Raw genomic sequence first — 123,289 nt, forward strand, 5'->3', positions numbered from 1 at the left:
TGTATTATATATTTAATGAATGTAACATAATATTTCATCAATGCAATGTAACTAATGTGAATATTTATATTTATTTGAATATTTATTCTTTCCGTGTATTGATATAATGTATCCCAGCCCTAGTAAAGAAGCTTTGTGTTCCACTGGACACGAGGCTCTGGAGGTCTACAGTTAGCTGGGAGTTTAGTTTCATTTAGCCGGAGTTTGGAACTCTAGAGGAAACTAGTACAGGTGCTACAGACACTCGTACCTCCCACTATGTGCTTCTTTTTCACTGTGTGTGTGTGTGTGTGTGTGTATGAGGCCTCGAGGCGAGATGGGATCCGTCAGTTCACACCTCCGAGAGCAAACTGAGTTGAACAGGAACACTCGCTTTCTGCTTCTCTTAATCAACACGGTTACGACTGAAGTCGACTTCAAAGAGTCTCGATCTCTTTCATTGTGGAGCTTTTTCCCTCTCCCTTACGTCTTTAACAGTGATCTACTGCCATATCCGTGTGTGTGTGTGTGTGTGTGTGTGTGTGTGTGTGTGTGTGTGAGCATATGTGCACATATTTCTATTCTAAGCCTTCACAGCTGGTGTCAGTATTTCAACCAGCATGTTACTTTTGTCTTTTTCTTCTTCCCCGTACAATTTGGGGTGCACCAGCTGTGCCGCTCGCGCTTCCTCACTCGGCTTTTTCCTTGTGTGTAATTTGGACTTGGCTCGAGGTGCGCTGCGGTATCCGAAAGGCCTTGGAAAAGCCCTGAAATAGATGAACCTAACGCAACATGTGCACTTTGGGAGAAGCTCAGGCGGAGGTCTGCGTCTGGCTGAAAAGCAGACTCATGTGTGTGTGTGTGTGTGCTGTGTGTTGGGTGTTAAAGGTATACTGCATCTATTTTACTCTAAACTCTATAGACTCCTATAAGTTTAAACGGTTTTCCAAACTCTAAACTTATAATAGAAGACGTTTCAGGTGAGATATCTAGGTTTTAGTGTCAAAACTGTTGAATTTTTGTAACTATAAAGACAAATGTAAATCTTTACAAAAATAGAGACAGATGTGGAAGAGAAAGAGGAAATCTTAAACTCACCGACGGTTTAGATAAATGAGTCTCATTATTGTTCAATTTACACAAACATGAAGGTAAAACATCTTCCTTGCCTTTCGGCTGTTCCCTTTCAGGGGACATCTGTCTCCATCTAACCCTGTCCTCTGCATCCCTGTCCTCTGCATCCCATCATCCTCTTATCTCACTCACTTCATGTCCTCTCACCACTGCATCAATAAACCTCCTCTTTGGTAAGGAGGTATGAAGGTAAAACATATCAAATTAAAATATTTACAAAACAAACTGGATTTTTATGAAGACTGCATTTCCTGTGTAAACGCTCCTGCTAATGAATTATGAATTAATTAGTTTTTATTCAGTGCCATAAATAATAAACGTGTTCTAGTTTCATCTTAAACATCTAAGAGAACTCCAGGAAAGGGGTTTCCCTTAGACACTATAGTGTGTGCGTGTGTGCGCGTGTGCGTGTGTGTGCGTGTGCGTGTGTGTGCGTGTGTGTGTGTGCGTGTGTGCGCGTGTGCGTGTGTGTGCGTGTGCGTGTGTGTCCTTGCACTCTACAGGATGGATCTCTCGGTCCCGTTGTGGTGCCATGTCATTTTGACAGAAACATGTCGTAAACAGTCTGCTGATGTGCCTCGGGCCTCTGACCTCCCCTGAGCTTCTCCTTCTTTCTGTCGTTTTGTTAAAAGGAAGGATGAATTCGTTGTCTGTCATTGCTTTTTAGCCTCGGTGCCAGTCCTGTGTGTCCATCAGCCTGGCTGGAGACTGAGCGAAATTGCCACGCTGCTATAATAGACTGGAAGCGTGCAGGAACGGGCTCACAATGAACACTGTTGTAATTTACGCTGTCATGGGGGCAATGGATGCCCCTGTGTTTGTGTATGGGGGGGGGGGTATCTTTCTTTCTTTCTTTCTTTTTTTTTTGCTTTTTTTCCCTCTTGTTGCTCTTCATGCACGGGGAGCAATTTACATGCTAACATTAATGTAACTGTCATGTTCCATCTTGAGGAAACGCTCACAGGCTGAAGTGCGAGTGTTGAAGCTTGTACGTTTAAGGTCCTAAAGATCGAGCAGCGATACAAACTTAGTGAAATTAAATAGAGAATTTCCTTATTAAACAGAGAGATAAAGAGAGGGAAAATAAAGGCATTAAAGCGCTTAAAGCTTGGAGCATTTTAACCATCTTTTTTTTTTTTTTTAAATAAGGCTTCCATATAAGCATCATTGACCTTTACTGTGTTGCCGGCACGGATCTGTGCCAGTTGACTTTTCAGGGTTTCAATGTGCATTAAAAAAAGAATTAAATAAGGAAAGAGAGAGAGAGAGAGAGAGAGAGAGTTTATTAGCAGACCAAAACTTTATAGTTATATAACATACCTTCTTTATAATCTTTCAATTGAATTCGCTCACTCATCGTCCATAACGCTTTATCCTTAAAGTACACAGGGTCACGGAGGGCCTGGAGCCTATCCCACAAGGCTTAGGGGCATGAGGCGGGGTACAACCTAGATGAAGTGCCAATCCATCACAGTAGACTAAAGAATTCTGTTACTGAAAGAGAATGGAAATCTGGTTCGGCCTAGCGCTGGTTCTCCTGAAGTCCCCAGGACCAGGTGGTGGCTCCAACATCAATCGCCAGAACATGTCCACTAGGTGACTGCACGCTATGTTCTGTCCACTGCTGACACACCATTCTGAACATGGCAGGTTTAGAGTTCTACTGGAAGCCTGAGATGTTTAAGGTAAAAAAGGAAAGGTGAGAGGACCGTCCCCTGTGGTGCTCCTGAACTGCTGAGTGTTTCACTAGTGCTTGGATACTGTCAGGGTCAACGTTTTCACAGTACACCAGAGCCATGATCTGACACCATGCTTCATTTACATCTAACACCCTGGCCTCCTGTGAACTCCATTATTGTTTGCCCAAACATGTGGAAAGGTCTTGGATCGAGGTCAGTATATACGGGGACGTGGCAAAGACTCCCAACCGAGTTCCTGTAAAGTGGTGTTGGTGAATGAGTGTGTGTACAGTTCCCACAGACAGATGCGTCTCTTCCACAAGTCGGTAACATGTTATCTGATGATTTTCAAGAATCAGGTGTTCCACCCGCTGAATCATCATTTGCATATGTATCTGTGAATGTCAATTACTTTTACACCTTCAATAAACAGGAATTTCATCACAAGTCCCGGTTTGACCTGAACGCCCCTCACATGATTGTGTTTATATAGTATATATATATAATAAATGTTTGAGAGAGAGACATAAGAACTGAGACAGAGAGACTGAGTGAGAGAGACAGCTCAGTATCAGAGAGTCAGGATGAAACAGACAGACAGACAGACAGACGGACAGACAGACAGACAGACGGAGCCACTGAGAGACGGACGGATATAAATGGATAATGAAGCACGGCGTCTGCAGCAGCAGGTTTTTCACCTCAGGAGATTCTCAATAAGCACATTGTTCGGGGCGAGAGTGAGACATTATCTGGTCACTCGCCGGCGTGATTGAAGCGCCATGTCTCTTCTTTTGTGACAGATGAAAAGGAACTCATTTGTTTTTCCGTGACTAATGTCCAGATGAATTGGCCTGTGAGATTTCCCATGCATGCGAGAGCCATCACCTGATATCATACTCTCTTTATTTTCCATTTTCCATTATATCTCCTTTTCTTTTGACATTTGCTGTGAGTAATGGCACATCTAGAATTGTAACACACTCAATTTCCATTTCTAATAAATGTGTTTAGCAGTTTGGAGTTCAGTAAGAATCGCAATTTTTATTTAGTTTGGTGGTGCAATATCTGGGCTTTTATTGTTTTGTTTTTGTTTCTTTCTTTTTTATACCATGTGACCAACACGAAATCAAATGGCAAACCAGGGGTCTTATTGTAATGTATTGACAGCATCCACAGAATTTGGTGTTTCACTGAAACATTCAGTAAAATCAAGATCAAGTTTAGTTTAGTCTGCAAATACTTTTCTTCCTGAATGTACAAAAAAAATACATTTTATTTTAATGTTTCTTAAAACAATTTTTAACAAAAAGGATATAACACTTCAGGAATGTGCTGTTTATATATATATATATATATATATATATATATATATATATATATATATTCCAACCTGAGTTCCAATGATTAGTTTAATTCCAATGATTAGTTTCTTTTAACAGCAATGCATTGAGAGTTTTCGTTATTTTTAACATTTTGTGTTTTTAAGCCTAAACAGATTTAGTATTCCCAGAGTAAACTCTGTTTAGTGAGTCTTTTAAAGTGTTTGATGAGGATTAATTATAAAGGGTGCCAATACTTTTGCAGCCAGTTTTTTTTTTTTGTTCAGCAAAAATGTTGCATTGAAACATCTTTCATTTTTTTCTCTCTCATTCTATCTCTTGTGTCTTCATACACTTTATTTCCCCTAGTGACCACACCAAGCTTTTAAGGACAGAAGAGGAAGAGTAGGGTCAAAGAGAAGAGCGAGAGAAACAAAACTGTCAGAGACAGAGAGACGTGTCCAACTTGTCTCTCGATGCCTTTAAACAGAGCGTGTAGGAACACGAGAAGTTCTTTTTGTGCAAGCTAAAAAAGGACGAAAAGAAAGAGCCACTGATACCGAAGCAGACATTTGAGTTTGTACACTTAAACACACGTGTTCTTCACGTGTTGATGTAATAATGAGCTGCCACGTCCTTCTTTATTCTTTGGACAGATGTACGGTAGAAGTGCTGGTGTGTGTAGCGCCGACACCAATGCAAGCAGAAGAGTACAGTGAAAAGGAAAGCATTTACAGGTTTTGAGATACCATATCATCAGCTGCAATTAAGCCACGCCCCTTTTCTAAATCACCTGGAGCATGCTTAGAGACTTTTCTGCTGGACTTGGTGACTTTTCTGAGCAATCTTATTATACTTATAAATGAGCCTTGTGACAAATCTAAAGACGAGAACGTGGGCTCAGCTCAACGCCGCTGTTTCCTGTCCATCCTGTTGGTGAGCTGTTACTATAGAAACGTTAACACACACTACAGTCAGATCTGATGGAAAAACAATACAATAGTTACTTCTGGTTCACTGATTCATGATTGGACAAGCGGTGTTCCAGGTGTGCGGAAAGATGAAAAGGACGAAACATCAGCAATTTCTCCTTTAATGGGAAAGTACACATCATCATGAGCTAGTTCGCCAACTGTGTTCAAAATGTCTAACACTTCATATTAACTTCATATTCACAATCCCACATTTATGCTAAATACGGCCATACGGCAACGATTAGCTACAGGCTTAATGATGACACACTCTTCCTTGTTTAATCGATCAATCAGAATCTAGAATTATTACTTTATATTCCAATCACTATTTATTCTTTACTGTCTTGTTTCTTCATCTAACTTTTTTTTATTTGCAAATGACTAATTGAATATGCAAATTCCTATCCTATGACATCATTCAGTGTAATTTAGGGACTTTTCAAGCACGTGTAAGGCATTCTCACAACGCGGCTAATAGAAAATGTAGCATCGTTTTGACCTTCTGTAATCTTCGTCCTTCCTCCGTGTCCTTTTCGTCCATCGCCATCACTACTTGTTGATCCGAGGTTGTTAATGCGAAGGGAAATCGCTTGGTCATGGTTGAGTCGCTGTCTCCTCCTGCACATTGTGTCAGAAGCCACGGCGGCGAATCATTTCGCTATTAATCTTTCATTAATGCCATCACTTCATTAATTCATAATCATTTGCACAGCCTGATCTTAATTGCTCACCATTTTGATTTGGAGCGCAGCCAGGCATCAATTAATCCAGTTTTGGCGCCGTGATCAGCGCGGCGTAAACAGTTAGCTTCCGAACAAAGAGTGCTCTTGCAATGAATTGATTTTATTTCATTGATTTTGGTTTTGTTTTCATTATAAAGCCTTTATTTGATCGTTCTCGCTGTCAGTAGGGGAGAAGTTTTCAGTCACTTCCAAACAGAGCATGTTTTCAATGCTTTGTGGACATGACAGCTCCTCATAATGATAGGAACGCATGACAACTTACAGGGAAGAACATGGTGCTCATGTCATGAACAATAATGTCTTACATTTCCCTTAATAACTTCAGCCTTATGTTGAGTGCAGACATGAGAGGAAGTGTGTTTTCACATCACAAACCTGTGTTGGGATTTAAGGAACGTGACTCATGTGCAAGGTTGCACATTGGTATTGTGGTTAGCATGTGCTTTGCAGCTTCAGGGTCGAAGGTTTGAGTCTCACCTTGGGTCGGTGTGTGTGTGTGTGTGTGTGTGTGTGTGGAGTTTGCATGTTCTCCTCGTACTTGGTGGGTTTCCTCCCACAGTCCAAAGACATGCAGGGTAGGCTGACAGGTGTTTTCAAATTCCCTATAATATAGTGTGTGAATGACTGTGAATGAGTGTGTGTGTTGTGAGGTGATCAGTCACAAAACTGCTCATAATGTCCCTTCTACTCAACATTTTGATTTAATTTATGGAGCAGATTTAACTTCAGGCAAATACTGAAGGACTGGCAAAGTTTCATTAAATTCTGTCGAGCCAGTTGTGCATGATGCTCTGACAAAATTAGCTGGAAAGACGTACAGACATACAGACATACATACAGTACAGACAGACAAACCGACAGACTGTTGGTTTCTGTTCCTCCAATATATGAAACATATATATCATTGGGACAGCGAGCTCTGACCAATTTACAGACAAAACCTTTCTTTTATTTAAGCCCAATCCCAATTCTCCCCCTTACCCCTACACTTAGCCCTACCCCTCCGTTTGGCGCGTTCACGTGAAGGGGTAGGGGTGTCTCATTTCTCTTTTGGTTGGAGGGGTAGGGGGAAGGGGAAGGGCCAGATAGCCCTCCAAACGAAGATTTTTCGGGACCTCACTTCAAACGAAGGGCTAACGAAATTTTCAAGATGGCCGCTCACTCGAGCAAGCAGACCCATAAATTTAACGAATTTTTGCCATTAATAAGGATTTTTATGACAAGTTTTCATTATATGTATATTAATTTTAGTCTTGTGTTTGTGTTTATGGTGATGTTTTGTAAAAAAACGTTTGCAAAAAAAAACGCTAAAGTTTGCTAGCGGATAGCACCGATTGCGCGATATTACAAAAATATATTTTTATGTCATATACACTTTACTGCATGCTACAAACAAATATAAAAGTTCAGTAGCACGGCAGTTTGCCGAGCTTTTAATAACGCATTGTTTGTTTTGCTTACGGCCATACTGTATGTGTACATGTAAATGAACGGATACGTATGATGACGTAATACAAAGTGTTGTAGTGGTGTCCCATTTCTTAGGGGAAATATTTTAACCCTTCCCCTTTCCACTTCGTTTCAAGGGACAAGGGGCGAGGGGAAGGGGTAGAAAATAGAATTGGGATTGGGCTGTACTGTATACTAGGTGGTGGAACGAATACTCAAGACGTATCTGTTTCTCCAGTACTTGGATTAATCCCATCCTCCTCTTCCCAGTTGTGTTTGACTAATGGCACTAAGTTATTAACCTAGTTCACCCAGTGTAAGTATCTATCCAGTGATGTAAACTTTAAAGCACTTCTTGTAAGTCGCTCTGGATGGCCGTGCCATCAGAAAAGAGAAACTCCATAGATGTGATAACCTGGTGATTCAGTACATTCAGCTGTCTCACTAACAAGAGGTTTTCTTATGGACACACATCTGTTTAATCCCAAGAGTCCAAGTGATCTCCATTCAACTGAGCACATTTCTTCCATAAAGTTGGCGGTTCAGCACAATCCTTCCAGGGTTTAATAATGTGTCAGAAAGTTCTTAACCCAATCCCAGTTATTTTAATTTTTAAAAATATGTTTAAAATATTTACCGTTCTGAAGTGATAATGTTTTTGGACAGTTGATATAAATGTTACATACGTTACATACTTAGATTATACTGTACTTGCACATTCTTGGTTTTATTCCTTACATTCAAATTTAGTCATGCACTGCAGAAACAGTTGATGATCAAATAAAACAAAATACTTAAAATACTGTATAATATACTGTATACAAATGTATTATTATAGGAGTAGATCAATTATAAGATTAAGAATTTAAAGGCACTTTTTACTCCTTTGCAGCTTGAAATTGCCATGTGCTGTTGCTGTTACAAATTTTAATAAAAATTCTATACAGAAAAAAAATCTGGCAAAAGGATTCAACTGAAATAGAATTTAAAAGCTTGAAATTGGAAGGAAATTGCCTTGTAATATGTTTTAATAATTTTCTAATTTGGTATGTTAATGTTAAAACAGGAAATGATGGATAAATATAACTATAACCAAAATATTTTCAATTGCTAAGATTTTTTGCATTTTGTAAAGTATGACGTATGCCTTTTTCTTTTCAATAATGACAGTGGTTATTCTTAAAGATTATGTTCATGTTTAAAAAAGAAAAAAAGAGAACTATTTTTTTATGTTTTTTTTTTTTTTTTTTTTACTCAATCCTCAAAGCTGAAATTTCCCACAGAGCAGTTTAGGGAACACGACTCCACGTGCAGCGACAAGAGCGCTCGCTACGCTGTGTGTGCTTTATTCACCTTGAAGCTAAAGCATGACTTGTTATGATTTATTCAGGAGAGTCTTAACAATAACAGCCGAGACAATGCAGCGGATAAAAGAGAGATAAATAAAGCATGAGAGAAGCGGTGAAACATTTATAACGCTGTAAGGCATGTGCGTTTAGCTCGGTCGGCTCTGATTTGAAGGAACAGGTGTTCAGGAACGACGAGCATTTAACAGGTGAGCTGTTACTCAGTTCGCTTCCCGAAGCTGATTCTCACCCGTCAGACCCGTGTGCAACCGCTCATCTATAACAAGATGCTCATGTAACCTTTAAGGAAGGAGTCTCCAGTGTCAGCTTTGCTCTGTAACAGTCAAATGATGTGACTTTAAGTTTGCCTGATGGAAGTAACTTTTCTTCAAGACAAAACGAAAAATAAAAAAAAACTTTATTTAGTAAAGAGTAACAAAAAAAAGGGGGCGGCTCGATTCCCGTCCCTGTGTGCATGTTCTCCCCATGCTTGGAGGGTTTCCTCCGGGCATTACGGTTTCATCCCACAGTCCAAAGATATGCAGCTTTGGCTAAACAGCATTCCCAAATTGCCCATAGTGTGTGAATGACGATGTGTGAGTGAGTGTACGTATGTGTGTGTGTGGGTGTGCCCTGCGATGTATTGGCACCCTGTCCAGGGTGTACCCTGCCTCGTGCCCTAAGTCTCCTGGGATAGGCTCCAGGCCCCCCGCAACCCTGAATACAGGATACAGTGGTATAGAAGAATAGAATATTCTATAGAATTTTTCTTCTCCGATTCTTGCCTTTTTTTGTACTCAGAGAAATAGATTATAAAACAAAAAAAAGAAGTAAATTTAAAAATGTACAATTATTTTAACAAAGCTTAAAGTATAACATTGGAAAATGTAACGATTTTTATACTTTAGTAAATAAATGGTTAAATATTTTATTCACAATTTAAGTATTTTAAAAAAGTATTTAAATAAACAAAAACTATTTATAATAGTTTAAACATTTTTTACTTTGATGCTGTACTGTACTTGCTTTTATTAAAATTTTTGGCAGATTTTTTGTTTTGTTTTTTTATCAAAAAACAAAAACAAAATCAGTCTGTTGATTTACTGAGACGAATAAAAGTGCTTCAGAAATGTTTTCCATGTCCCCTGGTCTGTATTTTTGTTCATCACTTTTCAGTTATTACAATAATATTCATTACATTATATATTCTTGCATTAATTCTGATGAAGACGAGGTTTAAAAACACGACACGTTTGTCACAACACACAATCCGTTTCTCGGGTCAGGTCTTCCTGCTGCTTTTCCGAACACACTTATGTTTAATTAAAAACCGGATGGATGTCGATGTCTGTCACAAGCCTTTGAGTTTCCTCTCGCCTGCTTGAAGAAACGCGTTCATTACCCGACCGTGCTCACTTCTGTTCCATTAAACAATTTTAATTGTTGCCTCTTATTGCGTCTGAGCCGTGTGCTTATCTCTCCAGACCCTAAAGGCATCATGTTGCTGTCACAGTCGTTACTTAAGTGATGAAAGCCTTCCGGATTCTCCCCTCGATTCTTTCACAGAGCCGTGTATTAGGATGCATACGCTGCTAATTACTGATTAGCATCGTGGCATAAAACATCCCGGCCTTTCAATCAGCCCCTGTAATTTCTCCTGCATTTAATAAGCGGCGCAGCACTGACTGCACGTCGTCTATACAAATAGTTTGGAGAAGAATCCTGAGACGGATCGAGCTCGTCTCGGAGATCAGAAAGAGCAGCGCTGCTTTGAACTGCTTTACTTAAATGCAATTTCAGTGGAATTTATTCAGCATTAAACCTAATAAACAAAGCAAATGTGTGCATGTGTGTGTGTGTGTGTGTGTGTGTTCCTGTAAGCGCGTGACACATTGCCACTTTGACAGATCTGACATCAAACGCTCGGGAATAATGAAATAAGTGAGTAAGGAGCGTGATTACCAAGGGCCCTCGGTTTGTCTCTTTTGGAGTGCACCCATCCGATCGGCTAATTAACTCCTCTACTCGCGCAACAAAGTGCCGTCTCTTTTTCCAAAGCTGTTCTGGCACATTGCGCCGACTCGAATGTGTTATGAGCATTTCTAATGTAAATTGAATTTGAAGGTGTGATGCATTTTGTTAATAGCTCTGTGTTCAGAGAGAGAGAGAGAGAGAGAGTATTTTACCTTTTAATATGGAAATAAAGAGATAATTGTATGTGTTGGGGAGAAGATGGCCTATTAACGTGCATAATTTTGCATGTTGTGCATCACTAAAGAGAGCGTGCGAGCTCGCAGAGCAGAACTGGTGGAAAATTGAAGCCATTTTGGATCATTTTCACTGCAGGAGATGTTGTAAAATAAAAAATGTTTTAAAGAAAATAAAGCAGAAAATAAACTTGATATAGAAGATGTGAGATAGATGACTTGTTTAACATGTGTAAAGCAACAACACTATCGGTATCTACAGTACTTTCAGATTTAAACTGAAAATAGCTGTGACCTAAACCTGAAGAGTGAAAAAAAAATACAGAAACATCCGCAGTTTCAGGAGAGTGTGCGGCTCTGACATTCCTCGACCCCAACTACATCACATTCTTCACAAGTAAAGATTTATCCAGGACTGTGTTTCTAATCTCGTTCATACACATTGTATTTTAGTGTGTGATCATTTCTGATTGATTTACTGTAGTTTGTTTTGTTTCCCCAGAATAACGTAAATGCAAATAATCCGCTCCAGCCACCCAAACATATTACCAATGTTACCAATTTCCAACACTATAATCATATTTGTGCACATTAAAAACAATCAAAACATTTAGAACACACAAAACATAAACTCGCTCAGCTTGGCTTTCCAATGATGCAAACACGTTTTGAATGTTTTGAAAAACCAGCTTACTTAAGTTAAGCAATGTGTGCCGGACATAAAAGATCGGATTCTAATTAACTTCCTTCTGCTTAATCCTAAGCAGAAGACAGAAGTTCTAGTCATAGGACCGCATACAGCTAGGAGTAAAATTTTAGATCACACCGTAACTTTAGATGGCCTTTCTGTTCCATCAAGTGCAACAGTAAAAGACCTCGGTGTGATTATAGACTCCAGCCTTTCATTTAAAGCTCATGTAGATAATATTACCAGGATAGCATTCTTTCACCTCAGAAATATTGCCAGGATAAGGAATATATTGTCGCTAAATGATGCAAAAAAACTAGTTCATGCTTTTATCCTCACTAGAACCAGAAGATATGAGCACATCACCCCTATCTTATCTTCACTCCATTGGCTCCCTGTGAAATTTCACATTGATTTTAAAATACTACTCTTGACATATAAAGCATTAAATGGTCTCGCGCCGCAGTACCTGAGCGAAATGCTAGTGTCTTACAATCCGCCACGCCTACTTCGATCAAAGGATGCAGGCTGCTTGTCAGTACCATGACACAGTATTATGAAAAATACAGCTGGGGGCGGAGCTTTTTCTTACAAAGCCCCAAAGTTATGGAATAGTCTTCCAAATAGTGTTTGGGACTCAGACACAGTCTCAGTGTTTAAGTCCAGGCTAAAAACCTATTTATTTAGCCAAGCATTTTTATAAATAGATTTGCCATAGGTAAAGGAGCAGATCTGGGGGACTCATGGACGTAGAGTATTATGGTGAACTGGTATGTTTGGATGCTGTCCTCCTCACTCTCATTGATCACTCAGGTTTGTTGATTGTGAGATGATCGGTCATTTTACATCCCAGTTCCCCCTCATGTTTGTGTTTCCTTCTGGCTCTCCCTTTTAGTTATGATGTCATAGTTAGTCCTGCCGGAGTCTCTGCTTGCACTCTACAGTTAATATACATTCACATTATACATTGTGTGACTGTGACCATACCTAACTGCCATCTCTCCTCTTCTTCTCTTTCCCCCCCTCTTTCTCTTTCCTCTCTCCTCCTGTCTCCCCCTTTCACTCTCTCTCTCTCTCTGTCGAGCTACACATGTCGTTCCTGAGCTGCCAGTGATCCAGACTCCCTCTGCCCTCCGGACCTGTCTGACCCATCCTGGTGCCCCGCTTCTGGTTGGAGATCTTGTCACATGGATGCCCCGTGTGTCTCTTTGGTATACGTCTGGTGTCTGGGGACAATTTCACTCTATCATGAAGACGGTTCTGGCCTCGACTGGTGCCGACAGCTGTTTCTCTGAGGACTTGACTTGGCTGTTGTTGCTCGATAGTTCGGGACTGGAATTTCCTACGAGTTGACCTGAGTCTCCATTAACTACCTGGACTTCATATTAACATCAATTAACATCAACTGTTATAGCTGAACTGGCTAACACACCTGGCATCCTATGCGATCCCAGTCCCGATACACACCACTAGGGTCAACTTCACACCATTTGAGATCTTTAGAAACCCAATATTGCTTGCTCCTCCCACTCATGTCTATATTTGTCACCAAAAAAGCATGTGATCTTTTTTTTCTAAACATCACATTTATATTCCCTTACACACCTACAGTAGCATACACTGACTACTCATACATACATCACAACATGGTACCGTGACTAATATGAAGTGACACCACACACACATACACACATACACATACTGTACACACAGGGGCTCGTGCAGGTAGGAGAGGTTTAATTTCGTCTTCAGGCTCTGCTCCGCTTTCGTCTCGCAGCAGGTACGGCGTCTGTAAATTATAGCCCGAGGGCAGACGCTTTTAACCCGGTGTTCAATGCTGTTTGAAGCTGCCCTTTCTGCCAAAATCATCAATGTTGGATTTGTTTTGGTCATTAATCCGTTCATACGCCTCGTATTTCAACGCCATTTACATGAAACATTGATTCCACCTGACATCCAGCTTCCGCTCGATCCGAGTGACGGATGAGAAAGCGCATACGTATTACTCTTATTGTACACTGCAAAAAGATGACTACTAGAGCTTTACTTACACCACACTCTAACCTGAATGGTCACTGGCTGTTTGTTAGTTTTCTGCAACAGCAGCTCTTATAATTTATAATTAATGCGTTCCCTTTAATTCTACATTGTTTCTTTAGTAACAGTGTATTTACAGAAACATGTACAGTGGACACTTTACTGATGAGAAAGAGGTTTTCTGTAACATTAGTGGAATGAGAATGAATTTTTTTTTTGTAAGTCACTCTGGATAAAAGCGTCTGCCAAATGCCTAAATGTAAATGTAAATGTAAATGAGTCTCCAGTGTCAGTGCTGTGTAACAGTCAGAAGTAAAAGGATAACTTAAAGTATTACAATGTCAGTTACATTGAAGTAAAGAATGAGAAGCTTACACTTTGTCTAAAAAGTGGTTACATCATGAGATACCAGCTGTGCTTTTTGTTTGTTGTTTGTTTGTTTGTTTGTTTGTTTGTCTTCTTAGGTTTAAGAGAGAGAAAAATAACAGGCTACTAAGAGAACAAGTTCCATAGGGGTAAACATAACTATAATACTATTTAAAAAAATTTAAGTATAATGTTGTTTATAGAAAGAAATTTAGTTTATTTGTTGACGTAAATTGTAAACAGGTGTAAATATTTTTAGGACATGTTATTATTGGAAATTTATCAACTTCAGGGTGACGGGGAGTCGGCTTCATCGGGCAGCCATGAGAAAAGCTTTAATTAATTAGCATTAGCATACAATGTATTCTACAGCTTAAATGAGTAAACTTTAGACTATGTGCTCATGTGCTCATATATCATATATAATAATTATATATTTATTTACAGTTATTATATAAATATGCAAATACATAAAAATATATTAATTTAAAATGCTTAAGATTCTTTTTTAAACTCACATTTAAAATATTGTCAACAATGCTTTTATTTAAAGTAAATAATTAAATTATTATTTAATTCAAAATAATGTCATATAATAAATATAAATCCTCATATTTTACACAATTGTTAATTCTACGTAATAAAGTGTTTTAGCAAGTTGTCATAGTTGCTGTAATTTTTAAGCGATTGATTCCAGTGATGTTTTTTTTTATTTTACTTTCTTTCATTTTATTTAATTTTATTTTGTTATTATATTTTCCCCTGATACAGTAAATCCTGGCTGCTGCCTCATCAGTTCTCGTGAAGATGTTCAGTGCTCTTGTCATGTTTGTGTTTGCATTTGTTCAGGCGACTCACTGCAGCCTTTTAAAGCTGCATTTCAGCTCAGATACTGAATCAGATTCATAATTCATCATCCATCTGCCCCAGTTTCCTCTTATTTTTCCTCTGAATCCTTTGACACTTGATGACTGGATGATGTTCAACGCTCTTCAGAAGTGTGTTTGTCCAGATTCGCTAAATCACGACAGTGTGGGGTTTGGCGTTGCCCCTTGTTTGTTTTTGTTTGTTCACTTGTTTGTTTGTTGTTGATGATCATATTTTGCCATGTTGAGCATATTGGTGTGTATGAGCGGGTATTGGTTTGTGATGTGAATATTGATGTGCATTAGTGTGTTTTAGTGTGTATTTATATGTATTAGTGTGTATTGGTGTGTTGTAGTGTATATTAGTGAGAGATGTGCGTTTTATTCCTAATACAGTTATTATTCTGTTTATAATTATTAGTTTATCAAAAACTGAACTCCAAGTTTGTTGCTGTGTGTGTGTGTGTGTGTGTGTGTGTGTGTGTGTGTGTGTGTGTGTGTGTGTGTGAGTTTCAGCAGATTTTTTGACAGTGTGTATTTGACAGTGTGTATTTATGTTTATATCTTGGTGAGGACCAGATGTCCCTGTGAGGATAGGAATCTGTCAGTTCTGAGCTTGTGGGAAATTCTGACTCATTTTTTTGCAAAAACTGGCAGCTTTTATTAGACAAAATTAATTTCTAATATAAAAAACAAAGAGCTGGAATGTTTGCTGTTGTACGGTTCGACTGCCGTGTAGCATAGCATTAATTAGCTGTGTTATGTCAGTGGACGTACATAAGGTCCTCACAATTATACTAAGAAAACTGTGTGTGTGTGTGTGTGTGTGTGTGTGTGATCTGTTTGACATTCCCTGTACCTCTCGTCTCTGTGCTATAGGCTCGTCTCAGCTCGGCTGTAGCTCGTGGCGTTCCCAGCGGAGCGAGCTCTTTCCACTAACAAAATGCAAAATACAAAATTAATAAAAACACCCTTTGAAACTGACAAATACGCCTCGGGCAAACTATCGGCCCGCTGGCTAGTTAAAATTTAATCAGTATTTCTTATTTATTTATTTATTTTCACTCGGCCACGCTCATCTTTTTAAAAACACGTTACTCTAGACTAGTGTGTGTGTGTGTGTGTGTGTGTGTGTGCAGAAAGTTTGCCTCCATCAAGAATTACATGTTTAATAGGTCCTGACAGTTCACGGACTCGGGCGTTCTCCTGAGGCGTCTGAGCTAATAAAATAAACACACTGGTTTTATCTCTTAACTCTTCACTCCTTCTTTTCTCTCACATGTTTGTTTGTTTGTTTGTTTGTTTCTCTAACTTTTAGAAAGATGCTGTAGTTTTAAAATATAAAAAAGCAGAAACATTTTTACTTCGACATAAAAAAAATACAGATGTTGTATAGATTTACTAGAAACTAATGTCAGGTGATTTATATGAATATTTTTAATAAAATATTATTATTTCTATATAAAATTTTTTTTATTAATATTTGATCATTTAAATGAATGAATACCTTAATTTTAATAAATAATACATTTTATTTAATGTAATACCAATATGGCATTCTTTTAAGTTTCTACAAAAACTAATTATTTTAACATTTCAAATATCATATATTTAAAGATTTACATCCAGTTTAATGTTAAAAAAAATTTGAATTAAAATCAACAATGAATTTATTTTGTGTCTTTAAAAAATGTAAAAATTACGAAACAGTAAACATTTTTATCATAAAATGTTTTGTACAGAATTTAACATCTAGATAAAATCTTAGAATATTTAAGTTGGCTAAAATAACTATTTTATATTATGTTTTCAAAAAGAGGCTTTTTAAATAGTTTAAATGAATCATTAATTAAAAATGTAAAGACGTTTTAATTTTCATTAACAATTTGTTTGATTAATGTCTATTAAACAAATAGTATAATACCAAATAAGAGGAAAGATGATTATTATTTGATTATAAGATTACAATTTTGGAATTTAACATTTACATCTTTTTTTAATATTTGCATTTCAAATTGGAAAACAAATAGGTTTATTAAGCTAATTAACAAATAGGTTAATTTATAAAGTGTAAAATGGGGAAAAAGAAAAAGCTAGAGATGCTATAATTTTGGTTAAACACCATATGAAAACTTTATATTTTAAAATGAAAATTAATTTTAATATTTATTAACATTTTTGTATTTTTCACAAGTAAAAAATTGACATTACATTTGGCTATATACAATAAAGTTTAGGTTACCTAAAAATACTTTTTGCTTTTATTTAATACTTTTATGTAATGCTTTTGGAAAAGGAATGATTTAACGGAAAAACAAGTAGAAATATCATGTTTATTATTTTTTTTAACTATATTGTACTTATTAATTAACATAAGTTTTATTTAATATTAGATAAATTATATCTAACACATGAATTTTGATTTATTGATAAAAAAAATCACACACACACATGGTTAGAGCTCTTTCCAGATAGCAAAACACTGTATTAGTGTTCGCCACAGCACCAGTAAGGGTTTTACCAGAGTGACATGAATTTTAATAAATTATTTTTCTTGCTAAGAATCCTATTTTAGTCCAACTAGTTATTAAGATCAGGAAAACTATTTGTATTTATTTCATCTGGAATTAAAAATCAAACATTTTTTTGTGTACAATACATCTTTTTATAAATAATCACATACACACACACACACACACACACTACTGTCACACATTTTATTTTAATGCTCTTGCTCATCCTAACCCGCTCTCTTACTTCCTCAGTTATTAATTAAGACCAAGCTGACCATGAAGCGAAGCTTTCAGCAGGAGACTCGTCTAAGAGAAGAAATATTTAAAAGGTTGCTCCTCATTTATATTAATGTTCAATATATTATGCATGTTATTCTTTAAATATCACATAAAATGTGTTTTTGTATGACTGACTCATTCTTAATTTTGCATGTGCTTTTATGTAAGATGCATTAAATAATTTTTACATTTTTTTTTTTTTTAACGCTGATGTCAGGGGAATCTGAGAGTTTGTCAGTCGAGTTCCTGACAGTTTAACCCTGAGCTTCACCTCAACATATATATAAAAAAGCAGGTTAAGTTTATTTTTATTTAAAAAAATAAATAAATAAAACAAAATATTTACAGTATAACAGTAGGATGTGAATAAAATGCTCAGGGATGCTTATAAAGGCCAGGAGGATCGTTATGATTAACATGTGGTGAGAGAAATTTCAACACACTGCTTTTATTTTAAGTCCATTATGCTCTGTAAAGTCGTATGCTGTCCTTCTTTAGGGCTCTCGCATGCCCAGACGCCATTTTGTCTTTCGGACTCTCTGTGGTGTTTTGATGTTAGACAGGTGCTGTACATGGTGAATACCAAAGTATATGAGGTCAAGCATCAGAGACAGTTTTATCAGTTTCCAGTTGACAAAAGGAAAAGAGATTTGTGTTTATCCAGCAGGTAGACGAGGCTTATCCTGGTCAGAGACGAGCCCCTGTTGGTTACCTCTCAGGTAGCATCATGAAACATATGTTCAGTAAAGCATTATACACACACAATACAATTATGTTTCCTAATTTGGATAACATGGAGGGCGTTAAACTGGGTCAAATGCTTTCATGAGCTGAATGTCACAGCAGAAATCATCAGAATGAGACTCATTAGACCAGGTGACGTTACTCCGATCTGCTGTTGGTGAGACCATGTGACCTGTAGCCTCAGGTTCCTGTTATTATCTGACAGGAGCCACACCCAGTGTGATCTACTGCTGCTGTAGCACATCTGCTTCAAGGTTGCACGTGTTGTGTGTTCAGAGATGCTCTTCATCAGACCTTAGGTGTAACTTAGTAGGTAACAGAGTTCCTGTTGCCTTTCTATCAGCTTTACCCAGTCTGGCCGTTCAACTCTGACCTCAACAAGGCATTTTCACCCAAATAACTAGCAAATAACTAGCAGTTTGGGAAAAACTTAGACCAGCCCATCTGGCACCAAGAACCACGCCACCACACTCAGAGTCAATAAGATCATCTTTCTTAACAATTTTGATGCTCGGTTCAACTTTCAGCAGATCATCTTGGCCATGTATACATGCCTAAATGAGTCGCTGCCATACGATTGGCTGATTAGATAATTCTGTTGTACAAAACCCATCTGGCCTTATGTAAAAAAAGTAATTGCCCCCTATAGCTAATAACCAGTTGTGCCACCCTTGGTAGCAACAACTGTTAATCAAGTGTTTGCAATAACTAGAAGACTAGAATTAGTCTTTCACATGGCTGTGGAGTAATTTTGGCCCACTCTTTTTTGCAGAATTGTTTTAATTCAGCCACATTGAAGGTTTTTTGAGCACAAACAGCTCGCAAGGATCTCAATTAGATTTAAGTCAAGACTTTGACTAAGCCACTCCAAAACATAGAAAGTCTGGATGCTATTACATTTTCCAACATATTTAAGTTCTGAAATAGATGTTATATTTTGCACAATAAAGTATTATAACATACATATTTAATCAAAAAGGAAATTAAAACATGCATTCAAAGGACTCTTATAACTTGGCCTTTTAAACCAACAAACAATTACGTTACATTCTACCCAACATAAAACCCTGCAGAAGGTGGCATGAAGTACCAGTGAAAGGACCAAAAAAATGACGCAAGAAAGTAATGCTTTCTATATGTAGTATATGTCAAAGTGGGCTACATGTAAAATGATTTATGAATACTTATTAGCATGATATACTGCATTATACAGATTATATAAATCATAATTCATTAAAAATGCATTACGGTTTGTAATCTTGGCAATGTGACATGTTATGATTGTGTTGTTACATGGGAATAACATGTTTGGAGATTTTTACAGGTTAGTCATTGTATGATGTGTGATTATAAATCAGTACACAGAAGAGTACACTGGCTCGTTTGTGTATCGTCTGAAACCACTTGTGAAAGGAAACCCCGTGTGCACTGACGATGGGGTGAGACTTCTGTTTAAGGTTCCACTCAAATATGAATCATTGTCCACTGTGTGTAATGTCGCAGCTTTACACATGAGGGTGTAACAATGAAAAACAACTTTATAAAATGGCAAACATAGTGTCAGATACTGTAGAACATTACAAAGTAGCTGTAAGTCGTTTTTTTCCTCCATCTACAATAAAACCTGTTTTAAAAAGGTAACCCTAGGAAAAACTCAGTAGACTCCATCAGCTCCACTGTGAGAAAACTGGTCTTTGCTGCAGGTAAAGTCAGACGACTTGCACTTGAACCTAAATATGAATCAGCAAACCATCACAATTCACAGAATACCACTGGATAAGATGATGACAATAAAATAAGACATGCATGTGTCTAAGATGCTGTTTTTATTATTATTATTATTATTATTATTATTATTATCCTCACTTCAGTGGACCGTCATACTCTCAAGTGAATTTCTTCTTTATGGTTCGGAATAACTTTGTGCTTGATAATCATATTAAATGTACTGTATGTATGCAGAACAGAGGCTGGCCTGGGTGTGTGTTTAACTGAATGTTCATGGTGGTGTTTATGTGTGTATGTGTGGGTGAATTAGGGGCCCAATTTCGGGGGAAAAAATGCCCCCCCGTCTATGATTTTTAATAGTAGGCCTGGCTATAAATTAAATATATCAAAATGGTGAAGCACTTTCCCATTTGTTATCCAGCACAGCACCCCTAGTGGTCACTAGTACACTAGTGCTAACTAAAAAGTTAGCAGAAAATGTGATTAAACCTGTCGATTGTTCACTGAAACACACCTATGATGCATTTGTGTCTGTCTCAGCCTGTCAGGAGACAATTCAGCTAATTAGCAACACCCTGCTAGATGTCATGCTAGTTTTAAGAGCAGAAGAGACAAAGAGAGAGAGACAGAGAAAAACCCAGAGAGAGAGAGAGAGAGAGAGAGAGACATATTGAACAGCCAGTATTGATTAATGTTGTGTGTCAATGCACGCTTAATTAAGCAGCATTCTGAGAGCGCCTGAGGCTTTGTGTCTATGCAACAATGCTGAACAAACAGAAGTCAGAACAAGGCACACACACACACACACACACACACACTTATCAAGTAATCAAACATAAGGAAAAATGAGGAGAGTTGACATTTTTAATTCTGGAAAATCAGAAAGGGTGTCTTTCTTTCAGTTCCTAAATTGTGCATAAATAGTCTCATGCGTTTTTATAAATAATCTTAATAATGTGAATTATGGTTTATAAATGCATCATAACATGATTATGACCTGGTTTTCGTTTTTGTTACAGATTAACAAAAAGTGTTACGGGTTTTCAGTAAGTGGGAAGGTTGAAGATTGTATGTACAGTAAGGGTTTACAATGAAATCTGAACACAATAATATTGAGTCATAGAGCATTTTTAAGGCATTATATATATATATATATATATATATTACTAGAGATATATATATTACTAGAGATGTTTACACATTGCATACAGAATAAAAACTTTTTATTTGTATTATTTAAGCATCCAAGCATTTCATAAGAACGGTAACCCTCCGTTTCAGGCAGCTCTTATTAAAAGAACTTCTTCATGGTAACTTCTTAGTGGTAAAGTTTACTGACATCATCACAAGCAAGATGGGGTCCTGAAACAATCCGCCCAGAAATTACTCCTAAAGTCAGTGTTTGTGTGAATAAAATAGCACATCTGCATCAGTGTTGGAGATGGTCATCTTATTGAAGAGTGTTGGATTAAAAAAAATAATGCTTACTCTCTTAAAAAAATGTTTAGCACAAAAGTTTTTTTTTTTTTGTAAACAAGTTGAAGGTATATGGATAATATTGAGGCATTAATATTAGTATTGAGGGGGACCGGAGGGCTGGGGCAAAAGGAAAGGTACCTACTGTACTGGATGGTGTGCCAGTCCATCACAAGGCTTTTCAGAAAGAACATTCCAGCATTTTTAAGTATGTTGACTAAAGAAAGTTTTTCTGGTTCATTTGTTCATTTTACTCATTTGTGATCATGATTTAGTAAACCAGGTGAATGAACTAGACAAAAAAAAATACATTCATCTACTAAGTATAAAACTAAGTATATAAATTGGACTAAAAGACTTTTATCTAAAATGCATACATTTTCCCTATTTATAAAATCCATATGAATTAATTAACTTATAACTTCAGTCATCCAGGGTTTTTGTAAAAATCGACATGGTGGTTGAATGATGAGGTGACGTGCAGACAAAGACTAGACTTGGCTCTGTTTTTGTTGTGAAACACACACTTTACAAGATTCAATCAACATCCAGTAGATAAATGAAATGTTACCCACCACAAATAGACCACGTGTGAATTTCTATTTAAAGCTGTTCAGCGAGGCTTTGATGTGAGCCTACTAATTGTACAAATAAAGTAATAACAATGGTGTGTGTGTGTGTGTGTGTGTGTGTGTGTGTGTGTGTGTGTGTGTTTTTACTGTTTACTCCACAATCCAAGCCTTAAGCCATACACAGTTAAGCACTACCAGGACGTGTGCAAGTCTCCACTTGATCTCAGAGGGATTTCCGGCTGAACATCACAAACAACAAATAATCCAGCAATAACAATAATATTAATAAGTGAAAAAAGATATTCTTAAAGCTGGGTGCTTAGGAAACGCCTGGAAGTTCATCAGGAAAGAAAGTCAAAAAAAACAAAGAAAGTTTGACTTTTTCTCTTTGATCTCACTGATCGCTTCAGGACAACATCCTCTTCACAATAATTCTTAATGAATATCTGACTAATTCCTCTCATCGTTAAAATTTCAGCTCTCAAAAGGTTTATTTTTTCTTTAAGAACAGATTTTTTTCAAGTTGCTCTCATTTAAAAGTTCTTGGTCAAGAGCTCGGAGATAACAAGCTCCTGTTTTATACAGCTGTAAAAAAAAACAAAAAAAACAAGGCTAAATAAACGACAACGGTTGTGAATTTTTTAAGGTTAGATTAACTCTCTGTTCTTATAAGGAAAAAAAAAAGAAAGAAAGAGGCCCAAGCTTCGTCAGGTGCATTAGCACCATCTTCATTTTGGAATCAAAGTCCAAATAATGAGCAGTTAATTATTGACAGAGCCGTGATGAATTTTTAACAGCGGCGATGGGGTTTCACTCGGCTGGACGCATGTGTGGAGGAGCGGATTGAGAGAGGGAGAGAGAGAGAGAGAGAGAGAGAGAGTGGCTTCTGACCTGGAATATCTGCTTTTCCTCACAGAGCGTGTAGTTCAGCTCAGAGCTTGAGAAGATAACAGAGTTCACATGTACATACACATGATCAAATTTTGACTTTCTATAGATTATTTATTCAGTCTCTTTGTCATTGTACTATACATGATTGATGTCTCTGTGATGTTCCTGGCGTCTGATTTCATATCGCTTGTGTTATGTTAGCTCATGGAGGGATGGGAGGGTGGCTGAAGCTTATGGAACTCTGGGCACAAATTTCAGGTTAGCAGAATATTCTTAGAACATTTCAAGTTTTGGTTCCTAAAAAGTTAAGGTGTCCATGTTCCTGGGAGCTTCTGGAATACTTTGGAGTTTTGGAAACATTTTGTATAACGTTCTAGTGTTCAAATGTGTTAAGAACTTGTTGTTATCTGGGAGTGTGAGGCGACAGTAGTAACCTCTGAGCCAACATGCTACCAAGAAACATACAGCCATGTCCAAAAGTTAGTACCCCACTTTTAATTGAAAATTTTATAAAAAAATCACCGGTCTCAGTATTGAGTAAACACAACCTTAGATGAGCAACATGTAATTTTTTCACTGTCGCATAATTGTTTTTAACAAAAATGAAGCCAAAAAGAAAAAAAAAAGAGGAAGGAAATACAGGTGGGCAATACTAGGTGTACCCATTACTGCTATTCCCGGAATTAAGTGGGTAAGTTGTAGCCAGGTGCTGCTAATTATTAGCGCTTGGTTAATTGCAGGTGTGCAGATTTCTATAAAAGCAGTAGTTTTGTCAGTTTGCTGGTCTGAAGCATTCAGTTGTGTGTGTGTTACCACAATGCCGAGAGACATAAGACATAGGAAATAGTAAGAGAAGCCATATTTGCTGCACATAAATATGGAAAGAGTAATAAAACCATTTCCAAACAATTTGGAGTTCAATGTTGTAGAGTGAGAAAGATTTTTTCACAAGCTGAAAAGCATTAAGGACATTTGCCAATCTTCCTATAAGTGGACATCCCAAGTTTTGCGATGCTCAAAGAAAAATGCTAAAAAACCCAAGAGCTACATCTCAGACCCTACAGGCCTCACTGAGCATGGGAAATATTGAAGTCCATGACAGCACAATAAGAGTCCCTATTCCAGTCCCTGTACCTGAGCAGCTTCAGAGGAATGTTTTGTTCGTTAAGCCACACAGTGACCTATAAATCATTTAAGCATGAAAACATCTAATGTAAGGCATGAACTAGTGAGAAACAGGTGCAGATGATGACAGATGATCAGGCTGGTGATGCTGATGCTAAATGCTGAGTGATTGAAACAGACAGGAGGGAAATTGAGATTACTGTTGCAGTAAAACACTTGTTCCCATTATTTTCATTTAATCTACATCTTTAAATGTAATTAAATACAAAGACATGGGGTCAAGACTGGGGGGTCAAGACTTTTGCACAGTACTGTAAATGTATACACTGTGTTTAAGAGTAGTGCTGTAAAGAGATGGAGAGTGTTACAAATTTAAGTACAAGAAGTTCCCATTTTTGGGGAAAAAAATTCAGACATTTGACTTGACATGAACTTGACCAAGTTTGAGTTTGTTAAAAAAAAAAAAAAAACAGTTTAAGTTGCCTCCACCAAATAGTGACAATGATTTTATCAATTTATTTATTGGATTTATTAAATAATCACAGGAGGGTTCCGCCATTCTGACGAGTTTGCATAAAATTGTGAAATAATGGTTACGATTCAACCTCCAATCTTGCCTCAATAAGTCACATCAGGAAAAAATAAACATGCCACCACATGACAAGACGCTGTGCGACATCCAACACAAATTCTTGCTAAGTGTGCTCTAGTTAGCATGTTTTGTCATGGATGTTATGACACTTCATGACAACTGTTATAATGCACGACAAAATAGGTGTTATGAATTTGTATAAAAGGTAAGAATTAATATAATGACACGTCAATCCTGTGGGTGTAATACCTCTACTACATACACTATTATTATTTACTTATTTATTAATCTATTTATTTATTTCAGCTACTTTGAATCCTCATTCTAGTTGTAAGTATAATAAATTTTAAAAAAGATTTGGGGAAACACGGTGATGATCGCTCTACACACTTAACAGCATTTCAATCTTGCTTTGTTTTTCAGAATTTTTTTAATATAATTTAAGGCTTGGTATTAATCTATTTATAAGCAATTAACACATTGCTTACCACTTAAAGGTTAGCTAGTAATTAATTATTAATTCATGAATAATTACTGGTATGAATATTGTATATGTATAAATATGTATGTGCAATTGTTTTCAGGCAAATTAAAGTGACAGTTTTATTTTTTTAATTTAATAATTTTAAATAATTTTATTTTGATTAATTAATAGCATCCAAAATAAACGAATTTGCAATTATTTTATGTAAAAAAAAATTATATTTTAGTAATCTGAGTGTTATCTGTACAGTGTGTTACTGATTTGTGAGTGAGTTGAAGAACTGGTGTAATTTTAGATGGTCCTAGATCAGATACGGGTTCCGGAGATCTGACAAGAGGAAACAAGACAGTGCTAGAGCACTGCGTCAAACCATCTGCCTGGAGAAATTGAGTCATCTGGAAGAATTGTGATCTTTTTTGTAAAAAAAAGGGGGGGTGTAAAAGGGAGGAGGAGGAGACGATGAGGTGAAGTGTGTATAGCCTTGTCAGGGTCTGGGGAATCTGAGGTTGTCGACATAAACGACATGGAGGGACCTAACTGGATATGAATTCAGAATTATTATATTTTTCAGAATGAAGAGATGGGGTGTTGGTGGAACAGTGGTGGGCCTCTCCTCTGCCATGCTGGAGGCCTAGGTTCATGTCCCAGCCACCCCCCCCGTATCTGGCCCCTGGGCACTGGCCCCAAGTACTGATAAAAATATTAGGGTTGCATTAGGAAATGCATCTGGCATAAAACCTGTTAGATCTAATGTACAAATCGAATAAAGAACAAGCAATTACCGCTTATATCTGATATCGTTACTAAATCCTCTGGATTCTATTGTTTATTGGGCCGAGAGAAATATGGGATTGTAACACAGCCAGTGAGGTCATGAGTTGCCTGGAGAGTCAGCATATTGTATCTATATCCATTCCTTTATAGTGTGTGTGTGTGTGTGTGTGTGTGTGTGTGTGTGTGTTTATGATAAACACTTAGTGCTCTCTCCCTCCTCCATAAACGTGCATGATGGTTTATTCCCCCACCTGATCCTCACAGGAGACCCCCTGCGTCGCTTCTGGCAGCTGAGAAATGTCATTACAGGCCGATGATGAATAATAGAATCGACCACATCGTCACTGCGTCCCTCACCTTAAATCTAATTAACACCGCTGAAGGTCACTTAACCATCTTAATGAGATCCCGTTTAAGCTTTACAACACACCCATACTGTCGCTGCGCCGTATCTGTGTGCAAATTAGGAATTTCATAAATAATCTCTCTCTCTCTCTTTTCTTTTCTTCCAAAAGAAACACAGGATGAAGTAGGAAAACCCTCCATTTCATGAAAACAACCAACAAAGCGTGTGATAAGTCATTGAAATTGAAATGACGTGCGCTGAAAGGGCGTTTTGTCGCCCCGTCGTACGTTCACACAATGTAAAATTAGTGTTCATACACCACAATGCGTTTAGGAGCGAGAGAATGCGAGTGTTGCTCCAATTTGCGGATCATTTTCCTCTTTTCACACCCAAACACGCATCCGTCTTGGAGAAAACAGCAGCTCGGGCGCTGTGCAGGTGGAGACGCGGAACTGCATTCCCCTTTTCTTCTTCTTGACTGTGATTTTATTTATATTGCGAGTGTTCCAGCTGTCAGCCCTCGTTAATGAGCATAAGGAATTGAAGCAGAATGCATAAGCCGGTGTGTGATTAATTCATACAGCACATATAGGAGGGAGTTTCACAGGTGCAGTGTGTTTTAGGCACGGAGCGAGGGGTGAAAGACGCAGAGTTAATGACTCGCGTGTCTTCCTCAAGTGCATTCCTTCATCACCATCATGCAAATCATGGCAAAAGGTTTCCCTGTTTTGTGTCATCTCTACAGTAAAACTTTGTGTTAAAATTTGCATGTAAAAATATTTTTATAATTCAGTACACCAGCCTGCATGGAATTCTGGGAAAATCTTAACAGTACTGTGGACTATACTTTATTGTATAACGGTATTACATCACCGACATGACTTTACTGTAGTAACACAATAAAAACACACATTAACAAGCATTTATTAGCTTTTAATTTTTTTGCGACGAATAGCATTTTTTTTAAAGTAACTGCAATATTTTAGCAAAGCAAATAACACTCCATGATTCTAAGCAACATTAGGCCTAGCCAGGTAGCTAATGTTTGCTAGATAGCCTGATATTTTGAACGTTATAGCTTGCTTTCTTGTTTTATTTTATGCCATTTTGAAATCTTGTGTTGTTCTTATGTGCACTGTTGAAATGACATTTTGTGGCATTAACAGTATTGTTATGTATTTAACATGTACTCCTTACACAATTACAGTTTTGTTCTTTATTTTCATGCAATTTTCCATTACTGTAAATTATGCTATAAAAAGACTTAAAATATTAAATGTATTAAGTTAAAGTGAATAAAAATAAGTAGATTACTAAATAAAAATACATTGTATAATTTTTATAATTGTTTAGTAATTCTTAAATTGTTCATCAATAATTACTAAGTAATAATCTATGACTGATTTAATCTTTATTTATTTTTAAAGCATGAATTTATTGATATTTATTAGCATACAGTAAATTGATTAACAGTCATGAAGTTACTATCTGCAGTAATACTTTTGTCTTTATGTTCAAATTTAAATTCAAATTTTATTTGTCACATACACAGTCATACACAGTACGAAATGTAGTGAAATGCTTACACGACCGCCAGTGACCTTAAAAAGAGAATTAAAGCTTATAATAAGTAATAAATATGAATAAAAGAAATACGATAGAAAAATTAAATAAAAAAATAAAAATAAAATTTAACTAGGAAAAATAGAACTAAAAATAGAAACTGAAAATAGAAATATGCTGTACAAATAGAAATATATTGGTGTGCAAATATGCCAATAGACTGTAATTGTAAAGAAACCTAATGAAAATAATCATAAAATCTGAATATAACTGATCACCAAAATCTAAATCTTCCTCATCTACAGAATATTTCTCATCATCCTGAGCTAAAGAGCGACTCTGAACATGTTTTAAAACCACAAAATGTTTGATTTCTCCCACAATCAGGCTGTGATTAACCTAAATCAACAATTCCCTCCGTTTTAACCTCATGTCAACACCAATCAGCGTCTTAAAGTGAGATAATCAGAGCTCGTGCCATGCAGACTCGGTCCTGTCCTGCGTTTATCCCAGTAGCCTCCATGGATTTTTTTTCTCCTACCTATTAGCAGTGTAGGCAGGATGCCAAGGCCTAAACGGAGGGTTAATTTTCTTAATTGGCTGTGAAAACAGGTAAGGTAAGTCAGGCTTTAATTAGTCCTGCACGGCTTTAACGATGTAATTATTTAGGAGGCCGTGGCTTTGTTTGCTGCTGACATGAGGGAGGGCCGGCAATGGATGGCGACGAATGCCAGTTGCTCTTTTTCATCTTCATTTTAATGGAAATAAAGCAAACAGTGAGCAAATGAGACAATATTAATACAAAAATCGTGTAATTCTGCTCCTGATGAATTATTAAATACAATTGCATAAAATGACTAGGAAAGTGCCTAGGAGCATGTTGGTTTTAAGTTTTACAAAGGTTTAAAGAAAAAAAAATATTGTTGTGTTATTTGTTACAGAAAGATGCAATAATAATAATAATAATAATAATAATAATAATAATAATAAGCTTATAGGGCAACAAAGCTTAGGGGCAACACGAAAAATACATATAAAAATAATATAAGTACAAATGCATTAACAGATATTAAAATAGACATAGCTTTTAACCACATAGACATAGCTTTTGATTGTTAATAACAAACAAATAAACAAATAAATTCATTTAGAAAACACCTCTCTTTCAGAAGTTCTATATACAGTATACACTCATTGGCTTTGGATCAATCAACATACAAACATGTTTACTCATTAAATGTATAATACTACAGGTCGAAGTCACAGAGATGTCTTAATTTAACAATCTAACTTCTGAGTAACATCGAGTGCAGCAGCAATAAATGTATGATGTAAACAGCTGAGGGCAAAATCACTAAGTTAAACCTAAATCATTAAAAAATAAGAAATTTCGCTTCATACTATTTTGCTCCCTTCTGTTGTCAAAAGTTGTTAAATGTCACTTCGGTACTCTGTAACCTGTCTTTAAGCGACACCCACCAACCAGACAGGGCAAAGGCAATCGTGTGCTTTCTACAGGCAGCAGACATCATATTTATGAACTGCTGCTCAGACAATGTCATTAGGGCGTAACACACTCACAGGAAGCAACCTTCTGCTTGTGTGACCTTAAGAGTGCCCATGGGTTTCTAGTGTTATTGAGAACAACACACCAGCACTTCCTCTTGAGAACACTGCCAGATAAAAACCTCCCGGCCATCATCAGGACCCAAACTCATCATCTGTAGCTTTTATTGTGCACCTCTGGAAGTTTTAACTAAAAAACATTCCATCCATAAACCTTTACATGGTAACTTAAAGTAGATCATATTATAATGTTTAGAATTTATTTTCTTTATCTTTGTGATCAGCTGCATAACTTCCTGAGTACAGGTTGTCAGAAAACTCTTATAATTCATGCTTGCAAACGTTACATATGGTGTTACATCCATATCGCACCAGCACATGACACAACACGGTCACCCTGTTCTGTACGTTACAGCGATCGCTATCGTGTGATTATTGTACACAGTGTCTTCATCAGCTCTCTCGTTTCACTCCTTCGTCAGGATTTTGCTCTTATTTCATTTAAGCTCAGAGTGTTTTTGTAAATGTGTTCTTTGCTTTCCACTTTCACTTTTCTAATCGTGTGGGTTTTTCCTTTTTTTCCACCTCCCCGACTAACCCAAGCCTGTCTTTTGATTATTGCTGATTATTGTAACATTTTCATTTCATGACTGAACTTCTTGGCGATCACCAACATAACAAAATGCTCACCTGTTTTCATTTCATGTCTTTCTATTTCTATTCTTATTCTTTCTGTATTTTCTATCAGAGCTTTAAAAGCTTTACAACACAATTAATATTCAGGGAAATAAATGTGTCTGTTTTGTGTGTTTTAACAATTCTTCAAAAAAAGATAATTTCATCTTACATTTAAAATACTTTTACACGCCGTACAGTAGTTCAGGTTTAAGCAGTGAGGACATAAAATCATCAAAAAGTCAGAACCGATATTGATTTAATTTGTTTTATTCCTGTTCAACTGATTTTTATAACCAAATTTTGTATGTAGAAACAGTTTATTATTTTCCAAGGTGTAGGTGCGTAACAGAATTTCCTTCCATGTGGAAAACTTTTAAATAATACCTTGTTAATTTTTTATTGCATTTAGAATATAATATGATATAATATGATATTCTAATATATTATTCTATATAGGATAAATACTTATATCAATTAATAAATAAATAAGTAATAAATAATTAAAAGAAATGTTAAACATTAAGTGATTAGTAAAATCCAATAATAATAATAATAAAAAAAATAAAAATAATAATAATAATAAAACCTAAGACAGAGCGTAAGGGTTAAAATTAGAGGAAGAAGGGACAGACAAGTGAAAGACGAGTGAAAGACAAGTCGGTCTGTTTGGTCTCTATAGAAAGTGCTGTGTCCATTCTTGTGACATTAAAGACGTACCTGCAAATGTGCTTTTAAGCCGCACCGAGTATGTTTTTTATTCTTTTTTTCCGTCTGACATCAAGCTGCTAATGATTTTAATGAGAGCTCCTTCCCAAGTCATCCTATTCTCTCTTTCCATTTTTTTTTCATCGAACACATCACACTAAAACAAAATCAATGCACAAGGATTAATTAGACCCCTTTTAGACGCCTTCTGCTGTATTTTCGCCTTCTTTTCTCACCCTCACTCCCCCTCTCTCTCTCTCTCTCTCTCTCTCAGATGAAGGGATGCTGTGTTGTATTTAAACGGTGTTATTTGACATTTAGATGCAAGAGAGGGATAAAAGCCGAGGAGAAAAACAGCAAACACGGGGACAGTTTTTGACAGTTCTTTGTCACGCCAAGGGAGAAGAAAGGGGACCGGCTGCGAGATGTGACTTTGAAGCGGCGGAAATTTATAATGAAAAATTTAAGCTACAAGAGAGAGGGGGTAGAAAAGAAGAAGAAGAGGAGGAAGGAGAAGGAGGAGAAGGAGAAGAAGAAGTTGAACCATTCATTTGGCTCTGCATGCATTAGCAGGACAGGCAATTCAAATTCATTTTTTTTTCCTGTGTGTTTTGGTAAATTTTCTTTTTCTTTTTTTTTTGCTCTAATAAATATGATAGAGAATTGCTTTGATATTTATTTTGGGCAAATTTGTTCCTGAGACTGGACCGGTGTTAACGAGGAAAAAGGAGACAATAATCAGGAGGTGTCCTGCCTCTAATGAGAAGGTCATTGCACTCTAATTATCACAGACAGCTCTGCATCAGTCCTTCAAAGGCACCAGGAATGTGCAGACAATGTAACACACACACACACACACACACACCTGAACCTCAACCTCAATAATATTCTCATTACAGAGCAACATCATAAGCTGCATTGTGAACACAAATGTTAAACCTTTAACCTAAACTGCTCCTCGGTTCCTCGGTCGATGCGTCTCGCAGTGCCCCTTAAAGGTTTTGTGTGTGTGTGTGTGTGTGTGTGTGTGTGTGTTGTAAAGGTCCTGTTTTCATGTGTTTTAAAGGCTAAGGTCTATTAATTGTCTAACAAAAATCCTTAAAGACCCAAGCAGGAATCTTTGGTTGTTTAAACATTGTGACAACATTACAAATATTGAGAAGACAGTGCTGTGCAAAAGTCCCCCCCCCCTCCCCCCACCCCCCCATTCCACTATATTAAATCATATTAAATGGTGTAGATTGGGAACAAATGTTTTACTGCAACAATTTTAAAATGAGTTGTTTATGCAACAGCCTCAGCAGCGACCTCATTTCCCCTCTCGTCTGTTCCAACAGCGTTCAGCATCAGCAGTAAACTAATAACAGCCTGACTTCTCACTGGTTCATGGTTTTTATTTATGCTTGAATGATTTATAAAAGTCACTATATGGCTCAACAAATGAGGCAAAAAAAAAAAAGAAAGTGCTTCAGGAAGAGTGGAGAACTATTCTTCAAAGCTGTAATAAAAATACAAGAAAGTCTGGCTCTTTGAAAAAAAAACTTAAAAATCAGGGCTCAAGACTTTCGCACAGGACTGTACATCCTTGCATTGCTTCCACTAGGTTTTGTTTATCTCAGAAACTAAGCTGACTTAGGGGTTCCTGAGGGGTTCCTGAGGGGTTCACCAGGGACCAGTGCGGTGAGTCGATTCAGAGTCGATTCACTTCCCGCAGTGCGTCGATTCAGAGTCAATTTACTCCCTGCAGTGAGTCGATTCAGAGTAGAATCACGTTCTTGAAAGAGTTCACTTAGTCCACCTCACACAGACACTTTCACTCTCGAGTGTGTCCTCCCCTACCAAAAGAACTGCGCACAGGGGGAGAACACACCAAACATTGATTATATGTAGGTGCATGTGTATGTACAGTATAATTAACACAGGACTGTATCGAAGATTATTATATACACCTGTATTTCCTCCTTCTCGATATTTATAAAGGGTTTTCAATTTTCTTTGGGAATTGGAAAGTTAAATGAAATATTTTTCTCCATATTTAGCTCCCTGTTTATTAAGAAAGGGCATTACATAAACAAAACTCTAATACATCATAACACATGGTTGATCATAGTTAAATTCATGTAGGACTTGTTTGACACTGCTACTGTCTTAAAGGTGTAATTAATAATAATAATAATAATAATAATATGTAATGTAACATACACATCTGTACATTTATCATTAATACTCATACCACACCATGAATATTCAAACTGCGTCCATCTTTGGGGAAATATCAGTGCATATGCATGAGCTGATGTGCATTATATATTTAATGCATTAGAGAATATAGTCTTCTTCAGTTCACCTCGAGCTGCTGGATATATGTGATGTTACTGAGACATCCTTATAATACTTTATATAGATTTTTTTATTAAGCAATCTTATAAAGCAAGACTGTATAAAAAGCCTTATGCGGTGACATTGTAAGTTTGTTACTTTGTTTTATATAAAATGGGGGGGGGGGGGTTGGTTATTATTATTATTATATATATGATTTCTCTGAAAGTTTTTGAGTAAGATTGTGTGTGTGTGTGTGTGTGTGTGTGTGTGTGTGTGTGTGTCATAGCCTCCCTGACAGCACTGTGGTTAGATACTGTAGGTGTGTTTGTATTGTAGATGTTTCTAGGGCTTCTGAACTGAAAATAAACCTCCTTTCTGATTTCCTACATTTCATTTCACACCCAAAACCCCAAAACCAGGGGCAGATTCTAATTACACCCCAGGGGGCAAGGGGGTGAAGGATGAGGAATTGAGGAAGCAGGATGCGCTTTTAAGGTACAGTTGGCAGAGGGGATGCGAGGACAAGGAAACAAAGTATAAGAGGATGAGGAAATGAGAGGATGTGATGATAAGGTGCAAGATAATAAGAGGATGAGGACATGAAGTATGAGAGGATGAGAGGATGAGAGGATGAAGCGATAAGTTACAAGAGGATGAGGAGATATGGCAAAGGGAATTAGGTGATTAGAGGCTAAGAGAAGATGAAAAATAATGATGTGAGAGGATATAAGGAATAAGAAGCTGAGGATAAAAGGGGATGAGGCGATGAGAGGATGAGGATTTGAGAAGACAGGATGAGATGAGGAAAGATGAGAGGGATGCAAGGATGAGGAAATAAGAGGATATGGTGATGAGGTACAAGACAATGAGATGATCAGGACATGAAGTATAAGAAGATAGACTGGAATGAGGTTATTGGAGGCTAAGAGAGGATGAGGGGATGAAAGAAAAGGTATAGAAGAGGACAGAAGGTATAAAAAGATGAGGATACAAGGGGATAAGGGAACGAGGGGAAGGTTCGAGCCGTTTCACCTGAAAGAAACCGATGTGCTTTTCTGAGGAAAGCAGAAAAAAAAATAAGATCTGGGATCTGAAATTGTAGCAGTTTATCAGCAGTGTGTAATTTCCACCATTAATCCTTCACAGGTCATTGGTTAGATTCAGCGTTTCTGCCAAAGTTAAACAAGAGAAAGCTCAATCTTTCTTTCTCTCTCGCTCCCTCTCTCGATCTCTATTTCTCTCTCCCTCTCGTCTCTCGTTCTTCCATCAGTTTCTGACATCTATTAAGAAATAATTAAAAATGTGTGAGACGAGTCTCAGGCTTTTGTACAGCGACGTTGAAAAACAAATCATTTATTTATAAGGCAAAACAGGGTTGGGGAAAATAGCACATGTATTTTATTATTTATGACATATGTTTTTTTTTATTTATACAGTCCTGTGATTTTTATTTTTTATTTTTTGTAAAGATTCATGCAAAGAAAAAAAAAAGAAGAGGGAATTTTGTGCTTGCGAACAACTTTTACAGGATCCAGAACGATCGCAGACCTGCTGAGTCCTGGAATAAAAAAACATTCCCTAGTGTTGCTATAGTGAAGTTTATTTGTGTTTTTTTTTTTGTTTTTGTTTTATATAAAGAGATATTTATTTAATTTATGTAAGGAGTCTCCAGTGTCCAGGTTTTTTGTGGGGTTTTATACAGTATATATACATATTAAAGGCCACCAGCACCGATCGGTGCTTAGGGCAACGAAAGTTCTCCATTGTAGAGGACTTTCGCTTTTTCCATAGCAGTTGTTTTTTTCCGGGGCGGGTTGCTAGCCCAACGCCCAACCCTTCTGCTTTCTTATCCAGCACTTGGGAACCGGCAACGGCGGAGCTTTAGACCTCCAGCTGCGAGAAGTTACAGCCTCACCCAGGAACCGAACCAGCGATCTCCGGATGATAGAGCAGTTTACGACTGCGCCACTTGGAGGATATATATATATATAGTTTGTAGCTTCTACAGCATGAAGCCCTGTTACCACCTTCAAGATTTTTAAACAATTTCATGTTCTATCCTGGCAGTCTCTAAATCAAAACGTGTCTCCCCCCGAAACACCAGAGTAAGACACAAACTTACCCTACAGCTACCCATGTTTCAGCACGATTTCTAAACTTGTAGTGAAAATTGTAAATGTAACTAGCCTTGTGTCCAAACTTGCTTTATAAACATAACTATAATCTAATTAATAGTGCAACATTTTATTCAAATCCATGAACAAGATGCTTCACCACATCACACTGCATTAGGTTTTATTTGTTAGCTATTATATCTTCATATTTTTAGATTACAAGCCATGAAACGTACAATGCTACCTGAGCGACGGCTTCTACAGGATCATAAACAATTTCTGAGATACAATAGTGTCTAATTATAGATTTTTCTTTAAAAAAAAAAACAAACTATTGCTTTAAAAACTTTAAGGTACCATGAAAAAAAGAAAGAATTTATATCTGACTTCGGAAGCACAATAAAAAACCGATTTATTATTAGATTTATTTTATTTATTTATTTATTTTTTTACAAAAAGCACCACACGTCCTGAAAACATATTCTCCTCTGTTCAGCCTTTATAAAAAAAGAAAAAAAATCAAAATTGTTCTCGCGAAACATATCGAAGGTCACATTTTCCCCCGGTGTATTATTTCTTTTCAGACCACCATCGGTGCTCTATTCATCAGTAAGTCGGTAAAAGTAACCCAGCTGATGAAAGGCTTTTTAGTGTTTTGCCTCCATTCAGCGATTTGTTCTTTACACTACCTGCATCAATAGCACAAGTTACTGCATCCATGATGGAGAGGGAAGAATCGAGGTCATGACCATTGCCACACACACACACACACACACACACAGGATGGGTTTTTCTGCCACTGGCGTGTGTGCAGAGTGTGTCGCTCAGCCTCGCTCTCCCCTGGGCGTCGCTGTAAATGTATTCACTCCGACATCTAACCTCTCCTCCAGCGTTCCCCAAACCGGTCTATTATCATGACGTTCTGTGAATATAGTGCTCTCCGGGCGGGAGCTTCCCATAAAAGAATGATCAGGAGAAGCTTTCAGATGCGAGCCGGCGCTAAAGATGGGCCTCTTTGTCGAACAAAGTGGAAATGTGTACCTGTTGAAAGCCCCGGTGGGCCACGCCGATGTACGACTGCTGCATTATGTGCCGTATTATTTATATACCGCTGTCAGACTCTAATACTGTACGAGAGTCTCGTCGGAGCACTTCCTGTCATCTTGTGATCGCGCGTGGCCCAAAGTTACTCCTAAAGACCGCTGGAGCCCACGAGGGAGACGCCGAGGCGAGCGTGGAGGTGTTGACATAATGCATCTGTCTGATAAGCATTCTTTTTCATCATGTGTTTCACATGGTGCTGCAAAAGCCCTGAATTTTTCACGACTGCATTACAGTTAAAACAGCAGTTTCTCTTCCTGCATGTGAAAACTGTCTTTCATTTTTTTCCCTTCTATTTTTTCTTTTTTAACCCCTCAGACTCTATCTGGTAAAGCAACGATATCACAGAAAATAAAAGTCTGAATAAAGCACGGTTTAGGTTCAACTATAGGAATGCTGGTGTTATTAACCCTCTAATACACTCTAATACACATACGTGTTTAACGCTCTCTCTCTCTTTTTCTCCCACTTAAACACACACACACACACACACACACACACACATACAAATGCTTACATTTTACAAATCATCACATTCACACAAAAACGCTTCTGCATTCACATGTTCCTCCCTCATTTACACACAAACAACTCAAATTAATATAAAACAGTACGGATTTATGCACTTTTAAAATATGTAGGACATTTCATTCTTTAGCAATAATTAATTAAAGGGGCTTTTAGAACCCTAGACAAGCGTAATTCCCTACACCTGTCAAAATGCGCTACATTCCTCCTACATCCATGATAAACTACTAACTTGTAAGAGCTCGACAGGGGGGCAGGAGAACACAGTAAGGATGTAATATTGTCTTCCTTGACAAAAAGCTGATGCATGTTTTTTGGAAATGTAAAAAAAAATGGAGGATGTGATTGAAGAAAGATGCAGAAAGAATTTAATAAGGATGTAGTAACGATGACGTTGACCAGTTTACGCGGTAACTAACACCTCTTAGTGCCTTCATTGAGATCCTACAAGCACAACTCAAGACTGGACGGCGTTCCTACTGAGCTGTCATTGTGATGTCATTGCATTGTTGCTCCATCAATGAAGTTATCACAGCAGCCTTTTCAGGCTCATGTTATCACCATAGTAGGTCCATGTTGCAAAAGACCGAATTAAGTCCATATTACATGCTTCTGGTAATGACTGTGTTCATGAGAATTTAGTATAAAAACATGATCCAATTCCTCTCTTCGTCACTTCATAATGCACTGTATGTGCGGTGGTATTCGAGGACAACATACTGTAACAAGCAACTGATAAGATCTTGGTAAAAGTGCGATTCGACCTAATTGGACATCGCACAATGAGTCAGGTTAACGACAAAACAATGGTTAATGACAATCAAAGAATCATGAAATATTCTACAGAGTGGTACAAAAATGATCTGCTCAAATTTCAAATCTGGTGTAATGCAGAAACTATGAAAGCTACAGACTTTAAAGAAAAGAATATATGAGCCTCGTTCTTTCTTTGTTAAAAAAAAAAATTACCGCTCATGCTAATACTCTCAGTTGCATGACTACCTTGATGATTTGTACCCATCAAAAAGTTTGTGAGTTGCTGTGCTAAAAGTTATGGAAATACAAATGCTCACTTTACTGCCACTACACTGTTTTCATCCACTACAGCATGAAGTCATTATTGAAAGGCATTTTGAAACCCATAGTGGAGGTATTATTTTTGTATTTTTATAATGTTTCACATGATTATATATTGTGTAATTTACTGTCACATACATGTAAAATGTAAGTCCTTTTTATTCTCCGGATTTTGATGTAACAGAAGTATTTCCCCAGAAACCCGCGGCCATGATGTGACATGACGTGACAAGAACAACGGAAGAGATGAAACATCTGCATGTCTGATATTTAGCCTTTTCACCCCATGTATTTTTGGAAACCCTTTAGATAAGCACTGTACTGCACCGCCCCACTTTCCCCTGGTATTGTTCACTCGTATGCCGTGTTTCCAGCGGCCTCTGGTTAAAGCTCTGAAGCTATAATAATGCCGACTTATTTTCTCACATCTTCAGTTCTGGCATAACGATCAAACAAACCGCCACCGTTTACCTGAGACTCCAATCCTGTCTCCTCCTCACGCCGGGGGTGAGATTATTTATACCTGTGTGATTACAGTTTTCTCCCCATTATCCCACGTGGGGTTTACTGCCCCAAGCACACATGTCAAATTATAGTGCAGCTTATGCACCTGATTTTTAATGATTTCCTCTTCTCTCTCTCTCTCTCTCTCTTGCTTTCTAGTGTAGTGGTTAGCACTGTCGTCTTGTACCTCCAGGGTCCGGGTTCGATTGCCGGCCAGGCTTGATTCTCGTCTCTGTGTGCATGGAGTTTGCATATTCTCACTGTGCTTGGTGGGGTTCCTCCCACAGTCAAAAGACATGTAATGTAGGTTAGGTTGTTTGGCATTCCCAAATTGCCCATAGTGTGTGAATGTGTGTGTGTGTGTGTGTTTGTGTGTGTGTCTGTCCAGGGTATACCCCGCCTCGTGCCCTAAGCCTCCTGGGATAGGCTCCAGGTCCCCACGACCCTGAATACAGGACAAAGCGTTATATAGAAGGTGAATGAACATGGGGTTATGAAATTTTCATGCATTTTTAAGTTTACATCATGATGCTTAAGCTGTAACTCAAAAGATGGACTTTGTATATTCTGCACTACTAAAATATTTGAAAAAATTAACAGTAAATAAAGGAAGCAATGTTGAATAGTGAAAGTAAAAGCATTTTCGTGCATACAATGTGGTGGGAACTCGGGATTGGGACTAAAGTTTTTCCCATAATGTCTGTTCTGGTTTTTTTTCTCTCTAAACCCGAGTGTCTCCTGAGGTCTGCTTCACCTTCACCCCAAAACACCCACGGGCAATAAATACATATTTATGACTTCCTGTTTCGTTGTCAGCGAGCTATTAAAGAGAGACCTCATGACCGCTTTATGTAATCTAACACTTTATGAAAGCTGCGACAAGAAGCCATTAATCGCTGTAATGAATTAGTGCAGAGACGTTCCTTTTATGTTTCCCTTTAAAAGCAGCTCAAATCTCCCTCATGTGCCATCAGACATCGTTCCTCCTGGTGATATTTTAATAAACCATATTTACAGACTATCAGATCTGACACAGGTGTGTTTATGGAATTGGTATTTTTATTGAGGTTTATCCGTATCATAGGAACAGAATTGTTTCGGTTTTCCAGACGTAAAGTACTAAACCGCTTATAACTTTATTGAAACAAGGACTTTATCACACACCATAAACACTGCATGAATGCTTTTAAAATATGTTATAAAATTGCATGAATATTTTTTATTTGTTGTTAAGATATATTTTTTTTTTTCTTTTAAGCTACACAATGTGTTCACAATGACATTTAACTGTACTATAAATGCTATAAATAAATAAATAAATGCCACCTAACTAATGCTAGTATCATTATGGTAAGGTATTGTTAAACAGTGTGTGTGGGGGATATATTTTAATAAAATACCGGGATGATGTGCTGAACTGGTATTATTGTTTCCATGATAAAGTTGACAATTACAGTTTTATGTATTTAAAAAAAAAATATTTGTTTACAACTTATTTCAGCTCATTTAGTTCCTATATAAAAAAGAGTTTTTGTTCTCATACATACAGTATATAGTGGTTCCCTTTGCAGCCCCTCTGTTTCCCCATCTTGAAGGCAATAATATAATAAAATATACACAGACTCACACACACACACACACACACATTTTAAATCAAGCATAACCCATCTGTCATAAAACTGTTGGAATGGTCCCTCTTCTGCTCTGACTGTTACAAAGCACTGACACTGGAGACTCCTTCCGTACATATAACATAATAATATGGTCAATAGCCACAATCATTTTTCATTTGTTTGTTTCTTTGATTATTATACAATAATAATGGGCCTCGTGTTTTCATACAATCAGGGGATTAAACCCTCCATAGATGTGATCCTCTGGTGATTCAGTACATTCAGGTGGTCAGCTGACTTCATTTTATTGCCCCATAACGTTACTGAGTCTAGACCTGAGTAACTGATCAACCCCAGATCATAACACTGTCTCCAGAGGCTTGTACAGTGGACACTATGCATGATGGGAGCATCGCTTCATGTCCTTCCCTTCTCACCCTGACACGCCCATCACTCTGGAATAGGCTCAGTCTGGACTCATCAGGTCACATGACCTTTTTGCATCGCTCCAAAGTCCAGCTTTTATGCTCCCTAGCAAACTAAAGACTTTTTTCTGATGAATCTCATTAGCAAGTGGTTTTCTTTTAGACACGCATCCTAAATGCTCTTACTTTCACAATTAAACATACCTCTGATTTCCACTGAACAGCTAGGTGAGTCGTCTCCCATCATGCTCAATCAAGATGTTTTTCTGACCACATTTCTTCTGTGAGGTTGAGGGTTCAGCACTATCCTACCAGGGTTTGGACAGTTTTGGACAGTTAAAACAATTCAAAGTCATTTTAGCTTTATTTTTAATTAGTTGTTTTCTATGCTTGATGCAGGACAATAATTTAGCCCAAAAGCATCCACATGATACAGTATGTCTGTAGAAATGTAAAGCTGCCCACATAAATCTACAAACTACTGTCAGCTGAAGCATATTATCCAGTCAAAGATCCACTTATTTAAATTCAAACAGCGACTTTTGTTTTTTAGCCAGACGGTGTAAATGAGTTATGAGGTTAAACTTTTTTTGTAGCATTGTTATAAAATTAAATGCATCTGTTAGATTTTTACTACTGTAGGTGTGTACTGTACATAGTCAGCATCAGGTCAAAGAACATTGTTTGAACATAATGTAGTTGTAAAATGTTGGTATAAAAAAATGATAAGCATTTCAGCATTGCTCTGCTCACTTTAGGAGGTCCTGAGATGGGTTGTTCTGGAGCAGCAATGCAACTAAACCCCCGTCCACCATGACAAGCACCTGCTGTGTGGATGTAAATTCAGGCACACAGGCAGTGGAAGTCCCTTCGGCGTCTCCCAGATGCCCGATATAACCCAGATGTCACGGTGTTGTTCCAAAACCACAATCACTAAACATATGGTAACTGCTGCAGCATGAATTGAAACTGGGAAAAGAAAAAGGAGCGGCTGATAAAATAAAGAATTCAGCTACTGATGTAGTCCAGAGCGAGCGCTGGCCAAAATCCAGCCTCTGCAACATCCGAGCCAGGTAAATCCATTACGGGGTGGGTTTTAACCCTTATCTTGTTGAACCACCAATACCAATGCAATGAGTCATTGTTTTAATCATCTTCATTAATTATGTAAGTAATAAACACTGACATTAGTCATTTCACTGTCACAGAACATCACAATGAGTTTTTTTTTTTTTTTGAAAGAGCAGATTATCGACAATTACAAGGTTTTTTTATTTAAAAGTAAAAATTCTCTCTTTTTATCTGTTCATAGTTGCAGCTCTCATTTTTCTCTCGCTGTAGAAATTATTCTGATGAGAGAAGTGTAAAATCCTCTGTCCTGAAGATGTGTGTAAAACTATACATACAGCTTTCCCCTTTAAACATAACAAAACACCGCCAATGGAGACTCCTTCCATCCATGTTTCCTTACAGATCAAAAACTACCCAGCCTGTGGATGAGCTGTTGCTATAGAAACGATAATTAATCAACACCTTCTGACCAGCAGAATCCAGAATTGAACAGAGATATGGTGCAATGACTATTTAAAAGTTTATCTATAAAATAGATGATTTTGACCTGAGGATAAGGGTTATGAGAAGCCAGAGAAGCTCTTCTGTGAGTTATTCAGCAGATGTGAACATGTCTGTGTCTTTGTGAGGTTTAATAGGCGCTGCAGTGTGGTTTAATGTGGTGTTGATATGTTTACCTGAGATGGACACGCAGCAAGATGCCAAGAAAGGGAGTAGTAAAGATGAGAGAATGGAAAAGTTATCACTGATCAGTGTGTGTGTGTGTGTGTGTGTGTGTATATGTTGTGTTATGCATGCAGAAATATGTGTACACTTTTTTATTAGTCACATACACAACCATACAGAGTACAGTGTGTCATAAGGTAAGTCAAACCCACAATATAAAAAAAAAAACACATATAGTACAGTATAATACAATTTGTGGTAAAGTAAAATTTAAACAAAAAAAAAATCAGCAAATACAGTAGAAGTTAATAATAGAATGTACAGAGATATGAATGAAATATGCAAACACAGAATAAACACAAAAAAATAAAAAATAAAAACCTATATTATGATTAAAAGGTACAGTGGTAGAATTGCACACGCAGGCAAGTGTGAAATGTAAAGTAAGCAAGTCATGTTGTTGGTCGGCACAAGTTTGATTTTCATAATTACAGTCCCTTGCATAATTTATTCAGAAACAAGGATAATATATATTTTAAATCAAGTACATATCGATGGTGTAAACCAGGGAATAAACTGATCTTTGAGTGCAAAATGTAATATACAAGATTGAAGAGTTAGCTTAGTCCATAGTATCAGGTGATGCAGAGCTCCACATTTCATCTCAGCTGTTCAACGAATATTAAACTTCATAATGTCCTTATCCACCATAAGGTATTTGTATGAATTAGAAATAAATTATCTTTTCAGACTTTCACTTATTCAAATTATTTTTCTCAAGCACACAAGGTTGTCTAAAACAATATTTTTTTTTTTAATCACTAGATATAGTCTTCTTTTCGAAGCTTTGAACTAACACTAACGATTAGTGATTGTTAGTGAACACTTTGATAACATTATGGCCCCACAGATGTGGTTGGCTGATGCCAGATTGATATTTTTTTATTTATATAATCCCCTGCTGCATTAATAATTGGATACCATAAAGGTGGAGAGTTTTCTCAGGAAGACGAGGCCATATATACGGGCTGTCTGCTTCACGTCTGAAATGCTGGCCTTCCAGGAACCCCTGAACTGGGAGGAACATGTGAAAATGGCTTAAATTGCGAGGTCAGGACTGTACAGGAATGAGGCAATAACTTCCAACCAAGTTCGTGTAATTTGCAAGTGGTGCATTTGTGTGTACCGTTCCCACAGACAAATATACAGTATCTTGTTGCCGACAATTATCTGTGAATTTTTAAGAATCAGGAACTCCACTTGCTAAATGTTTACAGGAACGACTGCAGTGGGCTCTGAGCCACTTTGGCTGCTTGTAACCTGACTGACATATGTCCTTCTTTAAAATGTTTGCACTATTCAAATGCTTTACTGTGGCTAAAAGTCTCATCAGCGTACTTTGCTTGAAATCTTCTGTAAATGTCAATCAGTTTTACACCTTCATGCTTTGACTTGAGCACCGCTACCTAAACTGTTAGAAGACGAGCTTTGATAATGCTGTAAACTAAAAGGGTTTTATTGTTTCTTATGAGCTTTAACAATATTTGTAATTAAAAAGACTTTGTATTTACCAAAATTCAACACGTTTTTCCACTTTTTGCCTTGTTCCCTTTGTTATTTAATGAAAACACAACCAGCTTGTTGCTGACAATAAATTGCATACTTACATAGCCACAACTCATCTGCAGGCTACAGATTTATCAATCGTGACAAAACTATGGGAGATTGAGTTATAGCATTTTGCAAAAGCATTCAAAATTCACATTAATATAACCCAAATTATGTTGCCATTTGTGCTTTTTATCACCACTATGACTCACATAAACCATGCACAAAATATTTTCTAACAGCTTTTAAAATTTCTTCCTTTCAATCTTTTAAATAAAAAGTTTTTAATAGAAATTCAAAGGAAGGAATCAGGCTGTAACAGGTTCGCGTTATGAACATTTTCAGTGAAGCAGGTGGAGTGTGAACAGGTCAGGTAAAAATGTGGTTGCCAGGTTGGGATCTTCATTCTAGTTTTATAGAAAACAATCAGAATTAAATCTAACACATTTTTTTTTACAAAAGTTACTGTAGATAGTGTGTTCATGGTGTGCAAAACTATGTAAATCCTAGGAAATATTACAAAGATTAATTAGAAATTATATAAAAATTGATTAGAAAGTATATTAATATTAATGATATATGTTAAAAACACTGTCTCAGCTGTTCAACAAATATAAAACTTCATAATGTCCTTATCCACCATAAGGTATTTGTATAAATTGGAAATATTTAAATTATTTGTCTCAAGCACAAAAGGTTGTCTACTGTACAACAAAATGTTTTTGTAAAGTTAGTTTTAGGACTTTTGTGTGAATTTTCAGGTATGGTGTTTTTTCTGAAACATGGCAACCAGGGTTTAAAATATCACTTTAAAAAGGCTCAAAGCCCAAAACGAGCTGTCACCAAAACATCTAAAGTTTGTGATTGTATAATTCATGTGTAAAATTAACACATGATTTTTAAGCAGCTTTCATTTTATGCATTTTGTTTATTTTGTTTTAATTGATCAAACAGTTTACTTCTTTTTAAAATATTTATTTTCACATAAACACTATCTGTTTAAAAGTTTGGGGTCACTTTCTAAGTCCATGATCGTTCCTGAATTTTTTTTTTTATTTCTATCCGTCATTATGGTGTTTGACGGATTTTGCAAAATGCACTTGACAATACTGTTCTTGCAAGAACTATTACAGAAAGGCCGACCTCTGTGTCTTAAAATAACAACTAACTGTTGTTTTTGTTGTTGTTACGTAATTACCTAATTCCATACGTGTTATTTTATAGTTTTGAAATCCCCAGTATTGTTGTAGAATGTAGAAAATAAATCACTAAACAAAAACAAAGAAAATTCCAAGTGACCCCAAACTTTTGAACGATAGTGTATGTTTTATTTTAATAATTTGCATATAACTTTATTCGCATAGGGGTTTTTAATTGCATATTAATCATTGCAATGTCATGTATGTTTACTTGCTTTTACTAATTACACACGTGTAAAACATATGTGATTTTTTCCTCATAGAGTTCGCTTTACAACAACTTGTTTGTGTTTTAAATATATTTGGAAAACATCACCTGCATTTAAAATCTTTTTTCCTGTCAAAGTTTGATATAACTTACTTTATCTTTAAAGTAGTCATTACTCAATACTTAAAAAAATAAAAGCATCTTTTCTGCAAAAATTCTCAGACACCCCTATGAAACATTTGAAAAATTCTATATGATTACATGTTTATGTAATATTTTAACACATGGACCTTCAATTATTAATGCATAATCACATAATTAATCTTCATGTCATTACTATTTTCACATTTATTCTTTTGGTTGTGGCATGGTGGTATAATAGTTAGCCTACTGTGTGCTCCTTGTGCTTCAAGGGCCAAAGGTTCAAGTCCCACCTAGGTTTGTGTGGAATTTGCATGTTCTCCCTGTACTCTGGTACTCTGGTATCATCCCACAGTCCAAAGACATGCTAATTGACATTTTAAAAAAATATATATTTTATTTGTCATTAAACAGTGTATCATTAAACCCTGCGATGGTGTATCCTGCCTTGTGCCCTAAAGTCCCCTGCGACAAACTCCAGGTCTCCTGCGACTCTTTAACGGATAAGCGATCTATAGAGACTGAGTAAGTGTTTTTGACATGTGATTCATTTACTTCCAAGCAGTTGTGACAAAATTTTATTATATTTATATTATTAATTTAATGTTTAACTCTCCCTTAAGATTTTTGACACAGAATTCATTTATTTTCCTAAATAAACTTTCATTATTACATTCATTTACTTATTTTTTCATATATTTAATTATTTCAAATGATTCAGTTCTCCCTATATCCAATTTTATCCCTAAAAGTAATTGATTTATTGAAATTGAAAAAAATCATTTGCATCTATGTGTGATTTTTGTCATGTTACACATTTATTTTTATACGTTTTTAAAGAGATTATTATTTCTTTACATGTCATTAATTTAAATGATTTTTTAAACATGATTCATTTATTTCACATGTAATTTTTAACATTACATGGTCAATATTTAAAAAAAGAACAAGACCTGTTAAGTTTCAAATGTTTTTTACTTAATTTATTTTCACATTTGACTATTTAACAAGAATGCAAATATTTTTTACATGTGCCTTTTATTTATATTTATTAATCAATTTGTAGCTGATTTTTCCCTAATACATCATTCCTTTTCACACTGAAAATTCATTCATTTTCACAACGTAATCACGTACAGTAATCCCTACATAATGTCCCATTTGTCTGTAAGTTGCCTTTTTTCAGTGCATACGTGGAAATGCATGTTTGCATGTTTTTCACATGTGATCAGGTATCACTAAGATGATAAGGTGTGGCATTGTCCCATCATGCCAGCCATGCTGCAACATTTTTCATAAAGTAATGACTCTAATAAGTAAAGTAAAAGGGTCTGAAGATTGTGTTTTACACTTTTGGTTCTATTGTAGAACAATTTGTGCCGCCCCTCCTTCTCTGAACAAAACATATTTTAAAGCAAAGACACCTCTGTGGTTCTGTCTGTGTTCATCGACGTGATTGAGCTGAAGTCGGCCTTACTTGAGAAAAGTGGCAGGGTGCCGGCGACACACGCACCAAGGCAATCTCACACTGCTGCTGTGTGTGTGCGTGTGTGTGTGTGCATGTGTGTAATGGCAGGCAAGGTTGTTGATTTTCTCTGTCTGTGAGTGAGCAGTGTGATTCTGTTTCTGCACAGCTGAATCTGCGCATTATTCATCCTCACCTCCTCCTAAGCCCAGCGGCGGAGATGAAAATGAGAACTGTTTTCTGCTTCTTCAGTCAGTAGTTTTGCCCACACACACACTCATACACACACGCACACACATATAGGATCCAGCTCAGGCTTTAGCAATCAGTCTCTTGTGATTTTGTGGCGCCACCATTTGGCCATTTTTTATCTTGATGCAAGTTCACTATATTAAATCCAGTAAGAGAATCCTTGAAATGTTAGAAATATATATTTAATGAAATCTCTAGGTACCATATAAAACTCTCCATATGGTCAGGATAATTCGGATAAAATATCATTTATAACATCAAATGCCCTGATAACCAATACTTACAGTAGGATCATGTTTACATTTGTTATTAACATAAAACTAAACTTCTTTAAATAAAATAATCTGCATTACTGTTTTTTAACCATTTGTTTTTTTGTAAGAAGTAAAGAAGTAAATAATTTCTTTCCCCTTCTTTAATACATTTTTTTTCATGCAGTACTGCATTTTTTGTCTGTGCTTTATGTACTCACTCACTCATCTTCTATACCAATTTATCCTGTAAGATGGGGTATACCCTGGACAGGGTGCCAATCCATCGCAGGGCACACACTGAGGCACACACACACACACACTACAGGCAATTTGGGAAAGGAAATTAGCCTAACCTGCATATCTTTGGACAGTGGGAGGAAACTGGAGTACCCAGAGAAAACCGACCAAGCACGGGGAGAACATGCAAACTCCATGCACACAGAGACGGCAATCAAGCCTGGCTGGGAATCGAACCACTACACCACATTTAATTACACAATTATTTTAATTGAATATTAATTAAAATTAAATGCAAATATGGTAAAGTAGATCACAAAGCAGATTATTATTATTATTATTATTATTATTATTATTATTATTTTTAAATAAGGGTAATAAGGTAAAATTTAGCCTTTTTTTCTGAATTCCTATTTGTAAACAGATAGTTCATAAATAAATAATTATAATTGTGGATTATTGTAGTGAACTTCTTTAAAATCTTATTTGGAGCATATCAGAAGTATTCGAGATGCCTTTTTTCTTTCCATTACATCCATCACTTCATGGATTTATTGATCAGTCAGCAATGAAAATGCCATAAAAATGTCAATTGTTAAGTCCTTCGATTTAAATGGTAAACTTGGGAAATCTTGTTTGCCCTGTGGAAATCTGTAACGGCAAAATAAATCTGATTTTTGTTTTTAATGAAGCAGTACATAAATACACAAGAAAATCTAGCATTATTAAAAATCATCAAACAGCAAATGAAAAAATCCTGTAAAATTGATATTAGAAGCTGTTGAATTTTACAACAAAAAATTGAAGGAGGCAAAGATAAACTCACTAAAAAAGACAGTAACGATTGTGCATAATTTACTAGAGGCACAATGTAATGTTTTTAAGACATTTAAGAAACAAGTTATGCAATTTTATATTAAGTTCATCAACTCGCTTTGAAGAACAAGAGGAAAAAAATTAAATCTTAAAATAAATTGAAAGCAACTACACCTAAGTGCTAATTGGTGCTGCAAGTAAAAATAAAAATAAATGAAAAAAACAGCACAATAAAAAATGTTAACAACAGAAAACATTTTGTAGTAATCTTGCTCTATAAATAATTAAATGAGAAAGAAAGTACTGTTGGTTTTAACGTTATTGTTCTATTGGTGGTGTTTTATTTCTCTTACACAGTACCACATAACCTGACAATGGAGACTCCTTCCATTGACTGTGCAACATCTGCTAAGAGAGCCCTTAAAGAACCCTGCTTTTTAATAGTAACCCAGTTAATACTTTAATCTTTATTTCCATGTTTCAGGATCAAAAGATGATGAGGATTTTTCTTTTTTCAAACTGACATGGAAGTCGCATCCTTCATAGAAACAACACAGGGCTTGACGTGTTCAAAGAAAAATATCAAGGTTAGCTGTGCTGACTGATGTGTTTACTGATTTCTGCACCATCACGATGAAGGATGGTTACAAAGATGGCTGTAAATTGAAACTTTATATTATCTGTATATATTATCTGTTGAAATCCATGCTAGTTCAGGGGACCTGGGATTGTCCTCAAACAAAATTAGTTTTATGCCAACATACTGTACTTTGGTGCTCTGAACTAACTGCATTCTAGTCTAAAAAAAAAAAAAAAAACTCATTTTGTAAAATTTGCTACATTTATGAAGGTAAATTGCAGGGGAAATCATCCTAAAATTGTAAATTACGTTACATAAACCGTTGCATGTCTGATATGGTATTATCCAAAATAACAATAATTTAATAATTAAATAAATAAAGCTAACATTGTAAAATACAGTATATATACCAGCCAATTACTTTAGATACTGCAACTCTAAACTTTAGTCTAAACTTCAGTAAATTGTACACAGATAGTGTTATCACTTTAGCAAAAACATGGTGCATTAGCTAAATTTGTAGTCTTTTTTAGTTTGTAGTTTACATAAGCATATATTTCAGAGGTAGGGCCAGGGGCAATCATCTTGAATTTACAGTCTATGGTCCAGTGTACATTACATTAGCTACACGAATGTATGCAATCTAACATTTTATTATTTCTTGAATTAAATACAATTAATTTAATCAAATTTAGTAATTAATTAATTACAAATAAAAACATGCTATCCTAGTTAAATAGCCAGCTAGTGTTAGCAAATTAGAAAAACTTAACATATCGCTAAACTTTAAACCTTATCCAAATACTTTAGGTATTGGAATTTATGCTAGTTTATACCTTTGTTAATTGTACACAGATAGTGTTAGCAGTTTTGCACAATCAATAGAAATAATGGAAGTTAGTATAATGTGAATGTGTATAAATCAAAATGATTATATTATCCCTGATGAGCAAGCCGAGGACAATGGTGGCGAGGAAAAACTCCCTGAGACGGCAATAGGAAGAAACTTTGAGAGGAACCAGACTCAACAGGGAACCCATCCTCATCTAGGTGATAACGGATAGCAGGGATTGATCTGCACTAATACTGTGTGTTAGAAGGCTGGAAGTTCAGTATAACAGAAGATGTGCAGGAGTTCATATGGAGTCCAGTTCGTTATTGAAGGCTGAGTAGACTGTAGGAAACTCCAGTCCAGTGGATTATCCATCTGCAGGTGCCCACTCAGAGACACTGCTTACTACATTGTTTAGCATGAAAAGGTAATGAATTAGCACAATTCTAATTAATATAAAATGTAATATATTTTATGCATTTATTAAATAATTTTAGTTAATTTGATTGACCTTTAGCTTTAGTAATTGGTTGAATTAAAGAAAAAATATGTTTGGGATTTTGTAATGAGCTCTTTGATGGTTTAAGTAAAAATAGAAGCAGTTAAACATTAAAATTACAGGAAGATGGATAAATGTAAATAAACAATACATAAATATAGAAATTCAGTGCAAGTTACTCAAATTGTTTTCCACTTGTAGACTAATAGAGTGGATGGTAAACAAGTGTTTATTTTTCATTAAATAGTTGTGAACTTTTATGAAAAATGTACAATTAAAATAGATAATAAACTTGTTTGTGGGTTACAGAGATACGGTACAGTAATATTTTAGCAACAATTCCAAGTCTCTATTAACTACATGAGTAATCTCTTGTGTGAATCAAGTTTTTCTCAACACGCACACACAAACACACACCGGGATCAAGGTGAAAGTATGGAGATAAAAAAGCGAGGGTTGTAAAGAAATCGATTGATTTGTCTCCGTTTCCTTTTGTGACGTTCAAGTTTCCTGGATACGGTTGCCATGTCACAGACCTAAAACATGCACACTCGCATGCGCGCGCACACACACACACACACACACACACAAGGAAAATAGTGAAGATTATAATTTTTTTTATATTATTCTTTAACAATTGTGTAAGCATAAATTATAAACATGTGATATGTATTATTATTATTATTATCATTACTTTCAGCTTAACATTCACCCCCATTTGGCCAGGACACACAAAGACGCAGCAACCTTTCTAAATTATATATATTTTAGTTTTCTTTACCATAACAGCTTTAATAGTGTGATCATAAATAATCACATGTGAAAAGGGGATTGATTTTCCCTACTTACAGCTTTCCACACAGAAGAGTTGCAAATGTTACAGGAATTATTTTGTTCCTTAAACAAAGGGTGCCAATACTTATAGAGTTGACTCAGTAGGGGTATGTTAAAAAAGTATTTAAAAAATTAACAGCAAGTCAAAACTCTTAATAGATGCTTATTTTTTTATTTGACTGAGTCATTATTTGATCAGTAATGTAATCAGTGTTTACTTGTTCATTTGGTACATAATTAATTAGCTGATTGGGTTAATTGCTCAACCCAATGATTGACATGATTGACTAATTCTACAGATTTTATGAGGGAAATTCCATATGTGATTGTTATAATTTATTTTCTTTATTAGATATCATTTTAGGTTTTGTCTGTGTGTGTGTCCATAAGGAGAGAAAGAGAAGAGTGTTAAGCCGAGTGAAATGTTTTCGGAGAAGGTAAAGTAAACGTGTCCTTGTGATTGTTGGCACACGTAAAGCCGCGCTGCATGAAGTAGGAAATTGTGTAAAAATTGAGTTTTCATAGCCTCTTTACTATCATTGACACTGACAGCAGTGTGTGTGTGTGTGTGTGTGTGTGTGTGTGTGTGTGTGTGTGTGTTTGCTCAGCTGAAAGCTATGCCTGCTTTTTTTCAGCATCTCTAGGTACTTCCTGAAACAAGCACTTGTGCTTCACACTGTCAGAGTGCCCCTTTACTATCAGAGCTGTATTTGGGGAATGAACAGAAAGAGAGAGAGAGAGAGAGAGATGTGAATCTGTATTCTTGCTTTCTTTACAGTTGAAAATTTTCCCTTCTGTCTCAGAATTGCTTCCTCATGAATCTCAATGCTGGAAAAAGTGTTTGGATTTGTGCCAGCCGGGAAATCGCAGCATTCTCCATTAATAAATATACATGTTCCACTTTATACATGCAAAATACAACCTCCTCCTCCTCCTCCTCCTCATTGCTTTTCCACAAAAATGATTTTTTTTTCTTCTACGAAGCTGCCCTTTGATGTGCAACATTCCGTTTGATTTGCTCATTTTAAATTACGTGTGAATTATTTACGCTGCTTGTCGCGTCATCTCCAGGAAACGCTGCGTACGTTGCTCATTGTTGAGTGTTTTAACATCTACGCCACAGTGCTGACAAAAGTCTCGATTCTGATTGGTCAGGAGGTGTTTTATTTTTCTCGAGCAGCATTTTGTTATTGCTTATCACCCTCGATTACAGGAACGTGTTTGACGGAAACTCTAAAAAAAAACTGTTGATCTATGAGGAAACGGTTTATTTGGCATGTGTGGAAGGAGTCATCAGTATCAGAAATTTGAGTATCCTGGCAGATAAGTTTATGCTTCTTTGTGGTTTCTTGGGAACGTGAGTAACAATATGTGATTTTAAAGAACATAAAAGAGAGGCTGCTGAGGAAACAATGTTTATAGCTGCAGTAGCGTAAGTGAAAAGAGGAAACATTAAATGGATTCGAAGTGTGATGTGTAATCTTTAGTAAATAAAAAAAGACAAAATTATATATAGACATATATGAAAAAAAACAGAGAAAGTATTATTCTTTAATAAAGCTTAAAGTAATAATAGCATATAGGTATTTGTTTTATTATAATTAAAAAATACATTTGCTCTTATTTTTGTGAAGTGTTGCTTTCGTATAAGAGAAATGAAACACTCAAGCACATGATTTAATATAAAAAACAATCAGCTGTGATATTTTAACTCCACTCTCTGTTGTTTTACTATAACAGCGCTATAAACACACAATTGTTATTATTTATTTATCAATTTGATGCACGATTAAAGAATAAAAATGTGAAGCTTTTAAGCCTTTGTGTAGAAAGCCTCATTTACAGACAGTTTGTAACCTCCTGGCAGAGGCAGCCATGTTTTTTGTTAAAATATCAAAAGAGATATCCTCGTCAGTTTTGTGGATTTTTTCCACATTCTGATAAGTAATCAGATTTATAGCTTAAATCCTGACTGTAAACACACATTTCAGTCAACATTATTTTTGCATTTAGAAATGAGAAAGCAAAAGAAAAGCAGAACTAAAAGTTGTACCAGCAGGCTGTAACACAGAGCAAAATATTTGCAATTGAAATATCAGTCAGGCATCTGAAAGATGTGACGCTAAATACAGTAGGAATGTGTATGAGGTCTTTGGCGTGATGCGCCGATGTTATTGCAGTTGTCTAATTCCAAGGTTGTTTTGTAACTGAAAGCTGAACTTTTTTTTTTTCATGAAGACACTTCAGGAAAAAAACTTGTGCGGTCTCTCTAAGTTTAGGGTCAGGTCATCTTTCAGGCGTGAAAATGCTTTAGAGAGAAAATGTTAGCTTAGTTATTTACTGCTTCTGTTTTTTTTTATCCTTTTTTTATCTTCACAGTTTTAAGTCTTTAGAGGAAAATAATGTGAAATTCCTGTCGTAACTGTTGTTTGCTCAAAAGTCAGCCAAGTCCGACCTGCAGTACGTTTCTCAATACACTCACTTTGACCTCGGCTCTGAAGCAGGTCTGTTTGTGTTTGTGAGTATGAGAGAAATAAGAGAGAGAGAGAAAGAGAGGGAGAGAGAAAGAGAGGGAGAGAGAAAGATTTTTTCCTGTCTTTAAACCTTAAATCCAGGAAATTGTCTATAATCAGCGCAACACTACACAGCAAAACTGAGACACAAACTATAAACCACAGGTGTTTGTTCCAAAACACAACAAATCATTTTGGATTTATTAGCTTAATATTTTAGCTATTGTATCTATAAAATCTTACTTAAATACTGCATCAGATTTTCAATAGTTGTGTCGTGTTTAGAGAGTGTCTTATAGGTTCAAATCAAACAATCATGACTGGATCGCTCATCAGATTATCTGAAACTTTATTGAACTATCTCAGAATAATTATCGTACATTATGTTTAATATAATGATGTATAAGGACTTTTGATTGTGCAGAATAAAAGAACACAATTATGAGAGCAAAAACTCCCTAAATATAATCCTCTGCTACACTAAAGCCCTTATACCAGACTTTTACTAATGCTTGGACACCATCAATGTAGAAAGTTTTCTTAGTATGCCGGAGCCATGATCGAGCTGTCTGATTCACGTCTGATAACTCTGGCCTCCCAGGAACTCCTTTAATGGCCCAAACATGTGGAAATGGCTTGGAGCGAGGTCAGGACTGTACAAGCGATAAACTTTCACAAGTTGGAGATGAAGTTATCTCTTGATTTTTAAGGATCAGGTGATCTTACAGAATGTTCACAGGGTCGACTGCAGTGGGCAAAGTCATAAGAAGCAAATATGAGAGAATCTGCGTTTTCTTTAGCTACATGTTTGTAAAAACCCAGATGAAAGATAAAAAAAACTACAGCAACTTAAACACACAACTTCAGCCTCCTGTGAATAAAACTGCAGTGTAATGAGACGCCGTGTGTCCTGTTTTACTGATTTAGTGAAGCAACTTGCAGAAATGTACTGCTGTGGAAATAAAGATAGTATAAAAATAGAAAGGTAGTGTAATTAACAGGGGCAAAAGTAGCTTTATCATTGAATGAAATGCTAGTGTAGTTGTAGTGCCACCAAGCCGTGCCCTTGATTAGGGGTTAGAGAAGGATTTGAGATTCAGCCTTGTGGTGGAAGATATCTGTTCATAGCTCCTGTTAGCTACAGTATGAACAGAACAACATGAACAGTTCAGAGGCGTTAAGGAAACAGTGGGTTGTACAACGCCTGGGACACGGAGTTACACAACTCAGTTAAACTCAGACGGAACAAACTGTTGTATAATAAACAATAATCCAGATTCATTATACCTTTAATGAAAAAATGATAAAAAATGCTTTCATTAACGCTTTTGTTTCCTCCCACAGACATTCAGATCAGGCTAATTAGCACTCCCAAATTGCCCGTAGTGTGTGTGTGTGTGTGTGTGTGTGTGTGTGTGTGTGTGTGTGTGTGTGTGTGTGTGTGTGCCATATGCGTTAAATTGACACCCTGTTCAGGGTGTAAACCCCCCCTTCCCCCCCCCATACCCTAAGTTTCCTGAGATAGGCCCAAGGCCCTCCGTGACCCTGTACTGTATACAGGATAAACCATGAGTGAGTGGGTCAGTAACTTTGTCTTCAAAATAATTACAAAGGTTTTAATTAACCTCAGCTAAGAATTTTTTATGTTTACATTTTTTTGCATGAATTATTATTTATTTATAACAGCTAATGAAAAGACAATAAGACAAACAGGGAGGTTCTCATGGGCTCCACCTAGTAGGATTTGTTCAGCTTCCTTACACTCGATGTTGGATTCTGGCACGGTAAAATTCTGGGACGTGCGGAGAGCGAGTGTGAACGGCATCACTGCACGGATCCTCCGATGGGAAACAGAGAAACAGTCAGATTAAATCATTATAGCTGTGCAACACTAGGGGTGTGAACGTGGAGGAAAGAGACTCTCACCTCCTGCTGCTAGAGCTTTAAAATTCACATCCCCAGCACTAACATCCACGCTTTTGGGTGGAGAGACGGAGAGAACACGTTTTGTAGTAACAAAGAACCAGAGAATGTTGGGAGCCTGGACTTCTTTAAACGACCAGATGGGGATTGTTTTAAGGCTCTCGTGTGGACTCGGTTATTAAAGCATTAATTGCTCATTTGTAAAGCTCCCATAAGTACACACTTAAAGCACTTTTATCTAATGATCTCTCTACAAGAGAATGATGATAAAGAGGAGGAGGAGGATGCTTTCTTGCTTTGTGCTTTGTTCCTCTTTAGTGGATGATAAAACACTATTTAGAGTGCATTTTAATCAGATCTCAGATGATCATAACACATGGTACGTGGAAGTGTATGAGTGTGTGTGTGTGTGTGTGCACAGAATAAATAAATAAATAGCAATGTAATAAAGCACACAACTAGAAGAGATTTAATTGCTTTCATTAACCAGGAAGTTGGGAAGGATTTAAAGATCCTGAAGAAAGTAAACACAAGAATGAATGCAAACAGGCATGTTTGATATGTGACTTCAGGAGAAATTATTAATAAATTATTAAAAAATGTTGGAATTTGATGGATGGATGGAGTAGAAAAAACAGGTACAGTAATATACTTGCTACACTAATGCACTTCCTGATTCAGGTATGAAATTCTGGCCCCCCAAGAACTCCTTTAATAAACCAAACATGTGGAAATGGCCCCTGGAGGTCAGTCCTGAAGCAATAACTCCCAGCCGAGTTTCTGTAATCTGCATGTGGTGTTGGTAAATGATTGTCTGTGCAGTTCACACAGACAGTTGCGTCTTTTAAGAAAATTGGATTTTGAAGGATCAGGCGTTCCACCCACTGAATGTTCATGGGAACGCAGTGGGCTCAGAGCCACCTCAGCATCTCATCACTGCACTGTGCTTCTGTAGATGTCAATCGCGTCTACACCTTCAATCACCAAAAATTTCATCACAAGTCCTGGGTTGACTTGAACACTTCCTTGTATATAAGCCTGTTATGTGCAGATAGAAAACTTATAAACACTCTTGTTTTTCTTCTGACCAATTTATCGTCTGACTGTTGGGTTTTTTTCTTTAGTTTATCTCAGGCAGTGATGCCAAATTAAATCCGTTCAACCCCAAAAAAAGCTCATTTGCTAAATTTAAGTGCTAATATTTAAAACCGAAAGGAAAGTTGAAAGGGTTTATAGCTGTTATAAGTGTTAATTGACTCTTGTTTTCTTTTTTTCTGTCAACTCCTCGACCAACTTTATCTGACTGAAATGTTCAGAAGGCTCTTCTTTAGCATCAGCTAAATTTCAAAGCGCACACTTCGGCCTTTGAAGTGGGATATTCTCTGTAGAATAGATATTATTTTAAGATCTGTCTTTGTTTAAAAATTCATTTTTTTATTATCCCGGCATAAAATGCATGCCCAATTCCCCACATCACCAACCATCAGAGTAATTAACATCTTCGATCAAGACCATATTCTTGATAATTAATACAGACTTCAGGGCTCCCCTGTGATTCCTGGCAGGGGTTCAAGAGTTTTTTTTTTTTTTTTTTACTGAATCAGATTCATCCTAATGAAAATGGAACGTGAAACTTTAATGATCATGGCTGCTTTATCGTAATAATAAAGACTTTGAAACAACACTAAAGCATGAAGCACGACTGAACTTGTGTAACAACATCAAACCAATTACAGGCTACGATAAATATTAACACTGGTGTTGTTGAGTTGTTGTTATTTTTTTCAATCAATACTGTAAATGTGTTTTTGAGGCGTTCGTCTTTAAACTGGGATTTGGGTGAAGCACTCAAGACGTATCAGCATCTCTGGTTTTGATCAAACAAACCCCTTTTTTTATTTAATTACAGTTTACTAATACTTCGACTAAACATCTGTGGGGGAAAATGAACATCTGATTCTGGCTCAATAATTACAATGATCAAATAGAACATTTGCATCTTGCAAGATTTTACCCCTCAGTATTTGTAAAACTATCTGATTTATTTATTTATTTTATCATTAGCATCAGCAGACTCACTGATTCTCATCACATTAATGAGTGAACCAACATGGAATTTTATTTTTTTATGTAGTTTCTTTAGGTATCCACTCTTGCAAAATATATTTTGGTGTAAAGGCACTCAAGGACGACACTCACTCATCGTCGATACCGCGTAATCCGGTATACAGGGTCGCGGGTGGTCTGGAGAGACTTAGGTACCCCAGGAGACTTAGGGCACAAGGGGGCACACTCATTTACACACTAGGGACAAATTGGAAATACCAACTAGAGGCTACAATTGAACCTGGCCGGGAATCGAACCCGGACCCTAGAGGCGCAAGGCCACAGTGCTAACCACTAAGCCACTGTGTCGCCTCAAGGTCTACATTTATTTTTAAATAATTTAGGGAGCATTTACACATGAAGCATGGTATTTATGAAAATAAGGTTAATTTAAATAGAAAAATAGTTTGCATCCTGAGTTTTTCTACATTTCCATATATTGAGACTTACTAATGTTCACTAATAACAATCAGTCTCAAAGATTACAACTTTTATGTAATTTTTATACAGAACGTTCAAATCACATATTTTTTTCACATAAAGACCAATTTAATGAACATGTGTTATACTAATTTCTTGAAAAAATCCACAAACTAACACAAACAATAAGAATAATGTAATGGTGTATAAAAGGTTGAGGACTGTGTGTGTGTGTGTGTGTGTGTGTGCCCACTGGAGGATTTATCGCATGTGGCACTTATGAAGCACTTTCTCATTGATTAGTTGTTTTTTAATGTAGTTTGTTAATTTTTCATAGTATGGAAAACAGTTAGGGCCACTATTATTTATATATTTTATATATATATATAAATCCTGTAAGGTCAGGAGGATTTATTCATAATTAAAGTCAGAATTCTGAAAAAAATGAATAAATATAAATACAGTAAATGTACTTGAGAAATTAAAGACAATCAGCAGAATTTTTGTGTTTAGGATTTTGTTTGGTTAGTTTGGTCACAAAAAAAAATGAGACTGCCTAATTGACAATAAAATGTTCTTGGTATAATTAATTGTCACTTACGCAGCTTCAGTTTTTACAAATGTCAGTGTAGTGATCAAACTTTAAAGCCCTTGCACTATTGATAAAATTTACTGTACTTTCTAATGTACTTCCAAAAATGTCTTTCCTAATCATGTGCATACTTGTCTATTAAACAACTGCATGGTCTTTTTTCAGACATCTGTAACATTAAATGATTGCCTTTTATCTTAAAAAGATGTTTTTTTCCCTAAATGATAAACACTATTAAATAAATAGTAAACAAAAACTAAAATGTAACACCTAAGTGATGGTTTTTTTTTCATAAGAAACGTCCTCCTAGTGTTCTTACACTGAGTTCATTTTCCTGTTTCAGGGCCTCAGGTTCAGGTTTCAGTTTTTTTTCGAGTTCGAATCCAAGAACAAGAGAAGTGTTTTAAGAGGAGCTTCCTAAATCCCAGGTCACTTACACATGAATGCTAACTCCTCCAACGAGACCGTTTTAAGTGTTTCTACAGCGTGCTCAGACATGACGAAGAGGTAGCGAAGGTCAGCCGACCCAGAGCACGGACAACGCACTGGTTTCCGCCTGAGAAGAATAACATGACCATCTCAGGCTCTGTATTTCATTTCCAGTGTTATGCAGTTTCAGTAAAACACTGAGTGAACACCGGGGTGGTGTGATGACGTGGACTTTAAGTTGTTACAATAAAGTTGATTCTTTTTTCCATAACATGCTTAGATGTTTTATTCCTCTTACAGCACAGCAATTTACCAATTATTTATTTTTACCTGACATCATTTTATTGACACATAACGTTGCTGAGTCTGGACCTGAGCGACCGAACCAACCCCAGATCATAATGTTGTCTCCAGAGGCTTGTACAGTGGACACTAGAAATGATAAGTTGTTGTCTCATAAACACACCATTGTGAATTCTCATCACATTGTCCGCATGGAAATGCTGTTACTTTCACTATTAAACATGGCTCTGATTTCTACTATGCACTTTATGATGCAACTGCACCAAGCCTTTAAGTGATCTTCATTTATGATTTTCTCCAGATCCCATTTCTTCTGTGAAGCTGAGGGTTCAGCACTATACTCCCGGGGTTTAATAATGTGTTGAAGAGTTCATAGCCCAATTCCAGTCATTTCAGCTTTATCTCCTTAGTTGTTTTCTTTACCAGATGTACGACATTAATTTGCCTCTTTTAAAACAGTGATCTTTAATTCCTTGGTTTCATTCAATCTAATGATTTCAGAATGCTAAGTGTATGAAAAATAAAGATATATAGCTTTCTTACACCCAACAATCATCAGAAGCCTCGTGGGAATCTACTGTTCTATTATGAGGATTGCTGGGTTTTACATTTTTGCAGAACTTCTCCCCATTTGAAGACACTGTATAGACATTGAGGAGAAACTACAAGGTACCTGACATTAGACTTTAGGTCTGAGACATGACTTCAGTGTTCCTCTGCTCATTACTAAAGCAACAGTCCTGTCTGTCGTACCTTCTTTCACTCAGATCTAAAAAAAAAAAAAAAAAAAAAACATAAAAAACTTGAGATGTGAAGATTACATCAACTCCATATTGTCTTCCAGCCACACTTTTAACATCAAACTGTCAGACATCTCTGGAGAACTGTGCGCTCCTGAGCACAGCCCGGTCTCGCCTCATGCCTCTGACATGGTTAACTATCGCCGCAGGCCCCGAGGAGCCACCTTCTGGTCTGCTTGAAGTCCTGTACACGGAATTCTAAATTTTTTAAGCAAAACTGTCGCTGGACACACAAAGGTGTGTTTGTACAGCATCCTCACAAAGCTGTGCTTGTTCCCTCGACCTGAACACCATAGGCTTAAGGCCGTGGTTGGTGTGGGTTTTTATAGGAGCAGCAGGAAGTTGATCACATCACGCAAATGATCACATGCTGTTTTAAAATTATTCTTTGTCACACTGTATGAGATCCGGTATGAAGTCTATAACAGAGTTAATAAGAGGGTTATTCTGTTTGTTTTTTATGTATATCCTTCGCCGTTACCGTTTCTGGAGCTATGCTGTGAGTTTGGCGCCGTCCTATTGGTGGATTTTAGATAAACTACGTACAAGTGCTTGGATTTTAATCACAAATTTCTCACACTGACACTTCGGTTTCAGCAATCTTTTGTTCTCACTTGCACAAAATCAAGGTATAAGTACTAAACAAGGTATAAGAAGTATTAATTTAATTATTGTGATTTAATTTAAAAAATGTGATATTTAATCTACAATGGCATTAAACTCTTTATCATGTATTTTTTTGTATTTGTAATTAGCATTACCTCATTTTTTTTCTTTCTTTTTTTATTCTTTTAATTCATGGGTATTATTTGTATTGTTATGATCTCTTACAGATTATATGATTAATTGATGAACATCCAGGATTTATGTCCAATCCTTAAGACATCTGAAAGAACGATAGTTCCTGGTGGTACTGACAAATCACTCAACAGTCAGGCTAGTTCATCATTTTCATCGTCCCGGGGCTGTCAGAATGAGATGCATTACACTAAATAAATATCACACAGTTAGGAATGCTGTCCGTGCATCATTCAGGCTTTAAACGCAGCATTGAAAGGAGTGAAGGATAGATTTTTCTCCAGCAGGTGAGATCATGCATCCTGTCAATAAGGCTTTTTTTTTTCCTTTGCAGGTGCTGCTCAGGCTCAAAGTGAACAATGCCGACATTTTGCTTAAGTATGAACAAAGCCTTTGTCTGGGCGAGTCAGGTCCAAAGGTCCGTCACCGGCTTTGAACTCACAGGTCAAAGACTTCACAGAACTGCCGGGGCCGCTTCGCGCCGGTGCCCCTCTCACCGTTTGTCCTTTTGATTGTCATCTGCTTCTTTAAAGTCCTGACCACAAGTATAGGTCATTTAGCTTCTTTTATGTTGAGATAGCAGACGCGAGTCGTCTCTTTCTTCTCCGGACCTTCAGCTCGTGTACCGACCCCGGTTCCCGTGGCCAACATGTCAGCAGTGTGCTTTACACAATTGGGATTTTTTTTTTCACAGCAAAGGAGGATTTTTAAGAAGGCTTCATGTCATCATGGCAATACAGACAGCAGCAAGGACCTGAACAAGAACTTCGCGCTTATAAAATATGCAAAGCAAAGGCACCACACAGAATAGCTGAAAACAGGTTCTTTTGATGTTAACTCCTTTGGTCGTGCATGTCTGCATTTGAGTAGCTTGTGGATATTTTAAACCTTCTCTAAACCTCTCTGTCTCTCAGCCTCTCTCTTTTTCTCTGCACATCAGAGCAACACGGTGCCGCAGTCCGGCCACTGATTTTTATTTTATGAGTCTCTCTCTCTCTCTCTCTCTCACTGTAGCCCAGAGCAGAATTTCTCTGTCCTCCACCTTGTACGCTGAGACTCTACTAAACCTTTGTTGCTCTGTTGGCTCTCCATGGAGGTCGAGTCCCGCTGAGTGACACTTCATAACTACACCATCCATCAAAAGTTTCAGCATGCACACTTTTAGAACCCTTAGGGGGTTCTTCAGGATTGGGGAACCCTACAAAAGAGTGCTTCTTTCTCTTAGAAAGGCCGTTGAGTCGAATGCTTGGTACTTTCAGAGAATGGAGAATGCTTAACTAATGAATGAACCTTTTGAAGAACCATTAAATAAGCCAAGAAAATCGGGAAAACACGACATAAGGGACATAGTTATAGTGAATGTTCTAAGCCAGGGCAAAACAAGTAAGCACAATAAAATGTTAATGATAACAATCGTGGAAGGAGTCTCCAGTGTGAGCACTTTGTATCAGTTTGTGTTTTTCAGCATCTTCAGGACATAGGAGTTGATGCTTCTTTGCAGTTTCTCAGTAACATGAATAAGTTGGGTTTTTTTTGTTCTATTACCTAAAAGAGACAGAAAAAAACTGGGTAAATGTAATTTATCACTTATCACTTATCATTTATACCACTTTGTCCTTGCGGGGGCCTTGAGCCTATACCAGGAGACTTGGGTTGGAGGCGGGGCACACCCTGGGGTGAAAAAACACACACACTCATTCCCACACAAATGGGAATTAGGGAACACCAATGATCCTAATCCTCATGTCTTTGTGAGGAAACTGGAGCACCCGGAGGAAACCCAAGGCAGAAATCGAACCCTGACCCTGAAGGTGCTAGACAACAGTGCTAACAACTACCCCACCATGCCGTGACTATGAACAGCTTAAATGTATGATGCATCATTCCTGTGTATAATAACTTGGAAATCTGTGGTATAAGTGAAATAAAACACCTCAGAATGTCCTGCTATAGAAAAAAAGGAACCAATCATTACAGCAGCACATTTTTTCACTCCTTTATTAACTCCATGAGCCTGGGTCATTTATGAAATTTGACTGATGCTAAATCTGAGCAGCTTGCGGCTGATGGAGAATGTCACAGTTATTAGTATTCGGCTGGGCGAGCGCGGCTTTGATGCGTCCAGCGTTCTCTTTGCCCACAAGCCGCATCAACTTTTAATGAGATCTGATGTGTTGCTTTTTAACAGCCGTGAATATTTCACACATAAAGCAAACTGCATTTGTTAAACTGAAAGAAAGTCTGGCTGCAGAGGAGCTCTTTTCCAGCGAGGTCGGACACTCGGAAACATGTAAACACAGAAGTTCATATCACACAGCTTTCTTAATCTGACTTAATCAAACAGTTGTGAGTTAGGGGTGAAGTGAATACCGCCTAGAGCTGAGCGTGCATGTATAATTTATTTCTTTAGCAGGCAGTAGAATGCAATGCGAGTGAAAGTGTAAATTTGGTCTTAAACCGTACGTAGAGAGAAGCTTCAAACATGCAAGGTGTGTGATTTTAGGAAAGACAATAAAGAAGTGAGTAAATGATTGTAGAACAAAACTGTCAGACATAGTGATGTATCAGCATCACCAGCCAATCAGAGTGCAGATCAGACACAAACAGGAAATAGTACATTTATGCTTAATATGCTGGGAAGAGGTGATAGGTATCTGATGCGTTGTCTCTTAAGTAAATCATTTCAAAATAATACTGATAATAATTATAAGAAGAAAAAGAAGAATAGTAATAATGTGACGGATATCATACGTATCTCTCTTGTATAATTTATGGAGCTGCTTGAGGTATCAGACAATTGAATTTTAATAACAAGCCATTTTAGCTCCTTTTATTCAGTGTCATCTGTAGTCTGAGTTCACTAACAGTCTGTGTGTAACGGTCAGGTCTCAGCATCAGGTTATATGATGAAGATCCTCTAATGGAAAACCTGCGATTACTTAAAATTACTTCCATTACAGGTTGATTACATCAGCAATCTACTGAGCTCCTAAGGGACTGAAATACACATGAGATATGACAGGAAGAATGTGGAGTATATCCGGGTCAATGTAAGGAGAGTCACTGCCAGAAAAGTACTTTTTGTTTTTATTTATTTATTTGTAAAGTAATTTGCAAAATATCTCAAACAAAACGAGTGCAAAACTATGATAAGAAATTGTGCGTTATGATTGGCCAGAAGAATTTTGTCTAATCTGATATTGGTAAGAAAGTTACAGCGTAAACAATGGGTCATCACTTCGCTGGAAGTGGACATAAAAAATTTCCCATTGGTCTTCGTGCTTCACCAAAAGTCGACAAGTTAAATTAACCCTCAGTCACTCTGGCTTAAGGAAGAGTAAGAAAACATGCAGCTCACCTGGCATTGATTTAAGGCACCATTCATTACTGTTATGGAAAACCTGATATGACTATTACTTAATAATAATAATAATAATAATAATAATAATAATAATAATAATAATAATTTATAAGTAATCTATGTATTTTTTAAGAAAGAAATTGTTAGCATTACACAAACTGCATAATAATCTGCATAATATAATTTTTTTTTTATAAATGACAGTGTTCATCTCCTAATCCAAATCAAATGATAGTTATTTACAGGTATATTTCAGAGTATATTTCAATAGTATATGTATAAGTATGTATATGTATATAATGTATTTTTTCAACAGTAGCAGCAACAGGTACCTGAGATGCTTACATTATGAGAATAACGCAAGAAGGAAGTATTGTCTGTCTTGGTGACCTTGCAGGCTGTTCTGAATGAAGGGACTCGGTTGAAGGAAGTTCATTTAACTGACGTTCAACACACAGTATGGAGTACGGTTTAAAGCACTGTTTCTCAACCTTATTCCCGAGGACCACTGCCCTCCATATTCTATTGTCTTTGCTACACCCACTTCAATTAAGAAAAGGCTGTTATTTAGTTAATCATTTAAAGCAGGTGTGCTGGGAGCTGGGAAAGCACTAAAATGTGCATCGTTCCTCCAGGACCGGAGTTGAGAACCACTGGTTTAACTGTGTGGAACGGTACACAGCACTGGTGTACATTCCCACGTTAACAAAGTCAGGTGCTCCTGGACAATTTCCAACCAAGTCACCACAGGATAATAACACACTTCTGTTTCAGAAGACAAAAAAAAGTCCAAAAACTACAATAAAATCAGAAAAGTGGATGCAGGTCAAACCTGCTCAAGAGTTCGGTGAAAAAAAAAGTCACAGATATTCTTTTTAGCCCATTTTTCAAAAGATTGTTTCATCTTACCACAGTGAGACGACTCTCATTTGACATTCTTTCACTAAAAGCATTGACACTGTACAGGTATTTAGGGCTGTGATGATGTAATTGGCCACGAGGGGAACAGACAAGAGACGCGTCCGCCGTTAAGCCGCCGCTGAGGCGCTTCTACCTTCGCTTATTGATTTTCTTGGTCTGCTACTAAGGAAAAATAATTGCCACATATAATGTATTATTTAATTATGAGACAGAGCTCTAAAGTTTTTTTGTCTTTTTTTGATGGTTCTTTTTGAATCACAGAAGCGTTATGGATAATTCAGCACGCAAGACTCTTATTAACGAAGGCTGATATTAAATGCTCTGTGTTAAAGCTGGGAGTTATGAGAATCGCAGTCGGCTCCAACTTTTCAATACTCCATTGCTTCTGTATAATTGAGAGGAAAGAAATGAATTCAGTTTCTCCCTTCACTTATGTTTTTATTTATTTATTTATTTAGTGTAAGAGGGTGAAATTCATGAGAAGAGAATCATAAATCTTGAAAAAACAGTATCTGAAAGGACTTTTTGAGAAACGTGTGATGTTATATGCAAATATAACCGGACAGTGATGTTAGAAACAATAATTCCAGTGTTTAACATTAACTCTAAAAGCGCACACCGTGTCAGCATTACAGGACAAATATCTTGTTGCATTGTTTTTATTATTAATATTTCAAATTCAATTTGGTGTAAAGAAATTTGGTGTGTCTCCATAACTGTTGTTATTATTGTGAATAGATGAAAGAAGTTTAAATATCATATTACATATTTAAAATTACATTTATTATATTACATATTCACATTTTTATTTAAAATTTAGTTGTTTCATTTAAAATGAAATTACATCTCAGAGTATTTACTACAAACTCACAACAGCAGAGCTAATGCTACTAATGAAGTGTTTTCTTGCATGCCTCTGTGATCTTTTTCTAACCTCAGTCTTGTTGAGTCTGTCTCCTGAATGATGACGGGTCATTCTATAAATTGGGGGGAAATAGTTTACAGATATGTTTTTAGGGAAATAAAGTAAAATCAGTGCTGTGTTTTGTTCAGAAGAAATCTGTCATCACCACTGCACTGATCTACAGTATCTATGCAGGATCATTTTGTGTGGAGTGACAGCCGAGACAAATTCCAAGAAAATGAGCACTGACCTTTGACCTTTCGCTCGGCTCTGCACCTGGGACTATGGAGGTGAGGTGAGGAGATGATGTGAAGAACGCCGGATCTCTTGCGTAACACAAGGACATGAAAAGTGACAAAAAGTGTTTAAAGAGGAAAGGCACAAAAATAGACCCTGCTATGTATAAAAAGATATAGTATTAAAATCACAGGAAATTCCTGGACATCACTCGCTCTTATACATTATCATTTCTATAGGAAAGGCTCATTCACAGGGATGATAAACAGATGTTGATGATGATGATGATGTTACAGTCAGTCAAGCTCTAACGTTCACATCCCTAATATGAAAAACGGGGGGGGGGGGGGGGGGGGGGGGTAATACAAGTAAAAATGTTTATATTTTTAACAACGCCCGTAGGCCTAATCCAGAATGTTGGGATATTCCTTCATAGTAAAACTATCAATATACAGACGTGAACTGACCGTCTCGTTTATTCATATGTCGCTTCCAAAGTGCCAGACTTTCTGTTTGTACTTGTACGTGTATTTTAATATAGTCCTGTGAAATTGTTCTCCAGGCGTTATAAAGGACTTTTTTCGCTCTCATTTTTGTCCTGGTTTTGGCTGTATTTCTTGAGCCTGTCCCTGTACCTGAGCAGTTCCAGAGGAATGTGCTTTGTTTGTTAAGCCACACAGTAACCTATGAATCTTACTTTACACAACTAAAGGCATGAGCCAGAAAGAAACAGGTGCAGATGATGACAGATGATCAGGACGGTGATTAGTAACTGCTGATGCTGAATGCTGAGAGGTTGGAACAGACGAGAGGCGAAATGAGGTCGCTGCTGAGCTCGTTACATAAACAACCCATTTTAAAATTGTCGTAGTAAAACATATGTTCCGATTTCTTTAATTTAATCTACAACAATGTTCTTCAGCATTAGTTTCTTGAAGTGGATTTTGTGTAACTCTTTTTTTACTTTTACTGTGACTCTTTAAAGCTTTTTTACTAGTCAATGCTGCAATAAACTAGACATTACCCACAATTGAAATAAACATAAAGCATTTTATTTGAGTAATTTATCACTGTTTTTAACAAAGCTGATGTACACAGCATGTATATATTTGTATATGTGTGTATATACAGTTGTTATTATTGTCATTATTAATTCATAAGCAAAGATGCTGTTTTTTGTTCAAAGATGATAAAATGTTATCTCGATTTCAGTTTGTATTATATTAATTAAAATTAAGTTTATTCATGTTACTGTTATTATATGATGGTATGTGATTTTTTTTATACATGTACAAAATTACAAAAACAACTTTTTAAATAAACAGAAATAGCCTTTCCTTAGTCGGGTTTCAAATTTTAGAAACTAGTCCTAGAGATATAACTTCAACAAACAACAAAAAAAGTCATAGTTCTACACTTCAACAAAAAAATCATACATACTACTGTATACAATTTGTGCACTACAGAATTTGCATCATGATATAATGGTTTACTTATAAAAATAAATTCAACTCAATTCAAAATATTAAAATCCTAAATGTATTAAAAAAAAAAATTCTTAAATAAAAATTACAGCTTACTGGTGTACTCAATTATTTATGCACATCCATAAATAATATATGAATAATTATTTTAATTATTAAAAAAATAAAATTACATAAATAATGTTATTGCTAATAGATAAAGAAAGATGTAATTTATCTGTTTATAATCAGAGTTTATAATTCTTCTGTAATAAATACTAATATATAACTATGGTTATACTACTGGAACAAAAATTGATTACAATATCAATTTTATTTTCATATCACACAGCTTTCCTAGAAATCAGAAAAATGTACCATCCATTACATTACAGCCTGGACGAGTGTGCTGGAGGTATTAGGTGGATATTAGAATCATTGTGTCTGAAACGTGAGTTTCTGCTTCCCCCTTGAGGCACTACAAGAAAACAGCAAGAAAATAAAGTACTCTGAGCTGAGAGAGTGTGGAATCTCTGCTTCTGGTATATTTGCTCAGTAAAATATTACACTGATTAGCCATAACATAAAAACCATCTGCCTAATATTGCGTAGTTACCATTTGTCCTCCACAACAGCTCTGAGACATCGAGGCCTGGACCTCTGAAGGTGTGTTTTGTTTCTGGCACCAAGCCGTCAAGTACTTAAAGTTGTGAGGGTTAGGCCTCCATGGATCAGATGTGTTTCTCCAGGACATCCCACAGACACTAGATTTGATTAAGAGGTGGAGAATCTGGAGAAAACTTCAAACTCTTTGTTATGTTCCTCAAACCGTTCCTGAACAATCAGGAACAGTTTCCATGAAGGCGTGTAACTTGATAAACAACGATGTATAGGTAGGTGGTACTGTATATGTCAAAGTAATATCCACATAAATGTCAGGACCCAAGGTTTCGCAGCAGAACATTCCCCAGAGCATCACATTGCCTCTGCCAGGCCACCTTTATCAGTTGCTCCATGTCCAGTGGTGATGCTCACGTACCCATTGCAGATGTTTTCGTGGTAGACACAGGTCAGCATGGGCACCCTGAATGGTAAAGGCTGTAGTTCCCCTGCCCAGCACTGTGTGTTCTCACTCTTTACTATTAGAGCCAGCATTCACTTTTTAGAGTAGCAGCATGGCATCACGTTTAAAATTTATAATTAGGTTATGACACTGTGACAAAATTTAGCGATTAATGGTTGTAACAGTAAACACAATAATAATACTTTTGTTAGTGCTGTTCTAAAATCTGAAATGTTTCATGGTTATAACAGATGGCCCTTTGCACAACGATCTGATCCGGAGGCCTTGACTAATATGGAGAAAGCACATTTAAAATTTATAAAAGGTCAAAGAGACCAATTTCAAAATGTCCGTGGTGGGTCCATGGTGTATCTGGTGCCAAAATGACTCACAAAAGAGCATAAACATAAGCATTTGAAGAAATACTCTTAGGAAGGTGAAAGTTTCTTAAAAAGCATCATTACTGGTGATGAGACACAGAGTTTTGAGGAAAAGAACTGAGTCAAAGTATATAGTAGGTAAAATCTAGACAATCAGAAAAATTATCTATATCTATATCTATACTCCCTGTATAAGTTATCGCTTGAATTATTAGATGAAATTGTTGTAAATTTAGGAGGCAAAGTGATATGTGGTGTGGAGATTTTAATGGAAAATTAAAAAATCTACTGTGCATCAATGATGGAAGATGAACCAGAATCAATGCCAGAACAGGTAAAGAATAAACTATTAATCGTACACTGATATCTAATAATGTGTGAGAGAAACAACAGCAGGACGTTACCACTCTGCATACTAATAATAAATAAGCTTAAATTTACAAGATATATACGGTGCATCCGGAAGGTATTTACAGCGCATCACTTTTTCCACATTTTGTTATGTCACAGCCTTATTCTAAAATGGATTCAATTAATTTTTTTTCTCTGAATTCAACACACAACACGCCATAATGACAACATGAAAAAGGTTTACTTTTTGGAAGTATTTTTGAAAATGTATTTAAAATAAAAAATTAAGAAATCACATGTATATAAGTATTCACAGCGTTTGCAAAATTGTTTGCAAAAAATAAAAACTCAGGCGCATTCTGTTTCCCCTGATCATCCTGTTTCCCCTGATCATCCTTGAGATGTTTCTGCAGCCTAATTGGAGTCCACTTGTGGTAAATTCAGTTGATTGGACATGATTTGGAAAGGCACACACCTGTCTATGTAAGGTCCCACAGTTGACAGTTCATGTCAGAGCACAAACCAAGCATGAAGTCAAAGGAATTGCCTGTAGACCTCCGAGACAGTATTGTCTCCAGGCACAAATCTGGGGAAGGTTACAGAAAATTTTCTGCAGCACAGTGGCCTCCATCATCCGTAAGTGGAAGAAGTTTGAAACCACCAGGACTCTTCCTAGAGCTGGCCGGCCATGGTGGAGTGGCCAGAGAGTCTCATCAGACCTAAGAATTTTGTTTCTCATGGTCTGAGAGTCCTTCAGGTGCCTTTTGGCAAACTCCAGGCGGGCTGCCATGTGCCTTTTACTAAGGAGTGGCCACTTGACCATATAGGCCTGATTGGTGGATTGCTGCAGAGATGGTTGTCCTTCTGGAAGGTTCTCCTCTCTCCACAGAGGACCTCTGGAGCTCTGACAGAGTGACCATCGGGTTCTTTGTCACCTCCCTGACTAAGGCCCTTCTCCCCCCGATCGCTCAGTTTAAATGGCCGGCCAGCTCTAGGAAGAGTCCTGGTGGTTTCGAACTTCTTCCATTTATGGATGATGGAGGCCACTGTGTTCATTGGGACCTTCAAAGCTGCAGAAATTTTTCTGTAACCTTCCCCAGATTTGTGCCTCGAGACAATCCTGTCTCAGAAGTGTCTACAAACAATTCCTGTGACTTGTGGTAAGAAATTGAACCCAGACCCTGATGGTGCAAGGCAACAATGCTAACCATTAAGCCACCGTGCCTCCATATTGCAAAGGTGTATGATGTGATATGGGAGAACTATTCCAGTAAGAATAGAGAAGAGCTACAGTACAGGTTGAAATGTGGTATAAAAAAAAAAAAAAAAAGGGTACAATTGTTAACAAACTACTAGATGAATTTACAGGGCTATAACCAAAATCATTGAATAAAGAATATCTTGAAACATGGTTGGGAAAATTAGGAAAAAACATAATACAAACTCTAAACAGCAGAAAAGAATGCAACAGAACTACAAATAGCTCAATTTAAAATAAGTCCAATAGTGTCACTGCCAACAATATATGTTCAAAGTTACTTTTAGACACTACAGTAAATATTAACTTAATTTTTTTTTTTTTATAATAACTTTTGGAAAGAAAAAATAAAGCTCAAGTGCATCATATGCCAGTTTACATCACAGGCATTCTAACAGCATAAGAAACATATTAGAGTTTTAACAAACATTAAAATTCCAGTGTAGGGAAATGTATTGGCAGAAAAGATGGCAAAAGAAGCCACAAAAAATTAACATTGATATGCTAGTAAGCAGAACAAACAAGAATTGACAAGTCTACCCGAACCTCCAATAACTACCTGGACTCCATATTAACATCAATTAACATCAACTGTTATAGCTGAACTGCCACCTAACACAGTATAAATGAAGATCAATTCCTGCTCTCTGTTTCACCCAGATAAGGATGGGTTCCCTGTTAAGTTCGGTTCCTCTCAAGGTTTCTTCCTCTTACCATCTCAGGGAGTTTTTTCTGCCACCGTCGCCCTCGGCTTGTTCATCAGGGACAATCTGACCATTTTGATTCATACACATTCACATTTCATACAAACTTAAATAATTATTTTCATTGTGTAAAGTCAGTGACAATTGTTAAAAGCGCTATACAAATAAAATTGAATTGAATTGAATACTCTAAGTAAGCAGATACTGAAGCAAAAGTGACAGAAGGAGTGGGAGGGAGAGAGAAAAGGACGATGATTTATAAAATCCAAAAGAAAATTAGGAAGATGAGAAGAACAGGAAGAAATAGGAGATATAAGACAGTGATATACTGGACATACCAGACTAAGCAGCACACTACTCAAACTGGGATATACAACACAGGTAAAGGCAACTATGTAACTTTTTGTGGACAAGGCATCATGATTTGGTTCTGCATGATGCTAAAAAAACTTAATAGGCAATATATATATATATATATATATATATATATATATATATATATATAACAGAAATTCTTATATATAAAATCAGCTGGTGCTTGAGTGGCTACAACATAAAACAAAAATTCTGTTTGGCCCGCCGCAGAAGGTCGGTGTAGCCGGGGTGCCCATCACCATGTAACATAATAATAATAATAATAATAATTTTAGAATATAACAAAATCCTGATCTGCACCTCCGACCAGGTGGTGGCAGTAATGCACCATTTCGTTGTTTGACAACCATCCAAACAAATCTACAGCGAAGAAGGAGACAAGAAGAAAAAAAAAAGTAGCAGGAGAACGGGTAGCATTTTATGGCAGTAAAATTATCTGCTGTCTGTGACCAAATTTTTATATTTTAGTGGCAAATATTCTGTATTTCTATATAACTTTTTGTCATGATTTGTGATGAGGGCCAGCTTAATGACAGCGTTGTGGTTGTTTCCGGAAGGGCAGCGAGAATCTAAAATTCTTTTTTAGCGGATATTATAAAGGTATTTAATTGTGCAGTAATTATCGCTGTATCAAAGTGGGTATAAATGATTGATGAAGTCGCTCGCGCAGGAGTTTAATAAAAACGCGCCAGGGTTCGGTAACCTGTCTCACCGCCGAAGATGTTCGGCTTTTCTCGGCTTTCGGCCGAAGGGAAAGTGGGCGTGACCACGGGGGTCGTGTTTTTCTCCATTCTCATATCCAGAACCGTGCTGTCGGATCGCGTGGACATTGGCGCGCGCGCGCGGCTGTTCCGCGCGCAGTTCATCCTACTGATTAACTCCGTGCTGCTGCTCGGCTCGCTCTACATCTGGAAGCGCGTGGTGACGCGGCTGTGTGGCGCGAGGCTCGCAGCCGCTGCCTCATCACGCGCCTGGGCGCACAGATGTTGGCGCGCGGCTGTGCTGCTGTTTCTCGCGCTGGCTCACTGCAGCTACCTGAGCATGTTCTACCTGGTGGGCACGGAGCCGCACTGGCTCGCTCTGCTGAGCTTCACCTGCCTGGGCGCTTATGTCATTCTCATTTTCTTCCTCATGGTATTCGGCTGCGCGAGCCGAGTGCTCCAGATGTTTACCAAGGGTTCTGTGGTGGCGGTGAGCAGCTCAGCCAGGCAGACGGTGCTTGCTTTAATGATGACCGCGCTGTTGGTTGTGTATGGGCTGTTAAATGCCACGCAGCCTCCGCAGGTGGTGGAGGTGGAGGTTCCTCTGGAGAAGCTTCCGGCTTCAATGGACGGCCTCAAGCTGGTGCTGCTCTCAGATATCCACTTAGGACCAACAGTTGGGCGCTCACAGCTACAGCGTGTTGTCACCATGGTCAATCAACTAGAGCCAGGTACATGCAAAATTTCAAATGTAGGAGCTGTTGGAGCTTTTGCTTCTTTTACCATGCCACCAGCACCATGTTTCCTCCAACCTCCGATGCACAGTGTTACTTCAAATGCGTTTAATAATATTGTGATGTGTTCAATGATGGTGCATCAGAAATTAGATGTATGAAATTTGTTCAGGCTGAATTGTGTGTGTGTGTGTGTGTGTGTGTGTGTGTGTCCGCATGTATGTGTGTTGGTGCCAGATGTGGTGGCAATTGTAGGTGATTTGACCGACTCTCAGGTAACCCGTTTGAGGACCGCTGCAGAACCGCTGGGTCTCCTCAGACCTCGACTCGGCTCTTACTTCGCAACAGGTCAGAACCGAGTGCAGAATGAAGAACCTGATTTGTAAAAAGATTTTGAAATAAACTGCTGTGTGTGTTTGTCTGTCTGTGTGTGTGTGTGTGTTAGGGAACCATGACTATTACACTGCTGATGTGGATAACTGGTTCGAGTTCCTGCGCCTGAAAGGGATAGAACCTCTTCATAACAGCCATGCTCGAGTGTTCAGACCCGGTCAAACGCAGGACTGGATCTGTCTTGCTGGCATCGACGACCTGGAGGCTACCATGCTGCGGTAAGGTGTAGTCCAGATTAGGTATTTCTTTCTTCATTAATATCTCTGATTGATTGTAGAAAAAGGTGGACCCAGAAACACAGAGACACTGATACAGATGCTGAGTGACTAACAAAGAAAAGTGGGAGTGAATTGAGAAAAAGAGTTGAATGAAGAAAAATAAAGAGTCAACAAGATGGACGAATAAATACAGACAGACAGACAGATAGAAGGAGAAAGAGGTAGTCTTACATCTTAAACCAATGTGCTGTATCATAGTTCTTATTTCCTGTCAAATGTGTAAACTGGATTCCAAATCATCAACTGAGGTGAAAGGGCAAAAAATATTGTTTTAAATAGGATTAAGTATAATAGCTTATTTACTGACTTATATAATTGCTGTAGGCAACCGTAGGCAGCATCACCTACAAAAAAAAAAACAGTACATTATGCAGAGTTCATAGCTACTAAAACCCTGGATCAGAGTGCAAAGCATCTGCAGCCACAGCACATATGACAGGCAGAAGTAAACATTAGAGCAGCATAAGGAGTGTCAACAAGTTGACCACGCACTCCATTTGCAGGGAATAGTAGCACGCAGATGTCAGGATGTCACCTCACGAAACCCCATGTACTGTACATGGTAACCTCTATTTATTATTAAATTATATGGTGAAAAAGGTGCAGTTGAAACATTACCAGGGACTGTGTGCATGTTTTTAGCAAAATAACCAAGAAAAACTCAGTGGAATCACTAACCCCTCCACTGAGAGAGAACTGCTCCAAAGTCCAGACTCCATAGACATTATCAGAGACTTTGCTGCAAGTGAAGTCAGGTGACTAAACTGTTTACTGTTTCCCACTACCTCAACTCATTAGATAGATAGATAGATAGATAGATTTCATTTCATTTCACTGTGTACTAAATTGCATATGGTTGAAATGACAATAAAAGCCTACTTGAGTAAGAGCTAAACATAAGTCATAGAATACTGCTGTAAAGATTATTAAAATAAAATAAGCCATGCATGTGGCTAATCTGCTGTTATTATTATACTCACTTTAGTGGACAGTCATACACCCGCTCACTTAAAGTTTTTTAACACAATTTGATTAATGCAGCCCTCAAGACTGAACTGATACAGTTGCAAGAAAAAGTATGTGAACACTTTGGGATTACATGACGTTTTGCATGAATTGGTCATAAAATATGCTAAAATTTTCATCTAAGTCAGAACAATAGAAAAACACAGTCTGCTTAAAATAATACTACACAAACATTATATGTTTTTACCAAACATAACATGTAAACATTCACAGTGCTCCACACTTCTCCAAGAGCTAATTGGAGCTGAAGTGAGCCAACCTTGTTGTTGACTTGCATGAAGCGGAAACGGGTTAAAGTATCTCCAAAAGCTTTGATGTTCATGTGTCCACAGTAAGACAGACAGTCTACAAATGGAGAAAATTTAGCACTGCAAGAGCACAGTGCAGAATGCTTAATGAGGTAAAGAAGAATCCTGGAGTGTCAGTTAAATACTTACAGAAATCTCTGGCACATGCTAACATTTTTGTTGACACATCTACAATAATTTGCCTCAGGGCCTGGACTGATTGTTGTCATTGATGGAAAAATGAATTCCAGATTTTGCAGGAAAACGTAAGACCATCTGTCCGCCAACTGAAGCAGAGGAGGGGTGATGGAACAGGACAATGACCCAAAGCATACACGTAATTCAACAAAAAAATGGCCTTAACAGATCAAATTCAGTTATCTGGATTTGATTGTTGTGGATTTGTCCTAATCTTGGATTGTTTCGTTCTTCGATGCGCTTCTTGCATTTGCTTTCATAGCAACATATCCATAAGCTTGAACCTTATACAAACCTTAAATAAGCTTTATTTCATGTAAACAGGATTAAGGCTGCGCTCAAGGCTGGTTATGATTGGTTGAAATGGTGAGGTCACATCTGATTGGTTAAAGAGCATGACTGACGCGGATTGACTCACGTAGGAAAAGAAAAAGTATCTTGCATATATATATACGAATTGATGTTCTAGTATAATATTTGATAGTGATTATGTGGGGGGGGTGCAATCTATGGCAGGGGGCATTTCAGCGCATAACGCATGTGTTGCTCTTTTTCCATTTCGTCAACCAATCGGAGGGGTTGTAATCAGTGTTTCTACTGTCGATCATATCGCCTTTTAAACCAACGCACGAACGCGCAATAATTCTAGACAACTCAATTCAGCTACACTAATCATCAACCACAGGTGTGTTAGAAAAACCAACTTAGCCAGATCGTAATTAGCACGATGATCTCATCTTAGATGTGTCAACTTATCTCGGATGTGTCAAGTGACGTACACAGAACGGACCCCAGAGCATATTTTATTTATTTTATTTTATTTTTCCTTTGTTTTACCAGGGTAGTCACATTGAGACAGTAGTTTCTTTTGCAAGTGAGCCCTGGCTAAGAAAAGGGAGCACATAACTGAGTGTACACTAAAACAGCATAGCTACAAAACACACAAGATCACCACTAGCACATATAAAATAACACAATAGACAACAAATACCACAAAAACATATCTAAACACATAAGCAAAATACAAAGCAATCACAAAAATGGACTTAAAATAAAAAATTAAATAAACAACATAAAACTGTTTATGACCAATTCATGCAAAACTCCACGTCATCCCAAAGGGTTCACATACTGTTTCTTGCAACTGTAGATGATCAGTAAATTAATTTATCCAGCCCTGATCTGATCTTCTGATTTAATGCTTTGCAATAATTTATTTAGTGTTTGATTTCATAGACTAATCTGAAAGTAAATTTCAATTCCATGTTTTAAAATAATTTACTTTAGCATGTTTATAATCATATTGAGTGCAGGTGTGCAGAACAGAGCCTGGCCTGGTTGTGTCTATAACACAGTTTGTGTTATACAAACGCTAAGTTGAGATCGAAGTTCTCGTTCAGTTTAATTGTTGCTAAGGCAGTAAACAACAAGAAGACAGAGTTTTTGCATGCAGATTGAGCAAACATCACTAAAGGAAAACACCAGGGTTCCACGTAATTTGGAACCTACTGCTGAATCTTATACGATATAATTAAGTTTGACTGAGTATCCTCCGATGGATACATAATTCAATTCAATTTTATTTGTATAGCGCTTTTAACAATTGACATTGTCGCAAAGCAGCTTTACACAATCAAAAGAATTATTTAAGTTTGTATTAAATGTGAATGTGTATGAATCAAAATGATAAGGCTGTCCCTGATGAGCAAGCCGAGGGCAACGGCGACAGTGGCAAGGAAAAACTCCCTGACCAGACTCAACAGGGAACCCATCCTCATTTGGGTGATAACGGATAGCAGGGATTGATCTGCATAAAATTATGTGAGACTGGAAGTTCGGTATAACAGGAGACGTGTTAAATTAAATGGAGTCCAGTTTGTTTCTGGAGGCTCATCAGCTTTAATCAGGATCTGAGCCAAAGTAAGCGCTAATTTACAATTAATGATGTGATGACGTAGTCAAGGACTGTTTAAAAAGGATAAGCGTTACAGACCAATCACCTTGCTAGTCTCTTAAAATATGTATGTATCAGTTTAAATGTACAAGCAGCTCTCTGTTTGTACATACTGTTTTCAACAATAATTCTTTTAAATTATTGCATCGATATGAATCGTCGGATCGTTACATCACTAGTATGTCAGTGCATTTCTGCGGTTTCAGATATCCTGGTCATGGGATGGATGTTGAGAAAGCTCTGAGTGGTTGTAGTGAAGAACATCCAATTGTTCTCCTGGCTCATCAACCTCACGCTGCTAAACAAGCTCTCCAGCAAAGACCAGACATCAACTTGGTGCTGTCAGGTACACGTTTTGATCACGCCTCATTTCACACACACCTGTCTTAGATTAAAATTATTAGTAGTAGTGGAATGTAATTTAGATAGATAAGTTAGAAAATGTGTGAAATTAGATGATGTTCAGAATTACTAGAAGGAATAAAAAATAAAATAGTAAATAAAATATTTATCCATTCACCACTCTTTAGCATCTGTATTTGATGTTTAGGTCACACTCATGCTGGTCAGATCTTCCCTCTGACTATCCTGGCGTTCCTGCTGAATCCGTACTTCTGTGGACTTTACCGTGTCTCGGAGCACACCGCAATTTACGTTACTCCAGGGACGATTTATTACGGCATTCCAATGAGAATCGGCAGCCGTGCAGAGATCACACAGATCACACTGAAATCTGCCTGACTGTACACGCACTGATAAACACAGACATTTGATTGTATGCTAGAAAATGCCTCTTAAACAACAGCACTTTTTTGGGGGGGTAATTGTTATAATGTTTAAATGCATCTTAACACGCAATATAATGACTGTTGTAACAGCTTTGTGCCTACTTTAATCACCACATCACATTCCTTCTTTCATCCTCAGTAATACTGTATGTAACACATACACAGTAGCAGGCAATAATGCTACAGGTGCTGACTTTGTCTGCAGACAAACATGTTAGTGCCAAAATTTTAAAAACAAAGCTCTCAGTTCTTAGTTTCCATCTAACACACAAACGTTAAGAAAAACTAATTTTATTTTATAAGTGTGGTTTCATTGCATGTTGTGTAAGTCCCGTCAATAAAAGTTTGTACGGGCATTATGAAGGAAAATAAAGCTTGGAAGAAATTAAATTTTGTTAAGTGTATCTATCTGTTGTAATCTACTCCCTGAATAAAGTGAGTAAGAAGTTGAGCATGTAAATCAAACCGACATATTTATTTAAATTTTTACTGTTTATTAAGTGGTGATATATACAGTGTGATGCATAAGTTTGGGCAGCCTTGTTAATCTTCATGATTTTCCTGTATAAATCGTTGGTTGTTACGATAGAAAAATTCCATTTATATATATATATATATATATATATATATAGATAGATAGATAGATAGATAGATAGATAGATAGATAGATATATCTTATAGGAGATAAGATAAATTATCTCCTATAAGATATACATGATTATAAGATTACCGTGATATTTGATAAATTAGGCAGGTGCATAAATTTGGGCACCACAAAAAAGAAATGAACTCAATATTTAGTAGATCCTCCTTTTGTAGAAATAACAGCCTCCAAACGCTTCCTATAGCTTCCAATGAGAATCTGGATTCTGGTTTAAGGGATTTTGGACCATTCCTCTTTACAAAACATCTCTAGTTCATTCAGGTTTGATGGCCATCGAGCATGGACAGCTCTCTTTAACTCACACCACAGATTTTTAATCATATTAAGGGAGAAAAGGCTTCCTCTGCATCACTCTCGCATACAGCATCTCCTTGTGTAAAGTGCGCCGAATAGTCGAACGATGCACATTGACTCCGTCTGCAGCAAGATGATGTTGTAGGTCTTTGGTGCTGGTCTGTGGGTTGACTCTGACTGTTCTCACCAGTCGTCGCTTCTGTTTAGCCGAGATTTTTCTTGGTCTGCCACTTCGAGCTTTAACTTGAACTGTGACTGTGGTCTTCTATTTCCTCAATATGTTCCTAACTGTGGAAACAGACAGCTGAAATCTCTGAGACAGCTTTCTGTATCCTTTACCTAAATCATGATGGTGTATCTATGTTTTTAGGTCATTTAAGAGTTGTTTTGAGACCCCCATGTCGCTACTCTTCAGAGAATATTTAAAGAGGAGGAAAACTTACAATTACCAACTCTTTCTCATAATTGGATTCACCTGTGTATGGAGGTCAAGGGTCACTGAGCTTACCAAGCCAATTGGATTTCCAATAATTAGTTCTAAAGGTTTTTAAATAAATAAAATAACAAAAGTGCATAAATGTATGCATCTGCCTAATTTTGTTTAAACAATTATTGCACACTTACTGTAAATCCTATAAACTTCGTTTCACTTCTCAAATATCACTGTGTTTCCTATGTGATATATTTAACTGAAATTTTACTAGAATACACTAGATTTTTACAAATTGATTTTAACCCATGACATAATTTTACAATGTGAAATTTTGGACTGTGAGATCAAAATTAGGACAAATATAAAGTGTAACATGGCTTATAGTTTTATAAATACATTTATATAAGTATTTATATTTTATACAAATGTAATAATGTTATAAATGTTATTTAAATGTCTAAGACTTTAATCTAAAAAAAGAGCTTAAAAGCAAAAGCTTTAATTAAAAAAATTAGGCAAATGTTCAAAATTCAATTGTATTGATTTAGAAAATTAACTAATACTTATAGTCTTAAAATTCCTGTTAGCATCAAGCTAACTAGCTTGCTTGGAAATGCCAACATCATCCGTGTTCATTTTTGGGATACTTCCATTAATGAACTAAGCCATGACCAATGTTGCAGGCTGCACTGTAAAAGACACTCCCCATTTGGGTATCTGACCACAGCTCCTCTTCTTCTTTAGTGTTTAACAGCAGACAAGCTGGCACAAGAGGCAACCATAAAGGGGATTGTTGAGGTCAATATCAAATTGTCAAAGTCGGAGGGGAAAGGTATAGTGACCCGAAGTGTGATAATGAAGTACTAATTAGCAGTCTAAGAATTAGACACAGCGAACTTAATGGCACACTACCTATCGTAGGTAAACACCTAAATGGACTCTAAGAGGAATGCCATGAAAGTGAGACTGTCGAGCATGTATTGCTCTTGTGCAGTAAATATATGCAGGGGTCTTATGGTGGCACAGCTCCAAGAACTATGTCAAGGGCCTTTTAGAATCAGTTGTCACTAAACAGGAAGGAAGCATTTCATGTTTTTGAGGAAGACAAGACTGCAAAGGACGGATGCTGAGGAGAGAGAGAGATCTATAAGTGGCGGTGATGCAACTTGCAGAACTCCAACAAGATGCTGAGAAGAAAGTGCCAGGTAAAGCAAACGAAAGCGTTCAAGACATAGAACAAGTCAAGACGAGATTAGTGGGGGAGGCATTAGACAGTTTATGTTTTTTGTTTTTAAAAAGGTTCTTCTGGAAAATCGGCTTTTAGAGGCTGAGAAGATATTAGACCTAGACATTAGAATTAAGATAACACTAGATATTAGAATTAGACCTACTGTCGCTGTTAAACACTCAAGAAAAAGAGGAGCTGTGGGTATTTAATAACTTATATTTCACAATAACTTTCTGCAACTAGTTTGGTGACAAATCTCCTTTAATGTTCAAAAATGCTGTAGAAAAAAAAATACTTAGACGAAATGTGTGGCATACAGTTTGAGAAGAATAGAACCTAAAGAGCGTTAGTTTTCCGGAGGAGGTGGCGCTTTCCTCTTCACCGCCCGCAGGATGGCTTGTTGCACCACCGGGTACAGCTTGTGACAGCCCTCCACGCACGTTCTCACGGCCGCCGTTAGTGTGTCCTCGCGCATCTCGCCGTCCGCCTGCAGCCCGGAGATCTGGTTGAGGTTGGGGAGGAGCGCCACCGTGACGCGGCCCTGGTCCTCTCCGTCGTGGTTCCCGCGCGCGCTGTCCTGCTCCTCCGCGAGCTCGGGGTCCACGAGGCGCCGCTCTCCGTCCTGCCTGAGCGCGCAGCCCAGCACCGTGTCGTACATCTCGATCCCGGCGTCCGCGAGCGCCATGGACGCGCACGTCACCGCGTGCGCCAGCACGGAGCCGTCGTTTTCCAGCACCACGACGTTGACATCGACCTGCGCGCGCGGGTAGCGGTGCAGGCACACGCCGGGGTTCAGGCTCTCGGCCAGCGCCGCGGACAGGTCGCGCTCCTCGGCGCCCTGGATCCACGCGCCGCGCTTCGGGCTGGAGAACGGCGCCAGGCGGAAGTCGCACACGAGCCGACCGCTCTTCATGTCGGTCTCGTCTTTGCGCTCCGTCTCGCGCGGGCCGTACACCGAGCAGATGATCTTCGTGTTCCCGGCCTCCACGTACGCAGAGCCCTTAGCCTGGCTCACGAGACCGCAGCGCGCGAACACCGGCCGAACGTCTCCGTCTCCCCGCGCGCCCTGCCTGCTGGAGCTGACTTCAGGAACCGTAGGCACGAATAACAGAGGAGACTGGGACACCTCCGGTCCACGGATACGTCTAGTATCAACCGGCATGTTTTACTGTGTGTACATCAAAGCATGCGAGCATCAAACCGGAAATGAGTAATGTCGTGTCTGTTTTAGATTTTCATCGCCATCTACCGGAGTGGAGTGGAACGGTTAGACCCGTCAGCAACATTCATACAATTGTGTTTATTTATAATAAAATCTATTTAAAGGTGCATCAGTCATTCATTTTAATTTGTTGATAGTAGAGTGAACGTTGGTAAAGTGGGACACGTTCTGTCACGCAGTTTTATTACAGCATTTTTCATAAATTTCACAGAATCAACATTAAGTGTCAAAATATTCTCCATTATTCACCCTAAAATAAATGTAAACCTAAAACATGAAAAAAAAAAATAATGAAAAATAGTTTTTAATATAGCCAGTCAAGTTCTGTCACACTACACTGTCCAGGGTGCTTATCCATGTCTTGGACCTTGCTTTTTGCACCGGTACGCAGTCCAGATTAAACAAACTAGTTTTTCTATCGAGCTACTTTCCAATGAGGTTTAGGGTTAAATTTCTTGGCACACACACTATTGCTGCTGCTGAACCATGCAATATTGCACAATATTTGCACAACATATTTTCCAACTGTTGTACTTTATTTATACAGTACAATCTGATGCAAATACAATGTCTTACACTATTAACTTTACACAAATAGATAGATAGATAGATAGATAGATAGATAGATAGAAAAGTATTGATCCCGAAAGACATTACAAACATCCAGTAGCAAAGATAGTAAGTCGATGACTATGTGAAGGATGTTAACGATTAATAATTTATCGGTCACTTGCTGTTAAAACTGTTAACTAATACTGCGTTGTTTTTCTATTTCTGCAACAACAACAACAAAAATAATAATCTGTATGGCTATTAACTTGCACGCCACAAGATGGCGCATCTGCATTGAAGGCAGTGCGCAGTACTGGATATGGTATATTAAGAGGTGGTGTTTTGGATGAGAAGGGATGAGCAGTTTTTTTCGACTTCTCCGTTTTTCTATTTTGGATTCATTATTTTTCCCTCAAATAAGATTTATCCATTTATGGCAGTAATCAACATGGCTTTAAACACATAAATACCATCTCTCACTCACTCATCTATACCACTTTATCCTTATGCAGAATCGCGGGGACCTGGAGCCTATCATAGGAAACTTAGGGCACGAGGCAGGGTACACCCTGGACAGGGTGCCAATCCATTGCAGGGCACACACACACACTACAGGCAATTTGGGATACCAATTAGCCTAATCTACATACTTTGGAATGTGAAAGGAAATCAGAGTACCCAGAGGAAACCCACCAAGCACAGGAAGAACATGCAAACTCCATGCATACAGAGAACGAAATCGAGCCTGGCCGGGAATCGAACCGGGACCCTGGAGGTGCAAGGCGACCATATAAAATATATACCTAAACCCATACTAGCCTCTTTTTTTTTTTAGGGCACTGGTGTGGTAGGTGTTTTGCCTGCCATGCGGAAGGCCCGGGTTCAATTCCCAGCCAGTGCCCAAACCCCCAGCCACTGAATGCAGTGCCGGTCCCAAGTCCGGACAAAATGAAAGGGTTGCGTCAGGAAGGGCATCTGGCCAGGTGTTGTGCGGACTGGATATTCCGCTGTGGCGACCCCTTGCTGGGAGCAGCCGAATAGACAACAACTAGGGGTTTTTTGTGTGCATCTTTTGTAACATAGCTACAAAGTTGCATTACCAAATTTAGTTAATCGTTTTTGAGGACCCCCTCGAAAACGAGATGTTCCATCTCAAGGGGTTATCCTCCTAATACTAATAAAATGTCATGAAGTTAGTTAGTTTATATTCTACTTTATGTATTGTCTGGTGTGTGCATGTGTGCTGTTGATAGATTGGCACCCTGTCCAGGGATTACCCTGCCTTGTCCCAATAGTTTCCTGGGACTGTGGAAGGAAACCATAGTACCCGAAGGAAACCTAGCAAGCATGGAAAGAACATGCAAACCCCACGCACATAGACCTCGGAGCAGAAATTTAACCTGTGACCCTGGAGGTGCAAGGCCACATTGCAAACCACTAAGCCACCATGTCATGCTATATACTGTAGTATATTATATTATCCTGTCCTAATAACGAGACATTCGGCTCAAGAAAAAACGTAATATGCTTTTTGTTCAGTTGGTATAGAAACCTTTGACACATGACTTTGGGCACAATTTTGCTTGGGTTGCTCTGGGTTTTAACGACTGAATCTTTTTTCCACACACCAGTGTGACTTCCACCAGCTTCCTGTAACGATAATGATTTATGGTAAGGAATGCACAATGTACAGTCTCACTGCTTGATTTACTCTGCATATGAATACACACTTGTATCCATTTGTTCCCCATCACTGAGCGCTGCTATTAAACTCCCATCCATTGAGGCCACAGGTGAGACAGACTGACTGACACGTCACGTGACTGCTTTGACTCTATTTCTCACCTAAGCTGTGGCGCGCGCTCGTGACCCGGACTGCGCGCATTTCCAAATAAACGAGACACGAGCCTTAAACCTAGCAGATCTTTCCAACATTTCTCATCTGAGTGCGACTTGTGTGTGTGTGCGTGTGTGTGTATAAGTGCCTAAATTGGAGCGTGCGCTTTGTATAATGAAGACGAGCCGGACGAACTCCTCGGACCTAAATCAGGCTGCGAGTGCCCCTGAGCGCGAGGCAGCATGGAGGAACTGGCGCGTGAGAGCATCCGCAGCATCAGCCTGCTGTACAAACCGGCGCGAGGCACCGAGGCACCGCGTCTCGGCTCCTTCGGGGCAGTTTTCATCATGCTGAAGTCTGCACTAGGAGCCGGGCTCCTCAACTTCCCCTGGGCTTTCGAGAAGGCAGGAGGTGTGAACAGAGCCATCGGTGTAGAACTGGTAAATTCTGATTTCTCACTTCTTCTAAAGTTGCAACTAATGGAGCATTTTAAATAAGAATTATGTACAAATATGCACCAATGCACAATAGTGTCCAAATGACTATATTCCAACGTCTGGTCCGTGTGCATAAAGTTTGCATGTTCTTTCTGTGCTTGCTGAGTTTCCTTTTGGGTACTCCGGTTTCCTCCCACAGTCCAAAGGCATGCAGATTAGGATAAGTGGCATTTCCAAATTGCCCGTAGTGTGAATGAGTGCATGTGCATAACGTACAGTAGATAGAGTTCTTATATAATCTCCAAGGAAAATTGTATTGTTACATCAGCCAGTTTACATGTTATACAACAAGCTCTTGCAAGAATTGCGGTGAGGAAAACAAAGAAGAAAAAAAAGATGTTTACAATTTAAGGTGTATTAACAAGGTATTATTGGGGTCCAATAATACACATATACTGTTTCCATGTACATGATAATTGTATATACAGACGGGAACGAAAGTGTACATAGGGTGCATCAGAAAGTTGAAATAATAATAAAAGAGATGATGGGTTACCATGACAACCACTGTACATACAACCATATACTGTAATGTCTACATAAAATTTATATGAAGGCAAAGGTTTAAATTCTTTAGCTAACATAACATTTTCGCGCACTTTAATTCCAGATGTCTGCTTTAAAGCAAGAGGGGTACACTGATATCTGTTATTCTTAACCTTCATGTGTGGAGATGGACACCGGGTAAAATAGTAAAATAAATATTGTTTAACAACCTGTGTTTAATTAAACACAAGTTGTTAAACAATATTATTTTACTGACCCCAGTGTCCATCTTCATATGTACGTACCTTTATTTATGTCATCCATCATGCTGCTTCCTCCATACTGTAATGCACTTCATATAGTAAATGATTTCAGACACATGGACTATGTTGGATCAGGTGTTTAAATGTCATGGAAACACCATTTTCTTGTTTTAAGTTACATATTTTTTTCAAATAACATCAGTATGTAAGGACCTTAATAAGTGCAACGTTCCAAAGTACAGAACAAAGTTATTAGTGTGTGTGTGTGTCTGTGTCTGTGTGTTTGTTTGAGGGAAAGTGTGTGCACACTGTGCGTATGTGTGCACACTTTTCTCGTTAGGGTGTCAATTGTGTCCTGTTTTTCACATGCTATTACTAATGTGTGTGTGTCTTTCTGTGTGTCCGTATCACGTGTTTTCTTTTTAATCAGTCTCAAAAATGTTTTAATGTGTAGAGTGTGTGTGTGTGTGTGTGTGTGTGTGTGTGTGTGGTGTGTTTATTAGCAGTTAGTCAATAAGTCAGTTAATTTTCTCCCAATCAGGTGTCTCTGATATTTCTGATCAGCGGCCTGGTCATCCTGGGCTACGCCTCATCCATCAGCCGACAGGGCACGTATCACGACGTTGTGAGAGAAGTGTGCGGCCGCAGGATCGGCTATTTGTGTGAGGTCTGCTTCGTCTTTAACCTCTTCATGATCTCTGTGGCATTCCTCGTGGTGGTGCAGGACCAGCTGGAGAAGTGTAAGTGAGGTGTGGCCAAAGGGTGTGTGTGTGTTTCCAATTACTCCATGTAAAGTGTCATTGAAAAATAAGTCAACTCTTTAAAATGACTCGTTTAGCTAAACAATAATTCTTCTGGGTTGGTGATGATTTGACACAATGCATTTTTTTCTATCATAGCAGGGTTTTTTCCCTGTGGCCCGTTTAATATATTATTTTTTAATTTTTCAGTTAATTAACTTTTAATTTCATATTTTGTTTGTGTGTGTGTGTTTAGTGTGTTTGTCCTTATATGAAGTAGTAACAGGAGCAAAAGTGATGCCCTATCACTGGTATACAGACCAGAGCTTCGCACTCTTTGTCGTGTGCTTCATCATCATCCTCCCTCTGTCCATCCCCAAAGAAATAAGCATCCAGAAATACACCAGGTGATCTCTTAGAGAAAATTTTGTGAAAAGTACTAATCACACCTTTATCACTTTAAACAAAAGAAGTGTTACTATTTACAAATGTATTACTATGTGTGCATCAATTAATATTATAAATCTATTTATCAAATTAGTAAAGTAGTAAATAGTTAATTATTTTAATAAATTATATATTTATATAATTTGTATAATTGTGTGTGTGTGTGTGTGTGTGTGTGTGTGTGTGTGTGTGATATACAGTGTATTAGGAACTCTGGCTGCTACATACCTCTGTGTGGCTGTAATTGTTAAATATTATCTGAAAGTGGAACACACAGCAGATCTCCGACCTCAACACGCAGGGTGAGTCTGTCAGTGAGCCAAAGACAAAAAATAAACTTTACATAATATTTATACAAATATTTATCCCTCTTTTTCTAAGCATTTAATGAAAGATTAATGGTTTATTCTGTGTGAAATTGTGAATGTAAAGGTACAAAATAAATATGATGCAGGGCATGTGACAGCGTGATAATTTAGTTTTGAGTTGTACATTTGGGAGAAAATTTGTTTTGCCAAAAATGAATTTATGCAAAGCACATAATAATCCCATGTTCGCAACAATCTTTCACCCTGATGTCGTGTGTGAACTCAAACCAGATTTAAAAGTGTAACTTTACAGTTCTTCTTTAATCACAGAGCCGGTTACTGTTTGTTTGCATCTCTTTTTTTTTTCAACTCTCTGTTTTAGCTTCAAATATTATAAGGAACCCTGGTCACATGACTTTTGGTAAACGTTTCTACATAGAACCTTTAATGACAACCATGCAGTCTTGATAATTAATCAAAAACACTCTTGATAGTTTAATTATACATTTATAAGAAGTCATGACTGTTACAAAGTTCTGGCACTGAGGACTCTATCCATAAATGTCTTCATGAATATTGATGTTTACAGACATTTTGTAATCTGTTCATTATCACTGTGCTCTATACATCATTGTGAATGAGCTGTTACTATGGAAACGATAACATATGATTTACATTTACAGCATTTGGCAGACGGCCTTATCCAGAGCGACTTACATTTTACATTTGAGCAGGTGTTAAGAGCCTTGCTCTAGAGCTGTTTGATGGTGGCAGTTTGATGGTCCTGGGGTTTGAACCTTCCCATCAATAGTCCAATGTCTTAACCACTGAGCCACTTCTGTATCAGAGTGAGCACATTCATGTAAACCTGCTGTTAGAGTTAATCAACTCCTGATAACCAATCAGGGTGTAATATTCATTCAATCATTACACTTATTTAAGCAGGTCATTAAAAGAGCTGATTATACTGAGTGAAATAATTAAAACGCCTAAAATCTATGCTGCAGGATGGACTCGTGGGCCTCCATGTTCAGTGTCGTTCCCACCATCTGCTTCGGCTTCCAGGTGAGATTTAGTTTTAGGTTTCATTGGATAATTTACTCTTTCTCCTAAATATATAAACTTTTTTGGTGATCTCTGTGTGTGTGCGGGTGTGGTTCAGTGCCATGAAGCCTGCATTGCTATTTATAGTAGCATGGAAAATAAAAAGATCAGTCACTGGGTCATCATCGCTGTGACATCCATGATCTTCTGTCTGCTCATCTATACCCTCACTGGTAAGTCAGCTTTAATGTGACCATTATTGTCTCTATCACCTGCAATAACACCTGTAATCTGACCTCTATCACCTGCAATATCACCTGCAATGTCCCCTATCACCTGTAATCCAAACTCCATCACCTATAATGTCCCCTATCACCTATGTAATGTCACCTGTAATGTCATATGTAATTGCCCCATTTCACCTTTATTGTCACTTGTATTGTCTCCCACATCACCCGCAATGTCACCCGCAATGTCACCTGTAATGTCTCCAGTAATGTCTTCAGTACCACCTTTTATGTCTCCTGTAAATAACAGTTTTATAGGTTTAAAAGTTACTCTAAAATAATAACTGTCTTTTATCCCATGACAGGAGTGTTTGGTTTCCTCACATTTGGACGGGGAGTGGCATCTGATATCCTGATGTCATATCCTGGAAATGATGTGGTGATGATTGTCGCGAGGCTGTTGTTTGGGATTTCGATCATCACAATTTACCCCATTATACTTCTCCTGGGCAGGTAATGTACATGAAAAATAAATATATCTCATCATGATTATGGTATACCTTACACACACACACACACACACACAAACACACACACAAATTCCCTCCGTATGACTGCGTTCTCTTTCCTCAGGACCGTCATTCTGGCGTTGATGCTGCGTTACCGGGAGCGACGCGCCTTGGTTACAGTGGAGTTTGAATGCCGTTGCCGAGTCCTTCTGACTGTCCTGTGGATCGCTGTGACACTTCTTATTGCTGTCTATGTTCCGGACATGAGTCACGTCATTAGTGTGATTGGAGGAATCAGCGCCTTCTTTATATTCATTTTTCCTGGTGATATATTCATTCATACAAAAACAACCAAATTACTAGCAAAAAAATATGATAAAATGAGATAACAATGAATTGAAATTGTTCTTTTACAGGGCTGTGTCTCATTTTTGCCATGCAGACAGAACCATTAAATTACAGATTAAAGTGAGTATTTTTTACATTAGACTTCATTTCCATGCAGCTATTATCAGATTGCTTTTTGAAAAAAATAAAACAAAAGTGCAAGCAATTCCCTGCTGCAACATATTTTACTTTTATCACTGTGTTGCAGTGGTGCCACAAGAAAATGCAATCACTATCCAATTACAGCAGTAAGCTGTACTCTGTGGGCTTGGCTTTAATCAAAGAAGGAAAAAGGGTCTTATGGAGCAATCTTAATACATTCACCAATCCTTTTCTTTTTTCTACCAAACTGAACCTTTAAACTTTACACTCCACAGAATTTATTCTCAGACATGACAAAAGAATGCTTGATATGAATAAAACACTTGACTTGTTATCCCCAGTTTCATGGCATGCTCATGAGCAGATCGCCTTGACGATTGCTGAATGGATGCTCTTACTGCTTCCACATTTTCTGGTGTTCTAAAAGTCCTAAGTATGCAAGATGATTTTCTTTTCAGTGTGTATTCCAAAGGTTCGAAATCCTTAGCAAAATCATTTCCCAATCTGGTACAGATGCATTTCAGTCAAACACAACTCGTGTATGGAATGCTCTCTGCATCACTATCACAGAACGGTTGTTCTCATAATACACTTGAACAACAAAGCTCCGATGTTCACTGGTCCAACTCATTATGGGTACTGAAAACGGTGGAGCCTAACCTACCAAATGAGACCAACCCCGCCTCCCTACCAAAACTGCAGTCTGCATAGTGCCCCTTGAAAATGTGGGAGATCTTTATGCCCCACCCAATATATACATTACACACTCACAAATTACTTTCTTAACTTTTGTGCACATCATACATTTCCCGCCGAATGTAAAAGTAGCATCATCAATAGCAAAAACGGTACATCAGGCTGAGCTCATAGCTACTGAAACCCCGGTCTAGCGGGCGGCCAGAGCAGCGGGCGGCCGGTGTAGCTGGCAGCTGGTGTAACGAACAGGTCCCTTTCCATATGACAGTAGGCAGTGTCATCTCATGTGACAGTAGACAGCATCGTCGTCTCCTTTTAGGTTATACTGTGAGGTAAATAATATGTATGTTAAAACATTAAAACAGCATTAGGAGCAGCAGCGAGTTGAACACACACACACACCATTCTCAGGTAATGGTAGCACACGGGCATCTGGATCTGTACGCCGGTGGTGCCGCTGGTACCCTCTAGTTATCTATATTTTCTAAACTATTAAGTATTTCTTATCTATAATTTCATTAAAATAAAACTAAAGTATCATTTCTCTACACTGCTGTATTTCTTTATTATATACAGTACTGCGCAAAAGTATAAATGCTGTTATACTGTATATGTTTATCATGTCTGCATTATTATGTCCAAAACCATTCAGTATTTCCGAATATACCTTAAAATTAATTTATAAATAACATTAAATACGAATATTTGCATGTAAGTAATATATTACATGACAGACCAGTTTTCACTAACACTAATTCTCAATGTCTCCATGGAGTTTGTCTGACCGATTGATGGCAGATAATACACACGTCTGACACACATTCAGAGTTTAATTGTTTAAAATCAGTTTTATACAATCCTCATGTCATGAATTAAAATTCATATATTGTGTTTGGTTTTCTGCTTGACACAGAATCTCCTTCATCAGCTCTAACATTTTCCATCACTATTAAACATCTGTGTGTTTACAGGATTTTCCTGACAGCATGGGGTGTTGTCACTGTTGTTGTTGGAGCCTTCATCTTTGGCCAGAGTACCACCATCGCTGTCATGGAGCTCACAAACAAGGCTTGATCATCATCATCATCATTATAATTATTAATATTATTCAATTCAGCCAGGTGTTCATTTGATGCTGACTCTGTGTGGAAAGCATTTTTTCTACATCCTTAACACTTATCATCCCATTTTAGTTATTTTTTTTATAATAAGTACTTAAAGAAGCACATTTCACACTAAATACTCCAACATGAAAATAACCAATAATCCAGTTTTGAGTCAGTATTAATATTTACACTTTACACTGATTATAGTGACTGGAAATTTTACCACTCACACTCAGGGTTTTTAAAGGACATTTTAACTTACTGAATTGTTTTATTTCCTATTTTACGTTGCATTTTAACAGAGGAATTCAGCATAAGCTGTGTTGCTCAACAAAATAAGATTTATATTGTTGATGTTAATTATTAATGCCAAAGATAATATGTATAACAAATTTTATGATTTTATGAAATGTCTGGAGGAAAAATAAAATGTTTCTTAAGACAGTATAAAATTGTGTGATTGTTTCTTTCAATTTAAAATTTTTTTACCCCGACTTCAGCCTGTAAATCTGCTAGGGTTTTATTCAATATAGATGAGTTGAAACTGAACACAAGCTTTTGTTGTATGTACAGTTGGACAAAACATATGGAACATGTTTTTTACAACCATGTTTTGAGCACACACACACACACACCTGTTGCCATCTCAGGGAGTTTTTCCTTGCCACCATTGCCCATTATGGACAAACTAATAATTATCATTGATACATATTTCCTCACACTTTTTGGAGTTGTTTTCTATTTTGTTTTTTATTTTTTTGTGACAATGACTATTATTAAAAGTGCTATATAATTTTTTTTTAAAGTTCTTAGCCAAATGTAATTGTCATTAATAATCTATTGATTTCTTAATAGGTATATTCAATTTACGGTATCTTTTCTCTACACTGCCGTATGACTTTATGATAAAAACAATATGAGACAAAGACTCACAAGCTAATTATACAATACTGGGCTTTTATTAATAACTAGGTTACCCATAGTAACAAGTTATTACCTATGGTTCCACCTACAAGCAGATCCTGACGCCTGTGTGCTATCATCACCTGTAAATGGAGTATGCGGTCAACCCATGGCCGCGCCTCATTCTGCTTCAAGTTTTGTATGCACTGTGGCTGTGGATATGTCGCAGTTTAAGCCGGGGGTTCATTCACTCATCATTATACGCGCCGTCACTTTTGATGCTTTGCATCCAGACTATGAGCTCGGCCTGGAGTGCGTGATCAACTCACAACTCACTCCAATGTTTTGTCGTCCCTTAATTCTGCCTGTTGTATACGCTGCTTACTGTAACATCCAGTGAGGAACACTTGTGACACACACACAGTATGACATAAAAATTGTCGATGACGCCAGCTACTGTAACAGTGGTGAATGCATTTGACACGATTGTGACAAAACTACCTGTGCAAACACCGCCCGGCCACCAAACAAACAGAAGTTCTGTTGTATATTGTGGCTTAGTGATTAGCACTGTGGCCTTGTACCTCCAGGGTTTGGGTTTGATTCCCACAAAGGCTAACTGTCTTTTCCAAATTGCCATATAAATTAAATCCATTTAAGTCCATAGTGTGTGAATGAACATGTGTATGTGCCATGTCATGGATTGGCACCTAATCTAAGCAGGATAGGCTCCAGGCCCCCCGTGACCCTGTATACAGGATACAGAATGTCATATAGTTGTTGATAAGTAATACTTATCCATTTCCTAAAGGCAGAACTTCCGCAGACAGACTTTTATTTTGAAACTTATTTCATCTTATTTTGCGGCTTCCGGTCATTGGACTTCTGCGCTGAAATATATTTGGGGTTTTATTTATGTAAAAGCAAATATAGAATTATATTTCGCCGAGGACCCTGCATGTTAACGCTTCAACGTTTAACTTAAACGTTGGGTTAGTCTTTGCCTAGCTTTAAATAACATATAAAATATTTAAATATCAGGTTGGTTAGTGTGTATGGGCGGACCGGAAGTAGCCGCAGTAGTGTTTCCGGTAGGGAAGCGGTTTGGAGTTTAACGATGACGGCGGCGGTGTTTTTTGGCTGTACTTTTATTGCCTTCAGTCCGGCTGTGGCCTTGTTCCTGCTCACTATCGCCCGGGATCCTCTGCGGGTCATTTTCCTCATCGCCGGGTGAGAAACTTGAACACTCCGCTGTGAATGTTAGCTAGATGGCTAGAAGTGTTAGCCAGCGCTGTTAGCCTGGTGCTTAATGACGCGGTGTTTATGGAGGTGCGCGTGATGATTTCCCAGCTAGATTTCCCACTTCCCTTCGCTCAGGTCAGCAGAGCTTATTAGTTTATTCAGTTATTCAGCGCGCCATTTCACCAACCCGGTACTTGTTTATAAATTGAGCTCCACTATCTTTAAAATTATTGTGGCATCACATTACATCAAAGATATGTAGAAAGAACAGAATCACGCTCATAAATATAGTCTCTCTCTTTATTTCTGTTTCTCTCTCGCTCTCACTGTCACACAAACACACACACACACACACACACATAGAAGAGAAAGGAATAAATTAATGCATGGAATATACATTCATATACACATTTATCATAATCTGCACGAAGCATACATACATACATACTGTACATACATGGGTATTTGATCTAGGGATGGAAATCACCTAGAAACACCCAATATTATCACGATACCTCGGCATTCAGTTGGTTGCTCTTTTAATGTCATGATTTCATAAATGTCCCGAATCAATATTAATATTTTTGCCAGATTTTGTTACATTAGCAAGTAATTCGCTCATACCACACAGGATGCTGTGCTGTCTTCCAGTGTGTGAGTAGTTTCAAGTGGATTATAGAGGACCTGCAAATATATCTAAATAACATATATATATATATATATATATATATATATATATAATGATTTTGCATGATTTTATGCTTTGCTCTGCTGTCACATGATTGACTAATTAGATAATTGCATGAACATACAGGTGTTCCTAATAAAGTGTACCATGTATACAGCCAGGTCTATACATGAATTTGTGCCTTTTTTGTGGCATTTGTGCCTCTGTTCTCCACCACGTTGGGATTGAAATGATTTGACAGAACTGCTGACTTTCAGTTCGATTCTTTAAAAATAGAATGGCTAAAAAGACCTAGCCAAATACTCTGTGACGTTACCCATAGGTTTTTTGAAGAGCGGTTTTGAAGCTCAGCTGTAAGGCCCATCTTGGCCGAATAAACCTTGTTGGTTGTTGTCATATATATAAGTACTGCTGAAAATTATTGACTAAAGAGCTTGGCTGCACCAAATCAGCACTACTTTGTAGTACACTCATGGAACACTACATGTTGGCCGTTATTACAGCTGTGAAAATCAAAAGAATGTACACATTGACATATTTTAAACCACAGTCATTTAATAGAGAATGTGCTGTTGAAATAACAAAAGACTTAGTGTCTCAAAATCAGCACTACTATTTAGCACACTTATGGAATTACCAACCAAAGGTCTTGTGAAATAAGTAATCCGAGATTTTAACACATGCACACAACTTCAATCATCCTCTTGCCAACATGCCTCAAGTAAAACAGCCTGTGACCACATCACAAAAAGTACATTTTAAAAAAAGGACAGTGAACACACTGAATGTTGTTTTGATTTAAATCAATGGACAAAAATATTCTTTAACGGTGTAAAAATGTATGAAAAACAAGTATGTATATACAGTACTGTACGTACATCTTTTCTTTTCTTTTACTTTTTACTTTTTTTCTCCTTCTGCTGATCCAAAAAATTGTGATTGTGATCAGAAACATGATGCAATCTGATCCATGAGTTTTGTAATTCGTTGCAGTTTTATAATAAAACAATACATTGTTGTTTCTGAAAATTGTATATTAATTATGAAAGCATTTTATAGAGAGAGTGGAATTTCCTGCATGTGAAGGAGGGATGAGGAGCGTTCTTTTGATTGTCTTTTCTGTTTGTACTAACGCTGCTGTTATTGGTGCCTTTTTTTCATCTCTTAGAGCATTTTTCTGGCTTGTGTCCTTGCTGCTGTCGTCGTTGGTGTGGTTCGTCGCTGTACAGATTAGTAATAAAGACAGCGGTTCACAGCAGAAAGGCCTGCTGGTGTTCGGAGTGCTGCTGTCTGTCCTGCTTCAGGAACTCTTCAGATTCGCCTACTACAAACTCTTAAAGTCAGAGAGAACTTATACTCTTACACAAACTTTACTTGTCATTAAAAACAGGAGCATTAGCGTGTCATTATTCATTATTAACAGTCATCTAATGTGATTTACAGAAAAGCAAATGAAGGATTGCTGGCCATCAGCCAAGAGGAGACAATGCCCATCTCTATTCGACAGCTGGCTTACGGTATTACACCTGACTGAGCTTTCATTTGTTTAGTAAACATATGTATTTAGCGATCAGTCACTTGTTTTAAACTGACAGAGCTGTACCCGAAATCATAAGATGTAAAAAAAATAATAATAATAAACTACATAAGCATGTGCTGTTTAAAAGAATACAAATTCAGATAAAAGTAATGATTTATTTGTAGTTCGTAGTTCAGGTCAAGCAGTTAATTTAATTCATTAATTTTTTTAATTTATATTTATTTTAAAACAGTTACATGTTCTTATCAAGATTGTTAACATACAATACTGTTTAAAGGTCCTGAGCTAATGCTCATTTGATGTAAAATAAATTAAAGAAATGGAAATTTTTTTTAAAATTGTGGCAGGCTGCACAGTGTCTTAAGATACAATTTAAAAAGATGCATGCATTACTTTTCAGTGTTCAGTAAATTATGGCCAGTTTAGTACTATTTACAAGTTTAAGTTTATCTAAAATAATTTTATAATAAAGTAGGGGTTATCTAACAATGATCTAGTAATCAAATGAAGATAGGTTATTACCTCAGAGTTTTAAATAAAATAAAATGCTGCCTACATTCACATTTCTGATGAATGTCTGTGACACACTGGCCACAAACACTGCCAACAGGACAAATAAATAATCATTTCTGTTTTTATATATAATATACACAGAGAAAGAGAAATAGTTTTTTTTAATATATATATATATACTAAACTGTAAAAGAATGTTAGCATACCATATGTAATGAGGAATCATACAGCTTTAACGGAAAGAATCAGTTGAATCGACTCATAAGTCAAATTGAATCGCCGTATTTGGTGAATGAACATAGAATCTACAAATGAGTTGTGTAGAGAATCAAGATATTTCATCAGCATGACTCGGTTTATCAGCACAATAACAGAACAGTGGAGTTAAAATTCCAATAACCCCAATCTGGGAACGATGTAAAGATACTCAAGGTCTCATTGCAGTAGTAATACTATGAGACATTTATGGATAAATGTCTCAGGAAATAGCAATTACACAGTAAAGGAGGTATGTGTTCAAAATGAGCAAGATTTTTTGTTTTTCAGGTCTAATAGATTACCGTTCCAACAGCAGAAACATGCAACATGACAGATTGATAAATTGTTTAATTTAAACAGGATATTTGTGTGTGTTTTTAGTGTCTGGTCTAGGATTTGGATTGATGAGCGGTGCGTTCTCAGTGGTTAATATCCTGTCCGACTCTGTGGGTCCGGGTACTGTGGGCATCCACGGAGATTCACAACATTACTTCATTTCCTCAGGTAGAAAACCCTTTCTGTTATTCTGTGTTTTTGTGTGTTTATTTTATTTATTTTATTCAATATGAACAATATCACATCTTTTGCTTTTGTTTTCCTCTGCAGCCTTCATGACTCTTGCTATAATCTTGCTGCACATGTTCTGGGGCGTGGTCTTCTTCGACTCCTGTGAGCGTCGGCGGTGGTGGTCACTCGGGGCAGTGGTGTGCAGTCACCTCTTGGTGTCATGTTTGGTAAGAATAAAGCAAACAAACAAATGGGCCGAAGACTATCACGTGTGTCCTCCGAACCACGTGACGCCAGCCGACCGCATCTTTTCTAACTGCTCGCTCACGCACTGTGAGGGGCGGCGTAACACACTCGGAGGACAGTGCTATCCGCTCCTTCCGCTTGCTCACAGATGCCTTGATTGGCTGTAGAGCTGTAATTAATGTGGGAGCATGAAGTTTCTCTCATCCCTCCTCTCTAAGAAAGCTCGGCCAACTTGCACCACTAGGAGGCCCCTTATGATTGTATTTCTAACCTGAATATAGATGTGAAGAGGAGTATGTTAAGTTAAAAGAGATTACTTACAAATATTAACAAGCTGATCCAACAAGAGACAAGTAACAAGACTGGACAAGTTTATAAAACTCTTTGAAGAAGGAACACCAGTACACAGTGTAGCAAAAGATGTCGGTTGTTGCCATTCGGCTGTGTCTAAAATTTGGGTGGAGAATAAACAATGTGGAGACAATTATGTGCAAACACAAGAGTCAATGACTGACAGAACTGGAAGAAATCAGGTGAATAAAATGTGTTTTCTGGAACTTCTGTCTGATGTTCTAATGAAGGAACCAAATAAAGAAGCAAACGATTCTTATCAATAGAAGATCAGTGAGGAAGCCATTTTTAGGATGGTAAGGCATATTGCAATTGACCAAGAGTGCTAATGGTTTGCTTTAGGAAAAAGCAGGCAGATCAACTCAAACAGCAAACAAAGTTTAAATGTGTCTCTAGCCAATAAAACATTAGTGGTGGACATTAATTGTCCTCTGTCAAAGCACTCAATTTGTCAAGCTCTAATAATTAAAATTAAAACGATTTCGATGAATATTGTTTTTCATTAGCAAAAACCATGCCTCAGACACTTCAGGACAAAGAGGAGCACCACAACTTCTCTCTTTTTTTTTTTTTTTGCTGATTATTCCATATTTTTTTCCTCAACATTGAGTGATTTGATAATGTTTTCCTCACAGGAAAAAAATACAGAGGGATAGTTATACAGAGCACATTAAAAAGAGCTGCACAGACTAAGAGGGAAAAGTTATGACTGGGAGAAATATACACACAAAAAGAATGACAGATGTGGAGCAATATGTAGAGAATATGACAAGCGAGAGAAAAATTTGGAGAAGGAAAAACGGAAAGAGAGAGCTTGAGAAATGCACAGAACGAGAGATGCATACAAGGACATGAAAGAAGTACACACCCATAGTTTTGTAATAAAATGTCTGCAATAAAATGTGTTAGCTGTGTAAGTACAGTGGGGTCAATAAGTATTTGATCACCCTGTGATTTTGCAAGTTCTTTTACTTGGGTGCATTTCCACTGAGAGACAGGATCTAAAAAGAAAAATCCGAAAATTACATTGTATGATTTTTTTTTTTAACAATTTATTTGTGAATTACTGTGTCAAATAGGTATTTGATCACTTGCGTCAAAATTTTTTAATATTTTGTACAAAAGCCTTTGTTAACAATTACAGAGTTCAAACGATTTCTGTAGTTCTTCACCAGGTTTGCACACACTGCAGATGGGATTTTGGCCCACTCCTCCATACAGAGCTTTTCTAGATCTGTCAGATTTTGGGGCTGTCGCTGAGCAGCTCCAACCCCTCCATGATTTCTAAGTAAGAGAACTTGCAAGTATGGTTTAGTTATTGGTATATGATTTCTTTTTAAAGACCAACAACCTCTAGCGGCTTTAAGAGCAACTCCTGACCCAGGTAGAGAATGAATGAGCGTTCTCTACAGATCTTAAAACAGTATGAAGACATCTTTTAGAAGGCCTACAGGTCGACCAGCTCATGATTCAGCTTATTTTACTTCTTTCTTTAAACTTAACTATCAGTCTGTTAACTGATAGTGTAAAGGGGGATTTTAGAATTCCTAGCCGGCCAGTGCACATTCAGACTGAACATCAGCTTAAAGATGGAGATATTCCAATCTTAGAACAAAGAAACTAACAGTAGGTATAATAACAGCAACACATTTTGGTTTGTAGATTTTACTATAAAACTACTTGCATGTTTGTGTGTATGCTAAGAAAGAAATACATAAGTAAGGCTGCGACAGAGAAACATGCACTAAAAGAGAGAGAACGAGAGATGTTTCTGATGCTATTTTTGTAAAATGTAAATTGTGTAAAAGCTCAAAATTGTTTATGTTCTTTTTTGTTGTTGTTTCAGACGTTTGTGAACCCGCAGTACGAAGGCAGTCTGATCCCCACTTACATGGTTCTGTGTGTGATGGCCGGCTGGGCGTTCTCCTGTGCCGGTGGTTCTGTGAGGAACCTCAGGCTTTGTCTCACCTGCAGGGACAAAGACTTCCTCCTGGTCAATCACAGGCCGAGATAACGGATTCTCTGTCTCTGTAAAGACTGGAACTCTCCGAGTTCAGGGATTCTTAAACCCCAGACTCTTGTTAGAACCATGATGTGGGCAGGGGAATTTTCCTTTGTGCGTATTCTGCACTTTTTTTGTATCTTTTTCCTTTTCTGTCTCTGTACCTCACCTCTGTCTGTGTGAGACAGAAAGAGAGAGAATTGCAGAACAACTGGTTATTTTAAACAAACTTTACAGTCAGTTCCTGCTGGTTTTGTCTGTGTGTTTATTCTGTTCTTCGAGTGTTTCTTAACAAATCTAAGCCAGATTTACTGATAAATCTGTTCTTCTTTAATAATAATAATTTAATTAGGCGGCACAGTGGCAGAGCACTTAACACTGTGGCCTCGCACCTTCAGGGTTGGGCTCGATTCCCGCCTCAGGTCTGTGTGGAGACTGCATGTTCTCTCCATGCTTTGTGGGTTTTCTCTGGGTTCTCTGGTTTCTTCCCATAGTCCGAATACATGCACATTAGCCTAATTGGCATTTTTAAATTGCCTGTAGTGTGTGCTTGTTTGTCCTGCGGGGGACTGGCACCCTGTACAGGGTTTCCTGTGCCATGAGTCCACTGGGATAGATTCCAGGCCTTCTGCAACCCTGAACAGGATATATAAAGAGCGCTAAAGAAAGTGAAAGAGAAATGTAATTAAGCAAGATTATGTCAAACAAATATTTGCTCTTCTGATTATAAATGTCAGTTCATTGATAAATTGACAAATCAGTTGTAAAATTTGTCAAAAAAAATGAGTTCATTAAATAAAAAAAGCAGACATATGAATAAACTGTCACATAAACATAAAAGACCAATAGTTGCAGTACTTTTACTCTTGAAATGTACTTTTTCCATTTAAAACAAGTTAGAGTTAATGAAAAAGTTTGTGAAATAAATATGATTAAAGTTGAGTCTTTGCGTTTAAGTTTCCTGCAGCTTGTGATCACTTTGTGTATGACTTAAATGAAAAGAAAATGTAGTTAAAAGTTTAGACATTTCTTTGTATGCATTATAGTAATAGTTGTACAAAAAACATTTCTATATAAACAAAAAAAGATTATAAATATAGTATATTAAGTTATACACATTATATATAAATTTCTACACTGAGCAGATGAAAATACATTAGTACGGAGTCCTAAACTCCTCAATGATTTGCTTCCTGAATTTGTTGCAATTTTTTCTCAGAAATAAACTATCTTCAATTATTAGTCAACTGGACTTTTTGTTAGGTGGAAATGTTTCACTACCTATTCAGGTAGTGAACTGTGGAAGTCAGTGGAATGACTGAAGAAGCTACTTGGATGACCAGTGAAATGTCAATTGTTAATTTCTTGCAAAATCGGTAAAAATGCTGATGAATAATTTCGGCCTCTGTCCCCTGCTGTACACCACCGGAACTGTGGCCGCAGCAACAGATCGTAACCAGCCATGGAGCCTAAAGGTAGGACAAATTCTCAGTCAGTGTTAAATGACATCTGAGAGGAAGACGGGCATTCGATAAGTGTTGATAATAGATGGTAACAGAACTGAGACATTTAACTATACAGTGAAATCTTGGATTGTGAGTATCGCAGTTTGCGAGTATTCCCCAAGAAGAGCAAAATTTTTAATAAAATTTGATTTGGAGAAACAAGCAGGTCTTGGTTTACTAGTACCGAGTATCGTAGCATGCATGTGTTTTTTATTTTAGCGCCAAGCATAACGTGATCACAATTGAGCCAATGGTTTTCTCTCTCACGCGCTGCAGAACTCTGGGTAATCGTCTCCCCTGCTTAGTGCACATTTCTCACTGGTATAATCAACATCTTTGCGCACATGTAAAGCGTCTTTTTATTTTGTGTGTGTGCTGTAACGGCTGGAAGATATGAGTCTGCAAAGCATTACCCAACATCACCACAAGGGTGGCGCAGCCACCTTCGGTTGAGACGGAAGTATTCTGCAGGAGAGAGAGAGAGAGAGAGAGGAAGAAACGAGAGAAGCGTATCACAAAAGTATTTGCTAAAACCCGGATTTCTTTGTGACGATCTGTGCACGATACCAAGACTTTTATTTGTCCTGTTCAAGTATGAACAGTTAGTTTACTAAATCAGACCAGCCTGTGTTAACTTGGAACCGGCATCACATGTATAATAAAGAAAGCTGAGTTTGTGATTTTACTCCCTAACTCAGTGTGGTGATTCCCGTAGTCATAAAAGACTAGCAGAGGTGGTGACGCTAGTAACCGACTAAATAACTAGTTTATCTGCTACCATGCGGGCCCCATCCCCCCTCCTCTCGCCTTCTCACACACACACTCTAACGGAGACACTACTGTCTCGATTCTTTTCAAAGGTAAAGTGCAGGTTAATTGGTTTATATAGGTTTATTTTTACTTTATATTTTGTATTATTAATTTTATGTATTTTTTTGAACATTTTTTTTTTATTATGAGTTTTTATTATTTCTTATGGGAAAATTCTTCTTTTACAAGGTTTTTGATGTAGGAGCGCGCATCTGGAATGAATTATGCTCCCAATCCAAGGTTCCACTGTATACGTCACTCCATTCTAACAATTGTTAGTCACACTAACTCTCAATCACAGTTTGGATGAAAGTTAGTTGGTACAGTCCATCTTACTGATCAGAGGGCTGCTGCCTGACAAACCCACACTTTAAACCAATTACAGAAGAACTTTCAGCAGGAAAAAATCTAATAAAGTTACTTCAGCCTTATTTGCCACCATTTTGGACGTGTTCCAAATTGTTTTTCCCTTTTTTTTTAATTTAGCATTAATGCACCTTTACCTTTTCTCTCAGCATTATCATTTTAACATTAAAAGTGCCTTATATCCTGCAAGTTATATGAATGAATAAATGCATATAATATCATATATACTGTAATATTGTTCTTTACAGGTGTGCCTACATCTACATGGTTGGACTTATGGTTGGAATTCTGATCATATGGATCAGAATTCATCAAATCTTATGCACCCCAAATCAGCGAAACCCACAGCCAAATCAGAAGCAAAACAGATTTCTTTAATCTCATAATGAAATATATAAATAAATATGAAATATGTAAATCCAAACTGATGATTAGAATTTATATATATATACATATACATACATCATATATATATATATATATATATATATATATATATATATATATATATATATAAAATGTTTTACAAATGTCTGCTTTGATAATTTAAAAAAGAAAATGAATATATAGAAGTGCATAAACAACAGCACAAATAAATACATAAATCATTTTAATATGCATGTTTATTTTTAATTATACACTGTAGAATAGGAAGAATATCGTTTTGCTCTTATGGGTACGACAATCACTTTCATTCCAAAATAGCAGATGCCATTAAAGTTACAAGGTAATTTTGCGTAGCACAGCATGCTCATAGAAGTGTGAGCTGCTCTCTGTCAGGAGAAATTAGAAAAGAATGGTACATGATGATACCTTTTTGTAAGTCGCTCTGGATAAGAGCATCTGTCTTTGTCACCTTTCTATGTGACTATGTGTAAAATTGGCTGTAAATTGAATTTGTACTAATAAATGACAATCTACAATATAACTGAGATTTTAATCCCAGAACTGAGTTTTTTTCTTTTCTATTTTTAGAGACAGTTGATCACGTTGGTTATGATTATGAGTCATTTTATTTGCGCTTCCTGTAGCATGTGATCACTTTGTGTATAACCTTTATGTAAAGAAAGTGCAGCTTCAACGCTTAGACATTTCTTTGTGTGCATTATACTAATACTTTATATACAGTAGGATATATTCCCATTCAAGCGAAATTGCTTATGCTTAAAGCGTATAAACCTAAACTGAGCACATGAAACATACAAAACACAGCCCTAAGCTGCTTAATCATTTGCTTTATTCATTCTCATGCTAATTAATTTATGATAATATACTGTAAATAATAATAATATAAAACAGACTCAGGCCCTGGGGAAAGACATACTGACGGAATCGATGTTTTTAAATGGTTCACGTGGTTGTGTGTGGGCAGGGGTGTTTGTGACATCATCATTTGACTTTACAGAAGAGCTTTAATTGTACAGTGGAAACAGCAGTCCGTTAGAACTGGAGTCCGTCGGGAAGATGATGGAGAGTGAGACCTATAGGGGGCGGTAGTGTAACGTGCTAGGTGTTGCAACTTACTAGATAAGAATAATAGATACCGCCCTAAAACAAGAATCAAGTGACTAATCAGTTTCAGACTGACGCTTGACTGACCATAAGAGTTTTAGCCACTGAAGCGATTTTAAGTTTACAGAAAATGGATAAATGTATGAGTGTAGTTCATGCTAACGTGCCGAAAGCTCAGCTGCGCCCCCTGCTGTACAACAACGGAACTGTGGCCGCAGCCACCGGATTTTATTTTTGGGTCAAACGAGGTGACAGATCGAAAACGACCGCGGGGCCTAAAGGTAGGACGATCTCTTAGTCACGGTGTGACAATAAATGTTTTTCTTTTTTCTTTTTTATATTTAGTTAAAAGACATTTTAAAGTCTGTTTATTTTTCATTAACGAATCCAAACCGACGGAACAAACAACGAGCTGTTTTCGATTCATTCAATCACATGTTAAAGTTAAATACAAAAAAAAAAGAAAGAAATACAATAAATTTGATGTGTTTGCTCTGGGTCATCTGGGTCACAGATCATCTGGGTGACAGGTGATCTGTTTTTCGCTAAAGCGCCGAAAGAGGGCGCCAGACGCTTCACCCGCAGAGGAGCTGCTGTTAATCTGCAGCGCGGAAACGGCTTTTAATCGGCTTTTACACTCTTCTGTTACATTACTTGTACGTGACGTGTTGTGTTAAACTATGGATATACAACGACTCGTAGGGATAGAACAACCGTTAATTAGCAAACACATACACATTAACCTGAGTAAATGTGTTGCTATGGCCCGTTGCTATGATACGATAAGGGCGCCGCCATATTGGTCCTGGCCAGAATAAAGGCGGGAATGTAGGAGCTGCTGCTGCTTTGGGTGAAATCACTATAACGGTTACATTTCTTATAAGATAAAATTATTTTCAAATATGGGAACATGATCTTTGGAATAGTTAGTCAATAAACGATAGTTATAATAATATAAACGATATAAGCTATAATCGCTAGTTAGGCCTACGTTAACAAAATAAATGTATTACTTGTTCTAATATTATTTTATTAACATAAATAATAATAATAAAATCGTCAACAATAAAATGCATGGATTTTGCTTCTTTTCCTGAATTAATACTGTTGGAGACATCTATTTATAACCTCATGTTATTTAATATAGATGAAATGTGCAATTTTTCCCCATACTGTAGTGAAAATGTCTTTTTTCTATCTACAGCTCTGCCACTGTAGCATTCTCACTCACTCACTCATCATCTATATCGCCTATCCCAGGAAACTTAGGGCACACACACATGCACACACTATGGGCAATTTGGGAACGCCAGTTAGCCTAATTTGCATGTCTTTGGACTGTGGGAGGAAACCAGTGTATCTGGAGGAAACCCACCAAGCACGGGTACATTGACCTTGGAGGTGCAAGATGACAGTGCTAACCACTAAGCCACTATTCTATGTCTAAAAGTATTAGAATTGTATAAGAAATGTAAATGTGATATAGAATAGGGTGAGGTGTAATGCAGCGAAATACACTATAAAACAGTAAGATGTAATATGAATAAATTATAAAATATTGTTAATAAAAGAGAAATACAATAGATTAATAATACAAAAAAATAATAATAATAATAATTTTTTATTTATATAAACCTGTTTGCCCTTTACATCAATCAATTCTGTGAATATTGGAGTGTTTTTATTGTAAAATTACTGATTTGTAGAAAGCAAAGTTGTTTTGAAAGATTTGTTAAAGCTAAGAGGCTTTAGATTTTGCGTTGCTTCCACTCGCACGGCGTTAAAGACATACTGATGGGTGGAAGCTCTGTGTCTTTGTGTTACCTCCCAATGACGATTTAGATTAATTTTATAAACATTCTCAGAGTGATTTTTGGTATTTAGACCCAGTGTGTGACCAGGCCACAGAAGCAGCTCGGGTCCAACCTGAAGAAGTTCCTCAGTACCAGGTCAGGGTAAGTTTGTTCTGCTCCTAACTTTCATCCTGACGTGAGTCCCATTTACAGTCAGGGTTTTGTAACAGTTCTTTGTGAAGTGCATTAGCTCAGGTGTGTAGGACATTTTTTTCTTTGTAAAATGACATGGTGTGATTTTAGAAAGAAAAAAAAAGAGCAAGTGAGAAATAAAGGGGGAAATAAGAGAGGGTGTTGAGTTGTTGTGGCTATAACATAAACAGGAATGAACTTGTCCCTCAGATATTTCACAAGATTAAGTCTATATTTTTCTTCTTATTCTTCTTTCGGTAAGAAGTAGCCACAGTGGACCATTTGTCTCCATCCAACTCTGATTTCCACGTCTTCCATTGTCACTGCAACCTCCTGCATGTCCTCCCTCTCTAATCCATAAATCCCTTCCTGGGCCTTCCTCTTCTCCTCCTGCCTGGCAGCTCCATCTCTAACATTCTCCTCCCGATATACCCCTCATCCCTCCTATGCATATGTCCAAATTATCTTAATCTGGCCTCTTTAAATCCCAAACCGTCCTACCTGCACTGTCCCTCTAATATTCATGTTCCTCGTACCTAATCTGTCCATTCTTGTCACTCCCAAGGCGAATTGTAGCATCTTCAGCTCTTCCACCTCCTTTTTGTCAGCAGCAGCATCTTCAAACGGTCCTGTAAATTTTCCTTTTATTCTTGTTAATAACTTTACAGTAACAGTTAACCCTAAATATTTAAACTTCTCCACCTTCCCTAACTCTCCTTGCAACCCTTGCAACTGCACCTTTCCCACACCCTCTCTCAAAATACACACATGTACTCCGTCTTGCTAGTACCGATCTTCATGACTCTTCTCTCTATCACCACTGCAAACAGGAAGGAACTAAGATCCCTGGTGCAGTCCCCCCTTCATCTTAAACCATTTGGTCGTACCTACAGCACACCTCATTAATATAACACTGTCCTTGTACATATCTTGAACCAACTCATGAATGCCACAATTTGTCTCTGGGCACTCTGCCATACACTTTATCTAGATGTACAAACACACATCGCAACTCCCTCTGACCTTCTCCATAGTTCTCCATCAGCACTACTTATATATTGTAGTATTAGCATATTAACACAGCCCAGTCAGGGCTGTTATATGAATATAATACACGAAAGCTGTGTGTCTATCAATACAAGGTTCACGTTTCAGCATGTAGTGTAGACTACTGTATATGGCTCTTGACGTAGGTCAGCAACTTGATCAAAGTAAACATGATTTCAGGATGTTGTAACTGAGACTAAAGAGAAGATCCAGAAGCTTGTAGTGTTCAGTAGTCATCTGAAGGACAAAGTGAGCGAGCTGGAGGAACTGCTGAGTGCAGCACGCAGAGATTGTGACCTGAAAGGCAAGGTGCGTGAGATAAGGATCTGACTAAAAAGTACTTTTCAAAGTAAGATGAGGTCTGTGTGATGGGAATTATTGAGAATATGAGCGAGAGCAATAATGTCTCGCATGATACTGTCAAGAAACTATTTTAGTTGAGAAGTACATTATATCATGAGGTCTTGTTGATGCCATAATTTAGAATGACATGGGGCAATGATCACACACATGCAGACACACACATCCACCCTACCAACATACCATGCCTCTGAATTATCACACAAAAAAAACTTTTCTGTAAGTTACATGTAACAAATAATACAATTTTAATCTTAAAGCACGAGTTGTCAAACCCTGTCATATCAAATCTAGATTGTGATTCACTCATCATGACATGATCCCTTAATGTGTCGTCAGATACAAAAAAACTGTGAGACAAATTCTGACACATATTACAGGGTATGCAAATAAAATTAAAAAAAAAGAAATGTAAGTTCCCCACTGCAGAACATTAAGCAATTGTTTTGCCCTAGGAGTGTGAGCGAGAGCGGGAGTCTCACAGCCTCCTCCAGGCCGAGATGGAACAGATGAAATCAAACCTTATGTTTGAGGTGGAGAAACTGAAAAAAAGAGAGGAACTTATGTGGAACCTACTCTCTGATGCTCACATGGTGCATAAAGGGCTAAAGAAGGTAAGCAGACACACACACACACACACACACACATTAAGCGGTTTCTTTAAGTATAAATGGTCTGATTATGAGGATGTTTCAGGTTCCTACTGCATAATATAGCCAAGACAAAAATTGTATGTTCAAATTACTATTTATTAAACAGAGGTGGCATATTGCAAATGTGAACATTAAGCATAAGGAGTGAATTTCTTTCAAACCATGCATACATTTTAGGAGTGTGAGCGAGAGCAGGTGGCTCGAATGATCCTGCAGTCCGAGCTCAACGAGAAGACAGAGAAGTTAAAACATTGTGAAGAGTTACTAATGGTAAGCTTTTCTTCTCACCACAGCTTCTATCACCCTGACATCGTTGTGATTAAATATTTTGAAAGACTGTTCAGCGACCTCATCACCTCTTTCTTACCTTGATCCTCTTACAGGTTGTATACCATCAGCATTCATTTATTTCCACATGTGAAGGAGGCCTGAAACCGATCTCGAAATATCGGAATGCATGCGTTTTTTTCCTGTTTACACGGACATAGAACATATCCGATATGTGTCACATATGAGCAAAAAATCAAAATTGGGTCAGATTTACCTGACAGTGTAAACCTTAGCGTGTAGAGATGTTTCTTGTTAATTTTTCTGATGAGGCAGTGTTTCCGTTAGTGGGTGTGTGTGTGAAAGTCGTCAAATAAGAGAGGAGGAAGGGTTACTGTTTAAGACGAAAAAAAGGGGGTGAGTGTCGCACAAACACACACACACACATATACAGCGCACACACATACACAGCAGATACACGCAGAAACACACACACACTTGCGTGCGCAGACAAACACAAACGGAAACTTATCTGTCTAGATTTATTTTTACTTTTTTTAAAGGTAAAGTTCAGGTTAATTTGTTTTATTTTTACTTTATATTTTGTATTTATTATTTTTATGTATTTATTTTTGGGTTGTGGAATAATAATCTGAGGTTACATTTTTTCTTATAGGGAAATTTGTTTTGATTAACGAGTGTATTGATATACAAGCATGCTTCCGGAACGAATTATGCTCGCAATCTAAGGTTCCACTGTATACACAATTTTCCAGGCACCACTACATCTGCACAGGACGACATTTGAATTTTATTATTATTATAAACAAACCAAACAAGACCAGGAACAAACAGTGACATAAGAGACCAGGATACAAACAGTATTACAAAAACATACAAGTGAAAATCTCTCTGAAAACCAAGCGTTTAAATTATGGTGCTCATCAAAGACCTAACTGAACACACAAGACAGTGAGACAAAACAGAACTATTTTACTAAAAAGGGCCCAAAACACAGAGTGCAAAGGGGCACATCCACAGTAGTGCATCAATCGGGGGCAACCCTGACATATCAAATCTAGATAGTGGTTCACTCTGTCTATTCACCTGAAAGAAAAGTCACTTGGTTCTACAAAAGTTTACCATACACCACTTAAATATTTCACTAATATTAACAATCCACTTAAGTACTGTAACCTTTTCCCTTTGCTATGATATTGAGTTTATATTTGTATTCTGTGCTTTGCATGTATCTCGGCTGGTGGTGGGAAGGGGGTGTGTCTTCTCTTAATGTTTCAGGTCCCGCCCACTTCAGTGTGCCGCTTGAAATCGGGTGTGTGCTTATCTGCTGCTTGACAATTGGTTAAACAGGAGAACCAGAGGCCTACTTAAGCCTTTCAGACTACTAAGCTGCAGACCGTGGCTTTGCTTACTGCTTATCCTGTAATTGATGCAAAAATTATACTGTTTATGTCCCCTTGCTATGTTTTCGGACTATTCTCTGATTTCCCCTTTTTGATGTTAATTGATATTTAATATATTTTATTTATCCTGTGTCTGCTTGTTTTGACCGCATTTTGGATTATCTTTCCTTTGGTTTTGTTGCTTTGATTTGTAAATAGATTTTATATATATATATATATATATAATTCTCTATATAGTGTCTTAGTAGGAAGTCAACGCTATTTTGTTTATACTTTGTTTTCTCCTGGTTTGGGTAAGTAGCTGAGTAAGGGTAGCGTGTATTTCTGTTTATTTTTCTTGTGGTGCAGCATTAGGTATCTCACATCGGGACTAGCTACAGAAAATAATTTTTTATTATTTTGGCTTCTTAAGCTCTCTGCCACCTTTTGGGTATTTGCGTATTCACCTTCGTAAATAAATACATAAGCAAACACATTATTGGTGTCATACCCTATTCATTTTTTTTTTTTACTTTTTCTCTTTTATTTTCTGTTAAGTGCTGACCCTGACCGGGCATAACACCTTCAGTGCATGCATTATCTGCAAGGAGAATTCCATTTACACCTTGAGCATAATTTTCCGGTGTCTTTCATACCACTGTACCAAGATAAACCAGCTAAACCTTATTATCAGCTTCTCTGGCTGATGTTTAAGTGTGGACTATAATGAGGAAAATCATGATATGGTCCCCTTACTGTGTCTTCTGTTTATCAGAGGTGAAAAAACGAGGCAAATTGTGATGCACATTTAATTATATCACAGGGCATACACCTTTTTTTATATATAAATTTGAAATATGTGTGTCCCATTCCAGAAATTAATATTATGCGTGTGTTTTAGGAGTATGAGCGAGAGCGGGAGTCTCACAGCCTCCTCCAGGCAGAGATGGATGAGATGAAGTCAAACCTGATGAATGAGGTGGAAAAACTGGAAAAAAGAGGGGAACTCATGTGGAACCTAATCTCTGATGTGTACGTGGTGCGTGAAGTGCTAGAGAAGGTATGCAGATTCCCTCCACACACACAAATGAATTTCCTTTAAGTATAAGTGGTCAGATATGAGGATATGAAGGTTCTACTGCTTGAGACAAGACAGAAAATTTATGTTCAAATGTTGAAATTATTCATTATTGATTAGAAGTGGTTTACTGCAAATTTAAACATTTAACGTAAGAAGTAAATTTCTTTTAAACCATTTAAATACTTTAGGAGTGTGAGCAGGAGCGGGAAGCTCGAAACATCCTGCAGTCTGAGCTCAATGAGAAGACGGAGAAGTTAAAACATTGCGAAAAGTTACTAATGGTAAGCTTTTCTTCTCACTAAAGTCATGACTGCTGTTGTCTCTTCAAGTTTCGTTCTTTTTGGTACTCAAGATGGCGCTGGTGAGGTAGGCTACTGTTGGGATGGTTTTGTTGGTTTCTCCTCTTTTATCTTTTTACCAAAGCTACTGTCAAAACTTTGATGTATTCTTTATTATTTTAGTTAACTATCCATTCACTTAGTGATATATTTTATTATTATTTTTTTTTTATTTAGTCCTGTCCAATTCTTTTTCCCCGATTTTCTCTCTAATCTAGTCGTGGCCAATTCCTCCCCGTCGCTAGGAGGCTCCCACACACATCAAGGCCACTACAACCACTCAGTCGGGAGGACGAAAGCTATCCCGTGTTTCCTCCGAACCATGTGACGCGAGCCGACCGCAGCTTTTCGAACTGCTTGCTCACGCACCGTTAGGGGCGGAGTAACACACTCGGAGGAAAGCGCTAGCCTAACATTAAATCCATGCCGGCCAAGTGCAATGAACTAAGGACATGACCCAAACTGGTTGCTTAAAGTGGGCATTGTACCTCTGGCATGCTCCACAACCTAGCTGGAGCTCCTGACCATCCAATGTTTCCCATTCAACCTTTCTCATGAATTCATCTCGGTCGAAGTTGTGCTGTTTACATTCCACCTTAGGGACACTACCTTATGAGATTATGTGAGGGTACAACTGAACATCAGGCTGGCATGGTAGCAAAATGTCAAACTTCCGGCAATACATCACTTAATACCCCACCAAAGGAGCGTAGACCAATTGCAAGGATCTGTACAAATGATAAAAGACATATTTAGTTTTTTAAGCTAAATATAAGCTATAGAGCTTTTATGAAATTGGACCTTGCTGCCATCTTTCTCATGCCTAGATGCAAACAAAGTCTGAAGCAGGAAGCTTGGGCTCAGAGGGAGATCGCACACAAACCAATCAGTCACCAATAGGGATGCTCCAATCAGGGTTTTTGGGGCTGATCACCGATACCCAATCACAGAAATTAGAATCGACTGAAACTGAAACTGATGGCTGATCACAGGTGTGTGAGAGTTATTGGAAGCTGCCATTTAAGGTGTGCTATTTATTGTACAGTGTAGTATTGTTTGCTTGCTTGTTTGTTTGTTTATTACTATTCTAAACAGCAGTGTAACAGCAATATTTCATTCTCTTATTATTTCATAAACTGAAACTAGCAAAAAAGTCTACGCTTGACTAAAGAAATGCGACTGTCCTCGTATACTCACTTGTTATAACGTACAGCAGGCTGTGTTAGTGTTTAAAAAATCGAAACTCTTCACTGAATATTTATAAGTAAACACACACACGTCAGTCACTTTGTATTTGGCGAGCCAATCACGGCTAGTCATTGGTAAGTAGCGAAGGCAGGCATTTAATTCTGCTGTTGTTAGTCTTTTCGCTGCTCCCGTTAAGGGAACGTCACAGTGGATCATCTGATCTGCACACACAACTTCCTGACGTAGCCCTTCCATTTTATCCAGGCTTAAAATTATAGCTTATTAAAGCTAATAGGCTCTAATTGTTGTATTTCAGGACTCCCTGGCTAAATCAGAGAAGAAACTCCAGATGTCTGTAGAGACCATCGCTCACCTGGATGCTGAGAACTCTGAGCTGGAAGACCTGGTGATGTCACTGAGAGAAGCTATTGAGCACATGCAGAACCAACTCAGTGAGTCTTACAGAGAGCATGACAAGCTGATGAACGTAAGCAGAACAAAACCTTTCTGTTAAACTTTTTATTGAAATATAAGTGGACTGATGTGTGAAATGTTTACGTTTCTGTTTGAATGCTGAGGTTCATTTAAACTAAATGAAAATTATATTTTAAGTTTGCTCTTTTTTAATTGACTGATTAGATCTAGTGTTTCAGGCGTGTAGGTCAGAGCAGGAGGCTCACAGCATGCTTGAGTCCGAGCTCAACAACACTCGACTTTAAATCCCTTCTGCTCCATGCGCCTCAAGAGTTAGCCATCGACAGTTAGTGGAATTAACAGGCCTTAAAATAGTTTAGAATTTTTACCAGTACTATGTAACCAAAGATTAAATTGGAGATTAAACCATGGAGGTGGTGGACAGTCCTGTAAAGTTTCTCTTTAGATTTTCACTTATTCAATTTTAGAACATCAGCTCAATTAACTTCCGGGTTTATATGGTTGTGTGTATGCTTCATGTATATCATTTAAATGTGTTTTAGGAGCGAGAGCGTGAGGCTCACAGCATCCTCCAGGCAGAGAAAGACATGATGAAGACTCTGACACACAACAAAGAGTTACTCAAGGTAAACTTTCTTCTCATGAGACAACGACTGCTGTTGTTAAGTGTGTGTGTGTGTGTGTGTGTGTGTGTATTTTTCATTTACTTAACAAGAAGTTTTGGGAGTTTGACTTTTTGGTCTTTTCCCCCAAATTTGTTTTAGACTATTTTCATAAGTAATGAGACAGTTTTTAAAAGTATATTAATATGTGTGTAGAAGTAAATAAAGGATGTAAGCCGTAATTGTTGTATTTTAGGTCTCCATAAATGAATTAGAGGAGAAACATCAGAAGGCTGTGGAGATGGAGAAGTCTCGTCTGGACAACCAGGAGAAGCTCTGCGAGAGCCAGAAAGAAGCTGATAACCTCACGAAGGTAAGCAGAAGAATCATGCATGAAACAGTTCATATTGGCAAAGTAAAAACTATTATTTCAATTAACTGTTTTTTATTTAATTAATATAATTGGTTCATTGCAATTATGAAGACTAAACATGAGAGATGCATTTCATAAAAGACTGTTTGTTTTAGGAGTGTGAGCGAGAGCGGGAGTCTCACAGCATCCTCCAGTCTGAGCTCAACCAGGCGAAGGATGACTTCAAATATTTTGAGAAAAATATGACGGTTAGGTTTTTATTTCACAAAGTCATGATTGCTTTATTGACATATATGAAGAGTAATTATTAGAAAGTAAAGCTTTTGCCCTTTGGGGCACATTTGTGTTTTTTTCCCCTCTCATGAGTGTTCAGTCAGGGTTTGTTTTTACATTGTGTGAATGTGTGTGTAAAAGTACATAAAGCAATAAGCATTCATTGTTGTATATCAGGTCTCCTTACCTGAATTGAAAGAGAAACATCAGAAGGCTGTGGAGAACATCACTCAGCTGGAGACTGAGAAGTCTGCCCTGACAGACCAGGTGGAGACACTGAGAGAAGCGATGGAGGAGATCAGGAACGAAAGCAGAACAAAACCCTTACTGTTAATAAACCAATACTGTCTCACATCTATAAATATTTATTTGTTATTTATATTGGTATTAAAAAAAATTCTATTTTAGAATTACAAGGAAACAAACTGTCTTGCACTTTATCGTTTTATACTCCGTGTTTATAATCACACTGCTGCCACTAAGCTTTTGATATTTTCTTGCACTATAATTCCATATTTGTTTCTTGGTAAATTTTACTGTAGCTAAATTTTGTAAACTTTTATTTTTATTGTTACTATTTTCAGTGTAAGATTTTATTGTTGGGTCACAGACAGTCATAATAAGTGTTTCACTGCACATCATTCTGTGTATGGTTTTATGTTTTTAATGTGTTTTAGGAGTGTTTAGAGTTTCCTCTAGGCAGAGAACATCAGAATAAAGAGTCTGGCACACAACGTAAAGTTACAGAAGGTAAACCTACTTATAACTCCTTGTGTCTGTGTGTGTGTGTGTGTGTGTGTGTGTGTGTGTGTGTGTGTGTGTGTGTGTGAATGTGTTTACTCACATTTTGGGAACATTTCAATCTTTATCCCCAAATTATTTTTGGCTATGATTATAAATAATTAGCCGGGTTCTTGAACATGTAAAAGTGCGTAAAGCAAATAAGGCCTTAATTGTTGTATTTCAGTCCTCCTTGTCTGTGGAGACCATCATCACTCAGCTGGAGGATGGACAGTCTGACTTGACAGACAGAGTGGAGAGACTGCAAGGCACAATAATTGCTAAAGTTAAATAAGGTAAACGTTTCTCCTCATGTGACTTCACCTGTTTTCGTGAACTCTTGACCTTGTAAGTCTTGTTTTCGGTACTATGGGGTAACTATGTGTCAGTTATGGGCCAGAAATGTACCTTTAATGTTTTAAAGCTTTCTGAAATAAAATTGTCTTTTCACAGAGACATGGCATACTACTTGGAGCCAAAGAACCACAAAATTTAAGATGAAATTAATTTTAACAATTTAATTAATTATATCAATGTAAAAAAAATGAACCAAAGAATCACAAAGGAGAGCCAGAAGAGTGTGAGCATTGTGATAATTGGTCATGAGAAGTCATACCTCACAGGGTCTGCTGTGGAGATGGCACGAAATTGCCACGAGTGGTTATTTTTAAACAAAGAACCATGCCAAAAGCTGATGCTAAGTTCTCATCCTCCATTGTTGTGCCCAAAAACAAGAAAGGGTGGACGGATGAGGGAATGATTAATAATTAGCTATTAAAGTGCTATTCTAAATGACCTGATGGATTATTTAAAGCACAGACAGCCCGACTTGTGATGTATGCATGCATGCGATCACATATCACTTCACCAATCAAACAGAAAATCAAAGACTGGAACTCCATATCTGTTATAATCTGCTTTGACTAAGTTACTTGATAACTCACAGGTAACCAGTTTTAAGGCTGCCTTATGTTGCCTGTGGGAGACGTGGATCATGGATGGAGAACACGTCTTCAAGGCAAACAGGAGCATGTGTCATGCACCTTTTAATGATGCTGTGGGAGGATCAACACTGCATGGAGTTTGGTGACGGCTGACACCATCCTGTCAAATTTCAGACGGTCCGGACTATTTGGAACTGATGCCGATGTGACTTGATGACAACCCGACAGAGGAGGACACACCACTTCATTTTCCCCCCAGAGTTGGTGAAGTTGTTTAACAGCAACACGGAGGATCAGGTGCTCAATTGATTCGGTCATGCATATGAGGAGTGAGGTTTTCTCTTAATGTGCTACTGTTGTTATGCCGAGCCACATTCATTATAGATTTGTGATCAAGGAATGCAAATCATCAGTGATTTGCCGCTTATGTAATGAATTAAAAAAATTAAAAGAAATGCAACTTATACACCCAAGTGACATGTTTTTTCTGTTTATCACCACCATTTCTGCTAATAGCAGCTAATAGTCTAGTGTGACATATAGACATTTAGAAAATTATATATATATATATTATTTTAATAATATATCAGCACAATTAGTAGTCTGTGTTGTTATTTTAGGTAAAGCCACTCTGGCAAAATTTCATTTACCCTTTTTCTTCCAGACTAGGTAGAGTGTAATATCACCAGCATCACAGTAGTGATTTTTCTATATATTTTTTTCAGGCCCTTAGGGAAATATGTTTCCTCTGTAGTTTCTACATATTCTCCTATGACTGAAGCACAAAAAATAGCTAATTGTAGCTGTTATAAGACTGAAAACAACGATAGCTCTATACACTTATACTAGACATATTTATAATGAAAATTAAACCCTTGACAGCAATAAATTCTACAGAGCCCCTTTGGAGATATTCTTGGAAAAATATATTCTGTGGACATGACTTAAAATGGAGTGGGAATGAGATGGACGATAGGTCTCACACACAAGGATCATAATTTTTTTGTGTTATTACTTTAGGCACATTGTATTTTTCAATAGTCTTAACTTAGATCATATTTTATGCCAAATCAATGCAGAAAACCTTAAAATTCCAAAAGGTTCACACCTGTCTCTGAATTCAGTCACCTGTCTGTTACTGAATTTGCTCTTTTTTGTTAGGAAAGCACAACGCTTACAAAGTAACAAATAGCAGTATTACACAATTTACAGATAAACTTTTAGATTTACAGCAAGGTAAACAAAAGAACAATATCAGTAAAAATGTAACAGACGGTTAGCACCAATTCTAAAACATTGTTTTAACTCATGCTGCCTTCATATCTAAAACTGATTGGTACACCTGCTGAACATCTGAACCTGACAACAAAAGCGGCTTTATCTCAGGGTCTGAGTGGAGCATCTCCTCTGTGATCTGGATAGCTTCCTCCTCCTCCTCCTCCTTCCCCTTCTCCAATACCCCAGACTCTTGCTCAAGGTCTTGCTCTAGCTCACTCCGCTCAAGGTCTTCATTGGACACACTCTGATATTCTACAGGCTCAGAAATTCCTGATGGGCGGGTTGTAAGTGGAATAAATATATGTGAGACTGTAATAATATATGTATAAGAAAATAGATGAAAAATTTATATTAAAGGATACACACCACTTTCCTCCTGTTGCTCCTGAGGTTGTCTTTGCTCCATTGCTTTTTTTTCCATAAGTCTCACAGCATTCAAACTCTCCTCAATCTTCTTTCTTTCTCTTGCTTGCCATAATTGCTTTTCTTTACGTTCTGCTTTCAAACCTCCGACATTCCAAGCCTCTGCACAAGCCCTGAAAGGATGTACATACAGTTCATATGTAGGAGGGACTAAAATTGGGTAAAATATTGATTCTCTGATTATTCATTTTGAGGCGGAATATCTGTATTTTCCTTATTATATTTGGGTTGTGTATGTGAATATAAATTATTTTTTTATACCTGCAGCTGCAATTATAACAGCCTCTTTAAGCAGCCTGCAGGATCACCTTTTTATGAATGACTTTATTTTCTTTTTGTTTATGAAAATGCTTTCCATGGTGGCACTCAAGGTTTTTTTAAAAACTCTATGGTTAAGTGCCTCTGTGAAACACGCATCATGTAACTAAATAGATCATGTAGCATTCAAATATTTTTGTTAGCATAAAAATCACAAACATTAATTTGTTCTGCTTAAATTAGTCACACAATATTATTTTTATATATTTTTAAAAGTAATGTGTATACATACATATAATTTAATATGTACTGCCATTTAATTGTTACCTTACATTTTATCTTATTATATAAAACTGCCTTATATAAAGAATTTATATAATTTAATTATATAATGAATTAAATCATAAAATCTAGACTTTGCTCATATCCTGATTGTTTTAAATTCAATCAAACTTTCTCGCTCCAACATGTATGGGCCTGACTGTATTTACTCTGTTTTTACTATGTCAATACTGTCCCTGGCTTTTACCTTTAAATTTTATTGCGACTCATTTAGAGTAAAGCAGATCAATAAATCAATAAATTACTCACAGATAGAAAAATATTTTTCTTATTTAATTACTATACTATGTAATTTTATGTAATTCTGTGACAATAATAATGATTAAACGGTAAGCAAAGATTTGACTTTGACACTTGTTAACATTTAACTATTTAAATTAAGTGGATTGCTATGCTTTACATTGTCCATTTGTGCCAAAAGCTTATAAGACTCACTTTGTTGGACTTAAGAACAAATCCGACTTGCAAACGTGCTCCCGGAACAGAACTCATTCATATGTCAGGGGCTACCCCTATTTCACAACCCCCGCATACTCACCTATCCTCAAGAGACACAGGACGGTCATCCAGGTATCTTAGCTCCTTCAGACGAATAATTAGAGACTTTCTGTAGTTTGGTATTTTACTGATGACCTCATTACCATTAAGGTATAGTGCTCTCTGAAACATATAGATGAGTTATTTATTTCTATTCCGTAGTGAGAAAGAATGTGAGTGTGTGCGCGTTTGTACCAGATTGGGCATCTTCTCCAGCACAGTGATAATCTCTGGGTCGTTGAGGTGGTTATATGAGAGGTCCAGAACACTGATGGAGGGACAGTTACACAGCTCCTGCACATCACTTACACTCTCCAGTGCATTATGGGAAATATCAAGAGTGGACAGTTTTCCCAGACAGGCTGAAGAGCAAATGAGGTTCAATATGGTTAAGATTAAGGAACAAAATAAAATAAAATAAATTTAAAATAAAAGAGAGAAGGGGAGAGGGAGATCAAGTGGGTATATGTGAAAGTATGTGTGTGTGTGTGCTCACAGATGTTCTGAATGACCCTGATGTAGTTCTTAGACACATTGAGTGTGTCAAGTGTGGCAAGTGGTTCCAGGTTCTCGAGTGTTTGAATGTAGTTCTGATGTATGTAAAGGCAGCGCAGTTCTGTCTGATTGTTTAGGTTCTCAATCTTCCTGATCCTGTTGCAATGGAGATAGAGACAGCGCAGACCTGTGTATTCCTCCAGACCCTCAATTACTGAAAAACCTGTCACACATCATGGAATGGTTTTACTTTCTGTGCACTACGAGGATGCAGGGTGGAGAAATATCTCCTCGTCTGCTGATGGTCTTACCTTTGTAGTGAAGATAAAGTATGTCATTTAACCTCGGGGTCATGTACAGCTTTTGTTGCTTGCAGTGGTCTCTTAAAAACTTTGCTGTAATTCTAGAGAACAAATAATCATTTGTAAAAGTTTGTTATATCCATGATTTTTTCAGTTCATATAAGACAGACTTGTTGTTAAATGTGTAATAAATATTGGGATATAAATTAGATCACAATATTTAAATCATTGTCATAACTATTTACAAGAATAAAGTGTAACTAGATATAATTCCAGGAGAAAATGTGAAGTAGGGGTGCAATTGTGCACCTCTTTTTCTGTGCAAAACACTTGCTTCTAGCCCGTACAGTTACAAAGACATGAGTGTGTAAATTGACTGTGATGTCAGGGAGTGTGTGTTTGTGTGTAGGGGGTTCGAGAGGGGCATGGCTTGGGCCACTCTCTGCAGCTGCTCTACACCCCCATGATGGCAGTTTATCCAGTGGTCCAATGAATGATCCAAAATAAGAAAGATGGAATTCAGGGAAGCAAACTGATTTGACATGGGTACTAATGGATCCGAAATATTCCTGTGAAACTGTACAGTACAGCATATATTCACAGTATAATGAATACACTGTGGTTTATTCTAAGACAATTCATAATGAGAGCGATTTTACTAACTGCATTGCTGTATATAGTTGGATGTGCACAAATACTGAGTCTGTGTCCAAGTCCTAAACATTGATCGGAGGGCCATTAAATAACTTTGGGGCTTTGTAAGAAGGAGCTCAGGCCCCTCCTGTATTTTTCATAATACAAGCTAGAAACAAGCAGCCTGCATTCTTTGATCGAAGTAGGCACGGCGGATCATAAAACACTAGCAGTTCATTTAGGGACTGTGTTGCGAGACCATTACTATTATTATTATTATTATTATTATTATTATCATTATTATTAATGGGCCAAATTGTCACTCTTAATAATTTTTTTTTTTTAGGTTTTCAACAACAACAAAAAATTTCATTAGTAATAGTTAATAATTATTCTTATATAAAAAGCATGAAAGTATATGTTGTTGCAACTGTTTAATCTTGTTTAATTTACTGTATTTTTATTATTTAGTTTCAGCTCCAAATTTGGGAGTAGAGGTCACGTGACTTTAGCTCTGCATGAAGAGGCTCCTAGTGCTACACATTATTAAACTTTTATTTTTATTACTACATGTATTTATTATTTTATTATTATTATTATTATTATTATAGAATTATATTATTATACATTCTAACGGTGAATGAATTTTAGTCATGTAATTGTCCTAACGTCTTTACAAATGAACTTACAATATAAACTTCCATAAAACTTAACTATAGACGTTCAAGGAAGAAATAATCCTTAATGTAAAGATCTGAACACAGAATATGAAAAGTGTTTTATGAATTCCTTCTGATTTAAGACCATTTCCCCCTCATTACTGTATATTTATATTTATTAGGAAAATAGGATTCGGTGTGGATTCACCTGGGACCTGATGCTGTTTCAGTCATCCCGATTTCTTCAGAGATGTTTTCTCCTACATTAGATGTTCTCTGAGCTTCTGCCATGTAACAGTTTTATTTTGTATCACACACACGCGCGTTTTTTACATTTTTATGTATAAAGTGAACCCAAACCTGTCGCGCGCGCTGAGCCTGCGCCTGATTGACTGATTAAATGATGCCGCGTTCAAGTGCTAAGGCGATTCTTATTAAATAGATGTTCGTGACAATTGTAAAACACGATTAAAAGGTGTTTACAGATATTTATAAATTTATTTTGACACTAGAGTTTAAGCATTGTGACGGAGCTTTACCTTATCGTCATAGAGAAAAGTATGGTTCCAGTTGTCATTGAAACAAAACTATTAATTCTCAACACTCAATTCTTTTAGGCCTAATTCTTTCTAAATTTTATATATTTTTAAAATTCAATAGTTTCTTAACCAAAGGAGATGGAGAAATGGAGAAATGCTCCTCATAGTACCATGGATAGTTCCCCCTCATCTACTCACTACACCCTTATTTTGTAATTCTGAAGTTTTATATTTTTTCTAAACTTTTTTAATTATTATTCAATAGCTTCATAACCAAGGGAAACGGAGAAATGCTACTCACAGTACCATGGACAGTTTCATCTCATCTATGTACTACACTAATTACTTTTATACTTCACTTAATTTTTTTTATTTTTATTTAATAGCTTCTTAACCAAACAGGATGGAGAAATGCCACTTTGATTAAAAAAAAAAATCAATAGGTTCTTAGCGAAATAGATGGAGAAATTCTTGTCATACCAAGATAAGCAGTTCCGCCTTATGTACTTACTACACCTTTTTTTATTTCACAATTTTATATTTTTTATAAATAAAATATATATATAATTAATAGCGCAGTGCAGCAGTGGTAAAGTGAGATTTCTGGGTGATGCTGTAGCCTCTCGCACCCAGGGACCTAGAGAGAGCTGATTGGCCAAGCCCTCTCAGTGGCGTGGGAAAACACTCTTTTTTTTAACCAAAAGAGTTGGAGAAATGCAATTCACCATGGACAGTTCCCCCTCCTGCATCTACAACTTTTTATTTCAGTCTACTTTTACATTTATTTTTTACATTTTTTAAATTTAAAAAAGAGAAATGTAAAAGTAGACTCAAATAAAGAAATAAAATGTGTAGTAATTAGATGACAATACACTGTGCATGATGACTTGAGCGCCATTTCTATACATTTTTGGTTTAGAAGATATAGATTTTTTTATAAATTAAAATTATGAAAAATGTAAAGTGGAATACAATTTTTAAAAAATGGTGTAGGAAAAAAATTTAGTAAGTACAGGACTGGGAACAGTTCTTGATGACATAAACGCCATTTTTACACCTCAAGAAGCTTAAAAAATTTAAGTTAAAAATTTAGTGAATTCTAAAAACAAAGGGTGTAGTAAATAGACGAGGGGGTCCAGTTTATGTTGATATGAGCAATATTTCTCCATCTCTTTTGGTTAAGAAGTTATTGAATCTTTTAAAGAATAAAAAAAAATAAAAAAATGAATAGACCCTAAAGTTAAATGGTGTAGTATGTTGATAAGTGGGGGCAGTTTATGGTGTCTGAGTGGCATTTGTCCATGCCCTATGGTTAAGAAAATATTGAATTTTTATATATATAAAGATTATTATATAGAGATAACAGTGAGACTTATTTGGAATTTACATTTCTTAGATTACATTTCTTAGATTTATTCTTAACTATTTTAAATATTGCATAAGTTCATATTCTAATTTACTAAAACTCCATAAACATTGTTATACAGCTCCTTGTTAAATTATATCCTTTAACAAGGAATTAAAAAAAAAAAACGGGTGTAGTAGTTGTCCGTGTTCTCGCAAACAAGACTGTGTAGATTTTGTGCACTTTGGAGAATTCATTGTGGAGTTATTGAGGAAGAATTTATAAACATGATTTAAAGATTTATATAAAAACCCTATCAGTGTTCTATTCTGTTTAAGTGTTCGATTTTTTACATTAATAATTATTTTCTCTGTGTATTTTTTTATATTGTAAGTTCAAACGCTTGTATAATAACTTGCATTTACGTGTTTTTATATAATATAAGTGAGTTTAAAAATGATCTCGTCCTTTTTTGCATAACGAAAATGGTTTTGTTGTGGAAAACCTTTAAAAAGGGTTTCGAGTAACAGCTTGGTCTAATAATAGCAGTAAAATACATTTATATTTATGCTAATAATTTAAATATTTAACAAACTCATTTAATATATCATAGTATTTAAAATATATTTATTACACATTTAACAACTAAAGTGTGTCTCATATGAGCTAAAATCCTGCATATATTGAAATGATAATTATGTGTTGTCTAGAATTAGAGTTTTTAAAAGACCACAAGCACAAGCTGTATCTGACCCTTTATGTTAAAGAGCATACTTTATCTTCACCACAAAGGTGAGACGAGGAGATATTTTTCCACCCTGCAGTTCTGTAG

At 37.2% G+C, this 123,289-nt stretch overlaps 6 protein-coding genes across 6 annotated transcripts; 4 read left to right on the plus strand and 2 right to left on the minus strand.

Moving 5' to 3' along the window:
• The first annotated feature begins 72,445 nt into the window (after positions 1-72,445).
• On the plus strand, positions 72,446-78,822 carry tmppe (transmembrane protein with metallophosphoesterase domain). Its single transcript, XM_053513861.1, has 5 exons — positions 72,446-73,505; positions 73,746-73,856; positions 73,954-74,119; positions 77,851-77,990; positions 78,195-78,822. The coding sequence occupies exons 1-5, from the start codon at positions 72,794-72,796 to the stop codon at positions 78,383-78,385; spliced, it is 1,320 nt and encodes a 439-aa protein (XP_053369836.1). The 5' UTR covers positions 72,446-72,793; the 3' UTR covers positions 78,386-78,822.
• Positions 78,823-81,294: 2,472 nt separating this feature from the next.
• exosc6 (exosome component 6) lies at positions 81,295-82,307 on the minus strand. Its single transcript, XM_053513463.1, has one exon. It carries the CDS (start codon positions 82,211-82,213, stop codon positions 81,398-81,400), a length of 816 nt encoding a protein of 271 aa, XP_053369438.1. The 5' UTR covers positions 82,214-82,307; the 3' UTR covers positions 81,295-81,397.
• A 2,597-nt stretch (positions 82,308-84,904) lies between these two features.
• Positions 84,905-91,884, plus strand: slc38a8b (solute carrier family 38 member 8b). The gene is made up of 10 exons (XM_053513628.1): positions 84,905-85,102; positions 86,450-86,648; positions 86,905-87,055; positions 87,296-87,397; positions 88,411-88,468; positions 88,566-88,680; positions 89,040-89,187; positions 89,308-89,507; positions 89,600-89,651; positions 91,340-91,884. The coding sequence occupies exons 1-10, from the start codon at positions 84,905-84,907 to the stop codon at positions 91,440-91,442; spliced, it is 1,326 nt and encodes a 441-aa protein (XP_053369603.1). The 3' UTR covers positions 91,443-91,884.
• Positions 91,885-93,336: 1,452 nt separating this feature from the next.
• On the plus strand, positions 93,337-100,666 carry aph1b (APH1B gamma secretase subunit). Its single transcript, XM_053512548.1, has 6 exons — positions 93,337-93,607; positions 95,476-95,646; positions 95,751-95,824; positions 97,000-97,122; positions 97,225-97,352; positions 99,569-100,666. Exons 1-6 carry the CDS (start codon positions 93,495-93,497, stop codon positions 99,734-99,736), a joined length of 777 nt encoding a protein of 258 aa, XP_053368523.1. The 5' UTR covers positions 93,337-93,494; the 3' UTR covers positions 99,737-100,666.
• A 3,381-nt stretch (positions 100,667-104,047) lies between these two features.
• LOC128542736 (putative leucine-rich repeat-containing protein DDB_G0290503) lies at positions 104,048-114,498 on the plus strand. The gene is made up of 12 exons (XM_053512707.1): positions 104,048-104,198; positions 105,802-105,866; positions 107,130-107,258; positions 107,765-107,923; positions 108,140-108,232; positions 110,534-110,692; positions 110,902-110,994; positions 112,556-112,726; positions 113,217-113,300; positions 113,533-113,649; positions 113,805-113,897; positions 114,100-114,498. Exons 1-12 carry the CDS (start codon positions 104,048-104,050, stop codon positions 114,328-114,330), a joined length of 1,545 nt encoding a protein of 514 aa, XP_053368682.1. The 3' UTR covers positions 114,331-114,498.
• Positions 114,499-116,952: 2,454 nt separating this feature from the next.
• Positions 116,953-120,882, minus strand: LOC128542737 (dynein axonemal assembly factor 1-like). The gene is made up of 7 exons (XM_053512708.1): positions 120,782-120,882; positions 119,291-119,382; positions 118,981-119,202; positions 118,680-118,846; positions 118,486-118,607; positions 117,291-117,460; positions 116,953-117,194 (listed from the first exon to the last, which is right to left on the minus strand). The coding sequence occupies exons 1-7, from the start codon at positions 120,862-120,864 to the stop codon at positions 116,953-116,955; spliced, it is 1,098 nt and encodes a 365-aa protein (XP_053368683.1). The 5' UTR covers positions 120,865-120,882.
• Between the last annotated feature and the right edge of the window lie 2,407 nt (positions 120,883-123,289).

This window comes from Clarias gariepinus, chromosome 15 (assembly GCF_024256425.1).
Source record: "Clarias gariepinus isolate MV-2021 ecotype Netherlands chromosome 15, CGAR_prim_01v2, whole genome shotgun sequence".
In the NCBI taxonomy this organism is placed as follows: Eukaryota; Metazoa; Chordata; class Actinopteri; order Siluriformes; family Clariidae; genus Clarias; species Clarias gariepinus.

Bases quoted from the DNA above. Each gene is read 5' to 3' on its own strand.
- slc38a8b (XM_053513628.1), top strand. From the start codon at position 84,905: ATGGAGGAACTGGCGCGTGAGAGCATCCGCAGCATCAGCCTGCTGTAC. The intron at 87,056-87,295 runs GTGATCTCTTAG...TGTGATATACAG, and splicing joins AGCATCCAGAAATACACCAG to TGTATTAGGAACTCTGGCTG. The intron at 89,652-91,339 runs GTGAGTATTTTT...GTGTGTTTACAG, and splicing joins CCATTAAATTACAGATTAAA to GATTTTCCTGACAGCATGGG.
- tmppe (XM_053513861.1), top strand. From the start codon at position 72,794: ATGTTCGGCTTTTCTCGGCTTTCGGCCGAAGGGAAAGTGGGCGTGACC. The intron at 73,506-73,745 runs GTACATGCAAAA...TGTTGGTGCCAG, and splicing joins GGTCAATCAACTAGAGCCAG to ATGTGGTGGCAATTGTAGGT. The intron at 74,120-77,850 runs GTAAGGTGTAGT...CTGCGGTTTCAG, and splicing joins CTGGAGGCTACCATGCTGCG to ATATCCTGGTCATGGGATGG.
- LOC128542737 (XM_053512708.1), bottom strand. From the start codon at position 120,864: ATGGCAGAAGCTCAGAGAACATCTAATGTAGGAGAAAACATCTCTGAA. The intron at 119,383-120,781 runs GTGAATCCACAC...TTTGTTCTCTAG, and splicing joins GAAACAGCATCAGGTCCCAG to AATTACAGCAAAGTTTTTAA. The intron at 118,608-118,679 runs GTACAAACGCGC...TATATGTTTCAG, and splicing joins TGGAGAAGATGCCCAATCTG to AGAGCACTATACCTTAATGG.
- exosc6 (XM_053513463.1), bottom strand. From the start codon at position 82,213: ATGCCGGTTGATACTAGACGTATCCGTGGACCGGAGGTGTCCCAGTCT.
- LOC128542736 (XM_053512707.1), top strand. From the start codon at position 104,048: ATGGATAAATGTATGAGTGTAGTTCATGCTAACGTGCCGAAAGCTCAG. The intron at 105,867-107,129 runs GTCAGGGTAAGT...ACATGATTTCAG, and splicing joins AAGAAGTTCCTCAGTACCAG to GATGTTGTAACTGAGACTAA. The intron at 112,727-113,216 runs GTAAGCAGAACA...AATGTGTTTTAG, and splicing joins AGCATGACAAGCTGATGAAC to GAGCGAGAGCGTGAGGCTCA.
- aph1b (XM_053512548.1), top strand. From the start codon at position 93,495: ATGACGGCGGCGGTGTTTTTTGGCTGTACTTTTATTGCCTTCAGTCCG. The intron at 93,608-95,475 runs GTGAGAAACTTG...TTCATCTCTTAG, and splicing joins GTCATTTTCCTCATCGCCGG to AGCATTTTTCTGGCTTGTGT. The intron at 95,647-95,750 runs GTCAGAGAGAAC...TGTGATTTACAG, and splicing joins GCCTACTACAAACTCTTAAA to AAAAGCAAATGAAGGATTGC.